Source organism: Danio aesculapii, chromosome 7 (genome assembly GCF_903798145.1).
Source record: "Danio aesculapii chromosome 7, fDanAes4.1, whole genome shotgun sequence".
In the NCBI taxonomy this organism is placed as follows: Eukaryota; Metazoa; Chordata; class Actinopteri; order Cypriniformes; family Danionidae; genus Danio; species Danio aesculapii.
Genome location: NC_079441.1, coordinates 51,548,367 through 51,660,699, shown reverse-complemented (window position 1 = coordinate 51,660,699; position 112,333 = coordinate 51,548,367). Strand labels below are relative to the sequence as shown.

General features: G+C 35.6%; 2 protein-coding genes across 5 annotated transcripts in view; both read left to right on the top strand.

Moving 5' to 3' along the window:
• Positions 1–25,475, top strand: part of znf609b (zinc finger protein 609b) — a 107,925-nt gene extending 82,450 nt beyond the window's left edge. The window contains exons 3-9 of one of the 2 annotated variants that reach the window (XM_056462135.1): positions 1,805–2,030; positions 17,068–17,155; positions 17,601–19,911; positions 20,199–20,523; positions 21,036–21,401; positions 22,142–22,211; positions 23,048–25,475. In XM_056462135.1, coding sequence (XP_056318110.1) covers positions 1,805–2,030; positions 17,068–17,155; positions 17,601–19,911; positions 20,199–20,523; positions 21,036–21,401; positions 22,142–22,211; positions 23,048–23,057 — 3,396 coding nt within the window. In that variant the 3' untranslated portion in view covers positions 23,058–25,475. Of the gene's footprint in view, positions 1–1,804; positions 2,031–17,067; positions 17,156–17,600; positions 19,912–20,198; positions 20,524–21,035; positions 21,402–22,141; positions 22,221–23,047 lie in introns of both variants that reach the window. The other variant, XM_056462136.1, reaches the window with a different exon arrangement.
• A 3,429-nt stretch (positions 25,476–28,904) lies between these two features.
• Positions 28,905–97,261, top strand: gramd2aa (GRAM domain containing 2Aa). Of its 3 annotated transcripts, none has more exons than XM_056462933.1 (12): positions 28,905–29,081; positions 51,507–51,608; positions 66,036–66,093; positions 71,045–71,117; positions 75,085–75,188; positions 78,207–78,305; positions 83,033–83,104; positions 83,209–83,271; positions 85,279–85,456; positions 89,754–89,847; positions 92,075–92,182; positions 96,689–97,261. In XM_056462933.1, the coding sequence occupies exons 1-12, from the start codon at positions 28,972–28,974 to the stop codon at positions 96,690–96,692; spliced, it is 1,065 nt and encodes a 354-aa protein (XP_056318908.1). In that variant the 5' UTR covers positions 28,905–28,971; the 3' UTR covers positions 96,693–97,261. The 3 variants fall into 3 exon arrangements, with proteins under 3 accessions (XP_056318908.1, XP_056318909.1, XP_056318910.1); XM_056462935.1 differs by lacking the exon at positions 28,905–29,081 and adding an exon at positions 31,245–31,433; XM_056462934.1 differs by lacking the exon at positions 96,689–97,261 and having other exon boundaries at positions 92,075–92,186.
• Positions 97,262–112,333: the final 15,072 nt, after the last annotated feature.

Below are 112,333 nucleotides of genomic sequence, written 5' to 3'. Positions count from 1 at the left end.
AAACTATCCATCTGGAGCTCCTTAATGGGACTCTACACTTGTAAACACTTGGTGCATCGGGCTCACGCAGATCTCACTTCCGCACACAGTCATCAGCGCTACCAAGCCGACCAATCACAGAGCTTGCGCTGCGCATCGTTGCGCCGTGTAGTTACATTTTTTGAGTGGTGCGTGTCAGCGTCTCCAACGGCCACAGCGAGGGCTATGCGACCACGCGTACCCTGTAGTATAAGCGTACACTTGACGCAGAAGTATAAATCAGCCTTTAGCTGTACCTTTTTTGGTGCCACTGTTCTGTAACAAATTTGACATATTGGCTTGTTCACATTAACAGGCTCTCCTCTTTCATTTGGCTTAAAGCCAAAATGTTCCCACACCGGAGCTGAAGTCTCTGACTTTGAAACCAAGTCCATCGCGACTTGTTTATCCTAACTGACTGTAGTTCCTAAACATGAATCAGTGGGTTCACGTCTTGCCTTCACCTCCACTATCCACTCTCTCTCGCACTCTGTCCCCACCTTCCACAGAAACCAGAATGCAGTGCGTTTGACAAAAAAAAACCTTATATTATGTAGCCTAATCGTCATCATCTTAAATTTCTTTATATAAAATCGACAATATATCGCGCCCTCCAAAATTAACTGCACTTATTTTAATATATCGCGCAATAAGTCAATATTTCGACTATCGTAAAAGACCTATAAGCCACTGCACTGTTCAGGTCTATAGAATGCTTGGATGTTGATGCATTTGTTTTTAAAATGTTTCCTGAATCATGGACTAAATAAACTAAATAAAATTGTTGTAAGAAAATACAAAACTTACATATACTAAGAGAACTATATGACAGAAAATGTTAGCGGTTTTAAAATCTTGACTTTTATCCATTAATAAAACATGACCTAAATTCTATCACAATTTAAACAATGGAAACATTTAAATGATTGGTTACAAAAAATATGAAAAATCTATAAAGATTTTTGTGTTATGTTCCAACTATTTTGTAGACTAAACTAGTAAATAATAAATAATTAACATTTTACATAATTAGCAGTTTAGATATCCAGTTTACACAAAGTCTGATTACTAAATTGCCATGGGTAGAGCAAAACAGTACAAAAACACATATACTTCTGTTCGGTAAAAGATCGTAACTGGTTATTATGTACTGATGTCATTTATCTGGTGCGCTATGTCACAGTAGCATGCTATGGCAAACATACTTAAAACTAGGGTTGTTCTGATCACATTTTTCATTTCCAGTTACCAATACCTGAGCTTAAGGTATTGACCGATACAGAGTACCTGTAGCGATTTTAAAATCTTGACTTTTCCAAACCACAGTAAACCTTGAATTCAGTTATTGTCCCATGCCTAATCAATATCTGTTTTGGGGTCTGTCAAGATCACACATAGCTAATTCTTACTACAGTACTGCTGCCTGTGTCCATCCTGGTCCTAGACTGCAGGTAGGGTCAATTAGAGCGCCTGAACCCTCAGCTCCAGCCCTAATGAAATAAAGGAGCCTGTGTTCATCCGGTGAGATGATGATGATGTGGTGTCAGTGAGCATGCTGTGTGGGCTCTGTTCCCCCTGGAGTGAGCCTTAAGTAGCTGAAAGCATCTACGGCTCTTAATGAGGTCCGCCATCCAGCAGGGTGCAGGTCAGGTCCCCTCTCTGTAACAACCTTCATAAAACACAGTCTAGCTCAAGGCCATGTGCAGCTTTTCTCCAGGTGTCATTCATTTCCTGTCTTAATGCACCAGCACTCATCTTCCTTGTTTTGTCTCTCTTGTGGTTCCAGATGGAGTCTCCGGTCTCCACCCCAGCTCCTCCTCCGCTTCACCTCCTCGCCTCTATGGGAAACAGTGACATCGCATCTCCGTGCGAGCAGCTTATGGTGCGCACACGCTCAGTGGCTGTCAATACTTCTGATGTGGCCCTGTCCACAGAACCAGAGTGCCTGGGACCCTGTGAACCAGGCACCAGCGTCAACCTGGAGGGCATTGTGTGGCAAGAAACTGAGGACGGTAAGAAAACTGATTACATCAAGTGTTGATTAGTCAAGTTTTGATTTGATCTTTTGACTAAGTGATTCTCTTAATTGCAAGTAAGGGTGTCAAAATTGATTGTTCCTTCACTCAATGAGAGATCATAACTGAATATTACATACTGTCATTTGTCTGGTGTGCTATGCTACAGTCACATACTATGGTGAAGCTTACTTAAAACTAGGGTTGTTCCAATACACTTTTTTCCCTTCCCGATACCAATTACGATACCTGAGCTTAAGGTATCAGCCGATACCTGAGTGTGTATCTGTAAATTATTAGAGTATTTGTGGTTATTATGTACTGACGTCATTTATCTGGTGCACTTTGTCGCAGCATCATACTATGGCAAAGCATACTTAAAACTAGGGTTGTTCCGATACCCTTTTTTCCTTCCCGATGCCGATACCTGAGCTCAAGGTATTAGCCGATACAGAGTACTGAACTGCTACCTGAGCATGTGTCTGTAGAAACAGTTGTGTACACTATTAGCCCTGTAGAAATTGACAAAATTAATTTACGGTGTGCTTCAGACTTATCTATTAATAAAACATGACATAAATTCTACCACAATTTGAACAATGGAAACATTTAAATGATTGGTTACAGAAAATCTGGAAAATCTATAACGATTTTTGTGTTATGTTCCAACTATTTTACAGACTTAACTCAAAATAATTTCCTATGGCGAAGCATACTTAAAACTAGGTTGTTCTGATACCCTTTTACCTTCCCGATATCGATTCCGATACCTGAGCCCAAGGTATAGACCGAAGCAGAGCACAGAAACGATACCTGAGTGTGTATATATAGAAACTAGGGCAGCACAGTATATCGTTTTAGCATCAATATCGCTATGTGCAAGTCTGAAATAGTCACATCGCAGGGAACCGCAATGTAGTCAGGATTATAGTTGAGCAGATATTACTGTTAACATCATAGTGGGATAATTAAAAATTTTAACCTTCGAGTGAAAGTTTATTGTTTGCATGTGCTTTTAAGGCCTGACTGTAAGAATTTTAAGCAAACTTCAACATTTGGGCACAATAAATAAATAAAAAAGTTAATTTTACATTTGTACTCAATTAAAACGATATAGTGTTCTTATTATTATAATACAGTGATTACTTTACATTTATTTTACATATGTATTACATATATATATATTGTTTAAAGTGATATTTTAACAGATATGCTCGCCTACACAATCATCTCAGTCTTTACAAGCTATTCAAGTCATCTGGTGAAATTGCATTTATATCACAATATATATCGCAGTGAATGAAAATATTGCAATGTCAGTTTTTTCCAATATCGTGCAGCCCAAGTAGAAATTGTTGTGTACAGTACTAGCCCTGAATAAAATGACAGAATTTAATTTCCTGATACCGATACTTTAGCTCAAGGTATCGGATGATACCGAGTAACAGTTGTGTACACAACTAGCCCTGTATAAAACTGACAGAATTAATTTACAGTGTGCTTTAGACCTATCCTTTAATAAACATAAAATCTACCACAATTAAAAAAAATTATCATTTAAATTGTTGGTTATAGAAAATATGGAATCGCAATAATGAAATTTTGGGTTATGTTTCAACTATTTTGCAGACTTAACTTAATATAATTTACTTGGAATAATTTGGAGTTTAGATATCTAGTTTACACACAAAAAATCTGATTACTAAATTGCCGTGGGGAAATGAGCTCTACGCAGTACCTTTTTCTCTAAACAAAATGACAAAAACAAGATAATATTATTTTGTATGCATACAAGCATGTAACTTCAGATCAAACATTATTAAAAATACATTCATTTTAATCATGAAACTGCTTATGTTCAGTTTGCATTAGGTCAGATATTTCTAGAATCATGTAACACCCTATTTTCTGTGCTCAGTTTAATTATTTATTTTTTATGCATATGAGCTTGTCAGTTCATTTTAAAAAGAGAGCTGTGAAGAAGCCAATTAAGAGTAGCAAAAGCTGAAACTGTTGACTCATAAGTCAAGGTGCCATTCACAAAAATAGATGCTTAAATGTCCTTTTTATTTTCAGCCTTCATGGTAAGCGTTTCTGACTGCACAATATATATTCCCAATAAATCCACAAAATAGCTTCCATGTTCAACCAACACGCATTCCAGTACCACTTACACAGCAGGCATAAGCTAAAATCAACCATAATGACATTAGAGTTACAGTAATTTTCCCCTATACATAAACTGTATACAAAAAACTAGAATAAACCCCTTTGAAAATAATGAAGAAGCAAAGGTATAGATCTCTCGCAGTAGTTAATTTAAATGGTTGTTTTTAATGTAAAACATCAAATAATTGCTTTACATAAATAAACTTGTAAAACCTTCTCATTCGGTTAGATTCCAAGAGTAATTATAAGAGTAATCTTCATCTTACACACGATGAAATAGTTTTGTTCCTGCCCTATTTTACATACTCCCTTCCTGAATGCCCCCAGGGATCAATAAAGCACATCTATCTACAATATAGTTAAAAACACCTGCTTCCTAATGATTTCAGACCCACCACGCAGAGTGCCTTATGTTTGGCAATTAATGTATTTTAACTAGATTTGTCCAAATTCTGTGTAGGTTAAATATATCTATTTATTTTTATCTCAACTATTCATAGCCCACTGCAGAAGCATCGTGTGTTCTGCTCTCTACTAGCCTCAGTCTCGATCAGGGGTGCAATTGTTCAGACTACTCATGGTTTTATAGTGTTAGGGTTACGACTTATTTATACTTCTGCGTCAAGTGATCGCCGCTACTTATCGCTACTGCGATGTGTTGAGTTTCTTTGCAAGTGTTTTTAATGCTACCTTAAGGCTCAAGTAGCTCAAACTTGCTCATTCAGAGGCGGGGACCGGTGGATATGCAACAACTTTAATCAGAAAGTGAATCTGGAGCTCTTCCACGGGACTCACCACTTGCTCCTTGTCCATGCTTCTCAGCTCCACTCACACTCGTTAGCACTACCAAGCCAACCAATCACTGAGCTTGCATTATGTTTTGTCAGCCACATCGAAGGGTATGCAACTAAGCGAAGGATCAACCGTGTGCACTCGACACAGAAGTATAAAGGCTGGTTTATACTTTAACATCAAGTGATTGATGTGACCTACGGTGCCTTCGAAGTTGTGCATTTATACGTCTGTGTTTTGTTTGCCTTGCTCTGCCTTTTCGAAAGGCTTGCTGGCAGTGGGTTTTATGTTCCTTTGTGTTGAGTTTCTTTGCGAGTGCCAGTGGATATGCAACAACTTTTCCACAGGACTCGACACTTGCTCCTTGTCCATGCTTCTCAGCTCCACCCACACTCTTCAACGCTACCAAGCCAACAAATCACTGAGCTTGCATTCCGTTTCGTCTGCTACGTCGGTATGTGGGTAAGGGTATGTGACCAAGTGAAGGTTGTGATGGATTAACCGTGTGCACTCAACGCAGAATGATAAAGGCTAGTTCATACTTCTGCGTCACGTGATCGTCGTGACCTACAGCACCTGTATTGCGCGTAGCCGTGCATTTATACTTCTGCGTGCTGTTTGTGTTGCTCTGCAATAACACTTTTTTTTATCAGTGAGGTTTCCTCTGTGTCAAGTTTCTTCATGGGTGTTTTGTTTTTTCTAAACTAAAACTGGCTCATTCCGAGGCGGGAACCGACAGACGTGCAACAAATCTAGTCATAAAATAAACACAAAACAAAAGTTTCCTTCTGAAGTTCCAACACTTGTTAAACACTCTTTCTCGCATGCTTCTCGGCTCCGACCACACTCGTCAATGCTGCCAAGCCAACCAATCACTGAGCTTGCATTATGTTTCGTCAGTCACATCGAAGGGCATGCGACCATGCAAAAGCTGTGCCAGACCGTCATTTGTGCACTTGACGCAGAAGCATAAATCAGCCTTTATGTTTATTTCAACCAAGAGTGAGCGACTTCCAGCGACCTCTGTCCATGCGAGCGACAGCGACTCTTGGCAACCAGGTGGGCGTGTCAAGTGAAGCTCCAAAGTTGAGAGTCCTTCAACTTTATGCAAATGAAGAGCGACTTTCTTGAGCGGCAGCCAATAGGAGCACCAATAGAGCTGATGATCCTCTATCAGCTCGATCAGAGGCTGGTTGTATTCCCCGTGCTGTAGATCTACACAAACCTGCGTTTACAGCTGGTTACTGCTGTAGAGCAACAGGCATCTACAAAGTCGCTGCTAGTGTGAATGAGGCATCAGAAACTCAACAAACCGACATGTGAGGAAGCATGATGTTAGCAACAGATTACCATTGTAAGAAGTGATTGGCCAGTTCTTCACATGTCCAATGCCTGGGAAAGGTAATCGGAAGAGTACAAAGGTGGAACTTTTTTCTTTCGTTGCCATTGTTTTTCTCATCAAACCAATATTAATATTGATTATTCTGGACTGTGGATCACAGTGCGCACCAAACCATGGAAGGAGGACAGGACGGTTTAATTTTGAAATTTTTTTTGTTGGGGACTGTTCCTCTCCTAGTTTTGATTGTCGAGAATGAAAAGGAAAATCTTCAAATCCCTAAATAAGAGCATATCTAGGCTATGGGTAGGCATTGGAGTGCGTGCCGCCCACTCTCTGCCTGCTGCCATCCTCACAGTGCCGCCGCATAAAGGGCTGCCTCATCAACATTCAATGCGCATTGGCTGTCTAAGTGTTTTCTATTCCTCTTGCCATGGGCACACTATGTCTGATTCACCCTGTTCCTCTGTGGCCACTATTATGTGTGTGTGTGTGTGTGTGTTTCTGACATGGAGAGAGAGAACGCAGTTGAAGGGTCAAGTGGGGGAGAAAACCAAGACCGTTTGTGAGGCCATTCACAGCCCTGACCAACTGGTGCCACGCTTCCACAACATCAGCTAGTAGCATTGGTCCCAAACACAAGGCTCCAATCATCTGCTCTTACTTGAGAGAGGGAGCCATTGATGTGCAGGTGTTAAACACACGCTCCCTCTTTCTGTTTGGGATGCGAGTGCTGGTTCCACTGGTGTACATCTATGCTTTTTGATGTGTTATTTTTTTTCATGGTGGTGTTGGGCAGATCTGTATCATGGTGACACTTTGTGTGGGAGGAGAGTAGAGCAGCAAGATCCCGTGGCAGGGAACACATCTCTCAAACACTTTGAGATGTTTTTCCGCTGTGCTGCACTCTCTTAGAGACACCGCAGACAGTCCGCCCACACTTCTCATAAGGATGACTTCCTATGTCCTAACACTCTCAGTGTGCCAATGTTTATTTTGGTTCTGAATCTTTAATGCAGGGTTGATCGGGAGGGTTGAGATCAAAGTCCAATCAAACACACAATCATGAAGGCTTCGGAGGTTTGTTAATAGGTACAGAAAGGCCTCCTAGAGGCGGTAGATCTCTGTTAAGCCCGGCTCAGGCTGAGTAATTTTTAATAATTCTAAACGACTGTAGCTTGTCAGACTGTACAGACATGATCCCCATATCACACTGTAAGATCTCAGTTGTCATAATGTCAGTCTGAATGCACCAAAACAAGACACCCAAGAAAACTCACCTGGACTTTGACATCATCCATCCGTTGCACATTTAGTAACACACGTTCAAAAATGATACCTCACAACATACATAAAAATCAGTAGCAGCAATTGTTTAATAAAGGTCATCAGATTCAATACTCCTATTGGTTCTTGGTTTGACGCTCATCATAGCTGAAGTCACACAGCAGGAAAGTGACTGAAATCTTCTGACTTCATCAGAGGAAAAATCTGATCGCAATGGTCATTAACTGCTGTTGTTGAACATGTCAAAACAACAATCAAAGACCACAGATTTTAGCTTGGGATTACAGGAATCTTGGCTCAGACCAAATCATGGCTCAGTGTGTGAGGGAAAAAAAATCGGTTAATCGTGATTCTTTTTTTAGCGATTCTGAATCGTTTCTTAAACGTTCTTAATTTAATCTGTATTCAAATTAGATTGTGATAAACGTTGACATGCGCATGCACGCAAGACCTGCGCAATGTTGTAGAATTTACTTAATTAGGACAAAGATGGACAAATTAAAGAATATTTAAAAAGCGCCACGCTACTGCGCTTCTTAACTGCTGTCTGCTTTCAGATTCCTGCAGCGCCAGTGTTTGTCGTCCATTGTGCGATTGGCTTTAGAATCACTTCAGAATGCATAACGGGATGAATAACATGATGCATAGACATTGACTAAAGCAGAATTGTATTCGGCTTGTGACTTGTTCTTCAAATACACACTGTAAAAAAATTTATGACAAAAAGTCTAGACAAAGTTTTGAGTTATACAAAGTTTAACTTAATATTTTAGTCAGTTTGATGCAAGTTGAGATGATTAGAAAAGTTCATTTGATTCAACAAAAAAATTGAAGGCAGCAAGAGTGAATGCAGTAAATGAAGAATTGTTTACTACTGTGTTTTGAAAGCTCTGTGCCTCGGAACTAAAAGCAATTCTAATAGAATTTTCAATAAAATTTTTATTTGAACATTTCTGCTTTGAAAACATTTTTTGTTAAAAGGCTATTGACCTTATTCTTCAATGCTGAAATGCGCTTCTTTTTGCGATTGTTTTACAACTTCTGATTCAGTTGCCTATGGGAGAAATGACTAGGAATAATAAATGGCAGAAAACAATCAAACTACTTTCTCTACAAACAAGTGTATCCATGACTATACAGACAAAGCAGAATAATATAATTAGAAAATATCAGTTTGCAAATACAAGCAGCCTAACGAGCTGTTTTTAATGTCTAAAAATGAACGGAAGTGAATGAGACCTGAAGGCCCACTCGTACACGAAGAATAAGGTCAATAAACAAATTTAAAAATGTAATACTCTCTTTTTGGAATAAGAACATTTTTTTCCTTTATAATTTCTCTTTGTTATCTGGCATTTAAGTGTTACGTTCTGAGGTTATAGCTTTGAACTTGAATAGCTTTGTTATTAAAATACAGTAATATTTTTTTAAAGATGCCAGTACTGTCATACTAATCATTGAATTGGAATCACTACTAATAGTATAAAGTCTGGTTAAATTATAATGTTGCAAAGATGTATTTGCACAGTCAACGAAATAGGAAAGATTGTAGGTCAGGAAACATTTTAGAATTGAATTGACTTGAATTGTGAAATCTAAAGTCTAAAGATTCCCATGTCTATTGTTGGTTAGTTCAAGTTATGGGAAGTTCATATTTATGGGTTGAGAAGTTTAAAGTCAGAATATCAGGTCAAATAATGCTGGTTAACCAAGATGGCCAAGTAGCTTCTCTGCATGAAATTCAGCTGTATATTTAACTCTATATTTTTTAAACTGTGTTAGTGATTTTGCTTTGGTTGCTATATAAAATTTCCTTTAATACAGACTTGATTCATTCAACTTAGAAACTGTGAAAACCCATGTGATTCCCTCTCATAATTAAGATTTAGCAGAACATTTATTTCTGTTTATCTTGTAAATGTTTTTTTGTTTGTTTTTGACATGAAAGTAGTATAAACCCTGGATTGAGCACTTGAGTCATTTTGATGGCTATCGTTACATCTAGGATGTCGCTTATTTTACACCTGTTTTAACATATGATTGTAAAAAAAATGTCAAATGTTGCCTGTAGAACTGCTCAAGCAATAAATGAGTGCTTTTGCATGCACATTCTTAATCCCATTATTACTAATAGGCTGACATTGCACTTGGTCATATAAACGCATTAACCTGCTTTCATTCATCAGAGTAACGTCTCAAATGTCTCATATATAAATTGATTGTCATTCATCTCAGTTAGATTTTTGCCCTTTACACTGATTTCATCCTGCATGTAAACACATTAACCTGCTTACTGCCAGTTTATTGAAGAGCGCATATATGATATGTGACAGGAACACGTACTTACTGCAGATTTAAGCAAATCCAGAAAGACCAAATATTCTGTCAAGGGAATAGGAACCGTACTGCAAACCTGAATATTTCTTGCGCCAAAGAAGTATAACAAAGTGTTCTCATCTTGATCAGCAGAAGTGGAACTGGTTCAATCAAAACGTAACATCTTGAGAGGATAAAATATGATCTGTTTTGACTTTTCTTAGGTGAAAACTAACATAATAAATGAAATACTCAAATTTATGTAAACACAGTGAGTACGTTTACATGGACACCAATAATCAGATTTCAATACGATTAGGACAATCCTCTGATTAAGAGTCTACCATGTAAACAGTGATTTTTGATGGCCTTAATCAGACTAAAGTCATAATCAAACTAAACAGAAATTGAATTAAGACATGCAGATTTTAGTCATATTATTAAAGTGCACTACAGAGATGTAAACACCTTAATCAAACTATTACAGTCATGTAGGATTTTTGCTGTATTTTGGTGACAGGATGGTCAATACACAAACGGCTATTTGACACTATTCTCTTCACCTACCGAGTCAGTGAAGAACCACAGATACCGTTTTTCCCATACGGTGGCGGCATCAAATTCCATTAAAACTACACTCTTCCAGCAGTTCATACTCGCATCTAATATCTGCATGAAATGTTACTGAATGGAAGCGAAAGTGCCAAACTGCAGTGAAAGCCAACAAAATAAAAATGGAACACCGGAAATTACATGAAACTCCAGAGGAAACGTTGCATGGTGACGCAATGACATTAATCGAATTATGTGCTATAACCTGTAAAATGGGATCATGAAAGGAACATTCAAAAAGCAACTCATGTATAACCCATAATCATATTATTGTCTTATTCAGATTAAGGCAAATAATTCGATTAGTGATGTCCATGTAAACGTAGTCAGTGACTTGCATTGCAGAGACAAGTCAACAGTTTTCTTAATTAGTTCAATTATATTAAAACTTATTTGAGTTTTGATCAGAATATTGATCTGAATGTAATGTGCTTATTGTTAAAACATTTAGAAAATGTTTTTATCTACAGAAGAAATTGAATTGTGCTCATTTGCATTTTCTCCTATGCATTTTCTGGCATAGCTGATTTAAAGGTGCAGTATGTGATTGTCAAAATGCTAACTGTTCGCATTACAGCTTTGAAAACACAATACCCTCCCTTGCCGTCCAAAACCATGCCTTCTGAAATCACAAACGCGCACCTAATAGATAACAGTTATGCCTGCATGATTTTCAAAGTAGTCGTCTCACGGATGTTTTCACACTTCATGACTATCTGGGGTAGCGTTCTGTCGGTGCTGTGTTTACACTGTAGGATGGATTTTAAAATAAGAAGAATAATTTTGTCCAGGCTATGTCTCACAACCAAACAAACGCGAGAAGTGACATGGAAACAATGCAAGGTCACGTAATATATCGTTCGTTATTAACTACATAATGGAAAAAGAAGACTTTAGCTACAGAAACTTGTGTTGCTCACCTGGCTTTTGAAGAGAATTAGCAATTTGTCCTTAATTTTTTTAACTTTTCGACCTGATTGTGATATTGATCCGATGACAAGTCAAACAGACACAGTGCTCCTGCCAATTTTCCTCTAGTTATTCCTCCATTTCTTGGGTCCAAATAAACTGAAAATGAGCGCTTTTAACCTCTCCCTCAACTTCCCGCTGGCCTGCAGGTACCCATACTAGTGGATGCTGCTCTCTCATTGGCTGTAGGTGATCGCGGATGTTATTTTCAATCAGAAAACATTTCACACGGCATGATTTGAATCGCAGACAGCTCCAGATATTTAGCATGCCAAATATCTCACGGGCGTCGGCGTCTCATTGGCAATTCTCTCATACCACATCCTTGATAGTTCAGTATGTATGATTGTCACTCACGTGAATGAGCACCGATTTGCCTGTGATTTCAGGCATTTGTCGGCTATTTCACAAAACCTATCGACGAGTCAAAATCAGGGCTAAAATCATGCAGTCTGAGCTCTGCATTAGACATCCTACTAGATCATGTCATTCTCCAGTTAGAAAACTTAATATTAATTTATAAAACTACAATTCCAAAACTGTATTATAGCTAGCACGTTTTTAGTTGTGTAGCAAGCAAAACTTGTCATAATGTGCAATATTTCATGCGTGCAAGAATTGCTGGACTCACTTTCTCCTAAAGTGACTACTGTATGCTTAGTGGTTGGCCAGCGGTGTGCAAAAATTACACTTATTACTAAACCATACTTACATGCTATTTCAGACCAAATATTTAAAGTTGCATGGGAAACAATATAGGGAGCGCATCACGGGCTGTCATTGTTCAAAAATTAACCAATGTGATGTGATTATAAAACAAACCTCACCTCATTATAGAAGGCTAGGCAGAATAGTGCTGTTTACTAATGTTTAGTTGTTAAACTAAATAAAAATCTACAATATTGATGCTCTAAAAGAGCCCTTAAGAAACTGAAAATAGTCACATCAATTTTTCTCCGGAAGATTTTAGTGGCTGAACAACACTTCTGTGCATATAACCCATTTATAATACAACACAATCTACGTCAGCTGACTAAAATAGTTTAAAATCAGAACAATACCTGTCTTAAAGAAATACTTCAGCCAGGGTGTCATCCTTCCTCCAGCGTGCAAAAGTAATTTCAATATTGATTCGGGATTTTAAAAAGTTTTGATTTCACCATTCGTTTTTACTGCTGTCACTCTCTTGTGTGCAATTGCAAACAGTGGATCTGCGTGAACGGGGTGAGCAAATGTACAAATCTACATTTGCTGACAGACAGTTAAGAATTATGGGAATTATTGGCCCGACAAATTTTAATTGGATGAACATTTTTTAGTCCTTTATGCCTTACCCAGAATATAAAAATACGAGTGGTGGGCAGTTATCGGCGTTAACGTGTTGCGTTAACGCGAGACTCTTATTGCGCGATAAAAAAATATCGCCGTTAATCTATTCTCAAAGTTGGGTTGGGAGCTGGGTCTATTCAATGCAAGCTATGATGACTTTCACCTTGACATTTTAGCACAGATGTATACCTGACCGGTGAGCTGACAAAAAAAGTGCCCTTCTGAATAAAATCAGCAGGATGCCTGACTTTAACTGCAGTTTGGCAGTTTCACTTTAACTCATGAACATTTCATTCATGCCTCCTTGACAAATGATTGCTATGTTTACTTCAATAATGCCACTAATATATGCATACTCCACGTCTTAATTCCATTTTTGTTTAGTTCAGTTGTGAGTTTAGTGGGATTAAGGTAATCAAAAATTGTTGTTTCGAGCTTATATAGGCCTACAGTTCAAAACTCATTTTTAACTGAATAAACAGTTAGTAAACACAAGTACATCTTATTGAACATAATTTATTTTCATCTCCAATTATCATAGTATTCTCAAGCAGTTTGTGAGGCATTTTGGAAACAGGAGATGAACTAATGCGCCACCTGGCTTGAGAAACCCGTTCTCAAAGACTTATTATTTGGGTAGCACACATATTCTGAATGCCTGCCGCAGAATTCCTATGAGCCATTTTAATCTAGACTAATTCTGAGATTAATCTAGATTAATAAAATTAAGTATATGCCCAACTATAAAAAATACATACAAATACATTTAGATCATTTACTTTAATCATTGCTATTAGAATGTGAATAGACTTTCAACCAGCACAACAAAAAATATTTTCTGCAGTCAATCACCTACTGCACCTTTAACATTAGATGTTAAATTCTTGTTAAAGGATGTTACCTCTAGGGCTATTCATGCAAACCAAAAGGCTACAACAATGGAAAATGTTTTTATGAAAGAAGGAAATCTCTACTGGGAATATGTACATTTGTGTTCCATTCAAATATCTGTGAGTGTTCCTTCTTTTTATACTGTTTCTCATTTGACTTTAGTAAGTTGCTAAGTTAAAGAGTCAGGATTCTGAAAAAATGTCTTTATGGCACAAGTTCTCTGATGTTTTAGTGAAATATAATTTTCATTAGCGTTTTTTTAATCAATGTTTCTTATAAACTAGTAAAATACATGTATAATCAACATTCTCTTGCCTCAATAGTCTCTGCGTCATCTTGGCATTCATTACATTGTCTTACTGACTCTGCATTGCATGACTTGTCACATCCACTAAGGATGCATACCTTAGATTTAAGACAAAAATAAGGTATCCCGTAGGAGAGCATAATTTAGAGTGGCATTTGTGTCAGGAGCACAACTAGTAAAACAACAAATGTTGCCTGGGAAGCTCGCTGGGCTTTGGAACGATCATCCATCTTCCATGACTTATTGCAGATCAAGTTGTTGCTGAGTCGCAATGTCCTCTCCTGACTTCCTCGAATAAACAGTGCCGTGCATTATTTCAGCCAAAGCCCAGTGTGGAAATCTTATCTTGTGTGCTGCAACCTTTTATTTGCGGACAGACATATTGACTTGCTCATGTTTCAGCCCAATGCGTGAATCCCAGAATGGCAGGAGGTTAAGGGCAGACAGCTCTCGGTTCATGATGAAACAGTCAGAGGCAGATTGGAGCAATATTTCTAGGCATCACTCTGACACAAATCCCCTCTGCAGGACGCTGGAAGCGAACCAGGGTCGTGTTGGTGTGGCATCCACTCTCACAAGCCATGCATGCTGATGCCTCCAAATGTCAGCCCTAAATCTTCTGAAAGTTTATTGCTCTTGAAGTAGAGCCCAGAAAGCCCTCACCCACAGACTATGAAGGGCTCAGTGCCAGCAAACACAACCATGCCAGACAGCAAGGCTCATATGCCAGTATCCTGATTCAACCGTCTTTCCAGGGCCACTTCAACAAGCTGTTGGATCAATGTGTGATTTTATTGCCAGAATTACCTGTTTAAGTAAAACATAGCTGATTGCGTCATTACCGTTTCTGTTTTCATTTGTGGACTTGGCTCATCCTGGATTCCACCATGAGGTCAATGAAGTGTTTGCGTTTAATGTCAAAATCAGTCAAGCCTGCCTTTCAGAGTTTTTAGACTCTTGTTTTGTTAAAGAATCCATGAAACCCTTCCTTGAGGTTGTGTTAATGTTTCTTTTTCTGGTGTAATTTCTGTCATCAAATCAAGAGGGGAAGGACTTATCGCTGGCCTAAAAATATGTTTCATTATGAACCGTGTTATTTTTGCTATTTTTTAAATCATTAATTGCTGAAGAATTAAACCAGCCTTTGGGGCCATTCACACAGAACACGTCTTTGCATATAAAAACACAAGAAGCACTGCTCAGGAATGGTTCTAATAAAAAGAGCAGAGTAGTCCACAAAGGTATCCAGACACGGCCACTAAGCACCTGTTAACAGAAACTTGCCACAGCCTGGCAGCCCAAGACTGGCTACTCACTGAAGCTAAGGAGGGCTAAGCCTGGTCAGTACCTGGATGGGTTACCACATGAGAAAACTAGGGTGCTCTTAGAAATGGTGTTAGAGAGGCCAGCAGGGAGCAGACAACCTGCGGTCTGTGTGAGTCCTAATGTCTTAGTAAAGTGAAGGGGACACTATTCTGTCAGTGAGCACCATCTTTTGGATAAGACGTTAAACCGAGGTCTTGACTCTCTGTGATCATAAAAAAAATTCATGACACTTCTTGTAAAGAGTAGGGGTGTAACCCATCATGGCCTCCAAGTCATCCCCATCCACAGAATAGGCTTTATCACTGTCTCTTCACTGTCCTGTGGCTACCATCTTATCACCCCCCAGTGATTGTGAAGCACTTTGGGTGTTTGACCATGCACAATAAATGCGCTATATAAATACACATTACTTAGTACTTACTTGCAACACTTCCCCTGCTTCCGAGTTTGTCTGATTGGTCCACTGCTTTGGAAATGACACTGTTTAACAGTTGAAGTTCTTTAAACTTAACACGAAATATAAAAATGTGGTGCTCATGAACATTCCACCATGCATCATTCCATTGGATCAATGGAAAAGTATTACATTGTAATCGAAAATCACATTTTGTGTGAGCCCTTAGATGGTCTTTACTGGTTCAAGCTGGTTTTCCTGCCTGTTAAGCTAAAAAGTGGTTAAAAACTGAGCAGGATGGAAGCCTCTAGAGTAGAGTATAAACTCCAATGTAGCTGGTATTAATGGGGTGTAAGAGTGCAGCAGTGCACATGCTAAGCTTCTGTTTGTTCCACTCTGACTTCTGAAGGGCAATCGAGGTGAAATGCTGGCCATTTAGCCTCATTTAGCCTGGGTTCAGACAGGTGGCCAGAGGACCACTAATGACTGCAAGTGAAATAGGAAGGGGCCCCACTAATGTGCTCTTCAACTGACCTCCATTGACATTTTTCAAAGGAACAGTCGTGATTTCAGCTCTTGCATTCAAATGCCCACTCTGTGATGTTTGGGTTGGTGGAAAACTGACAAATGCTTTTTCGTCAGTAAAAAAAAAAAAACATTAAAAAAAGCAATGTTTTACCAAATAATTCATTTTTTATGTTTACATAAACATTTAGATGGTTATCTGAAAGTCTGACTGAAGCTATGTCAAGGTTACACAACATTATGCAGTCTCTCCTGAGCAGTTAAGGTCATACATTTGTAATGTAATATGGATTTTGCTTGCTATTGTGGAAGTGAAAAATCTTAGAAACATCCAGCACTTACCTGTCCAAGATTCTGTAGCAAAGCCTATGAATCACTGCCAGACACAAGCATTTTCATTTGCTTCAGCTGTTTTCACACAATTGCAAAACCATTTGCAGAGGCGGCTCACAGCACTGCAAAGTCAGATGGAGGACACCATCAAACAATTTTCCTCCCAGAAACGACACTCTCTGCTTCTTACAGCTTTTAGCTGGTGCAATCATGAAGTACACGGTAAAAATAGCAGCAATTCTTTGAGAGTGCTGGCCTTAGAGAACCTCCATATTAACTGTTTAAATGGAAATTGTGACTTCTGCTAGGAATGAAATGGATGTGCAGACAAATTAATGTGCTCCCAATCAGCACATATAGTGTAACTTTACATTGAATCTCTAAACAGAACAGAGATAATCCCAAATTATTTTTAAGGGTCCTTTTTGTTTTTATTTTTTTAAAGGTATGCTGGTAGTCAATGTTACATGGCGAAACAAAACATATGTCGGAACACTGTTGGATTGCACCCGTCATGACTGGGCTCCTCCAAGGTATGTAAAATGTTTTTAGTTCTTGTTTCTGATTGTCAGTATTCCTCCCTTCAACATACACCACTCTCTCATACTCCCTCTGCAATAGCAGTAAACCAGGTGCATCTCAACATAACTGTTAGGCAGAACTAAAAAGAGACACCACCAGGCCTATCAGGTGATAAGGATAGAATGAATCTGATTTATAATTAGAATATTCAGATCTATTCATTTGTTATTGATGAGTGACCTGATATTATTCACAATAATGTACTAGTGGAATTAAATGTTAAAATTTTAGTAGTTCTGTATTGACATTGTAGTTAGTAGTTTGCGATATTTGTAACAAATCTACACCTACTGTTGGTTATTTCACAGTTTAGATATTTAACTAAAAATGTTCTTTACATATTACAGTCTAATTTATTTACACAAATTGCATTAATTGTCCCTATTTTCCATTAAGGTTTTGCGAATCTCCCACAAGTGACCTAGAAATGAGAAATGGACGTGGCCGTGGTAAAAGAATGCGACCCAATAGCAACACCCCAGTCAACGAGAACAGCAACTCGTCTGATAACAAGGGCAGCAACAACAGCAAGACAAGAGCAAGTTCCAACAGCAAGGGTCGGCGTGGAAGCCAAAACTCCTCTGAGCGCAGAACTCCACCCAACAGCAACACAGAGGACATAAAAGCCAGTCCATCCTCAGCCAGTAAGCGCAAAAGCAAGCCTGCATCAGACATGGAGCCCAACTCAAGCTCAGAGGATTCTAAAGGCAACAAACGTATGCGCACAAATTCAAATGGTGGAATGACCTCCTCTGCACTCCCAATTCCCATCATCAAAACAGAGTCCCTTCCTCCTCCTTTAGACCGTACCTGTCCCTCACCAGTACTAATTGATTGCCCACATCCTAACTGTAACAAGAAGTACAAGCACATCAATGGGCTGAAGTATCATCAAGCTCGTGCTCATAATGATGACGATGTTAAGTTGGACATGGATGGAGACAGTGAATATGGGGAAGAATCCTCTCTTCACCCTGAGCCAGGAAGTTGCAATGGAGCTTCGATTACACAGAAAGGCTCTCTTTCCCCAGCAAGATCTGTCACACCAAAAGGAAGAGGATTTGATGCTCAAAGTCCATCTCCTTCTCCTGGAAAGTTTGGCTCTAAGTCAAAGAAAAAGAATGGTGACACTGAAGCAGACATTTGTGGTACACCTATGGAAGTTTGTGAGGACGGTCCTTGCGTCACTGCTGATGAGGCTAGCAATGATGGAATGGAGGACAGGAAGTCCAAAAAGCCAAACAGCAATGTCAAGTCTGACAAGCTGTCCCAGAAGAACATGAAATCCTCCAGGACCATGGCTCCCTCAATCCCTTCTCAGCAGATGTACTCTCTACAGCCAACATCCTTCAGTGGCGGAAGCCCCAACCACCCTCCTGTTATGGCCAATATGTTGCAGGGCATACCCAAAAGTCCCCAATTGAAAGGTATACAGTCAAAATTAGGTGCACCAGGGGACTCATCACCAATTAATCCAGCCTTGAGCAGCTCCAAGGACAAAAAGAAAAAAGACAAGAAAAAGAAAGATTTGGGCAAGGATGCAGACAGTCCCAAGCTCCCTGGAAAAAGTGGGAAAACTGAAGAGGGGAAAAGTCCATACTCTGAGTCCTCTGACCCAGGAAACAGGAGCGAGGGTCATCTCAATGGCTCCTCTGATCCTCATCAAAGCCGCCTTGCTAGCATGAAAGCAGAGGCAGATAAAATATACAGTTTCACAGATAATGCTCCCAGTCCATCCATTGGGGTAGCCAGTCGTGTGGATAGCAGTGGACAGCCTCTCACTCCCCTGCATGTTGTGACCCAGAATGGGGCTGATAGCTCCTCAGTAAAAACGAACAGCCCTGCATACTCTGACATATCTGATGCCGGAGAGGATGGTGAAGGCAAGGTAGAAGGAGTCAAAGTCAAGACAGAAGATCAGTCAGGCAGGGACGGTGCCAAGAAAGCACTCTTTCCCTCTCAGGCATCCTCTAAGGAATCTTCATATTATCCTGGCTATGACAACTACTACTCTCCCAGTTACTCTCACCCTAGCCCTGGTGGTGCCACAGCAGGTGGACCTCTACCGGATGGGCAAGCTGTGAAACTGAAGAAGGAAGAGGAGCAAGAATTGGTGGAGGAGAAGGTGAAAGTGGACATGCAAGATGAGCGCAAAGCTGAGGTTGCCTCGAGTCAGCCACACCAACAGCAGCAAGCCTCTGTTATTCAGCAGCGATCCAATATGTACATGCAGCCACTTTACTACAACCAGTACTATGTCCCCCAGTATGGATACCCAGACCAGGTTTATCATAACCACCTTATGAACACTAATCCAACATACAGGCAGCAGTATGAGGAAAGGCAGAGACTCATGGCTGAGCAGCATAGGTCTGCTGAAAAGAAGCCAGATTCAGGTTTAAAGGACAGGGAATCCTCTCTCAAGGAGGACTGGAAACAGAAGGGGCCTGTTCCTCCAGGCCTAACAAAAGCCCCCAGCCTTTCAGACCTAGGAAAGCCACAGGCCCCTGGCAAACAGAGAGACACTTCCTCCGAAGCTGCCAAGTCAGTCATCATCCCTAAAGGGGAGGAGACCAAGCTGCAGCCACAGCAGGCCGAGGGGCTTAAAATGAAGCTCAGTGAAGCTGGCCATCATGGAAAGGATGACTCAAAGGCAAGTGTGGAGTCTGCCAGGCTGGGTATGGAGCAAGCCATGTGGTACAGACAGGTGAGGCAAATATGTGATTCTTAAAGTAAAAGCCTGTACAGTTAACACGCTGGAGAGATAATTCACTCACAAATGAAAAGTTAGTCATTTTTACAGATCTTCATGTAGTAATGGAGGGTCTTCAAAAGGACCAAAACAAGTGCAATTAAAGTCTTATTTATAATGCAAGATTCATTGGTCTTTGAGTATTATTGTGGCCATTTAAGTTGAATGAAGGATCACATATTTCAGAATTTTAAACTAATTTATCATCTCTCAAAACCATAAATGTTACACTTTTGTTTCAGTACCCTGACAGTCAGAGACCACCAGATGATGATCGAGATCGAGAACGGGAGCGGGACAGAAAAGGCAAAGAAGAGAGGTCTAGGCAAAAAGACAGCAGCTCCAAAGAAGATAATAAAGATGTAGTTGATGTTTCCTGTCCTCCCAGCATTGAGGACCAGCGAAGTGGAGGGAAAGATCCCCGGCCCAATCCCCACATACCTTTCGGCTCCCCTTTGGCACAGCACCAACCCTACCTGCATTACATGCATGGATATCCTTTTGGGCAAAGCTATGATCCCAACCATTCTGGATACAGAGGCATGTCCTCCATGATGAACTATCCAGGTAAGACAAACAACAACCTCTGAATGGTGACTTGTATTTGCAATATTGAAAAATGAACATTGCTTACTTGCTCCTGAACTTCATGCTGTTTATTATTGGTGTGTATGGTTTGGCCAGTAACATACTGTATGCAAGTACAAAAAGGTGCAAAGGATTGCTTGGAAAACACATTTTGAGTATGCAGTCTCAACCTCAGTACTCAAGATGTCAGTAAAGTTACTTTAAAGTACAAGTGCTGTTAAGCCTAAAGTATTATTATTTAGGTAACTAGCAACAGTTTACCTCTCGTAGTTGACCTAATCTCCACTATAGTGCCCCTTGTGAGAGGGCAAATTGAGAGTACAACACATACTTGCATTTTTAAAAACATTTTTGACATATTTTGGAACACTAAAATGCAAAATCAACTTGATTAAGTGGAAGCGTTGGCATTCATCTACCTGCATAAAGTATGTTTGGGGCCTTAAGTGCATAATGGTAGTAGAAACACACTATGGTCTCCTTATCTTTAGGGTCCTATCTGCCAGCGGGATACCCTTTTTCGCCTTATGGCAGTAAAATGATCGGTGGAGAAGAGGGAGAGAAATCTCGCTCAAGCCCCACAGTCAGCAGCAAGTCGGCTTCAGAGTCCAAAGCACTGGACATATTACACCAACACGCCAATCAGTACAAGAGCAAATCGCCCACCGTTGCTGACAAGCCCTCCCATGAAAGGGAGCGAGGACTAGGTGACCGAGAGCGGGAAAGAGAAAGGGAGCGAGAGAGGGAGCGAGAAATCGATAGACCTCGATCATCTCCCTCCCAACGCATAATGGCACCCCACCACCACCTAGGCTATCCCCTTGTAGCCGGGCAGTACGATCTGTCTTATGCCACAGGTCAGCAGTTTAGTACTCTTTCACAGTAACTTGAAACCAAAAGATTAGCACTGTGTGCTTAACTCACAGTCTGTCTGACAACAGTATCTACAATTAAATAATTTGTTATACAGTTTTTAATGGTAAAGAAATAGACTATGTTTATGTAGGTGTATAGTGTATTTTGGTCTTGTTTAAATGAACATGTATTTATGTTAAATTTTTTTGGAATTAGGCTCATTTTACAAGTCACCTAGAGTTAAACAGTTGATTATACAGTTGAAACTTTTTAATTGTCCACAGTCTTAGTACCAGATGTAACTACAAAAGTTTCAAGCTTTAAATAGGAAATATGTTGAAACTTAGGTCATTTTTGAGCGCTAACTGTCTAATCTTATTTAATGATTTATGCTAAGCTAAGCTAAAAGTGCTTCGACCAGACCTGGAGATCAACTAAATGGATTCAAAAAGGGTTTAAGTCAACTGTTTAAATCTAGGGGGACTTCCAAAGAAGTAATCCCTTAATAACAGTGTTAATAGAAGGTATTTATGAATCACACTGATGAAATGTATTTAAAAATATATTCAGTTAGGGGATGGCTAATGTTAACCATGCATTTCTTAATGAAATTGAAATGTTTCATCTGAAGTGTTTAGGGTGAGAAAAAAGCAACAAATTATTGCTGTTATAAAACTGTGTCAATTCCACAAGGAAACGGTGAGAGTAAACAACATCTTTACTGAATGTTCCTTAATTGCAGGCCTTTCATCGTCAGCGATTGTTGCCAGTCAGCAAGCCTCAGCCCCTTCCCTGTACCCACCAGCAAGGAGGTGAGAATGGTAAGACAAACAAAGATCAAGCAATGTCATAAAGAGGGTTCAATTGTGGTCAAACAGAGTGCATTACACAAATTGCTGTAAATAATAGCATTGGTATATCCCCATTTCAGCATATGATGTGTAACTTAAGAGCTTTTTATTGTTCCATTTGCTCTGAGGCCTTGCAGTTTAAAGATTCCATAGACCTCAGGCTGTTTTAGGGGATTATGACTGGTAAGAACTCCTAGATTAAGGCTAGTGTTTTGAGGACAGTGGTTCTTTCCAGAATCGTTTTGGCAAATGAGGCCAATACTGACCTCTGGTGGACAAACATTTTATAACATTATGAAGATAGAGAGTTCTCTGGTTAATTCAGGGGTGTCCAAACTCAATCCTGGAGGGCCGGTGTCCTGCATAGTTTAGCTCCAACTTCCTTCAACACACCTACCTAGAAGTTTCTAGAACACCTAGAAAGAGCTTGATTAGCTGGTTCAGGTGAGTCTAATTGGCGTTGAAACTAAAATATGCAGGACACCGGCCCTCAAGGACCAAGTTAAGGCACTCCTGGGTTAAGGCATGGTCATAATAAATATAGCATAATATCGAAATAATAATTTTGTGTAAAGGCACCATGAAATATTTCTTGGGGTCAATGTAAATGCTTGAAGATTGTAATAATAATACGATCAAAAATTTTACAATTAAATCATTATCCCTAACGGTATAGATGCCTTTTGTAGATGAGAATGGGGTTCTATCGTATCTATATTTGAAGGTTTGTGGCATCTAAAATATATGAACACCCCTTCCCTAACCAGTTGTTTCTTGTGTTTTCTTTCTGCTTTTAGGGAAACCTGATTGTCTCGCCGTTCTTTACAAATAATCATGTGACTGGATCACATGGGGAAGTATATGGAGCTCATTTAGACATCAGTTGAATGGTGTTTCTATATTTTTAGTTCTTCTGCCGGAATGTGTGGCAGATTGATGTTTTCCTAGTATCTGTACCTCGTACCCCACTACAGACTGTGAGACCAGGTTCAAAGCCATCCTGCCCTGCTCAAAGCCCAGCTGGCCACTGAACTGAGCCTGTGAACCGGTGAGAAATGACCGAAAAGCAAAGGACTTGTCATTCCGCTCACCCGACACAGGATGGAGGCCAGACAAGAGGCAAGGACTCGAGGGGACACATAAGAACACAAAGACTGAAAATAGTTTTATCACACTGAGATAACTAAAGTTGTTTCCCTTTTTTATTTTAGTCGGCATCCTCACTGAAAATCAATCAAACGACAACAGAAACGAAAAGATTTTTGAATTGTACTCCACAAGTGAAAGCTGCGGATAATAATCTAGCATTGTCTCATACCTCCGTCTTTCTGCCAGTGGTTCCTAAACGATTCTCACCGCCACATGCCTCAAGACTGCTTTCCCTCACAATTTTTTTTCCTTATATGACTCCCTTCTCTAGCATCAGTGGTTCCGTGTAACAAAAACCAATCAATGTTTTATTTTATTAATATTTTTATTTTATTTTTCCCAAGCAAAGAATAAAAAAATCATACATTCGATAAGTTATAGCACTCAGCTTAAAATGCATACTAAGTTTTCGTTATGCTAAGCCGCACCATCAAACTAGCATATCGAAGAAATCATCCTGTTTCAGTTTTTAAAAAATCACGACCTTTCATATTACGAAATCTAATTTTAGCGAGCACTGTTGCCGCCAGACTTTCTCCAAAACATCACTGGCGGAGGTCCGTTTACTCCAGGGAACTTTTCTTTGATTTCGTTTGGTTATCCTTCAACTTGAATCCAAACATCCTCCTTACCTCATCACTAACAGAATTCCCCATTTATTGCTATGGTTCTTTAAAAAAAAAAGTGGATGTTCGTTAATGTGGCAAGGTATAGTAAGTTGTTTTAGCCAGACGCTTACGTGGTGGCCGTTCTGCTACAGCGGTTATGGGGTGCGTGACACCAGAGGCCCAGTAGTTTTGTTCTAATTGTTCTGAAGTTCTTGCATGGGGCCGCTCTATCCCTGAACACTTATCGTGGAAGTGTCGTGATAATCTCCAGCGTGTTTTTCTGAAACCAAGTGAGCGTTTGACCCCCGAAACATGCTTTCATAGCCCATCAGGCTCTGTGTATTTCACGTGTCGTCCAGCATGGTGTATACTATAGCACTAGAAATGTGACTTTGAACAGTGTCTCCTCAGGCAACGCAAACTTTGGGTTTGCACCAAACGCTGTCGATATTCTTGGTTGCGCACACTATGTGATGTCTGTATATGATGTACAGAAGGGACTGTTTTAAACTGCAATCAAGAAACCATCCGATTACGTAGATGTTTTGTTTGGAAATCTGTCACTAGGGTGTTTTTTTTCTTCTTCTTCTCCTTCCATAGCTTTGGATTGGCTTGCTGTCACAATGCTTGCTGTTTTGATTTTCATTCGATATGTCTGTGAAACTTTTCGAAGAGTCTCTCAATCCAAAACTGGTCGCAGCTCTCAGTGGATCTCAGGCAGTTTGCTTTCTGCTGAAATTGCAGATTTTTTTTGGGTCATGTTTTCACACTAAGTGATTCAAGCTGGTGGATTTTAACAGGCTCTGTTGGAACGAGAAGGACAGACAGGTGTTCGGGGGATTACGTTGACTCATCCGCTCCTTCTCATGCCTAAAGTCGCAACGACAAACGCAAACTACAAGAGTGAAGCACTATGGTACACCGAATACTGAGAGAAAGAGGGTTTTTACATTACACGTCTGAATTCATCGGTATGCCATTTGATTTTAGGGCTTGTGGGGATGCTCAGAACAACTCTTTGGAACACATCATGTTTTTTTTTTTGTAAGTTATGAAAGATTCTCAGTAAAGATCATGAACATTGTCTGTGCATTTAGTTCCAAATGGTGCTCCGTCGACACACTTTGAGTTTATTTGGAAAGAGGATGCAGTGCACTCTTGCATGCTTTTGCGTCATTTTCACAACAGACTACAGACCCTTTCCTGTCGCGCTTCATCCCAAGTGTCTCTCGAAAGACAATTTATTATCACCAAGTGTCAGGCCCCGGTACTTAAAGAATGTTTACATTTTTTTTAATGGCTTTGTTTGGAATATTTTTGGCTGTATCACCCAATTCCTCCTGTTCTTTCTTGGACTGTTCTCTTATGTAAAGTGTACATTACCACGTTTCTTTTTTTTATACAATACTGTAACTTGCCTTTGTACATTTAGGCAAAAAAAAATAAATCTTTTTATGAGACAATCACATCTTTCCTTGCTTCGCTCTGTTTGTTTCAATTTTAGTCATCGGTTGTCTTTTTAAAGGGATAGTTCACCCAGAAATGAAAATTCTGTCATGTTTTACTCATCCTTCACTTGTTCTAAACCTATTTGAGTTTCTGGTAACACTTTATTTTGATGGTCCCTGTTGCACATTTTGTTGACTTTGGAACTACGTACCAATTACCAATTAGTCTGCTTAATATCTGCTGATATTGTTCCTTCAACAGGCATTTAACTGACTATAAGAAACTTTACAAGTACATGTCAACTTACAGTAAAGGCTGATTTATACTTCTGCGTGAAGTGCATGCATATGGTCTGACGCCGACGCTGATGCGCACATCTCAAAAAATTTAACTACATGTTGCAACAACACAGTGCAAGCTCTGTGATTGGTCGGCTTGGTAGTGTCATGGTTTCCGGCTTTTCTCTTAATGAATCAAACTTGGAGATTATGAATATCAGAAGAATATACTTTATTGGAATATTTTCAAAAAAAGCAGAGACGTCCGTAAGCAGACCCATCTTTAGTCTCACCCTAGGACAATCCAAAGTGTCTGTGTTCTTCACAATATTTATACAGAATTTCTCTCCCCACCTCTCTCATTTTAACTCCGACCATTTTAGGATGTTTTCTCTTTACTGAGAGGTTTAGTATATCTTTAAGTGCTCATGTTATTCCAGGCCCTGTCCCCTGCTAAGCAAATATCTGTTTTCACACCAAAGTTCTTTCTCCATAGATGCAATCTCATCTGAGTGTTTACATACTTTGACATGATGGTACGTTAATTTTATAATATGTCACTCACTCTCTTGAAAGCCTCTCACAGATATACAGATATACACCGATATACAATCATTGTTTTACATATAAACTCATTCTCCAGCAGTGACCTCACACATTCCTCAGAAAAACACCCATTCTACACACACCACCAGTTGTCACCTTCTCAAAATACACCACCAGTTGTTACCCTTTTTTTTCTCAAAATGCATGTCTAAGCATCTCTAGGTAGTTATATAGGTTGACATCTTTACTACACCCTTTTAAGTGATAAACAAATCTTCATCAGTAGCTGTGCCGAGTGTAGGCTGTGCTGAGAGCTGCGAGCCCAATGGAGCAAGTGTTTACAAGTGTCCAATCCCGTGTAGGGGGATGTTTCATATTTACCTTATGATTAGGGCTTGACAGAATCTGTGGACATTATTGTAGGTGTGTCAAAATTAATTATTTCTTCAGTGCACCGCGATGCAGACACTGACAATTCGGTATAAGTTCAATAATAGATCATAATGGTTATTACGAACTGACGTCATTTATCTCATATGCGTCATATTGTGTTAGCTTACTATGGCAAAGGAGGTAACCGCAAGTAATTAAAACACTCAAACTACTTAAAAACACAGAAACTCTGCACAATTTGCTGTGTGAGTTTGCTGGACAGTCTTTCACTGACACTGAAGTGCAGCAAAAGCCCTGTTTTACTGTTAGTAAACTCCATTTCTCTATCTCACTGTGGGCCCTTTGACCTGCTGGCATGAGGTAACATTAAAATGCTTCCTCTCGGCTGTTACAGCGTTACTTCTGTAAGAAACTTCTGTAAGAAGCAAGTTTTCTTCTTCACATCTATCATAGATCAGCAGTAATCGCCGCTGTCGTTTGTCAGTGTCACTCATTGGTGAACAGTACCAGAATGTTAGGGCTAATCGTAGCCCTTTCAGTTGAGCGCGTGACCAATCACAGGGCTCAACAAGGCTCATAGAGCGAAGGGGATATTTACATTTGCTATAAATGCTCATGTTGTTCTGTGCATGTACTTGAGTTTTTAAAGGTACAGTTTATATACAATTGAAGTCAGATTTATTAGCCCCCCTGAATTATCAGCCCCCCTGTTTATTTTTTCCCCAGTTTCTGTTTAACGGAGATTTTCAACACATTTCTAAACATAATAGTTTTAATAACTCATTTCTAATAACTGATTTATTTTGTCTTTGCCATGATGACAGTAAATAATATTTGACTAGATATTTTTAAGACACTTCTATACAGCTTAAAGTAAAAATTTAAAGGCTTAACTAGGTTAATTAGGTTAACTAGGCAGGTTAGGGTAATTAGGCAAGTTTTTGTATAACGATGGTTTGTTCCGTAGATTATCGAAAAAAATATATAGCTTGAAGGGGCTAATAATTTTGGCCTTAAAATCACGTTTAAAAAAATTCAAAACTGCTTTTATTCTAGCCGAAATAAAACAAATAAGACTTTCAGAAGAAAAAAATTATCAGACATACTGTGAAAATGTCCTTGTTCTGTTAAACATCATTTGGGAAATATAAAAAAAAGAAATAAATAATTCAAAGGGGGGCTAATCATTCTGGCTTCAACTGTATCTGGCTGTTTGTATTAAAGGACAAAAATGTATTACAAATAATACATAAATATAAATAGATTTAAACTTTTTATTACAAGAATTCTTGTGCTGTGAAGTAAAATATTAAATTGTGTATTGAAAGCATCGTCAATGCACTGTGATGCACTAAGATATCGAATTGAACCGACTACAAACCTGTATTTCTGTGCTATTTCTGCATAGAATATTGTAAAAAATCAGTGGATTTATTCGGAATGGTTTTGGAAGTATCGTACAGGTTTACATCCTTCATAATATCTTCTTTTGTGTTCAACAGAGGCAAGAAACTTAAAGGTTTGAAACCTTTTGGGTGAATTTTCAGTTTTGAGTGAACTATCCCTTTAATAAAAAACACTCTAAGATCCATTTACACCACTAGAGGACACTCACTCCCACTGTGCCACTGATTTCTTATCACATTCATTTACTTTATCCCCTTTCTACACCATTTTATAGTTTCTAAAAATGATTTTATTAAAAATCCATTTATGAAATAACCCAATTTTCAGCCAGTTAAACGCTATCAGATTGTATAAGCACTTAAGATTCATATTTATCAAATTCATTTCCTTGGTATTTCCAAAAAATTTTCTGTTTTCAAGATTTCCTTAACGGTGGCATTAGAAATCAATAATATGGGCTGAAAGAATTGCTCTAAATATGTCAAATGCTTCCCTGTGAAATATGTTGGATGCATGAAATTGCAGGTTCCTAGCATTTTAATTCACTTCTCTTATTGCTCTAATGCTGTTAGGCAGTCATATGAATGCCTGGAAGGGTAATTGTTCCGAATCACTTGAGTATTTGCACAGTAAGAGCTTGTGTAAAGTTCTTTGTGTGCAACAAAAGGGGCTTTTTATGTGCGCAGCGATGGAGCGGTGGAGATTATGTGAGGATGTTTTTGTGGAGTGTAAATGTAAAATCTGATTATCGCTGCTCTGAGGAGGGGGAGGGTTGTGATGGAGGCAGGGAGATGCTGAGGCAATGACTTTTCCTCTGATATCTTGCAAGGGCATGGAAGTACACTTTTTCTCTCGCTGCCTAGCAAGTCTGCATCAGACATCTGGGATTTAATGGGATGCACTATATACGCAGCCAGTTCTGAGGCTCCTTCAGCGGAGGGGCCCGAGCCACAGAGACGCCCCCATGGTCACAGCAGCAGGACCTCTTGCACCCGTGTCCGGTGAGGCTACAATGCATTGATCACATGCTAAATCAAGAGTGGTGTTTTTTTAATTAAATAAAAACTCCTAGTGATAAAGTGTGTGTGTGTGTGTGTGTGTGTGTGTGTGTGTGTGTGTGTGTGTCTGCTGGGAACTTACAGATGTTTTTTTAATACACAATTGTAAAAGGATCACACAAAAAAGGATATTTTGTCATTCTTTTTCAAAATGTAAGACTCATTTGTTAAACACAGAAAATAGAATTTTCAACATTTTGGTGACAACCAAGCTGTTGATAGTAAACACTACTCAATTGGTTGGGAGAATGCAATGGAAGTCAATGGTTACCATCAGCTTAGCATTTTTCACATAGTTTTTTTAAACACAAACCCTAGTACTTTATTGTGAATACTATAGTGATTTTGAACCATTACTATAGTAAAGTGTATAATACTGTATATATTATGGTATTCGCAACTCTGTTAATGAATGCTATAGAAAATACCAGTATTAACTGCAGTTAACTTATAAATATTATAGTATAATTTAGTATTTGCTTCAGTAAACGGTACTGTATTGTAGTAGTAAACACTGACTCTATTGGTTGGGAAAATGCAATTGAAGTCAATGGTTACCATCAGCTTAGCATTTTTCACATGTCTTTTTTAACACAAACCCTATTACTCTATCCTAAATACTATAGTGATTTTGAACCTTTACTATAGTACAGTGTATTATACTGTATATATTATGATTTTTGCAACTCTGTTAAAGAATGCTATAGAGAATACTAGTATTAACGGTAGTTAACTTATAAATACTGTAGTAAAATTTAGCATTTGCTTCAGTAAACGGTGTATTGTAGTAGTAAACACTGACTCTAATGGTTGGGAGAATGCAATGGAAGTCAATGGTTACCATCAGATCAGCATTTTTCACAAAATGTTTTTTAAACAAAAACCCTACTTTATAGTGAATACTATAGTGATTTTGAACCTTTACTTTAGTAAAGTGTATTATACTGTGTATATATAATGATATTTGCAACTCTCTTAATGAATGCTATAGAGAATACTAGTATTAACAGAAGTTAACTTATAAATACTATAGTATAATTTAGTATTTGCTTCAGTAAACTGTGTATTGTAGTAGTAAACACAGACTAATGGTTGGGAGAATGCTATGGAAGCAAATGGTTACCATGAGCTTAGCATTTTTCACATAATGTTTTTTAACAAAAATCCTAGTACTTTATTGTAAATACTAGTGATTTTGAACCTTTATTATAGTAAAGTGTATTATACTGTATATATTATGATGTTTGCAACTGTTAATCAATGCTATAGAGAATACTAGTATTAACTGCAGTTAACTTATAAATACTGTAGTATTTATAATTTGGTATTTGCTTCAGTAAACTGTAGTATAACAGTATACCCTACTGTGTTTTGTGTTCAGCTAACTTTCACAGGTTTGTAATTTGGAGGTGAGAGAATTATGACAGCCTTTTGTTCTTGGGTGAACTATAATTAGTTTAAGCTATTAAAATTGTATTTTATTTCTGTTATTCACCAAACTCTAAATGTATACATTTATTCAGCAATAATGCGCTAAATTAAAATTAGTCATTGAATGTTACAAAAGTTATATTCAGTTGTTTTTCTTTTCAGTTTCTGGTAAACTTTGATTTGAGGCCATACTGTATTGTTACTATTTATATATCAAGTCATTTTTTTTTTTCATTTTTGTGAAATCTATTCACATTTTTACTGTATGATTAGTTTCTACACCCCAATAGGCATTTAAATTAAAATCTAGCTGAAAATGTATTTTTAGCTACTGTTGTGATTGTGAATAGCAAAATGAATTTACAAATGTCATGAAATATACAAATGTTGCTCTTCAAATATATTTTCCTCATTGATGTACACTTTAAAACTCCCCCTTAATCTCCAAGCAAGATATTATTTTTCATACACTGCTATAAACCTGTGAGCAAAATAGCCATTGTATAGCCTAAAAGTGTCGAAACTCGTAAAATGAACTATTTAAAAAGCCAAACGAGTGTTCATTAGATTTCTCCACTGTGTCTTTCAGTCTGTGTAATGTGTGTGCGTTGATACTGAGGAGTAAATCCAGCGAGAGTTGCCGGAGCTTCCTAATAACACCAGTCGCTAATGCTGCTGACGCTTCAACCCTCATAAGACATGACACCATAACGCTCACTGTCACACCGATGACCCTTTACATTCATAAACAAGCACCCTGTGCACAAGGACTGTTATAACGCCGGTAATAATGCCGCTGTTTTTACACTGACTCACCTCTATGGGACACGTCGAGCGAGGCTTTGGATATTTCCTGTCAGGCAGGTACGTGTCTCAACTCACTGTAATGGCGACGTGTTTATCTCTAACCGTTTAGAGTTCAAATTAATTAATGCGGGGTTGTTTTGGTGCTTTGACTGGATTTGAATTTAGTTTGGTTGTACAATATAGATTAGATTTTAATTAGATTGATATACTGTGATGAAGTTTGATTGGTTATTAAATTGGTTGATGATAAATTTGCAGTGCATTGACATATTACATTACACATGAATAGCATAATTTTTACATTGTATTTCCCACCATTGTAAAATAAATTACATTGCAAAATAAATATGGTCATTTTATACACCAAGTTACATAAATGATTTACATGGCAGAAACCATTTAGATTGATATTGTAAATAATTAATATTAAAAAAATATTTATTTCATAATTATTGTATTATAGTCTCCACCCTTAAACCAAATCACTAGAAGAAAATACATTATTTTACCACAATTAGAACCTTTACAAAAACATTAACCATAATTTGACAACTAATATAAAACAACTCGTATATTTTTTTAACAAAAACACTAGTACTTTATAGTGAATACTGTAGTTTTTTTTATCCATCCTATAGTAAAGTGCATTATACTGTATATATTATAGTATTTGCAACTCTCTTAATGAATGCTACTGAGAATACTAGTATTAACTGCAGTTAATACTGTAGTATAATTCAGTATTTGCTTCAGTAAACTGTAGTAGTGTATTGTAGTATAATATTCCCAATATTTGTAAAATATTGGATAATTTGTTTTTATTATTATAGTTGTGTTGACATAGCAATTATAAACAAATATAATATAATCAAATTGTTTTTCAGTTGGAAAATATAGTTTAAATTTAATTTTATATAACATTTGATTGGTTATTTAATTGGATGATGATACATTTTCAGTGCATTGACATATTACATTCCACGAATAGCCTAAATTTACATTGTATTTCCTAAGTCTAAATTCTAAGTTTCCTAAGTCTAAATACATGTTCATTTTATATGCCAAATGATGTAAACATCAAACACGCAATTTGCTTTGTGTGTTTACATTGGTATTATTATAGATAATATTAATAATAATTAATTTCATAATTGTAGGCTATATTGCATTAAATTCTCCACCATTGCATAAGCAAAATCACTAGAATAAAATTACATAAAAATTATTTTACCACAATTAGAACCTTTACAAAAAAATAACCACAATTTATAACTAACATAAAACAACCCACATAATGTTTTTTTTTAACAAAAACCCTAATGGTTGGAAAAATGCAATGGAAGTTAATGGTTACCATCAGCTTAGCATTTTTCACAATGATTTTTTTTACAAACCCTAGTACTTTATTGTAAACACTATAGTTAATTTGAACCATTACTATAGTAAAGTGTATTATACTGTATATATTACGGTATTTGCAACTCTGTTAATGAATACTATAGAGAGTTCTAATATTAACTGCAGTTAACTTAAAAAAACTCGGAAAATGGTAGTGTATTGTAGTAGTAAACACTGACTCTAATGGTTGGGAAAATGCATGGAAGTCAATGGTTACTAGAATACTACAGTAGTATTAACTGCAGTTAACTTATAAATACTGTAGTATAATTTAGTATTTGCTTCAGTAAATGGTAGTGTATTGTAGTATAATATACCCTTTATTTGTAGAAATCTACAGTACTGGATAATTAGTTTATATTATCAGGTTGTTGTGTTGCCAGAGCAACCATAGAATTACCACAATAGATTAATTGAAGTGTTTCATTATAATATTGTTTACAAAGACACACTCAAATATTTACTATAGTATTTTTTATGTGGGAAAATACTACAACTACTAGGGCTGCACGATATTGGAAAAAACTGAAATTGTGATATTTTATTTTGCTGCGATTTATATTGCATCAATTTATAAATGCTATTTCGGCAGATGACTTGAATGGCTCTATTTGGAATAAAATTATTAAATGTGATTGGAATAATGTTGTAGAGGAGTGAATCAAAGAAATTTCAATAATAAATAAATAAGATAAACGTGAAATAATTAGTCAGATATTCAGGTGCAGTAATACGGTTAGGCATGGGCCAGTATAAGATTCTGACGGTATGGATAAAAATATCATGGTTTAACGGTACCACGGTATTGTGATTACTGCTCTAAAATGTATTCTTTATTCTTCTGGGTAAAAAATAACAACTTTTTTCCCTTTTGAACATAGTATATTTTATATTTAAAATATTTTAGAAAAGTTAACATGTCAGGCTAAATAATTCAAATGAATCATTGACTTCTGCTGTCTTCATTTGTTTCAAAAACAGAGATTTCTTTACTATTTATCTTTTCTGCTGAAGATACTATTGTCCTAAAAAACAAAACACAAAAAAAGTTAATAAAAAATTCTTACTCACCAGTATTATTGAACGTTTTGGTGGTTTTAAAACCTTGACTTTTCCAAACCGCGGTATACCTTGAAACGGTTATCGTCCCATGCCAAAATACAATACGATATCATCATGGTATTTTGCCGCCGTGGTATTTAATTTATTCACACAATCAATGTGTAAATAAATTAATAAATAATCATATGGGTATTAAGTTTTTACTGTGAGCATTTATTTCAAGCTATGCTGTATTGTTGTAATCACATATTTTGAATTTATTCACTTTGAATTTGTTTCCTATGCTTATGCCTTTAAATACCTATATTCAAACTTTGCTGTAAATATAGATTAATTTGTAAAACAATAATAATTAAGGAGTAAACTCACACTCCATATGAACTCAACAAAACGTTCTAGAAGTTTATTAATGGAAAGGGCAGTGGAGCAGGTCCTCAGAGCTAAGACTGAGTTAAGACGGTTATGTAGGTCGCTTACAGGGAGAATCCACTGAGTCCACAAAAACTGACAACAATGTGCCACCATGTCTGATGTACTTGAGATATGAGAGTTTCCAGAATTTTAAGTGATTATTAAGAATAAGAATAAGAATACTGTAATATAATTAACTATTTGTCATTGGATGAAAATGTTTTTGTTAAAATACTCCTACATAACCTGAAATATAATCAAATTTTTATAAATATTTTATAAATCAATATCGTTGATATATAATGTATAAAAATATAATAAATATAAAAATATAATATTTTACATGTGTTGTTCATTAGTCAACTTAATCAGAGTAATTATTTTAAGACTATTAAAACAATAATTTTATTACTTTAATAAAAGGCGTTTTAGTGTGTGTGTATTCAATAAGCTTGGACAGTATACAAATTTTGATACCATCAAACCTCCTCCCAATTTTACCTGGGTATACAGTATTACCGTGCATAATAAACAATTATGGCGTAAGGCTCAGACAGCGTCACCAAATTGTTGGCTTGTGCCTAAACCATTCAGAAACTGAATACCATATATGCGACCTTAGGTTCAAGGTATTTCCATCTCTCGCAGTCACCTTTTTGTTGCACAATTTGCAAATTGCCTCTTCTGTATTTACCGCCTCTCCCTTCTCGTTCCCGAAATACTGCCAAACTGCAGAAGTTGTGAGACCAAATGCACGACTCGCCATCTTCTCTCTTTCTCCTCTACACTGTCCCGTTATGATAACCACGCTATGCATTTTAAGACATTAAATAAATTATATTCAATATTTAAACCTTGTCTGCAAAATAAGTGCATTGTTTTTTATGCCGGTATAACGGTATTGAAACTGATACCGTTGCTATTTTTAGTTCCCACGGTATACCATATTACCGTATTACCATCCAAGCCTAGTATTTACTGTCAAATTGAAAAGACAAAAGTAATTTTAAATGCAAGAAATGTCTCCTTCAATGATTTCATTAACATTGCTTAAAATTTAAATATTTACTGTACAATTTACACTAACTAACTGGCAATTTTGGTTGACAGTAAGACTGTAAATTTAGAAGCACAGTGTAAGTTACTAAGTGAAGTTTTCAAACTAATTTCGAGAGGAGCACGTGATATGATTGACTGCAGCTGGCCACTCATTTACATTCACTAGTTAGCCAATCAGATTAACCCCAACTCACTATAAGTAGCCTAGCTAGAACTACTCTCTTATCTTCGTTTTCCGAAGAAACCCCCCATCCACCCCTTCTCCTCCTTTCTTCCTCTTACCACGGGGAGCTCTCGAGAACCACCTGATCTCGTACTCCCCACATATGCTCTATTGACCAGGCGGGAGCCCTGGGCTCACCTATCTCCGAGCTCAGGGTTCTCTTCCGGGACAGCATGCCAAACCTGCTAACAGTTGTCAAACAATATCTAAGTGTTAACTCTTGAATTACAAGTTGCTGTAAAAAGAAAATACAGCACAATTGTATTTATTTATTTACAGTGTGTTTATAAATTTAGTCTTACTGGCAAATTTTACAGTATTTCTTCACAGTGTGTGCACCAACTTAAATATAAATACAGTGGAAGTCAGAATTTTTAGCCCCCCTGTAACTTTTTTCCCCAATTTCTGTTTAACAGAGAGAAGATTTTGTTCAACACATTTCTAAACATAATAGTTTTAATAACTAATTTTCAGTAACTGATTTATTTTATCCTTGCCATGATAGCAGTGCATAATATTTTACTAGATGTTTTTCAAGACACTTATACAGCTTAAAATGACATTTAAAGCCTTAACTAGGTTAATTAGGTTAACTAGGCAGGTTAGGGTAATTAGGCAAGTGGCTAAAGGGGCTAATAATTTTGACCTTAAAATGTTTTTAAAAATATTAAGAACCGCTTTTATTCTAGCCGAAATAAAATAAATAAGACTTTCTCCAAAAGACAAAATATTATTAGACATACTGTAAAAATTTCCTTGCTCTGTTAAACATCATTTGGGAAATATTTAAAAAGAAAAAAAAATTCAATATGTATATATATATATATATATATATATATATATATATATATATATATATATATATATACAGTATAACATATGTAATCTACATTGCATTATATTTTAAACTAAATTCTCCCTTACACGTTTTTTTTTATTAGAAATAATGCAGACAGAAATGTTTGTTGTGTATACTATTTGTAAACATTTTAATTATTACATATATTTATTTTAATTACTTAACAACAATAGATGGAGCAAACGCAGTAACTAAAATAAATTGGAAGAAATATCGACTACAATGGTGCAGTTTTGTAAAGCTAGGAGAAGAAAAATGTGTGACACTTCAAAATAATGTTTTTTTTTTATATTTAGTATATAGTATTTATTTAGTAATTTACAGTGTGTATTAGTGGTGTAATGGATCATGAATCTCACGTTTTGGATCACACAATGGTTTTTAAGTCATGGATAGGATCATTTTTAGGATCAGCCAAAAAGGGGAAGAAACAAATGTAATTTGCTTTACATTTATTACAAAAACAATACTGCAGGACACTTTTGGTTTTAACAAACAAAACTTAGAACCTGTATTTTTATTAAAAATAAAATGAAGAAATAATCAGCTGAATACAAATAAATGGTAAAATATTCAGTACTGTGAAAAATTCTGTTACTACTACTGTTGCTGATAATGCTAAATGTAGAAATCTAACCTAATTTGTACAACCAATAATCATTTTTAGTCTCATTTTTAATAAATGATTCAGTTATTCGCTTATAAAACTTCATGTTTCATTGCTAGATGTATCATCTTTGAGGAATTATTCAGTGGCATATTTTTGACGGCTGAGTTTCGCCACCTATTGGTTAAATAATGTAATTGCTGCCTACAGCCTTCTCAACTTCTTACTTTTTACAACTCATTGAATGCACATGATGAGGATTTTAATCATTACCTTAAATATCAGTGGTTTTATCTAAACTATAAGCTTTTATCAGTACTTCTGTGTTATTTAACTGTTTGTAACTTCGTAACTAACTAAAAGACTAAAAACTCAATCTCTTAGAATAAATAAACAAATGCAAATAACCATTATTTAGAATTTATATTGCATGATTGTTGAGATCCTGATTTTTAATGATTAATCATGCAGCTTTCACTGAATAAACAGATGCAGGCTAAACAAGTAGTGACAGAAAACGCCTTTAATAACCTAAGAAGTCTACCACATCCTGAATAACCTACCACAACTTCTTCCATCATCATTATATTTTACAGAAAAGCCTAAATGCTTTCATACATGAGATTTGAATGACATGAGAGGCGATCTCTCTCTGTGATCATGACAAATTTAGGATTAATCTACTAGTAAAAATATGTATTAATTTGCAGGCCATGTGTGTTTCAAACTGTGGGTTGTGATCTGTTGGAATCACTGATTAACCATATTATTATTATTATTATAGTATTATTATTCAGCTGATTATTTCTTCATTTTATTTTAATAAAAAATTACAGGTTTAAAGTTCTGTTTGTTTAAATCAAATGTCTTGCAGTACTGTTTTTGTAATAAATGGAAAGCTAATTACATTTGCCTCCCCTCCTTTTTTCCTGATCCAAAAAATAGTCCAATCCGCGACTAAAAAACTATTATGTGATGCAAACCGTGAGATTCGTGATCTGTTACACCACTAATAAATACTGTAATAAATGTATTGTTCATTTTTTGTTTATTAATCATATATAGTATTTATTTAACTTGAGTAACATTAGTTAATAAAAATAAAGTTGTTCTTTATTCATGTAGACTCTAATGCTATCGATCACAACTCTGCATTTTAATAATACATTAGTAAATGTTGAACTGATGATTAAATGATGTACGAGATGTTTTATACTTAGTTAATACATGCACATAACATTATAACTAATGGTACTTTTTTAAGGGTGTTCCAGCAAGTCAAAATGAAACAAATAATTATTATTGTCTGTGTTTTATCTCTTGTTTAATCATGTTGTGACTGTTGTTAGCATAAACCACCACGCAGGTGTTTTCCAATAGAATAAGCCTCTGCCTGCATGTCCTCTCACGATACAGTCTGGTCACAATAAGTGCACAATGCAGTGTAAATGTCTTGCAAAGCCTCCATCAGAAAGCTCTCTCTTGTGTGTGTGTAAGCGCCTGGGGTGCGGGTCCAGCCTGCAGATGTACATGAGAAAGGGCCCATTAGCCTCCTGCCGTACAGCTGCCTCTCTGTTATTGCTGTAAAGCCCCTGAGGGCCCTTTACACAAATACAGCCAACCTCCTGTCACTGCACACGCCAAAACCATTAACACCAACACTTTATAGCAGCTCTTTTCTTTATGAGATTTTCTCAAATGTTTCACTTGCTGCAGCTATATTTGTATGGGCTGTTGCACTTGGCGGATGGACAGTACAACATTCATAACACACTATAAAAATGCAGTGTTGTTAACCCATCATTGGGTTAATTTTTTCAATTGAAGTCTGTGTGATGTTTACAGTGTTTATTTTGCAAGCACACATTGTTATTCTTTAGGTGAACCATTCATCCTTGCAAGTTAAAGGTCCCGTGAAATTAAAATACATTTTTTTTTTAGATCTTTGTTTCAGGCTGTTAGTTTTAGCGATGTCTATTAGCTGGTCTGCTCCAAAACAGTGACCATCCACAATATATCAAACATTTAGAAAATATAAAACTGATATAAACATCCAAAGCATGTAGTTTGTCACTTCCGCCTCCAAGTTGATCAATTTTCACATTACCTCATACTTTAGTTTCTAATCAAATCTTGACCAATTAAATGCTTTAAGATGCTATTCATTTGTTTTTCATTTGATGCGCTTGAGCTCAATCGCTCTCACTGGCAGAGCTGTGACAAAAACAAAACACTAATGGCTGTTTTTTTAAAAGAGGAAGAACTACTTTATGTCCAGCTCTCTTTTTCATTTTTCAGTTGAGGTCATGTCAGACATTGGATAAAAAATGCACATTTTAAAGCACTTCATGGCACCTTTAACTACTGGAATTGCCATAGCGGTCATTCTGACCTTTTTCATAAGATGACATATTGTCATGTCATGTTTACATTTCAAGCTTCTATTTAAAAAAATATATAATTAAAGGGGTGGTCCATGGTGTATTTTAAGGCTTGGTTGTGTTTATAAGATGCAAAGCAAGGTGTGGTCATGCTTTTGTAGAAAACCATGCAATTTTTTCATATATCTTACTTTGATTATATACAGCTACTCAGCTAACATGAAAACGACCATCATATTTCCTAATTCCTCTGAAAGCCCCGCCCTCAAGAGGCTCTGATTGGTAAGCTAATATAATGTGCTGTGATTTGCAGATCGGTTCCATGTCACTACGTCACGCCCCTACAAGCACGCTCTTTTGCGCTGTGTAAACAGAGAAGCAGCGTTAGCTGCCTGAATCAGACAGAAAATGAAGAGCACACAGCTGAACTGTATGCCTGCTCTCTAAAATAAAATCGGACTTTCTGAATATAAGTGTCTGTCACATATTTTTAGAATAAGCATGTGTAAGTAATATGAAATGTTCTCATATCTTTTGTGAGTTTGTTATTTGAGATGTAGAACGCAGGGAAAGCGGCCACATAGAGAGACACTGCATGCACTGCTGAAAATTGTGGGTGTTTACAGCGGTTTGACTGATAAATATGAATTTGAAGCTAAATTGTTAGCAGTCCCAAACAGCATTTCCCATTGTTTACATCCTTGTTTACGTCCTCGCTACAACATCGCCTACCGTTAATGCTAAAAACTATGCATGTAATAGATCTATTTTAACAAATAAAAATACATACAGGTTGTGGCGCACAATCCACAGCTTTGTTGATTTTAGGAGTTTTTGGCCGAATCCAGCACTAAACTGGGGGAGATTCCGTAGCTCTCCTGTGTCAAATGCTACCTAGACATTTTTTTATAATTCTCTGGAAGATAATTAAATTAAATTGTAAGCACTTCTCTCTTTGTGTCGTGTCCTTTGAAAGTCCAAATGCAGAAGCAGAATGATCTCTGTGGAAATAGCAACGTTTGGATGGCATTTTAGCTTTCTCTGCTATAACTTTACAGCGCCTCTGGCCACGCCCCTTCGCAGCGCAGGGTGAATGCGCATAACCTGAAGCGCTTGTGATCTTACTAGCCCAAATGTATTTTTTTGTAGTCCCCTAACCTAGTTTGCTGTAGGCATTGAACTTTGAGCGTATTACATTCAGAGATGTTGTTTATGTTCACAAAATATTGTAGTGGACCAGCCCTTTAAGCTTAGAATGTCATCATATTTCTTTACCGTAAAAATATGATAATTTGGTAATACAGCCTCTAAATCTATACAAGATATTAAACTGCTCACAAAGATCCACATCTCACTTTCATTTTTACTTTCACAGGTAGGAGAGCAAGTGCTATGGTAATTAAATATAGACAAACTCATACTGTAGCTTAACACAAAAAGTAGATAAATTAAATTTTAAGTAGTTCTATAGACAAATCTTGACTACATTACAGTTTCATATCATTAACTGAATGATTTTCAGTTAACAGCCTAAATCTAATTAAAATAAAACAAGTCTTTGCGTTAGATGTGCAAGAAACTACATGCAGGAACTCTCTACAGAAGACTCATTACAGAAACCTAAAAATGTCTTTAAATAAAACATCTGAACAATGTTTTTGGTGTGGTAGCATAACTGTAGCATTAGCACAATAATTCCAAGCCATTGAATTATTAGGAAATAATGCATCACCACCTCAGGTGTGCATTAGTTTCTTGCAGTTTAATAGTTTGTCACCAATAATTTCTCACTTGAATGAATTAAATTATAGTTTATTATACACATATAATTTCAAAACAGCTTTTTAGAAAGAAAGCATGATTCTACTTTAAAATTATCATCATCATTTGACGACATAATTTTCATTTTTCGGAAAACAATCTTGATTTTTGATAATGTTGACATTTCACCTTGTTGGGCAATATAAGACTGAGTATCATCAGCATTACAATAAAAATATGTAATATGTAAAAAAAAAAGTATGTCTTTTGTTTTATATATGAAATATCATTTATTAAGAGCAAACATATACAGTTGAAGTCAAAATAATGAGCCCTCTGTGAATTTATATTTCTTTTCAAATATTTCTCAATTCATGTTTAACAGAGCAAGAATTTTTTTCATAGTATTTTCTATACATTTTTTTTCTTCTGGAGAAGGTCTTACTTGTTTTATTTTGGCTAGAATAAAAACAGATTGAATTTCAATATTGAAGGTCAATATTATTAGCCCCTTTAAGAATTTTTAAAATTTGTCTACGGCAGTGGTTTCCAAAGTGGAGGTTGGGACCTCCTGGGGAGTTGCGGGACAATGAGAGGTGATTTCTTGGTGAAATTTCTTGGTTTCCAAAAATCTAATTATTTGTATTAAACTATTAGAGTTTCCATATTTTATCCATAACCTACTGAAGAAAAAAAATAATAGTTACATAAAAAAAAACAACATGCAAACAAAAAGCCATCAGCCATTTTAGAATAAAAACGATCCGCGTCCAACTGGCATTTCACCTAGTGTTTCTGAACAGATCTCCGTCCACATTACACTGCTGAAAACGCACATCATGTGATCACACACTCTGGCATGTGCTGCAGCGTATGCAGAGGTCTGAGCTCCAGGCAGTCAGCGGGTGCTTTAAGCACAGAACCCTAGGTGAGAGCTGTGCACGTTGGATGGTTCATCAAGGATCTACTGCTGAATCTAATCTCACTATATTTGTTAAACGTGATATTTAATTCATCTTGAGGTCTATATCTAACGACTTAGCATCACCTTAAATTTATAAGGTTCTATCTGCGTTCTAAATGATTTTGAGATATTGAGCTTCAAAGTTTTTGCATTTCATATAGCAAACAATATGTGTATACATTACCATGACAGAGACCCTAAGGGCTCTCTAAATATAAATTATTAAAGTTCTCTTACATTTGCAAATTGGAGTAAAATAACCACGGTAAAGATATAATCTTCTAATTCTTAAAAAGTCATTTTCAAGGTTCTATCTGGCAGATCCTTCATTGAAGCATGACTTTTCAAGAAATACAATCGAAAAATATATAAGTTGGTGTTGTAACAATATGTTGATGCTTGAAAAAGTAACATTTTTCCTTTCTATAACATTTATTTCTTGTTTTAGGATGAATATTTTTTCTTTTCAACTTAAGCATACAAGGCTGTGCTAAATATTTTTTTTTTCCAGTGCAGCTTGTAATTTTATCTAATTAATATGTTAAACTTTATTACATTTTATGCTTTATATGAATTATTGAATTATATTTATTGAATTATATGCCCCATAAAATAAAAAAAAGTATTTGCCCTTCAAGGCTTAATATTAAATTTAAAGACTTTAAAAGAAAACAGACGATGACCAAATGAGTTTAATAAACACTGAAAAGTGTTTCACTGACTATATGTAAACAACTAAATATTATTCACATTTAATATATACATTTTTAAATATTCATTTCTTTTTCAGTAATGTAAAATGTAATATTTCCTCGGCGACGCAGTGGCACAGTGGGTAACATGATCGCCTCACAGTAAGAAGGTCGTTGGTTTGAGCCTTGGCTGGGTCAGTTGGCATTACTATGTGGAGTTTGCTTTTTCCCCCGATGTTTGCGAAGGTTTCGGGCGCTCCAGTTTCCTACACAAGTCCAAAGACATGTGTACAGGTGAATTGGATAAGCTAAAATTGGCCGTAGTGTATGTGTGTATCAGCTGGAAGGGCATCCGCTGCGTAAAACATATGCTGGATAAGTTGGCGGTTCATTCCACTGTGGCAACCCCAGATTAATAAAGGGACGAAGTCAAAAAGAAAATGAATGAATGAATCTCAATGTCAAGAAATGCTTCTAAATCATCACATTTACACACTTTTCAATTTTGTGTGGTGTGGCATTATTTAGCTAACTCTGATTTTGTGTGATTTTGTATTTCTGTTGTTTCCTGCTGTCAATGGAGCAGTCCGGTGAAATGACAAAGAAAGCTGATCCTGATTGGTCCTCGTGCGTACATTAAAAATCCTGATTGGCTCACAGAAAGAACCTTATAGAGCCAAGCTAGAGTTCAACTTTGTAGATAAACCGTTTTTGTTTTTTAAATAAAAAGTCTTAAAATGTAAACAACTTATAAAAAAACATCACATCATGTAAATAAGATGTCATTTAATGAGAATATGTGAATAACTCAATTTTGACAAAAATGTCAGATAGAACCTTATAATTCTAAGGTGACAATATTCTCTGAATTTGGTCTTTTGAATTATTGTTGTCAGGTTATGTGTTTTGGCTGTGATCAAGGATAATATATTAATAGTTAATATATTAATTTATGTAACAACGTACACTGATTCTGCACATTTGACTGATTGCTTTTCTTTATTTCCTATATAAACTTATTGTACATTATGCTTTTATAATGGCCATTATTGGTTATTAAAACTGATATTCAGCAAAAGAGTGGGTATTTTTCACTGAAAATGAATAGAGGCAGGTATGTTATAGGCTCTGTTTTGCTATATGCAAACAATGAAGATGACTCTCATATAAATATGTAGCTACACGATGCCTCAACATTTTTAGTGTCTTAAGTTAATATCAAAATGAAAATAGGCAGTTCCTTTATCATGTTTTCATTTTATAGTAAAATAGTGAAACAACATAGTCAGGATGATACAAATGACTTTATAAAGTACGCTGTTCCTTATGAAGATTTACCCAACGTGTCCCGCAGTTTGTTTTCCATATCAAACTTCTGAAGTCTGAACTTACAAGAAAAGGATGCAAGACTGAACTTTGTGTAGGCTACTTAAAATTGAGGGAAAAGCTTAAATCAGAGAAGCGAATGTCTGCAGCCCTGCCTCCATTATCAGATGTCTCCGTTTTCCCCATCCACACTGAAACAGCAGCATTTTAAAATAGAAACGGCCTCTTCAGAATTTCCAAAAAGCTCAGTTTTTCGGTGCTCGAAAACTCTAGGGTAATGTGAATGGAAGGCGTAACTGTAGCAAAAATTATGTGTTTTAAAATGAAAATGTATTAGTGTAAACAGGGCCAAAGACACAGCACATTGATTTTATGGCACCAGGTTCAACTTTCTGACTCTACGGCACTTGCGTACATTAAAAATAAATACAGGCCACAACTGAACATGAGGATGATCTCTGAGTGGCGTTCTTCAAAATGAAATGATGAACAGGCTTGGGCCTATGTGTGCACCCGTGTGTAAGGTTTATATAGTTATAACTACCTCAGAGGATATTAAGGGTCATGAGTCACTGGCATTGTAAATTTGGGGGTTGCGGGCTCAAAAGTTTAGGAACCCCAGGTCTACAGAACAAACCATTGTTATACAATGACTTGCCTAATTATCCTAACTTGCCTAATTAACCTAGTTAAGCCTTTAAATGTCACCTTAAGCTGAATAATAGTATCTTTATAAATATCTAGTAAAATATTATGTACTGTCATTATGGCAAAGATAAAAGAAATCAGTTAATAGAAATTGCTTACTAAAACTAATATGTTTAGAAATGTGTTGACAGAATTCTTCTCACCGTTAAACAGAAATTGGGAACAAATATATACAGGGAGGCTAATAATTCAGCAGGGCTAATTATTCTAACTTGAACTATCACCTTTGTTCTGTGAAAATATTGTCATCAATGTTGTTGTCATCACATTGTGTCTTTAAGAGAGGCTTGTGTTGCTGTAGGTCAAAGTTGATTTGGCTAAATGGATTAGCAGTTATCTCGTGATGCTGAAGCCTAGTAAATATGCTCTAATATAGGGGGAAAGACGGAGGGCACTGGTTAGTGTTATTGTTAATTTATTGTCCAGTCGAGGCTAAAAATTGGTCTTTGTCTCGCTTTACATACAACAAAACATTCTCAAAACACAATCACAATACATATATACTTAAAAGTCTTTACCTCACCTAAGAACATTACATATACTTTATTCATAAGATTAATTGCGTACGGCACAAAGGTTTGTTTGAACGTTGCTTTAACTGCCTTCACTGACTGTAATGGCGTACAGATGGCAATAACATAGAGGCCTGGTTTAGAGGGTGTGTTACATCATCACATATGACCCATCACATATGTTAACCTTCAACATTCAAGGCTGGTTTGTCATTGTCGGAGGCATATCATAGATACAGGACAGTTCATACAATAAAACTGGAGCTCTAGGGCGATCTCTCACCACAATCACTAAACAGGTGTCATTGATGTGTAAATGTAGACAATCGTGTGTTGACATGATTGTCTGCATCTACACATCAATGACACCTCTTTAGAGATTTGCCTTGCAGTGTGATTGTTTAGAACAACATGAAAAGAAAGGCTTTCCCTAATAGTTAATCAGAAATACAATACATCTAAGGACATTTATTGTCAGTTTAAAAAAAGATACACCATAACATCACACTTTATTTGAGGCTTTGTGAGATATTGTTAAACCTGATAAACCTTGTATTATTACCACAAGAAACACACAATTGTAATAAATGAAGTTTTATGAACAAATGAGTAGGCAAGGGTAACTAACAGAAGAAGATAAACTTGACTCTAGTAAACTATATTCCGAATTCATGTAACACCATGAAGATCCATTCTGGAGCATGTGGAGAACCAGATCCTTGGAGTTGAGAGTTATGAAGTCTTGAGAAATCTGGACAGTCTGGAACACACAGATGTGGATTTCAGAAAAGTTACTGAAGCTGAAGTTGCAGGCCGATCTCAGAAGGAAAAGTACCTGATTTACATATTGTCAGGAAATTGGATTTGTACAAATTCATATGATTTTATTTGTATGAAATGTGCAATTTTTATAAGGAACCCCACTCCTAAACCCATCCGTCACTGGGGATGTGCAAATTGTACTCAAATGTACAAATGAGATCTTAAACAATTCATATGAATCAAAAAAATTACAAAATGTTGTGAGATTGCATTGGAAGTTCTTGAAGATAGTAGGAATTTTGTGGTTGTTGGTCTTGTTGCTTCCCAAACTCGTGTCTTGCAGACCTTCAGGGGTGTTCAACTCTCTGTACAACCTTAACAACACAACAGTGACCGTCTGTATCAGAAGGAATACTTTTTTGTAAGGAGGGTTTTGCAAAAATTGGGACTTTTAGATCCTGCAATGTGATTAGATAACACTGTTAGTGATGGCCATTCCTGGTGTGAATGATCTTTGCATAGTCCAATATACATGTTTGAATGAGTAGATAGGTTTCATTTTGTGTCCATTTTTGTAATGGAGTTTTCTGTAACATTAGGTCCTTTATCTGTTACTTTCAGCCATAAAAAAATGTTGTGTTAATTGAGACTTGCAATATCATGTTTTGGCATTTGTCATAATGTACTGTACATAACTATACAACACAATGCCAATGTTTTAACTTCAGAAGTGCCCCAACTATGAATTTTTGAAAATTATATTTTATGCAGTGTGTAACAGTCATTAATTTTCCTTCCACTTAGTCCCTTTATTCATCAGGGGTGCCACAGCAGAATGAATCGGCAACTTACACTCTCTCATTCACACACATACACTATACGCCCAATTTAGTTTATTCAATTCACTTATAGTGCATGTCTTTGGACTGTGGGGGGAAACCGGAGCACCCGGAGTAAACCCATGCGAACAAGGGGAGAACATGCAAACTCCACAGAGAAATGCCAACTGATCCAGCCGAGACTTGAACCAGCAACCCTCTTGCTGTGAGATGACAATGCTAACCACTGAGACACCGTTTCGCCCAGTGTGTAACAGCTCAGAGTAAATGAAAACATCCTTCAAAGTTTTCAATCTGAAAATACACCTTATTTTACACTAAGATGGCTCTCAAAAGGTTGACTCTCGACTCTCGTTTAAAATTATTCATTTTCCAATGGATCCCTAGCTGTTTCATATTGATGTCAACCTGAAACATTATTAGAGTTCCAATCCACATTTTGCAAGCGTGGATATGGGATAGCATCATGTTAAGAGGATGCTGTGCTCTGCACTTTGAGGATAAATAATATTTTTTTTTACTGTCAAAAGGACGAGGTTGTGAATAGTCAATGTTTAAAACCATTTTTTACACCAATACCTCAAAAGAGAAACCCCAACTCTGTGACTTCTACAGTACAGCAACATAAATGTTTACATAAATGTTTCCCATGTAGGATTCACATGTGGGTTGGTATTGTTTGAAGGTGCATCAGCATTTTGTTTATTTTAATGGAAAATGCTTCCTTGTATGAGTCAGGCTCATAAATGTGGTATAAAATTTAACCCATGTTGTCTGTTTATACACTATATAAAATCTTAAACACTTGATAAGCCGTAATCCAGTAATTCTGATGACCATTCCCTTTTTAAACATCATGTGCTGGATGCAGTAGACCAATCATAACAATTCAATTCAATTCAATTCCCCTTTATTTGTATAGCGCTTTTACAATGTAGATTGTGTCAAAGCAGCTTCACATAAAAGATCATAGTAAATTGAAACAGTGTAGTTCAGTTTTCAGTGTTTAAGTTCAGTTCAGTTTAGCTCAGTTCAGTGTGGTTTAAAAATCATTACTGAGAGTCCAAACACTGATGAGCAAATCCATCGTTTAGCAGCTCTACAGATCCCAAACCATGCAAGCCAGTGGCGACAGCGGCCAGGAAAAAACTGGCGATTCACCAATTGGCGAAAGTGAAGAAATAAAAAACCTTGAGAGGTGGAAATAGAGAATTGAGAGAATAATTAGCGTAGCTGGTGTTCATAGTGTACATAAATGAGATGCAGAAACCTGCGTGGAGCACATTCATGTATCATACCGCTAAGTGATGCAATGAGTGTATGCTTTACTAAAAAGATAGGTCTTTAATCTAGTTTTGAATTGGGAAAGTGTATAACAAACAGAATCATTGGACCACTCACCCCAGATTAGCATCATGCAGGAATGAGAAGAGATTTGGAAGGAGGGATTTGGAAAATGTTTTGTTGAGCAACTTAAGTGAGAGTTGTTAATTAAAAGACAATGATCTTTTTTATCTTTTAAGTTGATTTTTTTTACCTTGTATGCATGTCAATCTGTTCTTGGGGACTTCCAAATCCAAATTACGAGCTTTCATAAACCATAATAGGAAGACTTTAAAGGGACAGTTCACCCAAATTAGAAAAGTTTGTCATGATTTAAAATGAAAGAGAAAATGATTGAAATGTTTAAAAACAATGTTCCTCAAAGAAAGATAGGAAGACATTTGGATATGTCACCTTCAACAGTTCATTCATTCATTTTCTTTTGGCTTAGTCCCTATATTAATCTGGGGTTCCCACAGCGGAATGAATCGCCAACGTATCCAGCATATGTTTTACGCAGCAGATGCCCTTCCAGCCGCAACCCATCACTGGGAAACAACCACACACACTCATTCACACTCACACACCACAGACAACTCCACGGCCCACCCAATTCACCTGTACCGCATGTCTTTGGACTTGTGGGGGAAACTGGAGCACCCGGAGGAAACCTACACGAACGCGGGGAGAACATGCAAACTCCACACAGAAATGCCAACTGACCCAGGCGAGGCTCGAACCAGCAACTTTCTTGCTGTGAGGCTACAGCACTACCTACTGCGCCACCACGTCGTCCCACCTTCAACAGTGCATGACATAATTAAAAGATTCAAAGAATTTGGAGGAGTTTCACTGTGTAAACGACATGGGTGCAGGCATAAGCTGAACAACCGTAATCTCCGATCCCTCAGGTGGCACTGCATCAAGAATCCTCATTCATCTATAAGCGATATCACCACATGGGCTCAGGACTACTTTGGCAAACCTTTATCAAGAACCATAATATGAAGTTACGTCTACAAATTCCAATTAAAACTGTACTGTGCCAAAAGGAAGTACTATGTTAACAGTGTCCAGAAGTGCCCTGGACTTCTCTGGGCTCTGAGGCATCTGGGATGGACCATCACACAGTGGAAATGTGTACTGTGGTCAGATGAATCAGTATTTCAGGTATTTTTTGGGGGAAAAGGATGCTGTGTGCTTCGGACCTAAAAAGAAAAGGACCATCCAGGAAGCCAGGGTCTGTCATGGTATGGGGTTGCGTCAGTGCCCTTGGCAAAGGTAACTTGCACTTCTGTGATTGCATCATTTATGCTGAAAAGTACAAAGAGATTTTGAAGTACAATATGCTGACTTCTTTTCCTGGGACGCCCCTGCATATTTCAACAAGACTATGCAAAACCACATTCTGCACACATTACATAGTCTTGGATTTGGAGAAAGAGGATACAGGTACTTGACTGGCCTGCCTGCAGTCCTGAACTGTCTCCAATAGAGAATGTGTGGCGCATATTGAAGCACAAAATGCAACGACGAAGACCCCGTATACTGTTGCCCATCTTAAGACTTGTTTTGTATGAATAATGGGACAAAATTACACCTGAAACACTTCATCACTTGGTGCCTCCAGTCTCTAAATATCTTTTAAGTGATGTGAAAAGGAATGGCAACATTTTTAAAGTTGTGAAAATTACTGCATATTTTAGAGTAAACATATACAATACTGTTAATACATATACAACAAGAATTTTGCTGTAATTATTTTTTTACTGTAGATTCTACAGGACATTGTTAACAGTGTAAGCTAGTGCTAAAAACCTGTTTACAACATTAAGAAATAATCAAAAACATATGGAAGCCAAAGAAAATTTTTTCCTGACAATAAAACAAAATGCAAAAGGGGGTTCTAAACAATCTGGAAACAACAAAAAAAAAATTATAGGATGGAACACACACAAAAAAAAAAACTTTTATATAATATAATATAATATAATATAATATAATATAATATAATATAATATAATATAATATAATATAATATAATATAATATAATATAATATAATATAATATAATATACTTTTAAATCATTATAAACAGTACTTTTATATCATAAGATAATTAATAGACAAATTATACCCAGGAAGTTGCAGATGTCAAGCATTTATTTATTAATTGTGTATCAACTATAACTCTTTGTTTTCTATCTAAAAAATTTAATTATGTTTCCTATAAATAGTTCAGAGCGAAGTTTCAGCATAGACAATGTCACCGAATCTAAGGTCTTACATAAAATAAGATCCCTCTTAATAAATAGGTGTGTATAAAGTTTATTCATTCATTCATTTTCTTTTCGGCTTATTCCCTTTATTAATCTGGGGTCACCACAGCGGAATGAACTGCCAACTTATCCAGCACATGTTTTACGCAGCGGATGCCTTTCCAGCTTCAACCCATCACTAGGAAACACCCATACACACTCAATCACACACATACACTACGGCCAATTTAGCTTACCCAATTCACCTGTACCACTTGTCTTTGGACTTGTAAAGGGGAAACCAGAGTACCCGGAGAAAACCCGGGGAGAACATGAAAACTCCACACAGAAATGCCAACTGACCCAGCCGAGGCTAGAATCAGCGACTTTCTTGCTGTAAGGCGATTGTGCTGCTCACTGCGCCACGGTATAGCCCGCATAACGTTTATAAAAAGCGTTATTAAAAAATTAAATATCTGTGATCCAACTCAAGTTTAAAACATGGAGGGTTTGCGTACCTAGCTCTCTGGCCTCCTCTGGTTTCTGTCCTGTATGCATTAGCACAAAGCCAGCAGGAGATCTGCTAGTTAGGCGATTTGGAGGTGCAGCACACCAGCTGCGTGTATGCACGATACAGCAGTGTGCTTTAAGTCTCAGGAGTGCGTTAAGCTGCAGATCAAATGCTGTGACCTTCAAAAACAGGAAACGGTCCGTCTGCACACAGAGATGAGTCAAACCTAATGAACCACCCCAATTAAATATAACAAGGGCAAAAATAGGCCAAGACAACACGCGGCGATAATGGTGACAGTAATTCAGTTTTCTCAGCAGCAGCGGTGCTCCATTTATCACACCTTTTTAATTGAACCCCATAAATAGCGTGTGTTTTATTTCATTTTTGCTGAGGTTAAAGGCTGAATGTTGATGTTTGCTCATTAGAAGTGTGTGTGATGCGTTTTAATGAGTGTGTTTGTGTATATTGCAGGCCTAAGAGCATGAGTGATCATCAGGATCAGGCTGAAGATGTCGGGCTCCTGACGCCTCATGATCAGTCAGAGCCTTCGAAGGACGATGACATGCATTTCAGGCAAGTTCTTACATGACTGTAAAATTACACTAAGCTTCATCATTATATAATAAGATAAACTGTTTTAGTAGTTTATGCAAGAAAAATTACTCAAAAACGAAAATTGGTAACTTTATAATCACTGCTATGAATCATTCATTAAGCATTAGCAACTAGTTAATTCATTATTTATTAAGCATTAACTCTATATTAATAGATGTTAGCAAGCAGTTCATATCTTCAAATGCTGTTTTCTTGATTTATAAGCACATAATGGTTGTTTTCATACTTTGTTAATAATTATTTTTTCTTTACTAAATTAAGTATTGCATTATTTACAAACTAATTATTTAAGAATAGCTGGTGTTTTTTTTAAGATCATTCAGAATGCGTAAAGTAAACGATTAATAACCTTTTCAAATTAACTTTTATATATCTTATTATTCAGGCATATATTAATAGTTCTTTTGTATGTTAATAAATGTTTTATAAACTCAACTTCATCCAGTTTTGTGACCTAATCTGAAGTGAGGACCATTTATGCTTTGCAAATCCCCTATACATGGAAATTAAAGGCTCAGTTATGTTACAGCATTTGTAGTTGTATTTATGAACTGCTTACTAATGTCTATTAATGTAGAGGTAATGATTAACAAATAATGAATGAACTATTTGCTATTTGCTAATGCTTTATAAATGATTCATAGTGTGTTATTAGAAAGTGTTGCCTGAAAATGTAATTGCACTTAAGTGGTTCCAAACATTTACAGTTGAAGTCAGAATTATTAGCCAGAATTATGAAGTCAGAATTATAATCTTTACCCAGTTTTGTGACCTAATCTAAAGTGAGGACTATTTATGCTTTATAAATCCCCTTATAAATGACAATTAAAGGGTCAGTTAAATTCTTAACAGGAATAAAGAACATAAACGAGATTATTCATTCCTATTCGTTTGAAGGTACACAGATGAAACTGTATCAAATAAAAATAAATCTACTACTAAAATAAAATTACTGTACAGTTTAAATATTGCATCTTATTGTATTGTTAAATTATTATATTGTTGTTGTTTTATCCAGTTTTATGTTGTATTTTTCCATTCCTGTTATTTGTCAGTGTTTAAACTTTACAGAAATTTTACGTTTTAGATAAGATTGCAAAGATGATTGTTCATTTGATAGAGCCTTTAATTGTCATTTATAAGGGATTTATAAAGCATAAATGCTCTTCACTTTAGATTAGGTCACAAAACTGGATGAAGTTGAGTTAGTAAAGTGTTTATTAACATATAAATTAACTATTAGTACATGCCTGAATAATAAGAATTATAAATGTTAATTTTAATAGCTAATTAATCATTTAATAACTTATTCTGAATGATCTTAAAAAACACCAACTATGCTTAAATAACTGGTTTGTAAATAATGCAGTTCTTAATTTAGTAATGAAAAATAAATCATTAACAAAGTATGAAAATACAATTATTATGCAAATTATAAATGTGGTTGAAAGTCAAGAATAGAGCATTTGTAGCTGCAGTTATAACATGCTTACTAATGCTAATTAATGTAGAGTTAATGCTTAACAAATAATGAATTCACTAGATGCTAATGCTTAGTAAATGATTCATAGTGTGTAGTTATCATTAAGTGTTTTTGTGTGAACTATCCCTTTAAGCAATTCTGCAATTCATGTTCTGGCTGAGCCAAGATGTCTTTGGTTTTAGAAAGCAGATCCGTTTTTGAAATTGTCAGACACTTTCAAAATTTCTTAAATCACTTTTCTTCATCAGTCAGAGTTTTGGTTTGAATGTTTATGAATAGTTGAATGAGCAGATTGTCTAAACCACATCTATATGTTTTAAATAGGACTGTCAATTCATTTAAAGTAATTGAATGCATTAATCACATTCATGGTCTGTGATTAATCTCGATAGTAAATTTAAAATATATGATTTAACTGCACATTCACAGTGTTGACCGAAAGAAATGCATGACAATCTAGTTAAAAGAAGCAGATCCTCAAGTTTTATTATCTTATAATTGTTATAATTTATTGTTTTTAACTTGCCTAAAGCGAATAAGTGCAGATGTCATCAATTAGCTGCGCTGTTAGCTGAAGTTTTTGGTTACTTACTCAAGTTCAGTGTTCTGCATTGCGCAATGGACAACATACTAGGCTCATGCTGAAAACGTAGCCATATACATTTCTGGAGATCGCCAATTATGTAGCCAGAGGTACGTATGGCTGCATTTTATCTCTAAAATGAACACTACCAGGCGGTATGACGCCGTTCCTTTTCACACTTACCAGCTGACCGCTTACCTTCCTATGGACAGCTTTCCAGCTGTTACCAGTTTGTCCAGTAGCTTGCCATGTACGTTAGCAGACTTGAGATGCAGAGAGGAGTTGACCACGACAACAAGGTTCGAGTCTGGCAAAAAACGGTTCCAGAAAGCAGGTAAGACAAAAACAGAAGCCAAAAAATAAAATAAACAAGTGAATATGATAGTGAGAATGAGGTAATCTGAAAATGTGGTAAAAATCAGGCAAGGGCTTTTCTTTTTCTGGATAGCTTTTTAAAACTTGGTTGGGTTTAGGAAAGTGGGTGGGTGGGTCAATTTCTGCTTTTGAAAACACTATTGGTTGGGTTTAGGGAAGAAGGAGGGTGGGTCAGTCGATCGGTCAGTCAGTCAGTCAGTCAGTCAGTCAGTCAGTCAGTCAGTCATTCAGTCAGTCTACAGCAGCCTCTGGTGGATTTGCACGAGTACAGCAAATGCAAATGGCACTCGAGAGAGATATTTGAGATCTGAAAAAGCGTACACGGGGGCCTCTGGTGGATTCCCATAAATAAAAACTGCAAAAAAAGTAGCTCCTGGCACATATTTGGCGCTCTCCAGTAATGTATAAAGTGGTGAGTTTTCAGAATGAGCCTGGGTTTGCAATGGAAGTGCCTTCTGCAAACAGACTAAAATTTTTTTCAGCTTTTTTCAGTTTCATACATTCACATATACTTGTATCAGTAGTTTACCCTGATGGTAACTGGTTCAGTCCTCAACAATGTTGATGGCTCTGCAGTCTGTGACGATTTATGTAATGAAGGAATGAGTTCGCTTTGCAGTTGTTGTTTTTTTTTTGTTGTTGACAGGCTTGCGCTGCTGCAGTCATCCAGTGTCCTTTTGACGTGCACGGATTGTTGATGCTGTCTCGGCATTAGCATTTTGCTAACATCAGCAAAAATATGTCTGGCCCAAAGATAGTACGTTAAACTTGTTGTGCTTCAGTAGAAGGACGGTTCATCACTGCAATTAGTTTACACAACTTTGGTTGAATACAATTTTCCATCTTGAAGCTTTTTTGAACAATTCTGACTGTTCAGCACACATGTTGTATGTGTTGATGAACTAACCACTAGCCTATTGGCACCAACAAAAATATAACTTTTTAAAAGGATTATAAGGCCACACTGAATATGAGATGTTTGTGTCTGTGTGGTTTAAGTTGTTCCTAATGTTTTTAATACATTTAAAAACGTTTCAGATTCAGTACAATACAAGAATTTAATACCTCGGTACTGATACTAAATCCCAGAGACGATTCTCACTATATGTAGAGTACACATGTTGCACACTGCCCCTGAACCCCTAGATGGCTCCCTTGTTATCAAAGAAAATACAATGACAAAATAATAAATTTTGTCATTGTATTTTAGCTTTATTTTGTACTCTTTTTTTTACTTCCAGCTATTGTGAAAGAAAACTAAAGCATAGCATTACTAATAGCACTAAAATGCTTATTAAAATGGCTTGATTCTGTTCCTTTAATCGGATAGTTCTTGCAAAATTGAACATTTCTTCACTACTTCCTCTCCCTCAAATGGTTTTAAACCATTATGACTTTCTTTCTTTAGTTGAACACAAAAGGAGATATCTTGAAAGAAGCTGAAACCCTGTAACAATTGGCTTCCATAGTAAACAAATTCTATGAAAGTCAATGGTTGCAGGTTTTCAGATTTTTTTTAAATATCTTTTTTGCGTATGTCGTATCTTCATTCTGAACATGATTCCAATGATATCATTATATTCTAAACTCAACTAATGTTTTATACAGAGAGGGATTTTTAGATTTGTATACTGTATGTAAATGTGCTTTAGCTTTACAAAATTCTAAACACTTTTTATATCAGATACCGGATGCAAATTTATCTTGGTAAAGCTTTTTTTTTAGACAAACATACCAAGTAGCTGGTTTAGATATTGCCATTGCTATAAAGTCTTTTTGCTTTGAGGTGTAGCTGTTGTGTCTTTAAGTGCATTTTACTATATATAGAAGTAGCCTGACCTACTTTTTTATTCATGAGTATGAAACAAAAACCTATGGACAAATGAAAGTGCAGACATACTACACTTGTGCAAACAAAGTTATTGCGTTTTGCTGTTGCCTGACCTCTTAGCTAAATTAAAACCTCTAAGCTAAATTAAATACAATTTAATTTAATTGTATTATTTTCAAAATTACAGCAGTGCTATAATTTAAGTTTCGTAAATTGCATATTTTTGCATTTTGTATTTGTTATTGGTGAATTTAGTTGATGTCATAAGGCCATTGCATTGTTTATAAAAAAATTGTACTTGCTCAAAGTGAAAGTTCTGAAAGTTTGCTATTAACTAGTGGCTTATTACATGTTGGCTGTTTATTAATACTTATAAAGTACTCATTCCACACCCCTAATCCTACCCTATATATAAACCAGTTATCATCTTAATAACTATTAATAAGTATCACATTAATTGTTCATTGAGGTGTAGGAATAGACGATTACTCACAGGCGTAAACAATCTCATTCCAACCTACAACTAACATTAAGAGGGAAAAAAATCAGGGACATTAAACACTCTGTATTTGTCTATTTATATAGGTATGAAACCATAACTTGACAAAGGCTCTTGCCCAAAATGTTGGTAATAAAAGAAACCTATCAAGCAAGAAAGTGTGTGGTCATCTTGCTACTCTAGGAAGATGGGTTAATCTTAAACCCTTCATTTTGAACTAAAGTCACATAATGTACCTTTATAAAGTATAAATTTAAACTTTGTAACTTTACACAATATCATATCCATATCATCTTAATGGTTCAGAGGTTAATTTGGTAACTTTCAGCCATAAGAGTCATTTGTCATGTAGCTTGCATTCAGAAATAAAAGGCAATGTAACAGAAATACTACTATGTTTTCTCAGTATGGTTTTTCTATAAACCCATTTAACAAAAGACTGTATTTGTGGTCCAGGCTCATGTATTCTTCTATATTCAGTCTTTTGTTAAATGGGTTTACATTATAAGAGTCAAAATGAGAGATTTAAAAAAAAATTTTTTTGTTTTTTTCATTAAAATATTTAGTAAAGATCATGTTCCATGAAGGCATTTTGGAAATTCATTCATTCATTCATTTTCTTTTCGGCTTAGTCCCTTTATTAATCTGCGGTCGCCACAGCGGAATGAACAGCCAACTTATCCAGCATGTTTTTAAGCCCTGATGTCCTTCCAGCCACAACCCATCTCTGGGAAACATCCACACACTCATTCACACACTACGGAATATTTAGTCTACCCAATTTAGCTGTACCGTATGTCTTTGGACTGTGGGGGAAACTGGAGCACCCAGAGTAAACCCACGTGAATGCAGGGAGAACATGCAAACTCCACCCTCCACTGAGGCTCGAACCAGTGACCTTCTGGCTGTGAGGCAACAGCACTACCTACTGCGCCACTGCGTCGCCATTTTGGAAATTTTTTAGTAATGTGCATTGCTGAGAACTTCATTTGGGCAATTCTCAATATTTGGATTTCTTTAAAATTCTTTGATTCCAGGTTTTCAAATAGTTGTATCTAGGTCAAATATTATAATATCCTTATTTTATTCAACTTTTGAATAAATGTGTACATCTTAGTTTTTTTAAGGTTTAGTTTTATTCTTTTGCTGTGTAGTGGAAAAGTGAAAAAAACTGAACGCTTCACTGGAGAGAAAACAGTTAAACAGATCAGCTGCAGCGCAAGGATAAAGAATGAACCTCCTCTATACGACCTCTTTACTTTCTCTTTCTCTTTACTTTTACATTTTACTTTCATGAATAAGTAAATAAAGACATCCATTAGCCTACATATTTATTTCATTTGTTAAGTGCAAAGATTTGTTTCAAAACTATTTCTGATTTCAATTCTAATTCCAAGCAAACGAATAAATGAACAATAATAATGAAGTGTGGTCAAAAAAGTTATATCCAATCACATGTCCTATTCTTATGCCCCAAATGGTGATGCAGGACAGAATTAACAGGTAGACAAATCTAAACTTGTTTTTATTAAAACAAATATAAATATGCATATAATAAATAATACTGCTAATAATAATAACATTATACAAATGCAAATTGTCATGAGGAACTGAAAAAAGGATTCAGTGGTTTTTATATTTATGTAGAAAATAATAGTTTTTGTAACATTTAATTCCTTGAATGTTTTTCATTTTAAAGATTTTTGTGTATTGATGTAAATTCTGTGTGTATTGTGCAATGTGTAAGTATTTGGACTTGCACAGGCACATAACTAACGCGCTCTGCACTGGACTTTAGACTAGCTTTTAGTTAGTCAATGGCACCAACATTACGCCTTAACACACCTTCTTTATAGACCAGCACACCCATGAGTCCACAAAGTATCACAAATGGATTTGCTATTTAAACAATGTGACAAAAAACGTCAAAATTAGAGTTGCGCTGGTCTGAAAATAGCATCAAATCGCGCCAAACACGTCTTGCGCCTTATGTTTGGGCATCATACGCCTGTATGATAGGGTCCTTTATGTTTTGGAGTTCCTACATAATCCGGCTCTGTGGCTGAATGCAATTGTAGGAATGTGTTTCCAGATGGGGTTTTATTTGAGCACAATATATCATGTGCTCACACAGTCATCTATTCTGTCCAGACAGCTGACTTCCACAGGGCAGAATGACTGAACAGCTCACCATCACAGAGGCTGTATTATGTTTCCTCAGTAAAAAAAAAATCCAAGTTTGACGATCTTTGTCCCCTTTTACTTGCTTCTAGATGAATTATTGACCGTATCGCTGCCACTGGGACATATTCCCTTTCTGGCTCTTGATGCATTTTGGCCGTTAATCATGCCTGCCTATGCAGAACCCCAGCCAAGGGCACACAGACACCCTGCCACTCTGGTAACTCTCCACCTCCGCAGGCCGGGCAAGATGAGCCCACAACTGTGACAAGCTGCAGTCACCATGCACCAGAGCACAGCATAATAAGAGCGCGTGACTCATGTCTGGATAGCTCAAAACACACAGCAGCAATTGTATTATGCCTCTATTTATATCTTACTGTCATGTTTAAAAGTACCTGCAAGCAGATGATGACTGCTGTTTATTTCCACTAGAAGAACTATGAAACTATTTAGCATATTCACTGTAGTTTATGCTATATGTAAGTGTTGTAAGTATGCTAACATCAATGTGAGAGTAATATATTTTCAAGTGTAATTTAATAGCACTTGGGACTAAGTTGGCCTACTTTTACTTTCTAAAAATGCATTGTAAGTGTAACAATAGTAAACTGTAAAAGGATAGTTGACCCAAAAAATGAAAATGTTCTCACTTTTACAAACCCTCACGTGGTTCCAAACCTTCAGGAGTTTATTTTTTCTGTCGAACACAAAAGAAGGTATTTTGAAGAAAGCTGAACACCTTTAAACATTAACTTCCATAGCAGGAAAACAAAATTCTATGGAAGTCAATGGTTTTTCAGCTTTGAGTGACGTTTTTCCTTTAAGGTATTAATACATACTGTATACAACTTTAAGATAACTAAAATGTATTTAAATTAGTTTGTGAAGGAAGGAAAGTTAGGTCGTGAACCAAGAATGGTGTCCCATACTCCGCATGAATGTGGGCTCTGCATTTAACCCATTTAAGTGCACACAAACACACAAATACAATCACTTCTGGTGCTAGGACTTGAACCTGCAATCTTTTAAACAGTAGTCTGACTTTCTAACCACTAGGTCATGTTGATTTGCCGTTTCCCAAATCCACCATTCCAACAAACATTCGCAAACTGCGTTGCAAACTTGTATGCTTGCAACTACACCTCTGGAGCTGTAGTTAGAAACAGTTCCTGGCTGTGTTCTGTTCCCAGTTACCCCCCATGTCCTATTCGTTTAAAACATTCTGACATTTTAACTTGGAATGATAAAAAAAAAAGCATTAAAGTCATCTCTCTTAGGTGTAATTTGCTTTCAAAGTATTTTTACAGTTAGCAAACTTCATATTTAAAATAGCGTTTCCTTCGCAGTGCACTTTGAAAATATTTATGACATTTTGAGCACAGCCGTGGCTCATGACGAAAGGTTATTTATGTTACATTTCAAAAGTTTGTGAAAACAAAAAATATAGCATACGTTAATGCTTTTAATTTATAGTAGGTTATTTATTAAGTATCTGTATTGTATATGACATGGCCCCGCTGGTTAGAACATTTCCGCAGCGGTTTGCATGTGTCAAACTGTACAAGTAGACTTTTCAAAAAATAAAAAATAAATAAACAATATTCTACTTAATAATAATATCATCATCATTAATATTATTAATATTATTGTTAAAGTAGAATAATAAATAACAAACAATAAATACTAAATTTCATTTCTTAATATATAGCCTCAATATTCATTTATTTATGTGATTCATATATGATATTAGAATATGTGTTAGCGTTTGTAAGTGATTTTATGTTTTAGAATAGAATATGTAATGTTCTCAATAATATTTGTAAAGGAAATACAGGCCCTATATGTGCCATTTACATACGTTTCAATTAATATGGAAGACGAGTGCATGTTTTCACCAAAATTAATATTGGATTTTTTTTTAAATGCATGTGTGTGTAAAACAATATAATTTGCACAAATAAATTATGGGGTTCTTCTCTAAATAAGCTGCTACTCCACCCCGTTTAGAGTATCATTATGAGCATTGTAAGTTATAACTAACGTGGTTCAAACAATGGATCTGCGACAGAGAAACTACGAGTTTTGGCAAACACTTGTCACTACATCATTCTTTTCTCAAACGATGCATCATACTATGACAGTTCAGCCAGCGAGTTATGTCATTGTTTAAGAAATGCACCCCTGTTTGTGTACTTTTAGTTAACTTGCTTTAGTTACTTTAAGCTAAATGGTTAGCACGGTTGCCTCACAGCAAGAACATCACAGGGGGCCTTTCTATGTGGAGTTTGCATGTTCTCTCTATGTCTGTGTGATCTTTTACTTTAACCTTAAATTCTTTAAATCTGAGTTCAACAGGGCCTTTAATTAAAAATTTAACATTTAGGAAATGTTAAACATAATATATATCAAATCATGAACCTTTTCAAAATAATAAATAATAAATCATGATGCCATATTTCATACTAACGATATTGAGATTCAGTTCTTATTTAATTGTTTCTTTTGAACTTTCTTTGATGGAAACAATGTAGTTATTATTCAAAAAATCTGAAAAACAAATATTTATATTACATATTATGTTATATAATATCTGAATTGATTTAAACAGAACTGTTGAATTTTCCCAGCAGGCACAGGATGTCAACATGACGTAAGAATGACGTTGTACCCCAACATTGTGGGACGTTGCCTTTTGTTTGGAAATGAAAATCGGCTTGTCAGAACCCAACATCAGTGTCCAACATCAGAAAGATGTTGCATTTTGTTTACTTTCCAACGCAACCTAAAAACAACCAAATGTCAATATCCAATGATGATGACGCTGTGTGGACATTACCAATATGACATCTATCAGATGTTGGATTTTGATTGCCAAACCTGATGAATAAATGTCAGTATTTGACATTTATTTGACAGTTTGTTTAAGATGTTGGCTCGACGTTGGATTTTGGTCACTTTCCAACACAACCTAAAATCAACCAAATATCATCGTTATTAGACGTCAAACTAACGCTGTCCTTAGACACTAAATCTCACCTAATATGAAGTTTTGTGCCTGCTGGGTATGTACAGTATTTAAGGCAGGTATATATAATAAGTAACTGTAATTTACCTTAAAAAATGTAAGTAATCCCTTACTTTACTTTTTCAGCAGAAAAGGCATTTATTTTCAATAACTATTTACTTTTTTAACTAATTACACCCAACAGTGTAATTTAATTTATTCAAGTCCAAACAACGTAGACCTACATGCAGAATATGGGAAATGTCTACATGTATTATTACATACTGTACCAACAGAAACTTCATACTTCCGGTTCACATTTTCTACAGTGTGAAATGCCATTCTGATCTCACTCACCACACAGGAAACCACTTGACGTGTAGCTCATAACACAGTTTTCACAGCTATCACACACTTATAAGATACTGCCAGGGATTTCTGCTTGTTTTTAATCATTATTGAAACCGTTCAGCTGTTTAACAACTCAGTTAGCACTGCTCGAGCCATTGTTTATGTGTTCAAATGACAATAGAGCATCATCTATAATAGACTCGGATGTTCATTTTTATCGAAGGCAGCAGAAATAATAGCGGCCTAAGGGGACATAATATTATCTTCTCTGGAACAATGATGTGTGAAACGAAACATGTTTCTGTTGACGAGTGTGTGTGTAGCTGTGTTCCCTGTTATGTTGAATGATGATAAAAGCTTAACGGGTGCATTCGTCCTGTCAGCAGCAGTGCAGTGAGCCTCTGCTGCACTCTTGGCCATGTGCCTGTGCTCCTGCAGCTCTTTCTCTCAGGGGATGGAGAATAGAGAGTGTTAGTGTCCTGAATGACTGATGATTTGATCATCTCATTTCTGATGGCCTCTGATGTCATTAGTTGTCATTGTTTCGCTTCGGGCTGTCATTGAAGTTGAAGGTTTTATCCAGTGTCACTTATAGGATGTTCCCACTACAGTAGAGCAGATTAAAAGGGCACCTATGATGAAAATGAACTTTTGTAAGCTGTACGGATAAAACTGTGAGTAGGTATAACATGTCCATTGTCATACTGGAGTGATATAAAGACAGTGAGCCTCTTTAGGATCCAATAGGATCCAAATCCCTGTGATTTTGAGGCCCACTGCAACCTGATGTAGAAGTGCAGTTTTCCCCGCCCACCGAATTGATTGACAGGTGCCATGTCTCCATTATAACATGAATACACATGCCCACAGAACATTTTATTCAAAGAAACTGGGATTAAAACATATGATACAACTCTCTGTGATCAACTGCACATCAATAATTAAATTTATAAGTTTTAAACGTTTTTAAAACAGCATATTTGTAATAAAGAGAGTAAAATCATGCATGTGACTCATCATTTTAGAAAGGCTTGAATAGACTCCACCACAAATACATCAAATAAACTTATTTGGTATTTTTGACTCGTGACCGTTTTTCAGCCTCGTCTGAGTCTGTCTCTATCACTGACTGCTGTTTATCTGAAGTAATGCATGAGGAGCAGACACGCACGTCGGAGCTGTGGGCGGGGAAAAGCAGCTTGTTTGGATTTAAAGCCAAAGACTACAAAAACAGCTACACTGTAGTCAGGCACCAAAATGGGCTGATTCTATATTATATAATAAATAATCTGATGGGTATTTTGAGCTGAAACTTTACAGACACATTCTGGAGACACCAAAGTCTTAACTTAAATCTTGTAAAAGGGGTAAAATAGGTGCCCTTTAAAGGTAATTTGATATAATGCAAATTACATATATGACATTATCCTTCATATTTGGATTTCACACATAAAAAAAATGTCATATGTGCAACATATATTTCAAAATATTTAAAAATGGCTGTTTACACACAAAATTGCTATACATTACCAGTTTTTCATATTTTGTGATTCATGTTTTTATTTTTTATTTTTCCCTCTTTCATTTATGCTTTTGAATCGCATTATGGGACCTTGATCTTTATTTTGACAACTTTTAACCTTGAAAAGATTGAAAAAGTGACTTTTTACTGACATGTTTAATAGTTTAAAGTGATATATTGTCTGTGTTGGTGTGGTAAATCACAGTACAAAAACCTTGTAATTAACTGCCAGTACATTTCCTGTTATTTTACAGGCTTTATTTCTCTAAATAATATTTCTTATACATTATATAATTTCAAACTACTAAAATGGCAATAAAAGTCACTTGTAGAGTTGAATTTTCAACATCAGAAGTGGACAGAGCAGAGATCAAGGTGCAAATCACAGTTGTAAATAAACGGGAAACATTTTTGAATGACAAAGTATAAAAAATTGTTAATTGACATATTTATTTATTTATTCATTCATTCATTTCCTTTTCGGCTTAATCCCTTTATTAATCTGGGGTCCCCCCGGATGCCCTTCCAGCTGCAACCCATATGGGAAAAAAACTGCTTAAAGCGGCTAATAATTTTGACCTTAAAATGTTTTTTAAAAAATTAAAAACTGCTTTTATTTGAGGCGAAATAAAACAAATAAGACTTTCTCCAGAAAAAAAAAGAAGAGTTCAGATGCAAAACCCCCTAAATCCATCAGACCCCTTTTTCTTGTAAATGAGCATTTTCTATCAGGCTCTTAAAATTAGGTTTAGAAGTTTCATTTTATAAGTAATGATAAGGTTATTAGCTAGTAAATAAAATAACTTTTTTCAAAAATGTCACCTCAGACAATTCTTTGGTTTTTAACAAGGTAGATTTCCTTTTGCATCAAAATCAGCTAAATCCACTTCTGCTTTTTTTGCAAAAACCTCTAAATCCACCTATTGGGACAAGACAGGGTAATTAGCTGAAAAAACAGAAGGAAAAGCAGAAGGAAAATGAATGAATAAAATCTGTCAAGTGCATTAATCAATAACATTAAAATTAACGATCTGTTGTCATTTCTGACATTTGGGATTTAAATTTAGTGTAAGTAGAACAATGTAAACATTGAAAACATTGTAAACTAAGCTTGGTGGATTCAATTAATGTAGTGTAAAAACATTATGAAACATCAATATCTGTGCATTGTGCAGATGTAAAAGTATTATGAAGTAATACAAATAATGTATTTTTTATACATTATATTTATATATATAAAAAAAGCTTAAATTAGCAAATTAAACACAAGGTGGGCCTACTGGGCAAAAAGGGGATGTCTCTCAGACAATTTTAGAAGCTGTCATTCATTCTCACCATACTTAAGGTCTTGGTCTCTTGTTTAACCTCATAGCATCCATTTGGGATAAAAGAAAAGCATCTTAACTCTGTCTTTCATAAAATGCAGTTGCCACTTGCCGTTTCATGTATAGTAAAACGAACTCATTCAAAGTAGCGTCACTGCGCAAAAAACGTTATGAATGCATGCTACACTTCCGACTGTTCACTGTGTTTTCTTTTTCTTATACAGCACAGATTTTTGAGGTAAGGAATGTTTTCATTTGCCATCCACTGACAGTCGGACAGGCTTATGCAGTTCATCAGACTCCGTCTTTTAAAATCTAAATCGGAAGCGGAATAAATCGGAATCTCGTCATAAAGCCGCTGTATAAGCGCGCTGCTACATTGAAAACAAATAATTTGATTCGTGCCTCCTGATTGGTTCTCGGGATATATCGACTTTTGCTGTCAAAAGCAAATGCCGCTTAGTGGCTTTTGCCTACAAACTGTTATTTCTGAATTTGCTGATGCTTCGATTTGGATGATCAAAAGTAAATCTATATGTTGATGGTGTAGTACGTGCCTAAAGCATTCACTCAATGTCATTATCTCATTTTTGGCGGAAGTGGCGTTTAGCGGCTTTTGCATCTGAACTCTTCATATATTATCAGACATACTGTGAACATTTCTTAGCTCTGTGAAACATCATTTGGGAATTATTTAAAAAAAGAAAAAATTTCAAAAAGGGGGCTAATAAATCTGACTTCAACTGTACATATATAATACACAAGTATGAAAACACAACTTTTAATAACAGATAAATGGAAAACATACATCACATTCAGTCTGACCTCATTCAGCAATATGATGATATTCTAAAAAATTATTTGAAATCATTTTGTATATCTGTATAATATAAAGTCATATAGGAAAGCTTGTGATGCTTCTCTGCCTCCAGCATGAGCTCATTTATAGGGTCGAGGGTCATGTATTTTCTGTCATGAGTTCACCCTGAAGTTAACAAGGCTGTGTGTTTGCTCAGTTTTATAGTGCCGATGAAAAGAATAAATGTCTAACTTGATAACATAATGGAATTCTTACCTTTTCATGTTCTTTTAACATGCCGTTTACTAAATGCTGCTCCTTTGAAATAAATCATGTAACTTATGTAATATATGTAATGATCATGTAATATATATATGATCATCCTGGTTAATATTTATCACATCCTCTTTCAATTTCTCTTTGTCATAGGGTGCATCTAATAGATGATCTGTCATATGAGGACGTCAAGAAATGCTACCGTGGATCTGTAAGTACCCAGATCATCATGTAATATCTAACCTCTAAAAGCAGTGACCATATTAAATAAAAAAAATAATAATCTAAATAAATGTGGCCCTGCATAAAAAAACAACCATGGCTATATCAGAAATACATTGTAGTCATAATTATCAATTTTTATTTCATGCCAAAAGCTTTTAAAGGTGTTAGTTCACCCAAAGAATGAACATTTACTCACTATTTAGTGCCAAACGAGTAGTTCCAAAGCTTTATGAGTTTCTTTCTTCTAGGGCTGGGCGATAAATTGATTTTATCAATTAACTTGAGTGTGAAGTTTACATAGATTTGTTTGAATGAAAATCGGTTTTCACCCTAACACTTGACGCATGCTCCTCTCTGGGTCTCCATAGTTCCCTGCATGTGCCGTAAAAAACATACAAACAACAGGGCAGTAAGCAAGAAGGGAAAAACATGTATAAATGTTTTACTCTTTAAAATGCAAAAAAAAAAAAACATGACTGCACAAACTCACCCGCCAAAAAAAAACTCAGTCACACATTCACCATCAGACACGCGGATTTGAAACTGCGCACCACACCTTGTATTACTCACAGTGAGGAGTAACACGATATGCTAATTAGATAAGATAATTATTGGAGAAGATGCGCATATGAAAGGAACTGTTACTGATCTAATGTTGGAATCCAACATTACTGTTACCGGAAATATGACGTGACTCAACTGCAAAGATGTTCATTACCGTAAATATCAACACTGACAAAACTCGTTCAGTGCACTAGACTAGACTAACCAGATGCAGCGACCTGATGTAAATAAAAGCAATTATATGCACCCCTTTATAAATTTTTTTTTTTGTCATTCATTCATTTTCCTTCAGCTTAGTCCGTTTATTCATCAGGGGTTGCCCTTCCAGTACTGGGAAACACCCATACACTCTCATATTCACACACTCATACACTACGGCCAATTTAGTTTATTCAGTTCCCCTATAGCGCGTGTCTTTGAACTGTAGGGGAAACTGAAGAACCTGGAGGAAACCCACAATAACATGGGGTGAACATGCAAACTCCACACAGAAATGCCAACTAACCCAGCTGGGACTCAAACCAACGGCCTTCTTGCTGTGAGGCAACAGTGCTAACCACTGAACCACCGTGCCACCCTATTTTCTTTTGTGTTTTACATAAAAAAGATACTCTTAAAGGTTTGAAACAAGTAAAGGGTGAGTAAACTGTGACAGAAGTTTCATTTTTGGGTGAACTATCCCTTTGAGGAAAGTTAGTCTATCATAAAGAAATATAGTAATTTGTAACTTTAAAGGTGATTTTCTCAGTATTTAGATTTTTTAACCCTCATATTTCAGATTATCATATAGTTGTATCTCAGCCATATGCTGTCCTAATAAACCATACATCATTGGATTGCATATTTATTCAGCTTTGAGAGTATGTATAAATCTCACTTTGCAAAAATTGTCAGTTATGCCTGATTTTTTGATCCTGCGTCACAAATAAATAATTAATATAAACATGAACTTTTATTAGCAGCAAGTTTTTCCACATAGATAGGAGGGTCATAAATAAATTGCATCTCTTGAGAAGCTCTCCTGTCATGAATATTGCATATCTTAAAGGGAATCTCCTATGATTTCTTGAAGTTCATGCCTGGTCATCATGTTTTTTTCCTGATTTTTTAATGCCAAAACGGGTTTTTAGCTAATGTAAGCTTTTAATAAATCTGGCTGTGACCTATTGGCATAAAAATAACATTCTATTTTATTAAAGTCAAGTCTCTTGGCTTAAATCTGATGAATAAATCCACTTTATGCAGTGTTGTTTTTCTGAACAATAAGCGTATCCTTTTACAAAAATCTGATCCAAGCATTATGTATATTGTTGTGGTGGAAAAAGCACCACATTCAAGAAATGACCCAGCATTTTTGCAGTTATTTTTAGCCATCTGATGTTGCAGTGTTTTTTAGTGGATGTATGAAATCTTATCAAGTTAAGGTGTCTTAGAAATGTGACCACATGTTTACTTCAACAAAGTAAATATGAACAAATTTTTGTTGTCTTTTGCTTAAAATAATGACCATTTCGTTTGAGTCTAATGCAGATACATTTATTTTTGCTCTTAAAAAGAAAGTTGACCCCAAAATTAAAATGAACTTAATCTCAGGCCATCTAAGATGTATATGACATTTCCTTATGTAGATCTGTAACTCTTTCTCGGACACTCATTAAAATAAACATCATAAAAATATTTTCTTCTTTAAATGAAAATAAATACCTGTTTCTGTGGTAAAACCAGCCTGATCTCACAAGGAAACATTTTGTCAGTTCAGTGGCTAATTCCTTCAAATTTAGTTCAGTTGATTTTATAAAGGAAGCGTGGGACCCAAACCCGCCCCTATCATTGGGGGGTGGGCAAATTGTACAAAATTGTATGAATGAGATCATACGAAGGCACCAAATCAAAACTTTACAAATTGCCATGAGATTGTGCTGGTAAAATCTCAATTTGTATGTAGCTTAATTGATAAATTGATAATTTGATAACATAGATTTGGAATCCTATATATATTGATGCTACACTGCAAAAAAATAAATAAATAAAAATTATTGTTTCTAGTCTAAATAACTATGAACAAATAATACAAGAAACATTTTCTAGACAGGTAAAACAGACTATTTTCTGAAATAATGTCAAAATTAAGTGAGTTCTTTCTTAAAACAAGCTAAATATTCTGCCAGTAAAGTAATCTTGTTTTGTATTTTACTTGCTCCACTGGCAGATTATTTAACTTGTTTTAAAAATCACTTAATTTTTAATTAAACATTACAATAGATTTTTTCTTGTCTATTAAATTCTTTAACTCTTAAAACTCTTAAAACTCTTTTGCAGGCAGTGTGTATACATTTAATTTTTGGGTTAACAATCCTTCTTAGTGGTCAAATAGTTTTTAGATTTTAGATTTTAGAGTAACCTGTGTGACCATGTTGATCAGGAACTCTGACAGGAACTTTGACATGGTTAGTTATTGACTCCACTTTTGGAAATAGGCATATTTTACAAATCACCTAGAGTAAAACAATTGAGTTTTGCCATTTTTGTGAGCGTTAGCTTAGCTTAGCATAAATCATTGATTTGGATTAGACCATTAGCATATCGCTCTAAAAAATAAGGATTTATTCATTTTCCTTCAGCTTAATCCCTGATTAATCAGGGGTCGCTACTGTGGAATGAACCACCAACTATTCCTGCATATGTTTTATGTAGCAGATGCCCTTCCAGCCATAACCCAGTATTGGGAAACACCCATACACTCTCGTATTGACACACACACTCATACACTAGGCCAATTTAGTTCATCCAATTCACCTATAGCGCATGTGTTTGGACTGTGGGGGAAACTGGAGCACCTAGAGGAAACCCACGCCAACATGGGGAGAACAAACAAACTCCACACGGAAATGCAGACTAGCTCAGCCAGGACTCAAACCAGTGACCTTCTTGCTTCATTCTGCCCTCTAAAAAATTTTAAAAATGTTTTTTGATAATTGTCCTATTTCAGGCTTGACTCTTCTGTATTGTGTAATACCGAAGGAAAATGAAAAGTTTCTGGGTTGATATGTCTGGGTTGATATGTTTGGGTTGAGGAATTATACTCTCATTTTAGTGTAATAATCAATGAGCTTTGCTGCTGTAACCTAGTTTTGTCAGAATGAGATCCTAGCCATATCGGCCTAAAAAATAGCAACATTTTCCATCAGTCTTAGTACACAATGGAACTACAGAAGTGTCAAGCTTTAAAATAGAACAATTATCAAAACTATATTTAATTTTGGGGCATCACAGTGGCACAGTGGGAAGCCCAATCGCCTCACAGCAAGAAGGTCACTGGTTCGAGTCTCGGCTGGATCAGTTGGCATTTTTGTGTGGAGTTTGCATGTTCTCCCCATGTTGGCGTGGGTGTCCTCTGGGTGCTCCGGTTTCCCCCACAAGTCCAAAGACGTGGTATAGGTGAATTGGGAATGCTAAATTGTCCATAGTGTATGTGTGTGAATGAGTGTGCATGGATGTTTCCCAGTGGTGGGTTGCAGCTGGAAGGGCATCCCCTGCGTAAAACATATGCTGGATAAGTTGGTGGTTCATTCTGCTGCGGCGACCTCAGATTAATAAAGGGACTAAAAAGAAAATGAATGAATTAATAATTTTTTTTTAACCGAGATGCTAATGGTCTAATCTGATTCAGTGATTTAAGCTAAGCTAAAATGCTCCTACCAGACAAGGAGATTGACTGAACGATAACAATAACAAAAATGGTAAAAACTGTAACAAAAACGGTAAAACTCAAACGTTTAACGCTGGGTGACTTGTTAAAAAAAAGTGGATTGTTCCTTTAAGGCATAATGCTTTTATTACAGCTTATAAACAGACACTGTATTTGTACAAGCAGGGTTAAATGTTGACAGGAAAGTGGATAAGTCCATCTACATAATGAACATTATCCGAATGATCAGCTGAGTGTCAGTGTGCTCAAAACACAGCAGGAAGCAAGAGTGAGAGAGTCTCAGTGTGAGAAACCAGCCCACAAGTTTTTCTTTCAAGGTGCAGTGGGTGTTTCTGCTGCACGCCTGTGACGGAGAGAGAGATAGGGAGAGAGAGAAAGAGAGAGAGAGAGAGAAAGAGAGAGAGAGACGCTTCTGAAGTAACCAGAAACGCTGTGCTAGCTCACAGGAAGAGAACAAGTCTTAGTTGCCTCTCAGTGGTGGGACAGCAGAGAGAGACAGGGAATCTGCAGAACACACACGGCTGTCTCTGCGTTTGGCGTGGAGCGTTAGTGTCGTGTCAGCATGCTCAGTTTGGTGCAGAGCTCGCATCCTTTACGAGAAAGAGCCAGGCTGCAGAAGAGCTGTGCGAAGCAGCTGATTTCCCTTTCCTCTACTCCCTCACAGACCGTCAGCAAGTACAATGCGCAGTACCACAAGCTCTTCCAGAGCGTGCCCAAAGAAGAGCTCCTGATGAAAGGTACGTTTGTTGTTAGCCTTCTCCTTCTGCTGCGAGATTTTTCATTTTGCTGCATCTTCTCATTTCTTGTAAAGTGACCTTGGCAGATGATTCAGCTAGTGATACTCCAGCTCACTCCGTACATTACAAAAACTACATTTGCTGCTTGTTCAAACTATTTATTTAAAATGCACTGAACCAACACAATTCTTGAGCTTTTTTGGGGAGACAACTGAAATGTTTTATGTTCAATCCACTTAAATTTGTAAAAACAATTAAGTTAACTCAATTTGTTTTGGGTCAACATGAAGGAGTTGTGTGTTTGTTGTTTGTTCAAACTACTTATTTAAAATGAGCTGAAACAACACAATTCTTAAGGGTTTTTTTTGTTTGTTTTTGGACAAATTGATTGTTTTATGTTTAGTCCACTTACATTTATAAAAACTAATAAGCTAACTTAATTATTCATGTTGTCCCAACACAAATCAATTGTGTAGAACCCAACACTTTTTACATCTTGCAGTTGTTTGAAAGTATAATTTGGTCTCTGCAAAATCTAAACTATTTATAAACTATTTGAGTTCATCAAATAATGTTAAACTGCACAGCTTCACTGTTAATAAAATTATCCATTATCCAAGTTCACAACATACCCAGGTAGAGCAAAGGTCTGAAAATACTTGGAAAATTTAATTTGATGAAAATGTATTTCCTTAGAGAGTTATTTCCTCTGTTGAACAGAAAAGAAGATATCGTAAACGACGCTGGAAACCTGTAACCCTTGACTTCCATAGTATTTGTTTTTGCTACTATGAAAGTCAATGGATACAGGTTTCCAGTTATGTTCAGTATATCTTGTTTTTGAGTACATTTTCAAAAAGAAAGTAAAAAAAGTGAGTGCATTTTTGATTTTGGGCATCTATTCCTATCTATCCTACTATCCCTTTAAGGCATTTATATAACTCAAATTTATTTCTAAATCCCCTCGAAACAACCACAAGGGGAACCAAAGTGCTGTACATAAACAAATACAAACATGCTAACACCCCAAATACATTTACAGCAAACGATTAAAAGAAAATAAAGGTTTTCAGGAACCTCTGAATATATATTATTATATATATTATCCTTTATATAAGGTGCCTTTAACTACTATATAATATGAAAAAAATAACTTTCTTAAAAAAAAGTTATGTAACTTAAAGATATAGTTCACCCTAAACATGAAAATTCGGTCATAGTTTAAATAGATACAATTGCTGCTGATGGACAGTCTGAATTTTATCCACAGCAATAATTTCTGTTCGATCCCTCTAGAACCACCACCAATCCAAAATGGCTCTTATGTGTATGCTAATAACTAAATAATCTCTAGAAGTGTTATTTGGTTGAACCAGCCAATTGGAATGTTATCCCTCGATTGAATGGGTGTTATCAGTGGTTATCAGCTGATAGTTATGGGCCAGTAGGGGTTGAACATGGTTAATCAGCTATAGATCAGTTAGCAAGAATTAGTTATATTATTTATTAAATTTCCCATTAATTGTATTTTAATAATGTCTACCCCTATCCCAACCCTAAACCTAACTATCACAGTAGTGTAAAAACTGATTTGGATCTGGAGTCTTCTCTATTAGTTTAGCTTATTAACGACGAGAATTATTTATATTATTTAATAAATTTCCCTTTAATTGTATTTTATAAACATCTACCCCTAGCCTAAACCCAATCTATCAGCTGATAACAATTGATAATGACCATTCAATCAAGTAATAGCATTCGAAGCAGGTGATTGAACTATCTGCTTGTTAAGTGTGCCGTCACGCAAAGCGGCTTCCGAGTCCAATCGTTATATCAAACTCTATGGGGAGACAAATGGTAATAATAAACGATTACAAAGCGATGTATACTTCCAAAAATTACTATATATATCATGTCTAATATCCGATGTCCAGAAAGTGATTAATGTTTTATAAATTGTTATAATGGGGCGACATAGTGGTGCAGTAGGTAGTGCTGTCGCATCACAGCAAGAAGGTCACTGGTTCGAGCCTTGGGTGGGTTAGTTAGCGTTTCTGTGTGGAGTTACACACTCAACAGCATAGTATATGTATGTAGTGTTCTCCCAAATGGAGCACTAATGTTTTTTTACTAAGCGGAAATTCAAACCGTTTCCCTGATGACGTTTGACAGTTGCCAAATCAGTGAAATAAATGACCAAACTATCAAATAATACTTGCCATGAGTATAACCCCATTCACCATCGGGAGGAAAATTTTGTTTTCACCATCCAAAATAAATAAAGTTATCCAACATGTGCACCCGATAGATCCACCCCTTCCGCTACGTGAGCAAAGCTGCGGTCGTTGAGTGCGTGAAGTGTCCATCATTTCACACTTCATTTTACCGGTTATCCGGGTAATTAAAGTGCACTTATTCTTTTCAGTTTTCAGTGTGAATGCACTTCTTACACTATTTATACTACAAAATGTCTTAGAATAGTGCATAAGGATGAGATTTGGGACGCAGCTTTGGTGTGGGATTTGACAACCATGAACTGAGATAACCTACACAGCTTCAGCACAGTGCTATCTAGTGGTCAGGAGATTTAAAAACAACTATAGCAGCATGCGTTTTAATTTCTCCATATCATTCACTTTGATTGTTGGCCATTTTAAATTTTGCTGTGTCATGAATGCATTTTCATATCATTTACACATTTTGAAAACCTATTTTTTATTCTCTCCAAATTTGAGTCAAGGCTGATTTATACTTTTGCGTCAAGCACACACGTAAGGTCCGGCGCAGCCTTCGTTCAGTCGCATAGCCCTCGCAGTGGCTGACGCCATTGCTGACCTCTCAAAAAATGTAACTACTCATCGCAACGAAAACTCTGTGATTGGTCAACTTGGTAGCAGTGACGAGCGTGGGTTCTGCTAAGAGCTGCGAGCCCGATGGAGCAAATGTTTACAAGTGTAGAGTCCCATGAGGGAGCTCCAGATGGAAATGGTTGTTTTGTGTTTACCCTATAATTAAAGTTGTTGCTTGTCTGCCAGTTCCTGCCTCTGAATAAGCGAATTTTAGCTACTTGTACAGTAAGTTAGCGTTCAGAAAAAACAAAACACCTGTGAAGAAATTTGACACAGAGGAACATTAAAGCCTACTCCTAGCTAGTGTTTCGGAAGTGTTATTGCAGAGCAACACAAACAGCACGCAGAAGTATGAATGCATGACTACGTGCAAGGCAGGCACCATGAGTCACGCCGATCACTCGACCCAGAAGTATAAACCAGCCTTTAATCATATTCAGATCAAGTTGATAAAAAGCAAAAGATTTTCTAAGTCTGTATCTCTTCAAACTAAGCGTGTCATCATTGTGTCTAACTATGTCACCACTGTAACCTCACGCTGACCACACCACTTCAAATTGTAAACAGCACCACCTATAGGTCAAAATTATCTGTTGAAATATTTTTTTTTCAGCCAGAATTACCCAAATCATCTTTAAATGTGTTTATTAACTTGTTCTAATGCCATTCTTTCTGCTCACTTCTGTTATGCTTGGTCCCCCTTTTTTTTCAAGTGTAATATTATTTTTATATTTAACAGTATATTATAGTGTAAAAGCTCTTTGAAGTTTACATGTTAACAACTTTGCCTATTTGATGGGTGATCTAAAATATTGCAAATTCGTAATATGTATTTGGTCATGACTTATGTTTCATATATTAAAATGTTTTTATTTCAATGATTAAATTAGTTACTGTTAGTTAATCTGCAATCTTCTCATCCATATTAGACCACAGTGCATTGCTTGGTTATTTCGATTTTTAATAATATTTTGTTATCATCCACCTGACATTGGGATCAGCATATTAAGCACCCTGACTTCAAATGAGACGTTTGAATTTGATGCTTTTGTTGAACTTTCACTTGAAAGTATCATCTTGCATCTCTTGTATAAGTGACCTTGTGACCTGTTCTTTAGTGTACTCATGCGCCCTGCTCAGAGACATCCTCCTGCAAGGCCGACTCTACATCTCTCGAAACTGGCTGTGTTTCTACGCAAACCTCTTTGGTAAAGACATCAAGGTGAGCATCACATCTTCAGCTTATGATTGTAGTCATTATATATGTGACTAGAAGGTGGCATTTGTGCAAGTTAAGTGTAGCAAGTTTTAGTGTCACATCAAATCAAGTAACATTTTTTGCATATTGTAGTAATATCACATCTAATGTACCTTGTAATAAACATTGATTCAGTATAATTAAAGGATGTTATTAAAACACAATGTAAAACTCACATTTCAAGAGAAGAAAGAAGCTGGAACTGCTGAATGTTTCAAACTGTTTTTAATATTTAATAAGCAGAAAACAAAATGCCCTCTCTCGTCTTCCACTGTCGTCACTCCTCTTTTTATCCATCTGGAACTCTTCTGTGAGACCAGTTTGGTGCACTGGTGATGCTTCTTAACATTTGTGGAACAGGTGGACATTTTCCGTGACTGAGATGTTTGGTGACACTGGGCATGTTATACATAAATATTAATGAGTTTCTTGTTTAGTCTTAAAGTCGGCACAAACTTAAAATTTACGCTTCTTATTTTTATATGTACTCTACACACCTGACAAATGTCTTGTCATCGATCCCAGTTGTAAGAGCAACAAATAATAACTCGACTTCTAGTTGTTCATTTGGAAAAGTGGCAGAAGGTAGATTTTTCAGATGAATCATCTGTTGAACTGCATCCCAATCATCACAAATACTGCAGAAGACCTATTGGAACCCACATGGACCCAAGATTTTCACTGAAATCAGTCAAGTTTAGTGAAGGAAATGTCATGGTTTGGGGTTACATTCAGTATGGAGGCATACAAGAGATCTGCAAAATTAACAGCCTGAGGTATCAAGACATTTGTGCTGCCCATTACATTACAAACCACAGGAGAGGGCAAATTCTTCAGCAGGATAGCGCTGCTCCTCATACTTCAGCCTCTACATCAAAATTCCTGAAAGTAAAGAAGGTCAAGGTGCTCCAGGATTGGCCAGCCCAGTCACCAGAGATGAACATTGTGAAGCATGTCTGGGCTAAGCTGGAGGAGGCATTGAAGATGAATTCAAAGAATCTTGATGAACTCTGGGAGTCCTGCAAGGAGGCTTTCTATTCTTTGCCATTTGAGTCATTGCAGAGATGTATGGACTCAGTCCTCCAAGCTCATGGGAGTCATACACAGTATTAATGTTAAGTGACAAGACTTTTGTCTAAGCAACGTCAGACCTTAAGCACAATTTTGTGCCTGTTTGATTTAAGATATTGCTGGGTTTATTTCAAAGGGTTTACACCAATGCAGAAATGATGCAGAATGCAGCAAAAATCTGGTCATTTTCTTTGGTTAATTAGGTTGTGCAATTTCTGTATTTTATTATCATGACAACTCAATGGGCACCTTGATGTCAAGACCACATAACCAACCAGTGATGATGATTGGTGTGTCTGTGAATGTGGTGTAACTGAGAACATGATGATTGGCTTAGATGGAGTACATTTCCATCGTTTGCCAATCAGAGGCAGAGTAGGGCAGATGTTCACACAATTCAATTCAATTCAATTCAATTCAATTCAATTCACCTTTATTTGTATAGCGCTTATACAATGTAGATTGTGTCAAAGCAGCTTCACATAAAAGGTCACAGTAAATAGGAACAGTGTAGTTCAGTTTGTAGTGTTTAAGTTCAGTTCACACAAGCACACACACAGTCAGTGGCACACACCAATGACCAGGAGTCAGAACGATGGCAAATCCAACAAGTCCAAACACACCTAAACAAACTGGAAATATAAGCACTACTTTTCCCTCGCTGAGGTGAAAGGCAAGAATGTTTATGTATCGTGCAACTTATGGCCATAAAAAAAGAGTCTCTCTGCATCGGTGACAAGTAAGTCTAAGCTAATGAAGCACCTCACGTCATCACATGCCGCCACAAAATTACTGGCTACGTGATAACGTGAGCTCTGCTACAAAAAGAGGAGGCAAACGTCAAAGCAAATAAAAATAGATTTTTCTCCACCGCAAATGCTTATTACTCAGACAGAATTCAACTAAATAATATCTAGATATATTTTTGAGGACATCCCGTTGTCTCACAACAACATTAAAAAGTGTAGATAAGTGCACAATGTTTTATATTTATTTTATAGTCATTTGACAAATTTAATTATTTTTTAAGTAACGCAATAGTTACTTTTCCTGACAATTAGCTACTTTTATAATTATTTCACTAACTCAGTTACTATTTGTGAGAAGTAACTATAACTAATTACTTTTTAAAGGGTGTGCCCAACACTGGTCAAGACAATATCAAATTGATATTTTGACGTCAAAAAAACATGTCAAAAATCTTAAGTCAAAACCTTGATGTCCATTTGACATCCACACATTGATGCTCTTTTGACCATTAAAATGTCAACATAAAAAGTATTATAATATAACGGATGTTTTATTCATCTGAAAGCTTCAGTTACAAATTTACACTGAATTTTGGATCTCCTCAATGCATGTAAACTACTGTGAGGTCAAAACCACATCAAGGTTTTAACAAAATCAATTAGCAATTTTGACATGTTTTTTGATGTCAAAATGTGAATTTGATGACAATTTAATGAGTATTTGACATCAATTTGGCATCAAAAATCACAAATATCAGTTGCAGGACAATCCTGTAATCAACTGTTAATGAGTTTTTTTGACGGCAATGTTAGATGTCAATTTGATGTTGTTTTGACATCTACGTATGTAGTAAAATATCGATTCAAAAATCGATTTGCATGATTTTTGGTGTGTTTTTTTGACATCAGGGTGCTCGCTGGAAAACTTACAAGGAACAGCCACATAGAATGAATGTTTTGTTTACTATTGGCATTGTACAATGTTGCAGTTTGTTGTACTGCATTAAGCATAATGTTTTATCATTCTTTCGTACACCATTATATTTAGTAAATAGATGTAGCTGGTCCATATTCAATCCTTGAGTGGGAAAACCTTGTGTGCAAGAATTCATAATTGAAGAAGGTTTTCTTTTTTTTTTTATCACTTTCTCTTGCCTCTCAGGTGGCCATTCCTGTTGCGTCGGTTCGGTTGGTGAAGAAACATAAGACAGCAGGTCTGGTTCCTAATGGCTTGGCTATCACCACAGACAGCAGTCAAAAGGTGCGTTTCCACTGAGTTCCAGGTCACCGGCCGGCAGATTGTAATTCAAAGCTTAGTCAGCATATGCTGCTCTGCTGCAAAACGGTGAAAATGCAAATTGATGCAACATTGAGACCAGGTCACAGTGTGAATCTTTGTCTTTAGTCAGCATGGTTTTCTTTAGTGAACGACTGTATCTGATTCTTGTCAGGGATGTAACGCTTGTTTAACATGGAAAATCTTCATTTAGTTTCATACACTGTAAAAAATGGGTTCCAAACAATTGATTTGTGTTGGGACAACATGAAGGATTTAAGTTAAAAGTGCTGTATGTACATTTTGGCTCTTCTAAAGTATAAAAATAACATATGTTTGCAGATATTTAAGAAACATGCTAAGAGACCATTCTTGTTTATCTGAAAAACAATGCTGAAGTCAGATATTGTGCTTTGAAAATTTGTGAAAATGCGTGTCAGAACATCTGTCTTTGTTTTGGTCATTTAACCCGCCCAATGCCAGTTTAGCCAATTATATTTTAGCACCCAAGTTGCCTTGGTAGATATCATATTAAATGATAATGCAACCTCTGATGGGCCGTAGCAGCCTCCGAAGTGAGATGCAGATTCAGAGTTCCACATGAGGTGGTTATTAATTAGCAAATAACATAAGCATTACAAACGTAAACATTAAGTGAACAGGTTACATTGTAACCCCGTGGCCTAACAACACACTACCTGATGAGATTTGTAGTGATTTTTTTAGTGAGCAATTTGGCTGTTTGCACCAGACGAAACACAACAGAAATCAAAATACAGCCATTCAGAAGCTCAGCATAGTGCACTTACTGCACTCCAACAAAATTGTAAGATTTATAATCTAATTAATACATATTAAACCTCTTTAACATTATTAAATGTACATGCTGAATCACTGATTTACACTGGGTTTACACTGAGTCACAGTCCTAAAGTTAAATTTCAAATGGTTTATTTCATTTTCAAGATCTGGGGTGAACTGTGTGTTGCTGCTCTCAGTAGTATGGCAATAAATGTCATCTAAAATGGCATTCAAACTCACATTATTAGCATTTAGCACTGAAAAAAGCACATGAGGTAAAACTGAGGTGATCATTGTCAGTTTTCTGTTGTTCAGCTGCAAGAAATAGTTAGTGTTGGTTAGAACAAAAACTACTTTTTATATGGAAAATATTCCTTCTATAGCCGTTACTTTTATTTAGAACATGGTTTCAAGAGTTCACACTTAGCTGATAATCAATAAAGCGTATTTGGCATGCTGTCCCGGGACAGCGCCCTGAGCTCGTAATATCCTCGAGCCCGGGGCTACCTCTCGTTAGAAGGGCGAAAGCAGAGTTCGTGCTCAGGTATAGGTCTCGAGGACTCCCCTGCTTGTCGCCACGTGAAAAGTGTAAACTAGTGTTGTTTTCGGTGATAATTTGGTTTAGTCGATTGGCTATAGTTTATGTTTTTAGGACGGTTTTTAAACAGAGACACAGTTAATCACAAAGCTATGGATGTTCAATTGTATGTACAGATTTGTTTTTAAATATACACGTTATAAGGTGCTGTGTACAAATGCGTATGAAGAAAGTATTGCATTGTATAATGTATATTGTACAATATACAATATTCTATTGTACATTGACATCTACTGTAATGTTTTATTTTATATTGAGTGGTCCAGATGATTTAATACCAGAAGTTTTCTATTAAGATTTAATTAAATGTCAAATTACTTGAGCTTTTACATGGGCATTCCTTTAATGCTTGTGAATAGTGAGCAAACATTTTTACCTCTAATGTAAAAGCAGTTCAAAACAGCCATTGACCAAAAAATTGTATTGCAGCCTTAATGTGCACATAATAAAATCCTAGATAGGCAGTTGTTCCAAATTCAGAAGCAAGTAAATTTTAAACTCTGAATAGCATCAAAAAGTCATTTTTGTTGTTGCTCTATAGGGCAGGATATTGGAAAAATCTAACATTGCAATATTTTTTTGTTCTGTGATATATATTGCAATATGAATACAATTTGGCGACGCAGTGGCGCAGTAGGTAGTGCTGTCGCCTCACAGCAAGAAGGTTGCTGGTTCGAGCCTTGGCTTGGTCAATTGGCGTTTCTCAATTCTGTGTGGAGTTTGCATGTTCGCCCTGCGTTCGCGTGGGTTTCCTCCGGGTGCTCCAGTTTCCCCCACAGTCCAAAGACATGTGGTACAGGTGAATTGGGTGAGCTAAATTGTACGTAGTGTATGAGTGTGTGAATAAGTGTGTATGTGTTTCCCAGTGATGGGTTGCAGCTGGAAGGGCATCCGCTGCGTAAAACAAATGCTGGATAAATTGGCAGTTCATTCCGCTGTGGCGACCCCAGATTAATAAAGGGACTAAGCCGAAAAGAAAATGAATGAATGAATACAATTTCACCAGATGAGTTGAATAACTATTATTTATCATTTTAAATTGATTATTCTGTATAGGAGTGCATACAATGTAATAAACAATCTACAAGCATAGATAAATTCAATAAAGAAAAAAATACAAATGAAATAAACAGTTTTATTGTTTTCAGAGGAGTTGAACTGTATTTGGGTACACAGTAGTTGAATAATCAAATCTAAAATAATACTGCATAGTCTTTGTTGCATAAACAATTCGATCAAATTAATCGTCATTAAGTTACAAATGGTACAATTTGTTGTGTCTGTATGCTTTCAAAACCTCACACTGTCACAGGCCTCAACAAACACTTGCAAAAAGATTAAATAAAATCCAGGCTCAACATTGCATATACTTGCGATGCGACTATTGCGAATGACCACATGCGATATCGATGCTGAAACGATACATTGTGCAGCCCTATTGCTCTAGATAAAATGTGAATACTGTAAAGCTGGACATCACTGAGAATCTTATGGGTTTCATTTGCTTTGTATTAATCCATAAAGCCTTTGCCCCTCATGAGATTGGCTTTCACACGCTCTTTGTGTTCTCTAAAATGATAAACCTTTTCCTGGTAGGGAGATTATGTGGTTGCATTGTGAAATTAAACTAAAGTGCTTTATCATAATCTGGTTATGCCCTCCCATATCTGTTGAAAAATCTAAAAGATAAAATTGATTATTTTAGAAATGGAAATTGTCTTGCAACACAGAAATCAAAGCTTCTTTTTGGCATCAGAGATTTCTTTAATACCCATTGAAACTTCGCATAGCTCAAAATTACTATATTATTCAAATGTTTTTACATAATAAAAAATATTATAAGAAAAAGGTTCTTCTGAAAACTTTTGAATGTTGGAATAACCAGTTTTCCCTGTCTTAAGTTAATGAAGAAGCTGTGCAACATGGTCTCTGTGAATATATTATCTGTGTATATATTATATACACTCACCGTCCACTTTATTAGGTACACCGGTCCAAATGCTTTTTAATGCAAATTTCTAATCAGCCAATCACATGGCAGCAACTCAATGCATTTAGGCATGTAGACATGATCAAGACGAACTGCTGCTGTTCAAACTGAGCATCAGAATGCGGAAGAAAGGGGATTTAAGTGACTTTGAATGTGGCATGGTTGTTGGTGCCAAACGGGCTGGCCTAAGTATTTCAGAAACTGCTGATCTACAGGGATTTTCATGCACAACCATTACTATGGTTTACAGACAAGGGTCCAGAAAAGAGAAAATATCCAGCGAGCGGTAGTTCTGTGGGCGCAAATGTCTTGTTGATACCAGAGGTCAGAGGAGAATGGCCAGACTGGTTCGAGCTGAAAGAAAGGCAACAGTAACTCAAATAACCATTCATGACATCCGAGATATGCAGAAGAGCATTTCTGAACACACAACACATCCAACCTTGAGACGGAGAGGCTACAGCAGCAAAAAACCACACCGTGTGCCACTTCTGTCAGCTAAGAACAGTAAAACTGAGGCAACAATTCACATTGGCTCAACAAAATTGGACAATAGAAGATTGGGAAAACGTTGGCTGGTCTGATGAGTCTCAATTTCTGCTGCAACATTCGGATGGTAGGGTCAGAATTTTGGCATCAACAACATGAAAGCATGGATCCATCCTGCCTTATTAGTTCAGACAGCGGTGGTGGTGTAATGGTGTGGGGGATATTTTCTTGGCACACTTAGTATCAATTGAGCATCTTGTCAATGCCACAGCCTACCTGAGTATTGTTTCTGACCATGTTCATCCCTTTAAGACCACAATGTACATTCTGATGGCTACTTCCAGCAGGATAACGTGCCGTGTCATAAAGCGTGAATCATCTCAGGCTAGTTTCTTGAACATGACAATGAGTTCACTGTACTCAAATGGCCTCCACAGTCACCAGATCTCAATCCAATAGAGCACCTTTGAGATGTGGTGGAATGGCGATTTGCATCACGGCTGTTCAGCTGACAAATCTGCAACAACTGTGTGATGCTATCATGTCATTATGGACCAAAATCTCTGAGGAATATTTCCAGTACCTTGTTGAATCTCTGTCATGAAGGATTAAGGCAGTTCTGAAGGCAAAAAGGGGGTCCAACCCATTACTAGTGAAGTGTACCTAATAAAGTGGCCTGTGAGTGTAAATATTTATAGTTTTTTGACAGTTTAAGACATTCTACTAGCATTAGTCACTTTAGTCATTCCAGTAACACTTTATACATCATGTTTTATAGAGTCTGTTTGAAGACTTTCACTCTGATTTTAATGTTTGTTTCCATCTTTTCTGCAGTACGTCTTTGTGTCTCTATTGTCCAGAGATAGCGTATATGATGTGTTAAGACGCATCTGCACACATCTACAGGTGAGAGTTTACACAGTACCTATGGGTTGTTTTGTTGCAAACATTTTAAACACTGTGAGCCTAATGCTTTGTGTGTGGTGGCCATGCTGCTTTCTGTCCTTCAGGTCAATGGGAAGAAGATTCTCAGCCTCAAGCAGTACATGGAGGAGCCCAACTCTTTATCTCTGGTAGGTATGAAAATCTCAATTGGTCTTGTTCTATAGGAACTTCAAGTCTACCAATCTGCCCAACCAGTAACATTTTACATGCAATGTTTTCATCCTAGCATAATAATTACATTATCTATAATATGATGTACATTGTATTTTAGTTACAAAAGCTTTATCATTAACCACCAACAAACTGCTCATCCATTACTCTACCATTACCATTACCAGCTATGTTTCCATCCAAAGATGCAAATTAGTTTTATGCAGAAAACTGGGGCATTGCATAAAACATTTGCGAATAAATCACTGTTTCTTTCCAGCGAGTCAAAGAGAATAAAATCATAAATTCCTTATTAACTGGTGCCAAATATCAAAAAAAAAGCCAAGTTTTTTCTTATACCGTAAATTACTTGCGACGAAGCGCACTGAACGTACAGTGTTTTTGGAGGCATGAAACTTCTCTATGGGAGCGCAGCCAATCAAGACAGTTCTCGGAGATAATACTGAACCACTTTGATGACAGACTTTGGTTAATAGATTTTAGAATGACCAAAAAACTTTACTATGTCCATTAATGCCATCCCATTTTTATCATCACATGATTTGATAAAACAAAATCACGTGACTTTTTGATGCACATGCTGGAATTTACTTTTTAAATGTGTTTTCATTGTAGTTTATGAACATTTTTCCTTATTAGATAAAAGTTTATCCTACCTTAATCCTGTGCATTAATTTATTATGCCTGTTTTTAAAATCTATGCACATCTTGGGATTTCCATTAAGCGTTTTTAATGCAATATTTAACAAGTGCATAAAAATAGGTAGATGGTAATATCTGATAAAAGTAGAAAGTAAATGGTTGTTCATGTACACTGTAAAAAGCAATTAGTTGACTTTACTTAAAGGGCACCTATTTTACCCCTTTTACAAGATGTAAGTTAAGATTTTGGTGTCTCTAGAATGTGTCTGTAAAGTTTCAGCTCAAAATACCCATCAGATTATTTATTATATAATGTAGAATCAACTCATTTTGGTGTCTGAATGCGTTGTAGCTGTTTTTGTAGCCTGTGGCTTTAAATGCAAATGAGCTGCTTCTCCCCACTCATCGTTTCTCCGTTTCCTGCTTTACATCAGATTAATAGCACAGTGATAGGGACAGACTCAGATGAAGCTGAAATACAGCTCATTAGTCAAAAATACCAAGTAAGTGTTTAAGAGTTTATTCAAGCCTTTCTGAAATGATGAGTCACACACAAATGCAGTTTGCAGTACACACACACACATATTAGCGTTTACAGACACCATGCAGCTGTGGTGATTATAGCGGTTAAGAATTACAGCGATTTTACTGTTTTTATTACAAACATGCTCTGTTTTAAAAACGTTTTAAACTCAAAAACCTTATAAAAATCACAGAGAGTTGTAACATGTGTTTTAATCCCAGTTTATTTGCAAAACAGACGTTCTGTGGACATGTGTTTACAAGTTATTATAGAAACTGCACTCCTACGTCACGTTGCAGTGGGCCTGAAAATCAATGGCATTTGTGTCCTATTTAACGTCAGTTAATTAAAAAAAAAAGACTTGTTGTGTTTATATCACTCCAACATGACAGCGGACATACCTACACACAGCTCTGTGCAAACAGCTTACAAAAGTTGATTTTCATCATAGGTGCCCTTTAATAAAAAGGAGAAAACTCATTGCTTTTCAAGCTATTAATTGTCTTTACTTTAAAATTGAGTAAACGCATTGCCTTAAATTTATTAACTAAATTAACTGTTCCTAATTTAAAAAAAAAAAAAGTCAACTCAATAGTTCCAAGCTATAACAGGTTTACTCACTTTTTTAAGTAAAGTCAACTTGTCGCTTTTAAGGCAATGGGCAATGGGCTTATTCGCTGTACTCAAGCTAAGTCTCTTTTTACAGTGTGGAATGTGTATGTGCAAAAGTTATTTTCTTTTAGTGCAATTCCTTCTCAGTGAATTTTAGTGTAACCTGTACTTGTGTGTGCTGGTGTAGGATGAGTTCCCCGTCCCTGAAGTTTTCCCCGTACCAGATGAGTTTCCTCCAGTGCTGAAGTGGAGGAGGAAGCCGTCAGTGGTGTCTGTGGCTTCATCTTTACCTGACTTACTGGGAAACTCAGCCAGCAGCTTGAGTGCCGTAGACGCCCCATTCCAGACAGACAAACCTCTGGAGGGTGAGTTTTGTAAACGATTTTATAGTCATAACACAATTTAAAATTGCATGAAAAAAAGTAAAGACTGTCTTTTTTTCCTATATTGTGATGTACATCCAATTGAAACTGTCCTGAATTGAGAAAAAAGTGTAGAGCAGTGCATGATTTCGTCCTTTGGGAACTGATTGGATCAGTGGAAGAGGGGTATTGCTAACAAAAAGAAGAAAAATTGATCAATGGATGAAAGCAGGACAGAAACAAGACATGCCCTGATAGCGCCGCCCTAAAGGCATTCCTTGTGACTAGAAATAAAGAAAAGTTGTTTCGAGGGGTCAGGGAAGGTTTTGGTATTTGATAAACGATAAAATTTTTAACAAAATAATGCATCACACAGACACATTTTTTAACAAGCATTGCTATGTACAGTACATATAATTTTTTTAATTCCATGACCACTTTATTTAGTACATTTTGATAGTCCTGAGTTGCTTTCTGAATTTATGTATTTATTTGTTTAGCTGTCAAGCTGTTTTTTGTCATGATAAGCATGATAGCATCACACAGTTGCTGCAGATTTGCGAGTTATACATCCATGATGCAAATCTCTTATTCCACAAAACCCCAAAGCATTGATTAACAGTATATCAGAAAATCAGATAAATGCTTTCAAAACTTTAACCAAGACCTATATTTGTGGATATCTGTTGGTTGTGTAAAGCAACAAACTTTAACCACTGATACATCTGAATGGTAAGTTTGCACAATTAATCAAACTTGAAAAGATATAAGATGAACTTGAATTGAACAGTTGACCGATTGATACTTTGCTCTGTCAAGTTTTGAGGTTGTAAATTCAAACGTAGTTTAACAAAGTGACATTTATTGACATTTTTAGTAACAATAAATTGATTTTTTTTAAATAATATAGAGAAAAAATAAATGTCATTTTTTGTTTTATAATTTACATGACAAAGTGTTATTTCAAACTAAAAAAGCACAGTAAGCAAAGCAAAGGTGGCATGGAATTAAAACAATTAAATCATACTTAAGTAAAAGTACCAGTACTTGCCTAAAAATGTAGTGCAAGTAGAGTAAAAGTATCTGTTGTAAATATTACTTAATGTATGAGTAAAAAGTAGCCCTTTCCAAAGTACGCAAGAGTAGTGAGTAGAGAGTATTATGCTGTAAAACGCTAATGCATTTACATGTAATTTGTGGATGTGTGAATACGTAACATACTGTAGTGCATTTAGTTATTGCCCTGGAGGCATCCCAAGGCATTAATATTAGGTTTGATTTAGTTCGATGTCAGGTGACCAAAATTCAATGTGTTGCCAGCATCTAAGGACAATGTTATTTTGATGTCCAATAAAAACATCAAATGAATTGATTTTAGGTTGTGTTAGAAAGTGACCAAAATCCAACGTCGAGCCAACATCTTAAACCAATTGACGTCAAATACTGACATTTATTCGTTGACATTTATTTCTTCTTGGACACGTTTAATGCTTCCAAACAGTTTACTGCAATTATAAATCGCCCGTGTCTTAAGATAAGATTTAGAACGAGTGCCTTATTTTGTATAAATGTATTTTTCTCTCATTCTTGATCACTGTACTTTATTTCATGATTTCTACTCCTATATATTACCCTATTTTAAAGACACCAAAATGAGTGTATATATTGAATTTATAATATTATTTATAATTTAATAATAGTTGTAAACAAATATTTAACACAAATCACAAATTACATGAAAATGTAAAGTTGCATTTGCTAAAATATCCAGTACACAATCACGAAACAAATATCATGTTTTCCTTGACTTCACTGTATGCTTTTTAATGCATAAAATGCAAGACATTTTCACACAAATATAAGTTGATATTAAAAATCATAGTGAATTAAAGTGACTGCGCATCACTGGAGTTATTTTTGCGCTGCGCTGCTGAAGTTAAATCCAGGTGAAATACTGCAGGAAACGCATTAGCCGTGAGCAGATTAATTTCTCAGAGCAGACTGGCAGTTAATGTCCCCGCTTGATGATTTTTTTTTTTTTCTGGTATGAAAAAAAAAAAGAAAAAACTCCATTAAATGATTTTGTTCTGTTCGGGAACAAGCTCATCGCTTCACTTTGACGTCATTTTTAGATCATAAATGGGAGATATTGTGAGTGCCCGAGTCTCTCAGTGTGTGTGTGTGTGTTCTGGTTTATGTGCTTTATTGCATAGTGACGTGGCTATGACCTTGGTATTACACTGTTAAGGTTGTTTATGAGGAAATGCCTTGTATGTACTGTATGTAGTTCAAAATGCTTATAAATCATATTTAATGGGGTCTTTGGACATACTTTGGACATTCAAATTGTCCCACAGTTTTCCTGTGATGGTTAGGTTTAAGAATAGTGGAAGGCTAAGGCCATATAATAAGTATAAAATTTTTTTAAGTATAAATGAATTATTCCAGGCGACGCAATGGCATTAGGTAGTGCTGTCGCCTCACAGCAAGAAGGTCCCTGGTTCGAGCCTCGGGTCAGTTGGCGTTTCTGTGTGGAGTTTGCATTTTCTCTCTGCGTTCGCGTGGGTTTCCTCCGGGTGCTCTGGTTTCCCCCACAGTCCAAAGACATGCAGTACAGGTGAATTGGGAAGGCTAAAATTGTCCGTAGTGTATGAGTGTGAGTGAGTGTATGGATGTTTCCCAGAGATGGGTTGCGGCTGGAAGGGCATCCGCTGCGTACAACATGTGCTGTATAAGTTGGCGGTTCATTCCGCTGTGGCGACCACAGATTAATAAAGGGACTAAGCCGAAAAGAAAATGAATGAATGAATTATTCTTATAGATAAACCATACAAGTGTACAAGTCCTGTGTGTGTGTGTGTGGACATGAGGCAGGACTGCTTCTGTTTGCTCAGATCCATTATGTAATACAGGATTAAAAGCAGGAGATTTTACAATCTAGAGATAAAATGGCCAAATACCAGCCTCTGGCTAAGACCAACATGTAATACTTGTGAATGTGTGTTTGTATAACATTAAAAGCTGTTTCTGGTCTTTATGGGTTATAGGTTGTTAATAATCTCACACATTTCACCACACATTACATGCATTTGTGATTCTGGACCATAAAATCAGTCAAAAGCGTAATTTATTTTAAAAAAATGAGATTCATACAGTAGTTTAAAGCTGAATAAATTCTATTTTACACCACAGAACTATTTTAAACTATTTTACAGTCAGAAGGTCATGATTCACACTCGTTAAATAATTCCTTTATATAGCTTTATTTGACATTAGGAGATACAAAACACAGACATTTTTAGCACAATGCCTTTCACACTAAAGAAGGAATTGTGACAAAATGTCTGTGTTTTGTATCTCCTAAGAATGTAAAATAAAGCTATTTAAAGTAATTATTTAACGAGTGTGAATCATGACCAAATGAATGATATTATTAGTAAGATTAACGCAGCAAAAATAAATAAAACTGTGACTGCGTAGTGCAGACATCATTACTTCATTACTTCATTACTATTTTACATTGCAAAATATGCTATTCTTATAGTTTTTTGTTAGTTGTTAGTTTGTCTTGTTTCTATTCCAAATATCTAAAAAAATTTAATCAAGAAGCATTTTTAGACAAGGAAAAATATGATCTTGTTTTTAGAAATAATAAGAGTAAATTAATTTAGTTTTTTTCTTAACACAAGAAAAATGATCTGCCACTGAGGCAAGCAAAATAATCTTGTTTTAGGTTTGAAATTGAAATATTTACACAAGAAACAATATAAAAAAAATCTTTTGTAAATGTAAAATAACACTATATACAGGTATAGTCTTCATTATATGAGTAATTGAATGCAATAATCTTTGTTACACCTCAAAAAGTCATAATTTCTTGTGCCCAAATGTTTTAAACTCATACAGTCACCGGGCATAAACACACAGATCATAAACCTTCACTCTATTATGGTTAAAGTTTGCAGTGACTCTAAAAACCACATGTCTAATGACTATAATTCAGACTTAACATTGCAAATCATGCAATGTCACTATTGCAGATGCACACATTGCAATATCGCTGCTGAAAAGCCTTACTTCTAATATTAATCTTAATATTATATTGATATTTAATATTAATGTTCTAATGGTACAATGTATTTTTGGCTACTGCAAATAATATACCAGTGCAGCAAAAGTCTAGGGTCACACTTATTAAAGAATAAAGACTTAAAGAGCAGTTTGAATCACACTAAACATCACTAAAATTCATGTAACACATTTTTTCTCATCCTGTGATGCTACTCTTTTTCTAATGCAGATCAAGTTCTGGAAAGCAAGAAGATCCTCTTGACAGAGACGATACCTGAACTGGGCCAGATGGAGTACCAGCTCCTCAAATTCTTCATCCTGCTGTGAGTTTGGCTGGATATACTCGCTATGCGTCCGCAGCCATAAATGTTAATAAAAACTGAATGTCTTGAGCACCCAGAAAAACGTCTCACAATCTAAATCAAGAATTTATTTTTTCCTAGTGCTGTCACAGAGACCAATTTATTGTTTAAGGACACCTTATTCAGCAGAAACTGTCATCTTTATACAAAGGAAAATAACTTTTATAGCATGGGTACTGTCCAAATGATTTAACACATATTTTTTAAAACACATACAGTTAAAGTCAAAATGATTAGCCCTCCTGTGATTTTCTTTTTCTTTTTCAAATATTTCCCAAATGATGTTTAACAGAGCAAGGAATTTTTCTCAGTATTTCCTATAATATTTCTTCTTCTGGAGAAAGTCTTATTTGTTTTATTTCGTCTAGAATAAAAGCAGCTTTTAAATATTTAAAAAACATTTTAAGGTCAATATTATTAGCCCCCTTAAACGATATTTTGTTGTCTACAGAACAAACCACTGTTCAACAATGATTTGCCTAATTACCCTTACCTGCCTAATTAACCTAATCAACTTGGTTACGCCTTTTTAATGTTACTTTAAGCTGAATACTAGTATCTAAAATATTATGTGCTGTCATCATGGCAAAGGAAAAGTAAATCAGTTATAAAAATAAGATATTAAAACTATTATGTTTAGAAATGTGTTGAAAAAAATTTCTCTCCGTTAAACATAAATTCTGACTTCAAAATCTATATGCATAACTGTGCTTCAGGAAGTAAGCAAGAGCTTTTTTTTCTAAGCTTTATAAATAGATCGAATCAAGAGATTTGATGCAGTAAAAAAACAAAAACCTTGCATTTGCTTGCCACCTGCTGCAGTAATCTGTTCCCATCGCCACACAGCCAGATTGATGTAGGATTAAGTAGAGCAGCAGGGATAAACACACTGCACATGTAAACTCTCACGCATGTTAACTGTGCTGTTGCTAATGCAGTGCTGTGTTTGTTGGGTCTGATTACTTACTTTGTTAGGATAAAAAAGTTCTGTAAAAAAGGATGTTACAACAGGAAACACCTCCATCAGAACAAGCTTTATTAATAAAACAATACATGAGCATTTCTATACTATATAAAATGTTTAAAAAAGACAATTTTAAAAGTATATAAAATGTCATTAAAGATGCTGATTTTTTTTTAAAAGTAAATAATATAAAAAATTATGATAATAAAGATTTATGAATTTATTTAATACAGTATAATAATAACAGCAGATGCAAATATAACACAATATAATTCATAACAAATATATTATATATATATACATATATATATATATATTTAAGTTATTTAAAAAAAGAAAGAAACAATTTATCCTTCTTATTATTTTTGAATAAGCATAATATTAAAACAATACATTAGAATGAAATTATTTTCAGTTGTATGTCTATCTTTTATAAATATTGTAAAGCAATATATAAAAGTATTTAATTAAAAAAATAAATAAATAATAAAAATACCATATGAAAACTAATGATTATAGGCCTATTAAATAAATAAACACATTCATAAATAAATAAAATAAGAATAGAAAATATTATATATCTTCTTATTCATATTATATGTTCTTATATATAGAATATATTCTTTTTTTTATTAATTGTTATTTGGAGATTTTATTTATATTATTATGATATATACATACATACATTTATATATATATATATATATATATATATATATATATATATATATATATATATATATATATATATATATATATATATATATATATATATATATATATATATTATACATTCTTCAATTCATTTTTGATTACATTTATATATATTATTTAATTTTTTTAAGAATAAAATACAAATGTATATATAACAATGATATAATATAAAATAAAATATATGTAGGAAGGGTATCCGCTGCGTAGAACAGTAATTGGCGGTTCATTCTGATAAATCAGGCACTAAGCTGAAGGAAAATGAATCAATGCATATATACCCATGAAAAATCTGGTGGTAGCCCTAACAACATTTACAAGATATCTTTCTGTAAAAGATTAATGTCAAAAACATTTCGGCGCACAAAACTGCCATCTAGAGTCCAAACAAACATGGACAAGGCTCTGCATGATCTCATCTCTCTGATTAGCAGGAGTGAGTCACATGTTGCAGTGTTCTGTTTCCATCTGAAAAACTGCCTGTTCATGGCCGTGTGCTTCTGTCGCACACAGCATTATCCTGCTCATCCTGTCATCATGTTACCTGGCCTTTCGTGTCTGCAGCCTGGAGCAGCAGCTCTCCTTCCTCAGCAACAACCCTGCGCTGACTCTCAGAGAGAGGTAATTCCACACCGCTTCACCTCACTCACCCACAGCGCTCTTACATACAGTGCTTTCACTTCACCATTGTACTTAAGTTCACTTTTAAGGTTTCTGTACTCTATCTGAATGTTTTCCAGACATCCCACCCTGCAAAAACTTATTTCCGGGATGTAAACCCAACCCCCAACCTCCCTAAAATTTTTAGCCAAGTTTCCATGAACCTGTTATATCATCTAACTACACAAATGTTTTCCTGTGTCCTAAATAAATGCACGGCCCTTTAAATGCTATTCAAGACCAACTATCGATACCAGCACATCTTTATCTAATAAAGGGTGGCTGACTGAAAGGATTTGAGAGCACAATCCTGACAAGAAAAATGTACAATATAAATAATATAACTTTTTATTAATACAAGTAACAAACATACAGAAACCGAACCTGAAATGATAATAGTAGTAACAATAATGATAATAATTTAATAGAGAAGATTCAATTATAATACATATAAATTAATATAATAAGTGGGCAAGAATTCAAAAGTAACAATAGACTAACAAATATCATAAGATAAACAACTAAAGAGGAAAGATTTATGTATCAGTGGCATTTTCAAAATAATAAAAAAAAAAAATCTTCCAGTTTTCTTGTTTATAACCAATCTAAGAGACTTAACAAATACATAAATATCAATTAAAAAATGCTCATTTGTTTGTGAATAAAATGTTTCCCAAACTAAATCTGAAAGTTAATACTGTAGATCTCTGATATATTAGTTTTACCTTTATAGTAACAAATTATATCTTGTAATTGAAAAGGATTGGAAGCAGTGGCGCCCCCAGAAAATTTTCTTAGGGGTGGTCAGAAGAGGCCGCACCAAATCTTGGGGTGGCACACACACACACACACACACACAAAAAAAAATCAATTCAGTGTAATGTTATATTTTTATTTCTGGTAAATTAAATAATATGGTTTTAATCCATTACTCCTGAAATATTGCAATTTATTCCAAGAAATAATTCATCAAGTACATGTGCAAACCAAATAAATATCAATATTTAGTTTAAAAACACTCTCTCTCTCTCTCTCTTTCTCTCTCTCTCTCTCTCTCTCTCTCTCTCTCTCTCTCTCTCTCTCTCTCTCTCTCTCTCTCTATATATATATATATATATATATATATATATATATATATATATATATATATATATATATATATATAAATAACTTTTCAGTTATTTTTCACATACTTTTATTGTACAGCATACAGTATATGCCATGTCTAAAATTAATGAAGATTAATGAGTTAATTAATAAAACAAACAAATGAACAAACTGAACAAAAGGCATTACTATACACACACACACACACTCACTATACAGACCCTAATATAATAATTTATCCATATCCCTTTTTGAGCCACAATATTATTAATGCAGCTTCTTCTATTGATGTACCTTAAGGTAAATATTAAATCGCCATTGCTGTCTATTGAAGGTGTGTGCCTTCTGACAACGATGATCGGGTAGGGCAGTGGCAGTTCTAGTTTAAATGACACCCTAGGTGAACCACCCCATACACCCCCTACCCCCCTTAAATTGTTAGATTTGTTATTCAATAAATTTAACAATTTATTTATATTTATTCTAAATAAATACAATTATTGTTAATTTTATTATACAATTATTATTCTAAATAAATAATAGAAATCAATCCTAAATGTTACTGGAAAACAATGTAACAACTGGGCTGATATGCTAAGATCACTTAGGAAAACTTTTGCATGAATATTATTAATGACAATTCTAAAGAATACAAAATAATATGTTTTATAGAATTATCTGTTGTCTTAGAGCCGACACATGGCCGAGAATTAATGTAATAAAGTCTTACCTTCCTGACTCTTTATCCCTCCTTTCTGCTTTATAGCCATGCTTAGTGAAAGTTACATCATCATCATGTTATATAAACTTTAGTTTAGTTGACTTGCAAAACTCGCTGCGTGCCGACACAGACACATAAGTCTGTTACTCCGGTTTCACGGCGCATGAGCGGCGCGTATTTTATCGGCGTGCATGTAAACAACCGGGATTCACACAAGAGTGCATGAGGCGCACGGGAATGCTGGCAGAACCAGCGCTGATGGGGAGTGGTAGTGAATCACCTACGCCAGTGGCACCAACAGCAATTTAGTGGCTGCATTTTATTTATTATTTATTTATTGATATTTTGGGAATTTACATGAGTACATTTAAATAAATAATGTCAACAGCAAAATGGGGGCGCCCCTGATTGGAAGAAACAATATGACTTTCTAAATGAAGATATAAGCTATTACTAGTTTCTTGACAAGCAATATGTGTTTATTGCCCCAGAAAGCCTCATGTCAGTTTCAATTACTGTGGCGATTTGCACCACAAGTATTTTACTGTGCTTTTTGTGTAATTTAACGCTGATTATATCACTACAAATCTTATTCTGTCTTGGTCTTGTTCATTCCATTTTGCCTCTATGATTTTCCGGGATCTTGTATCTAATTCAGGGGCATCAGGGAGCCGCTATGAATATTGGATGTCTGATTTTATTTTAGAAAACATTTATTTTTACTTCACGACATACAAAAACGAATGATTATACCTTTTACTTTATTACATTTCATAAATGTTCTAAAAGTAAAGAGTTATTTTAAACTTGAGAAATTCAAAATAAACCTGCATCATTGCCATGCAACATTGCTCAAAAAGTTGCTTGTGTATCATCGCCTAACAGTACACATGAAATCCAAACTAACCATATTGATTTTGTTAGCTTACAATCCTAGTTTTGTGGTAAACAATTCATCTGTGCATGTCAGTAAAAAAAATAAATCGTTGCCCTTGTAATCTTTAATTAAAATCTGAAAATGCGCTTCCAGTGTGTTTTCAGTTCAATTCTCAGATTACGTCTGTTTGAGGTATTGGGTGTGGCTTACATACTTAACCACGCCCTTCCATCTGTCAGTTTTGACAGCGCTATGACAACAAACAGAAATGGTGAGGAGGTGTCTGTTAGGTTGTAATAACTCTCCCAAAACCCTTTTCCAGATCTTTCTGAAGGAAATGCGTACTTTGCATTCAATCAGCTCACAGTAAAAAAAAACAAGCCACGCACACTTTTTACTCATTTAATATTCCCTGTCTCTAGGAACTGCGTTACAATACAAAAAAAGTGCAGCTTTCAGTTCATGTGGACTATAAGTTACATATTTCAGATTTGCATCAATGTAGACAGCGCCCTCTAGTGGATTTGCCATCTGAAACATGCAACAAAACGTACCTGAACCATATTTTTTTTACAAAAGTGTAGGCAGGTATTTTGAATGAAAGAAACTCATGGAGAGTGAGTAAATGATAAAAAAAAATTCACTTTTGACTTTTTAAACGTTTACTTGAGCATTAAGAATCTAGTACACTACCTAACAAAAGTCTTGTCATCGATCCCAGTTGTAAGAGCAACAAATAATAACTTGACTTCAAGTTGATAATTTGGAATGCTGACAGAAGGTTGATTTTTCTGATGAATCATCTGTTGAACTGCATCCTAATCATCACAAATATGACAGAAGACCTATTGGAACCAGCATGGACCCAAGATTCTCACAGAAATCAGTCAAGTTTGGTGAAGGAAAAATCATGGTTTGAGGTTATATTCAGTATAGGGGCGTGCAAGAGATCTGAAGAGTGGATGGCAACATCAACAGCCTGAGGTATCAAGACATTTGTGCTGCCTATTACATTACAAACCACAGAAGAGGGGAAATTCTTCAGCAGGATAGCGCTCCTTCTCATACGTCAGCCTCCACATCAAAGTTCCTGATAGCAAAGAAGGTCAAGGTGCTCCAGGACTGGCCAGCCCAGTCACCTGACATGAACATTATCTAGCAAGCCTGGGGTAAGATGAAGAAGGCAGTAAAGATCAATCCAAAGAATCTTAATGAACTCTGTGAGTCCTGCAAGAAGGCTTTCTTTGTCATTCAAGATGACTTTATTAGTAAGTTATTTGAGTCATTGTAGAGATGTATGGACGCAGTCCTCCAAGCTCATGGGAGTCATACACAATATTCATTCTTTTTCCACTGTGCCATGACTTTATATTCTATACTGGACATTATTTCTGTATAATTGACAAGACTTTTGTCTAAGCAAAGTCAAACCTTACTGTCCTAATTAAAAAATTAAACATCAAGGCATGATCATATTTTATTTTGGTAAAATAAGCCTAATCTACAGGCTTTTGCCTTTCATATAAGCTGCTTCTGATGTCAACTGATCAACTAGAAGTAAAGTTATTATTTGTTGTTCCTAAAACTTGGATAGGTGACAAGACTTTTGTCAGGTAGTGTACTTTTGTTGTTTGACTAATATAAACTTTAAAAGGAGGATACATGCATCTACTTCAGAAATATTTTATTCAAGTATCTGTGCTTGATTTGTGATTGTGACTTACAGCTCATTGATTGGCTGTCTTTTTGTCTGTCCACATAGGTAACTACTGATGGTCACTGCTGCACTTCACAGGACGCTCACTAAATCTCTGTTTGTGACCACCTTGCAACTATGCAAAGAAACTCTCTTATGTATTAATGCAAAGCCTTGCATTGTGTTAGCAATGAAGGAAAGACTGAAAGTGTTACTGGACCTAAAAAAGAAAGGACTCGACTGGCCTGCACAGTGTATTACAGCGGTAAGGGTAATGCACAAGAAAATGTTTTTTACTTTTCCCCTAACAAGGGCAAATGTATCAAGCGCTCTCCATCCCATCGGTCGAATTACTTTCCGTAGGTTATGAATCTCTTGAACATGTATAGCTCAGGATCTAATATTGTAAATTAAGATTATTTTATTTATTCATATGCAAGTCTCTTGCCATGTCCTAGCTCTTCCAGTAGGATTTAGCATCCTCTATATATCTAATGTGTCTGCGTATGGTGTGATCAGGTTTTACTATGCGTTCACAGCTTAATCGGCTCAGGTCCGTGACCTGGGCAGAATGTGTATGGCATAATGAATGTTTACTCAAGCAAATCTTGAAGCTGTAGAACTCATGGACAATAAATGAATGCATTTTCATGTACTTTTTAGAGGTTGTTATTTTTATGTTGTATGTAGATAGATGGATGGATGGAAGGATATAGGGTTTCTACAGATTTCAAGTCAAATTTAAGACTTTTTAAGACCTTTTTAAGATCATTTTAAGACCATTATGATTGAAATTTCAGGCTTAAACAAGGCTAAACGCTAAAGATTTTTTAATAGCCATGTTAAAACCTAAAAAAAAACTGTTATTGTAAGAAGATAATAACCCATATAAATAAGTAAATAGAGGTAATAAATAAACGTTTCTTAAAACTTTTATTGAAATATAATGTTAGTGATTGGATATAGGATATAAACATAGGAAATTAAGAACTGATTAAAGGATCATTATCTCTATAAAGTGCCTTTGAGACATCAAAATTTTCACAAAAAAAAAAAAGTTTGAGATTTTTAACCACATAGTTGTATTAATTAAACCTTAGGCTGTAAGAAATGAATGTTGGTCAAGCTCCTGCGCTTTTTAAAAATAATCTGCAAGCAAAAAAACAGCAAACAAACCTCAAATTGATAATCAAATATAAAATGTATATTTTCTGAAAGGTAATGTGTCCCTTTACCAACCCAAGTTAATAGATTATGGAAAACGTATATTTATATTACTGAAATAATAGACAAAACATTTATTTTCCAATAAAATATGCAATCGTTGCACATTCTTTTCAAAATAAAACCCTCGAAACTTTCAAACAATATTACCTGGCCCTAATATTAATTAATTGATTAATTAAGAAATCACACAAGATGTTTTGCTGAGGTTATAAATATTTTGTTTATTTTTATAAAAGTTGAACAAGACGCTGGAAAACAAGATGACAGGGTGGACAAAGGCTTTATTCAGTGAACTAAATATGGAGGAACATTTGAAAAACAACAGATACAACAAGAAATATTAATATAATTTATAGGGTTAATATAAAAGGGGTCTAAACGTTATCTAGAATTCAACTTCTGTTTTCACTAACTACTAAACCACTACTAGTCACCATGCCACCACTTCTGTTATCAATTAGGTTTTATCAATATGCAAATTAATGGGAAAATAAACAATTATTGTCCTTAAAATAAACTACATTTGCTAATGAATGTAAATCTTTACATTGTACATTGTATTGGAGGAGTGAAGGGAATGTTGGAAGCAACTCAAGTTAAACACCCTAATGATACTGTTTTTTCTTCAGAATAATGTAACTAATTAGATTACAGATGTTCACATAAATGTACGAATACTTAGAGCTGTATTTCTATTTCAAACAGTCAATGAGCTCCATTATATGGACTATAAAAGGATATCCTTTCTATAGACTGAGAAAGATATTGCCAAAAGGTATGTATTGTCCAGTCATGTATTGCATCTACTGGTGTAGCATGTGGGTATGAGTGTTCTAACATAAAAACATTAACTAATTAACAATAAAATGTTAAATAAATAAATAAAAAACAATAATAAATAAATAAATAAATAAATAAATAAAAACCTAGTTGATAACCTGCAAAAGTGTGTCACTTGCTCAAAATGGATAACTCATTCCTCAAAAGCAAGTGTTCATGTCAATGAAAGTGTCAGTGTCATCAAGATGAAAAGTCCTGCCACCATTGTTTATGAACAAGATAGTCAAATGGCTTTGTCCTGTTTTCATTATGACAGTTTACTCTGTAAAAGTTTTCCAATGCAAAAAAGTCAGATTTTGGTGACACTTCTTGAAAATGTTTAAGACAGCACTATACTATTTGCACAGCCATTTGAAAACTACAGTAAAGTTAGACATCACTGCATTTAGTGAGGTATCTGAGTACAAGACACTGAAATGTTTCACAGTTTTACTACATATGCTCGTTACAATTCTAATTTATTTACAGCATTGTGCAAAGAAATAAATACACCCTTATTTACAACAAACATACACTTCCTTTGAGTAGAGCTGTGCACAACTGTTAACAATATTGCAGTACCTATTTTAACTGAACCTATAACATACACAGGTCTGTAAATCATTCATGAAATTGTTCATTTTAGAAGACATTTTCAGGAAAAAAGGATTTAAAATGTTTTATAAAATTAGCTTGACAGATTTTGACAACTAGTTCAACATTTTTGTATGCAATGACTCAAGTAATGACATGAGGACTATTAGTTTTATATAGAATGAATATATATAGAATATAAATAGAATATATATAGAATTCAGCATTCACAAGTCAGTTTGGACGGACATGACTTAAGCAAATGATAATGTTATAAAACAGCAGAGAGTTGTATGAAAGCAATTGATGCATGTCTAAAAGCATTCGCAATTTGTTGGAAGGAATGAGAAACCAAACCAAACCAATGCCACTGAGAAAAACTGTAATTAATTAATTAATATTTCACTATGACAGGGTTGACATGAAGCTTGACAACATTCAGTTTTAAAAACAATATGAGGAAAAATAGGAAATATAAGTGTAGATACTTCAGATGTAGCACATCAGATGTTTTAACCTCCTCTGAAGAAGGGCAAAATGGGCATGGGAATGCCAATGAGTAGGGTTTCTTAAAGGGGCATTTACCACATCATGAGAGGGTGGACAGCAATTTCAAGGACACGTGCCACATTTTTTATATTATTATAAAAAACAAAATAAAAGTTATTAAAATGACTTATTTTATGAAATAACTTGTTAAAGACAATAAGAATATTTATTATTATTTTTAATTTGATCTAATTGACCTATAGACTCACTGAAGTTGGTTGAGCAGTGTGTGGGACATGGCAAAATCACATCCATTCAGTGAAAGAATATGGCAGAAATTGACAAAAACATATTTCAAAACACTCATAATTCTATCTACACATGTGTAAAGGTTTAACCGATTATATTAAAACATCAGAATTTCATTATTTCGCATTATGTTCATATAGAACTGATTCAATCTCGTGAGACACCAAAGGCACTTTATGATCACCCTAAAATGATTGAGACCTACAACACAATATTTTAGTGGATTTAAGACTTTTTAAGGCCTAAAATTTGGTTTTTGAAATTTAAGACATTTTAAGATAGACCCTGCAGATACCCTGTAGATGGATGGATGGATGGATAAACGGATGGATGGATAAACGGATGGATGGATGGATGGATGGATGGATGGATGGATGGATGGATGGATGGATGGATAGATAGATAGATAGATAGATAGATAGATAGATAGATAGATAGATAGATAGATAGATAGATAGATAGATAGATAGATAGATATGGATCTGTCGGGTCAAGTCAAATCTTCTTAATTAAGGAAGTGATCAAGTGTCAGCCAATCAAATTGCAATTTTTGCATCTAATAGTTTCGAAGAAATCTGTCTCAAATTGTGTTTAATGAATAGTAAGTGGCTTGAGCTTTTTTGACCACAGGGTGGCAGCATTACACAACTCAGATCAACTCACTCACTTCCCTTATGTACACACTGCTCTGCTATTCAGTGTAATGTTTCATGTTTGAATAAGACCTTCTCTGTTGCTATTGTCTATATTTGCATGGATAATTGGAGACTGGAAGAATTAGGATTGGGTTTTTAAGATGCATGGATCAGTATAGGCCTAAGCTTAAAATTGCATCCTAAAGAAGAAAACCTTATAGGGTGGGAACTGATTACTTTTCCTGTGAACTCATGTGACAAGTGAGTAAACTCCTTCTGTAGGAATTAGAGGGCATAGGAATGAGCCTTTACGAACTGAGTGCAGTGTGTGATACCAAACAATTCACTGCTGAAAGGATGATGGCCCGAAGTGTCCATCAGTTGTTTTTTTTTTTTCCAAAATCCTTCATTCCAAATGGCCCTTCGAAATGGATAGTTTTGAGCACTTCGGTTTAGAACAACACTTCAATATGGTGACCATGTTTTTTTTTTTCATTTTGAAGTGCCCTTCAGAGGGTGATGAATATCCCGTTGGGAGTGCACTGTCTGTGGTGATCACACATTATCATTTATCGGCAAAGAGCAGGTGTAAATTTCTTCTTACAGACGCTCTTTCATTCCCTCATTTTTAATCAGAAGAATTAAGTGCTAATTGCTCTAGAACGTGTTTACTGGGAGATGCCCTTTCTGCTGCAACCCAACATTGAAAGTACACTTGTGCAAGCCCCCGTGCTGAGAAACAAACACACACTGGCCACTTTACTTTATCCAGTTCACTACAGTTCTATACCACATGTCTTTCAATTGAAGGAAACGACAGCACCCTTGAAGAAAGCTACCCAGACGCAGAGAACAGGTAAAGTTCATACACAAAGTCATCCATGCCTTTCGACTGTCTAAACTGGTGTTGTGCCATAAAATGCACCCCTGCCAAATTATACACCCCCTTGCTGAATTCACTACCTGATTATTTAATCTCAACCCCACCTTCTAATCCCAACCCCACCCCTACATCTAATCCCAACCTCACTCTATACAAGGAAATGAGGGGGTGCATAATCTGGCAGGGGTGCACTTTTCAGCATGACACATTTCTCTGACATTTACAGACAGTAAAAAAAAAAGATTCCCAAGAGATTATTGAAAATTTGAAAACAGTAATTTATCGTAAATAATATAGCGGGTTTTTTACTATACTGTAGTAAAGTACTTAAATTAACCTGGTAATTCTGTAGTTGCTGTGGTATAAAAAATAAACACTACCCAGTACACTCATCAGATTTTCTACAACTATAGCATATACTGTTCTACAATTCACCACAACTTACTGTATTAAAAACTAAAATATACTACTATATTCAGGCCTGTAGGCAGCCTTGTGTAAGGGGTGCTTCTTTTTTCTCATAATGTGGACTTTTTTGCAGTTATTAGACTCATATTCTGTTTAATTAAAAAATTAAATACTGCATTTTAGTGACATTTTAAGCACTATTTTTAGCTGGATTAGCTGGTCGGGTCTTCATAACCACACTTTTTGATGTACCAAAAATATACCCTAAAGATTTAAAATTAATAAATATGAATAAATACTTATTTTTAAAATACAAATTTATCACATCATATATGATCATATATCAAAATAGAAATCTGTTAAAGTTTTATTTTAAAAACTGAAGACAGCTTGGCTAAAACATGATACATTATATACATATGCACACAATACCCTCTATGCATATACACACATAAGACTCCCTATACATATAAATACACACACGATACACTCCATGCATAAACATGACACACTCTATACAAATGCACACATGATACATTTTATACACTCTATTCATATACACACATGATACACTCTATACATATGCACACATGATACATTCTATTCATACACACATGATACACCCCATACATATACACTCCATATATACATGCACCTACATGATACACTCCTGTCAGGGTCTCTGGCGTAAGAGGTGAGTCATGCTAGCACTGAGCTACTGGACAAAGTTAGGCAAGACAACAAAAATACACGATACACTATATACATATACACAAAGTAGACTCCCTATACATATAAATACACACACATGATACAATCCATGCATAAACATACATGATACACTCTATACATATGCACACATGAAACATTCTATACATACACACACGATACACTCTATACATATACACACTATACACATACTCTATACATGTACACACTATACTTATGCACACATGATACATTCTATGCATACACGATACACTCCATACATATTCATATACATATCATGTGTGTACATATCATGTGTGTATATGTATAGAGTGTATCATGTTTGTTTATGAATAGAGTGTATCATGTATGTGTATATAAATAGGGTGTATCATGTGTGTGTATGTATATAGTGTGTGTGTCATGTATCATGTGTGTGTATGTATATAGTGTATCGTGTATTTTTGTTGCCTTGGCTAACTTTGTCCAGTAGCTCAGTGGTAATGTGACTCACCTCTTACGCCAGAGACTCGGGTTCTTTTCCAGACCCTGACAGGAGTGTATCGTGTGTTTATGTAAGGAGTGTATTATATAGTTGTATATGTATAGAGTGTAACGTATGGAGTGTATCATGTGAGCATATGTTTATGCATGGAGTGTATCATGTGTGTGTATTTATATGTATATGGAGTATATGGAGATCCCAGATCCTGACAGGAGTGTATTGTGTGTATATGTAAGGAGTGCATGTAGGTGTATATGTATAGAGTGTATCATGTGTGCATATGTGTAGAGTGTATCATTTGAGTGTATGTATATGTAAAGAATGTATCATGTGTGTATATGTATGTAGTGTATGATGTGTGCATATGTAGAGTGTATGATGTGTGTATATGTATAGAGTGTATGATGTGTGTATGTATAGAATGTATTATGTGTGCATATGTATAGTGTGTGTATGTATAGAATGTATTATGTGTGCATATGTATAGAGTGTGTAATGTCTGTATATGCATGGAGTGTATCATGTGTGTATTTATATGCATAGGGAGTCTTATGTGTGTATATGCATACAGTCTATTGTGTGTATATGTATGTAGTGTATCGTGTATTTTTGTTGTTTGCCTTGCCTAACTTTGTCCAGTAGCTCAGTGGTAACGTGACTCACCTCTCACGCCAGAGACTGGGGTTCTATCCCAGACCCTGACAGGAGTGTATAATGTACATGTATGATGTGAGTGTATGTATACAGTGTATCATGTAAGTGTATGTAAGAAGTGTCTCATGTAGGTGTATATGTATGGAGTGTATCATGTGTGCATATGTATACAGTGTATCATGTGAGTGTATGTATATGTATAGAATATATCATGTGTGTATATGTAAGGAGTGTTTCATGTGTGCATATGTATTGAGTGAATCATGTAAGTATAGAATGTATCGTGTGTGTATATGTATAGGTATAGTATGTGTATATGTATGGAGTGTATCATGTGTGCAACTGAATGGAGTGTATCATGTGTAAAAATAGAATGTATCATGTGTGCACATGTATAGAAAGTATCATGTGTGTATATGAATTGAGTGTATGTATAGAATGTGTAATTTGTGCATATATATATATATATATATATATATATATATATATATATATATATATATATATATATATATATATATATATATATATATATATATATATATATATATATAGAGTGTGTCGTGTGTGTGTATATGTACGGAGTGTATCATGTCTGTATATGAATAGAGTGTATCATGTGTGTGTATATGGATAGAGTGTATCATATGTGTGTATAAAAAGACAGTGTGTATATGTATACAGTGTATTGTGTGCGTATGGGTAGAATGTATCATGTGTGTATATGTATAGAGTGTTTCATGTATTTATATGCATGGAGTGTCTCATGTACACTATATACATATTCACAAAATACACTCTATACATATACACATAAGACTCCCTATACATATAAAAACACACACATGATACACTCTATACAGTAGCTCAGTGGTAACGTGACTCACCTCTAACGCCAGAGACCGGGGTTCTATCCCAGACCCTGACAGGAGTGTATCGTGTGTATATGTATGGAGTGTATGATGTGTGCATATGTATAGAGTGCAGAGATGTATAGTAACGAAGTAGAACTACTTCACTACTGTACTTAAGTACTAAAAGGCAGTATCTGTACTTTACTGGAGTATTGTTTTTTTCTCCTACTTCCACTTTTACTTAAGTACATATTTTCGATGAGTTTAATACTTTACTCCGATAGATTTTTTATGAGCTGCATCGTTACTCGTTACTAGAGGTGTCAAAATGGTCGATATCGGTTCAGTAATAGATCATAACGGGTTATTACGTACTGACGTCATTTATCTCCTATGTGCGGTGTCGCAATACTATGGCGAAGGACGGAGGCGCGAGGGCGAGTGAAGGCGGCACAGCACATGAGCTGCTATTTCACTACTACAGAGAAATGTTGTGAGACTCCATCTCTGCCTCTCTCACTTTGGACATTTGATCCGCTGGCCTGTTTGTGAGGTAACTTTTTATCTCCTCTTGGCTGTTAAAGCGATACTTGTGGATCCAGACATAGGCGTGTATGAGGTGCAAGTTTTCTCCACTGTTTCTATTATAGATTACCTGTGATAACCGCGTATTATACATACATAGACTGTAACCGCGGCTGTTCTTCCCGCCATCAGTGAACAGCGCTTTCATTTCTAAAGCCGATAGCAGCCCTTTCTGTTGAGAAGATGAAGACAATAAACAATCAAAGGGGTGTAAGACCTCGCCTGTCAGCGTTTAAAAAGCAGGCGGGAGAATATTTACATTAGTTTATTTGCTATAAATGCTCATGCTGTCTTCTGTGCATGAGTTTTGTTTGATACATTCAGAAAAAGTGTTTTCTTTGAGCGGGTCAAATTAAGGGTACAGTTCATATATCTTACTGCTGTATTAAAGGACACAATTGTATTACAAGTAACCATTTAACTGTCACACCAAGAAAAAAACCAATAGAATTTTTTATTTATTGCATTTCTTAACTCCTAATGTCGCTAGTTAACACAATCAATACATTTTCCCCCAACACATCCCATAATTTCTAAAATATCAGCCTCTACCAAATGGTTGAGATGTTGGTTTATGGTAAAAGTACCAGAATGAATAAATATACTATAAAAATATGAAGTGTAAGACCAATTTAATTAAAACATAATTAAAATGAAACATTTTTGAATACTAAATCATAGCCATAAGCCATAAAATATTTCAGATTTTCATTTAACACAGTAATATACACGTTTTTGTTTTTTTTTTACAATAAAATCAAAATCAAGTGAATTAGAACGTTCGTTTACAGCGTTTACAACCAGTAATTTGTGCTCCGAAAATGGGTTTCAATAGCGTTTTGAGTGGATTATGGACTGTTTTTGTGACACACAACTTTGAAAGGTGTGTGTTAAAGCTGTTATAATCGGTCAGATCTGTGGTTCAAGCGTGAGAGAAAACAGTATTGTAAGTCATGTTTCTTTTCGTTCTGCCTAATGATGTGCCCCCAAAAAAGAGATTTAAAATAAACAAAACAATATGATGTCTTTTGACTGCATTCTTTAATAACTACATTACACAATACTTGTACTTTTACTTTCAGTACTTGAGTAGTAAATTTTGAAATACACTACTTGCAATACTTAAGTACAAAAAATGTTGAATACTTTAGTACTTCCACTTAAGTATGGTGCTTAAAGAGCACTTTTACTTCTACTCAAGTCACTTTTTGATAGAGTACTTGTACTTTTACTTAAGTCTGGGTCTCTAGTACTTTATACATCTCTGATAGAGTGTATCATGTGAGTGTATGTATATGTATGGAGTGTATCATGTGTGCATATGTATGGAGTGTATCATGTGTGTATGAATAGAATGTATCATGTGTGCATATGTATAGAGTGTGTATGTATAGAATGTATTATGTGTGCGTATGTATAGAGTGTGTCATGTCTCTATAGGCATTGAGTGTATCATGTGTGTATTTATATGTATGGGGAGTCTTATGTGTGTATATGCATAGAGGGTATTGTGTGTATATGTATATAGTGTATCATGTATTTTTGTTGCTTTTGCTACCTTTGTCCAGTAGCTTAGTGGTAACCTGACACTCCTCTCACGCCAGAGACCTGGGTTCTATCCCAGACCCTGACAGGAGTGTATCATGTGTATATGTATAGAGTGTATCATGTGTGTGTATGTATATGTATAAAATGTATCATGTGTTTATAAGTATGGAGTGCATCATGTGTGTTTGAACAGAATGTATCATGTGTGTATATGAATAGATTGTATCGTGTCCATATGTATAGAGTGTGTCGTATGGAATGTATCATGATTGTAAATGAATAGAGTGTACTTTGTCCAGTAGCTCAGTGGTACTCACCTCTAATGCCAGAGACCCGAGTTCTATCCCAGACCCTGACAAGAGTGTATCATGTAGGTGTATATGTATATGTATCATGTGAGTGTATGTATATGTATGGAATGTATCATGTGTGTAAATGTATGGAGTGTATCATGTGTGCATATGTATTGAGTGTATCAGGTGTGTATGAATGGAATGTATCATGTGTGTATGTATAGAATGTATTGTATGTGTATATGTATAGAGTGTATCATATGTGTATATGTATAGATTGTACTGTTTTTGTATAGAGTGTATCATGTGTGTACTACATACAGACATACATATTACACTATATACACACAATACACTCTATTCATATACACACATGATACAGTCTATAGATATGCACACATGATACATTCTGTTCATACACCCGATACACTCCATACATATGCACACATGATACATTCCATACATATACACACATGATATATTCTATACATATACATACACACACAGCTCTGCACAAGACGTTTGGCCAGCGGAGAAATTAAAATGATTGTGCCCAACTGAGCCTGGTTTCTCTCAAGGTTTTTTTTTCTTCACTTTCGCCATTTAGTGAAGTTTTTTTTCCCTCTCGCTGTCGCCACTGGCTTGCATGGTTCGGGATCTATAGAGCTGCGCATCGTTGGATTTGCTCTTCAATATTTGGACTCTCAGTAGTGATTATTAAACCACACTGAGCTAAACTGAACTGAACTTAAACACTACAAACTGAACTACACTGTTCCAATTTACTATGACCTTTTATGTGAAGCTGCTTTGACACAATCTACATTGTGTAAGCGCTATACAAATAAAGGTGAATTGAATTGAACATATACACCTACATAATACACTACTTACATATACACATGATACACTGCTGTCAGGGTCTGGGATAGAACCCGGGTCTCTGGCGTGAGACATGATACACTCTATGCATATGCACACATGATACATTCTATACATACACTCTATTCATATACACACTATACATATGCACACATGATACACTCCATACATACGCACACATGATACACTCCATACATATACACACGATACATTCTATACATACACACACATGATACACTCCATACATATGCACACATGATACACCATTCTATACATATACATTGTGACGACCCCTTGTGGTCGTTTGTTGTTGGGGTGTGGGTGTCTGTCTGTGTGCGTCGGCGTGTGTATGTGTGTTGCAGGTCCAGTTGATTGCTCCGGGATTGAGAACACCGGTGTATGGTTGATTTGCTCTGCTATAAATAGCGTGTCAGTCTCGGACGTATGAGTTGGGGCTGCAGGCAGAATCTGGTCATCACTTATCTTTCGTCTTGGGTCGGTCTTGGACCTGAGTTGGGCTAGCAACATGACATTTGAATTAAGTAAATAAATATATTTTTCTATCGCAATTGCACTCGTCTTCTCCTTATTTGTGGATGTGTAAATATCCTGTTGATATTTAGAAATCTTGCTGTAGTTATATTTTAAATGCTCGATTTTCCAGCATGGTAAATCGTTGTGTTGTGTATATTTTGGGTCCTATTGATTGCGAATTAAAAAATAAAAACCTTTTAAAAATGTATGTGTTCATATTTTATAAGTGTTATTCTACCCCTATAAAGATAATCCAATAAGATAAAAACAAACTACCAACAACCGTGTTATAAGAAGTTTTTGTGCTCATGGCTTAGTCTGCAGTGAAATGTGTATTGCTTTTAATAAATCAAAACAGCTTACATCACAGTTTTTAAATCATGTTTATTACGTGTTTTTAAATGTAAGTGCTTATATTTACATTAGCGAGCCTTTTGTTATAGTGCAGATTTGTTTTGGTGCATTTAAACACCATATTTTTTAAACCGATATATTTATTTAAATTTATTTAAATATTTTAGTCACCAAGCATATTTAGAAATATAAATATAATACAATTATCTTTTATAATTACAATATTGTATTATTGATAATACAATATTCAAGCCAAACATTGCAAAAAAAAAATAAAATAAAATACAACCTACAACATTTCAACTAAATTTTTTGCTTCTCTTGATTTTTTTTTTCCTCTTTTTAAAATTTGTATTTAATATTTTCTGTAACAGAAATTTGGCTGCAGTTTTTAGACCGTTATTGTAAGTTATTTAGTTAGATAAGCTCCAGATTTGGCTTCAGTATTGACTAATATAATGTTTATGCACATATAATATTGTAAAGCTTCCAATTAAAAATATGAATTTAAAAGAGAGATTTGTGAAGGGTGTACTCATATATGCTGAGCACTGTATATATTTAAAAGCAAAAAAAAACAAAAAAAAAAAAAAAACAATGGCAATCCAAAAGCTTTTAAATACAGACAGAGCTATACATGCAACTACACAACATGAATAGATGCCGATAGATGGCACTGTTGTCATTTACAGAAAGAAAAATAAATTTTACTCTATTTACTCCAATAATGTGAAAGGTTTTTTGAAAAAGAATTTAAAAGTATTCTAATTTAAATTCCTCATTAAATAAATATTGCATATAGGATCATAAAACGTCCTTAAATTTCAAAATAACAATTAAAAACTAATTTTGAACAATATATCACTCTGATTTTTCTGGAAAATAATCAAGGCATCTGATACTTTTGACCATGAAGGAACAAATGATTAAAAGTATTAAACAGCAATAGTTCATCAAAGTTTTAAAAATACTGATAAAATCAGGGTAGAAATTGTTTGCTAAAACTTACTAAAACTAATCATTTGTTCACCTCTGTAACAAATGAATCTACCTCGACCTAACTTCCAGTCTAAATAGTGTGTTGATGCTCATTTCCTGAAAGGACTGAATTATGATAAAGATGTCAACAGTTTGTCTCTGCATTGTGAGCATTGGTGGAAAGAGTACTGAAAAATCATACTCAAGTAAAAGTACCATTACTTGCCTAAAAATGTAGTGCAAGTAGAATAAAAAGTATCTGTTGTTAATATTACTCAAAGTATGAGTAAAAAGTAGCCAATTAAAAAGTCCTCAAGGGTAGTGAGGAGTGAGTATTACGTTGTTAAAAACTGATGTGTTTACATGTAAATTGTGGATGTGTGCAAACGTAACATTCTGTAGTGCATCTAATTAGTGCCCAGGCACACAAAGATAGTCATAAGATGTTATTATTAGGTTAGATTTAGGTTGTGACATCAGGTGACCAAAATTCAATGTCCAACCAGCATCTAAGGACAATGTTATTTTGATGTCCAATAATGACGTCAAGTGACATTGATATTTCGTCGATTTAGGTTGTTAGAAGGTAACCAAAATCCAACATCGACCCAACATCTAAAACCAACATCATATTGATGTCAAATGCTGACATTCATTCATCAGGTATGGCAACCAAAATCCAACGTCTGATAAATGTCAATAGTGGTAACGTCCACACAACGTCAAACTGTTACATCATTAGACGTTGATATTTGGTTGGTTTGAGGTTGGACATTGACATCGGCCTGACGTTGAGTTCTGACGTCAACTCCATTTTCATTTCCAAACAAAATGCAACGTCCCCACGACGTTAGGGTACAACGTCAATCTGACGTCATATCGATGTCCTGTGGCCTGCTGGATGTTTACGGCTATTTCGATCATCATACAGTAAACATCCGTCATCTTCTCATCAGTGACATGCATCTAAACATTCTCTGGGTCAATGCATGTAAAGATTTTAAACATCTTCTTGGACACTTAAACAGTTTGCTGCAAATATAAATCGCCCATGTCTTAAGGTAGTTAATTATGATGCGATTAACCTTCTATGTGTGATTTGATTGGACTCGCAGGACTGATTTTTCTAATCCCCATAGAAAAGAAAAATAAAGGAGTGACTTCAGGTTGAAGGAAAGTAGTGGAGTAAAAGTACACATACAGCACTAAAAATGTACTCAAGCGAAAGTAAAAGTACAGATTTTTAAAACTACTCAGTAAATTATAATTTCTGAGAAAAAAACTACTGAATTACAGTAATTTGAGTATTTGTAATTAGTTACTTTACACCACTGATTGTGAGGTGACTACATCTTGAGCAAATGGTAACAATTGTAGAAAAGGGATGGGTATGCGGCCCAGAGAACCATCTCATCAGTGGTGTGGAAAATGCATTAACATAGGTAGATGGAGAGAACAGCTGTGTCAACAGCCAAGGAGCAACTTCATTAACATGTAAAGGCAAGTCTAAAGGTAACATCTAAACACTATAAAAGGTTTGAGTTTAACCAGGAGAAACCAGGGTACTGCCGTGTGCTTTGAGACTGCTATGCTGAATAAACATTTTTATTTCATCTTCTCTTCATCATCATTTTTTCTTACACCTCTCATCAATTGTGCACTCCAAACGTAATTCGCTCTCATAACAAATTCCTTCTTCCTCCTTTGTACAAATGAAGAGTTCAGATTCCAAAACCATCTGACATTTTGTTCTAAAATTCATATCATTCTCACTCTTCTATGTTTATATGATGTTATTTCACTCTAAAGGCAATGAAAATAACCCATTCATCACCATAAAAATGAAATGTCTGAACCTACACAGGAAAAATTTGAAAATTTCTCATTTTAGAAAAACATTGCTGATGGCATTTAGAGGCTTTTCCATTTGAACTCTTAAAATTTTCTATAAAGTATGGCTGTATAATATATCATTTCAGCATCGATATCGCAATCTGTGTGTCTGCAATAGTCACTTCGCAGGATCTGTAATGTTGAGAGATGATAGTTGATCCGTATAACAGTTAAGAATATATGAGATTTGTGAATTGTCATTGCGAAGTATAACGATAACAGAGTGAATCTATATCATTAGCATGTGTTTAAAGGCATTTGAAGAGAATTTAATGCATTCGGTCACAAAGTACAACATTTGTAACTGTGATGAAAAATTATTTTACTAAATTAATAATACAGTGAAGACTATACACTGTCATTTTACATTTAATTAGTCGATTACTGTACCTACTGTCTCCAGAAACCATAAAGCACTGTTTCTTTGACTTTTTTTGCTCTATTGTAACTATTCTTGTTTGCATTTTGTTTATTATTTTTATACATGATTCACAATCATACATAATTCACCTAATTAATCTAAATTCACGATCATATAAATGCACAAGAGCTATTCAAG

Excerpts from the sequence above, each read along its gene's own strand:
- gramd2aa (XM_056462933.1), top strand. The coding sequence starts at position 28,972 with ATGGGATGCACTATATACGCAGCCAGTTCTGAGGCTCCTTCAGCGGAG. Across the intron at positions 29,082-51,506 it reads ACCTCTTGCACCCGTGTCCG|GCCTAAGAGCATGAGTGATC; the intron begins GTGAGGCTACAA and ends TGTATATTGCAG. Across the intron at positions 85,457-89,753 it reads GACAGACAAACCTCTGGAGG|ATCAAGTTCTGGAAAGCAAG; the intron begins GTGAGTTTTGTA and ends TTTCTAATGCAG.